Source organism: Lepidochelys olivacea (genome assembly GCF_965140295.1).
Source record: "Lepidochelys olivacea isolate rLepOli2 genome assembly, chromosome: 7".
NCBI classification, from domain to species: Eukaryota; Metazoa; Chordata; order Testudines; family Cheloniidae; genus Lepidochelys; species Lepidochelys olivacea.
This window is the reverse complement of record NC_140417.1, coordinates 30,274,369-30,407,829: the sequence shown is the minus strand read 5'-3', so window position 1 is coordinate 30,407,829 and position 133,461 is coordinate 30,274,369. Positions and strand designations below refer to the sequence as shown.

General features: G+C 58.0%; 12 protein-coding genes across 18 annotated transcripts; 7 read left to right on the top strand and 5 right to left on the bottom strand.

Moving 5' to 3' along the window:
• Positions 1 to 3,230: 3,230 nt before the first annotated feature.
• AP5B1 (adaptor related protein complex 5 subunit beta 1) lies at positions 3,231 to 9,410 on the top strand. Of its 2 annotated transcripts, XM_084635536.1 has the most exons (3): positions 3,231 to 3,285; positions 4,139 to 4,313; positions 6,601 to 9,410. In XM_084635536.1, the coding sequence occupies exons 2-3, from the start codon at positions 4,161 to 4,163 to the stop codon at positions 9,199 to 9,201; spliced, it is 2,754 nt and encodes a 917-aa protein (XP_084491662.1). In that variant the 5' UTR covers positions 3,231 to 3,285; positions 4,139 to 4,160; the 3' UTR covers positions 9,202 to 9,410. The 2 variants fall into 2 exon arrangements, with proteins under 2 accessions (XP_084491662.1, XP_084491661.1); XM_084635535.1 differs by lacking the exon at positions 3,231 to 3,285 and having other exon boundaries at positions 3,292 to 4,313.
• Positions 9,411 to 10,283: 873 nt separating this feature from the next.
• On the top strand, positions 10,284 to 13,403 carry RNASEH2C (ribonuclease H2 subunit C; the record flags this gene model as incomplete). Its single annotated transcript, XM_084635366.1, has 5 exons — positions 10,284 to 10,429; positions 11,212 to 11,399; positions 11,685 to 11,797; positions 12,118 to 12,237; positions 13,241 to 13,403. The coding sequence occupies 5 exons, from the start codon at positions 10,284 to 10,286 to the stop codon at positions 13,271 to 13,273; spliced, it is 600 nt and encodes a 199-aa protein (XP_084491492.1). The 3' UTR covers positions 13,274 to 13,403.
• A 1,228-nt stretch (positions 13,404 to 14,631) lies between these two features.
• On the bottom strand, positions 14,632 to 27,196 carry KAT5 (lysine acetyltransferase 5). Of its 3 annotated transcripts, none has more exons than XM_084635363.1 (14): positions 27,101 to 27,196; positions 26,947 to 27,013; positions 23,054 to 23,122; positions 22,133 to 22,269; positions 21,527 to 21,706; positions 20,634 to 20,714; positions 19,927 to 20,001; positions 19,089 to 19,337; positions 18,468 to 18,557; positions 16,897 to 17,037; positions 16,137 to 16,230; positions 15,903 to 16,062; positions 15,513 to 15,594; positions 14,632 to 15,173 (listed from the first exon to the last, which is right to left on the bottom strand). In XM_084635363.1, the coding sequence occupies exons 1-14, from the start codon at positions 27,110 to 27,112 to the stop codon at positions 15,039 to 15,041; spliced, it is 1,572 nt and encodes a 523-aa protein (XP_084491489.1). In that variant the 5' UTR covers positions 27,113 to 27,196; the 3' UTR covers positions 14,632 to 15,038. The 3 variants fall into 3 exon arrangements, with proteins under 3 accessions (XP_084491489.1, XP_084491490.1, XP_084491491.1); XM_084635364.1 differs by having other exon boundaries at positions 27,104 to 27,127; XM_084635365.1 differs by lacking the exon at positions 21,527 to 21,706.
• Positions 27,197 to 30,793: 3,597 nt separating this feature from the next.
• RELA (RELA proto-oncogene, NF-kB subunit) lies at positions 30,794 to 50,992 on the top strand. Of its 2 annotated transcripts, none has more exons than XM_084635361.1 (11): positions 30,794 to 31,381; positions 43,674 to 43,718; positions 44,862 to 45,013; positions 45,632 to 45,780; positions 46,148 to 46,239; positions 46,710 to 46,847; positions 47,143 to 47,247; positions 47,692 to 47,904; positions 48,039 to 48,119; positions 48,567 to 48,665; positions 48,858 to 50,992. In XM_084635361.1, the coding sequence occupies exons 1-11, from the start codon at positions 31,375 to 31,377 to the stop codon at positions 49,469 to 49,471; spliced, it is 1,695 nt and encodes a 564-aa protein (XP_084491487.1). In that variant the 5' UTR covers positions 30,794 to 31,374; the 3' UTR covers positions 49,472 to 50,992. The 2 variants fall into 2 exon arrangements, with proteins under 2 accessions (XP_084491487.1, XP_084491488.1); XM_084635362.1 differs by having other exon boundaries at positions 30,795 to 31,381; positions 48,570 to 48,665.
• A 2,721-nt stretch (positions 50,993 to 53,713) lies between these two features.
• On the bottom strand, positions 53,714 to 57,466 carry LOC311523412 (UPF0696 protein C11orf68 homolog). Its single transcript, XM_084633350.1, has 3 exons — positions 57,321 to 57,466; positions 56,277 to 56,458; positions 53,714 to 55,958 (listed from the first exon to the last, which is right to left on the bottom strand). The coding sequence occupies exon 3, from the start codon at positions 55,928 to 55,930 to the stop codon at positions 55,190 to 55,192; it is 741 nt and encodes a 246-aa protein (XP_084489476.1). The 5' UTR covers positions 55,931 to 55,958; positions 56,277 to 56,458; positions 57,321 to 57,466; the 3' UTR covers positions 53,714 to 55,189.
• Positions 57,467 to 58,886: 1,420 nt separating this feature from the next.
• Positions 58,887 to 67,525, top strand: DRAP1 (DR1 associated protein 1). Of its 2 annotated transcripts, XM_084635533.1 has the most exons (7): positions 58,888 to 59,045; positions 62,673 to 62,745; positions 63,211 to 63,304; positions 63,825 to 63,944; positions 64,758 to 64,848; positions 65,272 to 65,357; positions 65,803 to 67,525. In XM_084635533.1, exons 1-7 carry the CDS (start codon positions 59,004 to 59,006, stop codon positions 65,954 to 65,956), a joined length of 660 nt encoding a protein of 219 aa, XP_084491659.1. In that variant the 5' UTR covers positions 58,888 to 59,003; the 3' UTR covers positions 65,957 to 67,525. The 2 variants fall into 2 exon arrangements, with proteins under 2 accessions (XP_084491660.1, XP_084491659.1); XM_084635534.1 differs by lacking the exon at positions 63,825 to 63,944 and having other exon boundaries at positions 58,887 to 59,045.
• Positions 67,526 to 70,096: 2,571 nt separating this feature from the next.
• Positions 70,097 to 87,090, top strand: SNX32 (sorting nexin 32). The gene is made up of 13 exons (XM_084635138.1): positions 70,097 to 70,253; positions 70,415 to 70,519; positions 70,787 to 70,897; positions 78,535 to 78,656; positions 78,913 to 79,036; positions 79,614 to 79,718; positions 81,478 to 81,583; positions 81,992 to 82,067; positions 83,076 to 83,115; positions 83,523 to 83,609; positions 83,726 to 83,885; positions 84,022 to 84,107; positions 84,699 to 87,090. Exons 1-13 carry the CDS (start codon positions 70,212 to 70,214, stop codon positions 84,750 to 84,752), a joined length of 1,218 nt encoding a protein of 405 aa, XP_084491264.1. The 5' UTR covers positions 70,097 to 70,211; the 3' UTR covers positions 84,753 to 87,090.
• Positions 87,091 to 88,086: 996 nt separating this feature from the next.
• Positions 88,087 to 93,925, bottom strand: CFL1 (cofilin 1). 2 transcript variants are annotated; one of them, XM_084635140.1, is made up of 4 exons: positions 93,768 to 93,925; positions 90,443 to 90,750; positions 88,986 to 89,062; positions 88,087 to 88,269 (listed from the first exon to the last, which is right to left on the bottom strand). In XM_084635140.1, the coding sequence occupies exons 1-4, from the start codon at positions 93,768 to 93,770 to the stop codon at positions 88,157 to 88,159; spliced, it is 501 nt and encodes a 166-aa protein (XP_084491266.1). In that variant the 5' UTR covers positions 93,771 to 93,925; the 3' UTR covers positions 88,087 to 88,156. The 2 variants fall into 2 exon arrangements, with proteins under 2 accessions (XP_084491266.1, XP_084491265.1); XM_084635139.1 differs by lacking the exon at positions 93,768 to 93,925 and adding an exon at positions 93,252 to 93,362.
• Positions 93,926 to 98,633: 4,708 nt separating this feature from the next.
• Positions 98,634 to 107,642, top strand: MUS81 (MUS81 structure-specific endonuclease subunit). Its single transcript, XM_084634025.1, has 16 exons — positions 98,634 to 99,049; positions 99,281 to 99,410; positions 99,916 to 100,061; positions 100,350 to 100,436; positions 100,617 to 100,697; positions 100,978 to 101,066; positions 103,597 to 103,755; positions 104,135 to 104,269; positions 104,475 to 104,602; positions 104,882 to 104,994; positions 105,118 to 105,234; positions 105,535 to 105,630; positions 106,029 to 106,151; positions 106,461 to 106,564; positions 106,791 to 106,874; positions 107,247 to 107,642. The coding sequence occupies exons 1-16, from the start codon at positions 98,915 to 98,917 to the stop codon at positions 107,311 to 107,313; spliced, it is 1,794 nt and encodes a 597-aa protein (XP_084490151.1). The 5' UTR covers positions 98,634 to 98,914; the 3' UTR covers positions 107,314 to 107,642.
• Positions 107,643 to 108,054: 412 nt separating this feature from the next.
• On the bottom strand, positions 108,055 to 119,278 carry EFEMP2 (EGF containing fibulin extracellular matrix protein 2). The gene is made up of 12 exons (XM_084634026.1): positions 119,123 to 119,278; positions 116,236 to 116,323; positions 115,370 to 115,418; positions 114,994 to 115,230; positions 114,487 to 114,609; positions 114,290 to 114,406; positions 113,988 to 114,107; positions 113,328 to 113,447; positions 112,555 to 112,681; positions 111,228 to 111,423; positions 109,939 to 110,113; positions 108,055 to 108,320 (listed from the first exon to the last, which is right to left on the bottom strand). The coding sequence occupies exons 2-11, from the start codon at positions 116,317 to 116,319 to the stop codon at positions 109,952 to 109,954; spliced, it is 1,335 nt and encodes a 444-aa protein (XP_084490152.1). The 5' UTR covers positions 116,320 to 116,323; positions 119,123 to 119,278; the 3' UTR covers positions 108,055 to 108,320; positions 109,939 to 109,951.
• Positions 119,279 to 122,112: 2,834 nt separating this feature from the next.
• On the bottom strand, positions 122,113 to 128,289 carry FIBP (FGF1 intracellular binding protein). The gene is made up of 11 exons (XM_084634979.1): positions 128,140 to 128,289; positions 127,500 to 127,679; positions 126,920 to 127,118; positions 126,363 to 126,489; positions 125,812 to 125,912; positions 125,053 to 125,186; positions 124,559 to 124,667; positions 124,218 to 124,281; positions 123,492 to 123,578; positions 122,764 to 122,861; positions 122,113 to 122,396 (listed from the first exon to the last, which is right to left on the bottom strand). The coding sequence occupies exons 2-11, from the start codon at positions 127,582 to 127,584 to the stop codon at positions 122,327 to 122,329; spliced, it is 1,074 nt and encodes a 357-aa protein (XP_084491105.1). The 5' UTR covers positions 127,585 to 127,679; positions 128,140 to 128,289; the 3' UTR covers positions 122,113 to 122,326.
• Positions 128,290 to 130,997: 2,708 nt separating this feature from the next.
• On the top strand, positions 130,998 to 132,945 carry CCDC85B (coiled-coil domain containing 85B). Its single transcript, XM_084634228.1, has one exon. It carries the CDS (start codon positions 131,813 to 131,815, stop codon positions 132,416 to 132,418), a length of 606 nt encoding a protein of 201 aa, XP_084490354.1. The 5' UTR covers positions 130,998 to 131,812; the 3' UTR covers positions 132,419 to 132,945.
• The last annotated feature ends 516 nt before the right edge of the window (positions 132,946 to 133,461 follow it).

The window sequence follows — 133,461 nt, the reverse complement described above, 5'->3', positions numbered from 1 at the left end:
CACATAACAGTTCTGGACAGGAAGTGAAAAAGAATTTTGTATCCGATTGAAACTGCAGCGTTTATTGAGACAGGCTATAGACCACAGAGGTGGAATTTGTCTGGGCCCTGGGCTGAAGTACCCTGCTCTAACCACTAGCCCCCACTCCCTTCCCAGAGCCCAGGATTTCTGACTCCGGCCCACTTCACGCCAGGCCTTGCTGCTCCTCCTGCCACTGGGTTCCTCCCTTCTCGCCCCCGCGCCTGGCTAGGGGAGCAGGAAGCTCCCGGCTCCATGTGGGGGCCTCTCCCTGTGCCCCAGGCAGGCCCCGTTCCCGCTGCCATACAGTTAAGTTTCACCGCCCGCCCACACTCCAACCTATCTCAGCCTCCCCGTGCAAGTAACTCCCTCTCCTCACCCCCTACCCCCAGTGCTGGGGGATCTGGACCTGCCCCAGGCTCCTTGATCACTGGCAGTGCCTGAGCCCCAAGCCAAGAGCGAATCTCCAACCCAGCAGTGCCATGGCTGCTGGCCGAGGGGGGAGGCAGAGGCAGGAATTGGATCAGGGCGAGGACGTGAAATAGTGACAGGGATGGAGGAGTGGGAAGAAGAGCGGGCGATACAACGGGCTGCCCTGTGTCTCTTTCCCCATCTGCCCAACCCATGTCATGCCCTCGGCTCAGTGGGGCGCAATCTGCCTCCGTGTGTGTCTTCTTTGGCCCTACAGAGCTATGCATGGGGTGGAGGGGTCCCAGGGATAGCAGGGGGCTGCAGGTCAGGATTTTGGGGCCTTGGCAGAGCTGGGGGGGGTGTCCAGTGCTGGGATAGCAAGAGGCTGTGGGTTGGGATTGAGGGGCATTAGCAGACATTGTGGGGGGGCAGGCTGCGATAGCAGGGTAGGGAGCACCGCTCAGCCCCTAGGTACTTGCAACCTGTTAGCCGAGGTCTGTGGTGCGGCTCAGGTTGGGGTGGCTTCATGAGACTGTTACTCAGAGGTTACACAACGAAACTGAAGCAAGTCGGCACCTGCTTCTGCCCCCTCATCCCAGACCTCTGGGGCAACGGAGCCAGGACTCAGCCATCGCCTCCTCCGTTAGGTGCTCTGGGGACAGAGCCCTGCCACTCCTCCCTGATCCATCTCTCAGGCCAGCCCTGCGTGTCACCCCCAACCTCCAGCTAACTCAGCCCTGGGCTCCCCACCAGCTCTGCCACCCCCTTCAATCCCACCCCCTGCTGTCCCAGCCCTGGGCTCCCCAATAGCGCTGTCTGTGCCCCTCAGTCTCGACCCCCCTCCCCTGCTAACCCAGCCCTGGGCTCCCCACCAGCTCTGCCAATGAGCTTAGATTTGCACCCCCCGATATCCCTCCACCCAGTGCCCTGAAACTGAGGAGGATCCTGCACGGATGGGGTGATGTGGGGTGACAGTCCTTGAGGGTGAGAGGAATCCCTGACTGGATGGGCCCATTGGTCTGGGGGGGCGAGGCGGAGCAGGCAGGGACAGAGAGGAGTGGCGATGCCCCAGTTGTGGGGCGGGCAATATTGCGGGGCGACGGGGTATACCCAGAGCAGCGAGGCAGGAGGGGCACGGCAGTGACTAGGCGGAGGAGGATGGGGGGTAATGACGCGAGGAGGGGAATGGGGGGGCAGTAAGGCTAGGGTGACCAGATGTCCCGATTTTATAGGGACAGTCCTGATTTTGGGGTCTTTTTCTTATATAGGCTCCTATTACCCCCCACTCCTTGTCCCGATTTTTGGCATTTGCTGTCAGGTCACCCTAAGTAAGGAAGAGGGGATAACTCGGGAGGAGGGGTCGGGCAGTGACGCGAGGAGGGGAATGGGGGGGACGTAGTGACGCGGGGGGGCAGCAAGGTGGGGGGATACCGCAGGGGAGGGGCCGGGCAGTGACGCGAGGAGGGGGATACTGGGGGGACGTAGAGACGCGGGGGTCAGCAAGGCGGGGGGATACAGCGGGGGATGGGCCGGGCAGTGATGCGGGGAGGGGGATACCCGGGGGCGGGGCCGGCCAGTGACGCGGGGAGGGGGATACCCGGGGGCGGGGCCGGGCAGTGACGCGGGGAGGGGGATACCCGGGGAAGGGGCCGGCCAGTGACGCGGGGAGGGGGATACCCGAGGGCGGGGCCGGCCAGTGACGCGGGGAGGGGGATACCCGGGGGCGGGGCCGGGCAGTGACGCGAGGAGGGGGATACTGGGGGGACGTAGAGACGCGGGGGTCAGCAAGGCAGGGGGATACCGCGGGGGATGGGCCGGGCAGTGATGTGGGGAGGGGGATACCCGGGGGCGGGGCCGGTCAGTGACGCGAGGAGGGGGATACCCGGGGGCGGGGCCGGGCAGTGACGCGAGGAGGGGGATACTGGGGGGACGTAGAGACGCGGGGGTCAGCAAGGCGGGGGGATACCGCGGGGGATGGGCCGGGCAGTGATGTGGGGAGGGGGATACCCGGGGGCGGGGCCGGCCAGTGACGCGGGGAGGGCAGTAAGGCGAGGGGGGCGGAGCGGGGCCGGGCAGTGACGCGGGGAGGGGGATACCGGGTGGGGGCGGCGTAGTGACGAGGGGAGGGCAGTAAGGCGAGGGGGGGCGGAGCGGGGCCGGGCAGTGACGCGAGGAGGGGGATACTGGGCGGACGTAGAGAAGCGGGGGGCAGCAAGGCGGGGGGATACCGCGGGGGATGGGCCGGGCAGTGATGTGGGGAGGGGGATACCCGGGGGCGGGGCCGGCCAGTGACGCGGAGAGGGGGATACCCGGGGGCGGGGCCGGCCAGTGACGCGGGGAGGGGGATACCCGGGGAAGGGGCCGGGCAGTAACGCGAGGAGGAGGATACTGGGGGGACGTAGAGACGCGGGGGTCAGCAAGGCGGGGGGATACCGCAGGGGAGGGGCCGGGCAGTGACGCGGGGAGGGGGATACCGGGTGGGGGCGGCGTAGTGACGCGGGGAGGGCAGTAAGGCGAGGGGGGGCGGAGCGGGGCCGGGCAGTGACGCGAGGAGGGGGATACTGGGCGGACGTAGAGAAGCGGGGGGCAGCAAGGCGGGGGGATACCGCGGGGGATGGGCCGGGCAGTGATGCAGGGAGGGGGATACCGCGGGGGCGGGGCCGGCCAGTGATGCAGGGAGGGGGATACCCGGGGGCGGGGCCGGGCAATGACGCGAGGAGGGGGATACCCGGGGGCGGGGCCGGGCAGTGACGCGGGCACAGGCCGGGGAATACCACCCGGCCGAGCGGTTCTGGCCCCATCTAGCGGCCGGCGGGGAAGCAGGAAGGCGGGCCGAGGCGGCTGCTGCGTCGGGTGGTGAGCGGGCCGGGCTGGGACTCAGGGGGATGCCCCGGGGTTCCCCCGTGCAGGCGGCGGGTAGGGGGAGCGTCCCCTCCTGAGCTCGGGGTGGGGAGTCCCTGGGCCCCCCTTGGGGCCATCTGGGGCTGCCGCACTCCGACACCCCGCGCCCAACACACCCGCCAGGAAGCCCCACCCCAGCGCCCCCGTTACTCACAATTCCCCCTCCCCGGCTATTGCCCCAACATGCCCCGCTCCCTATCCCCCACAATCCCCTGGGGCCCCGACCCAGCACCGCCATGTTCTCTGTTACCCACACTCCCTTGCGTGGGGCCATCATGGGCCCCTCCCCCATTGCCCACACTCCCCTGCCTGGGGCTCTGGGCCTTTGACCTCCCATTCCCGGGAGCCCTGACGGGCACCCAGCAGTGGTCAGTTCTCCAGGATTCTGACTCTTCTGGACACCCTGCCCGCCCCCAGCCCCCGCTTGTTCTTACCCAGAAACCCCAAGGGTCCCTGGCCTCAATCTGTGTGTCCCACAGGGCCGCTCCAGCTGCCCCCTCCCCTTTTCCTGGGATTGCCACTTGCCCCATTTTTTGATGCCTCAGTTTCCCCTGGATTAAAACTGGATTAGTAGCAGCCTGGCCCCCAGAGATAGTCCTGATTATCAGTTCAATAATCCCATTACATACAGGGACCCCTCCCCTGGCACTGAGATGTGGTCACCACTGAGGTAGGGTGTGGGGCCTGCTTATACAAAGATCCCTGTCCAGTCCTGCCGCCTCTCGGGCAGGGCTTGAGTGAGACTAGCAGCTTGTGGCTCTGGTGTGGGACACTCTTTTGCTCTGACTGGCTTCTCTCTCCCACCCAGGTGATCCCTCCCAGGGGTTGCCATGGGTGTGCGGAGTGGGGAGAGCTGGGCCCAGCTTATAACATCCTTCCGAGCAGGCCCCACCTCCTTCCTTCTGGCCCATGGGAGTGATGATACCTTCCTGGCTGAGCTGCTTCAGGACCTGAGCAGCGAGAGGATCAGTGAGCAAACCAAGGTATGCGGGGTTGGCAGGGCGCCTGGGTTCTATTCTTCGCTTGGGGAGGGGTGTAATGGGCTAATGCAAGTTTATACAGGGACTGCCCAGTTTTATCTTCAGCTTTGACAGAGGAGTGGAGTGGGGTTTAGTGGTTAAAGCTTTGTGGGACTCCTGGGTTGTCTCTTTGGCTTTGGGAGGTGAGTTGGGTCTAGTACAGAGGTGGGCAAACTATGGCCCATGGGCCACATCAGGGACCGTCCTGCCCAGCCCTTAAGCTCCCGGCCGGGGAGGCTAGCTCCCGGCTGGGGAGGCTAGCCCCCGGCCCCTCCCCTGCTGTTCCCCCTCCTCCGCAGCTACGCTGCCATGCGGGCAGCACTCTGGGTGGCAGGGCTGCACGCTCCTGCAGGACAGCGAGGCAGCATGTCTGGCTCCAGCCAAGCAGCACAGCTGCCAGACATGCTGCTCTGAGTGGCATGGTAAGAGGGCCTGGGGATTGGATAAGGGGCAGGGGATCCCGGGGGGCAGTCAGGGGACAGGGAGCAGGGGGCAGTTGGATGGGATGGAGGTTCTGGGAGGGGGGCGGTCAGGGGACAGGGGGGTTGGATAAGTGTGGGAGTCCCGGGGGGCCTGTCAGAGGGCAGAGGTGTGGATAGGGGTGGGGGGGCAGTCAGGGGACGGGGAGCAGTGGGGATTGGATAGGGGGTGGAGTCCCAGGGGGGCGGTTAGGGGCAGGGGTCCTGGGAGGGGGCAGTCAGGGAACAAGGAGCAGAGTGGGTTGGATGGGTTGGGCGTTCTGAGGGGGCAGTCAGGGGGTGCGAAGTGGGAGAGGGTGGATGGGGGCGGGAGCCAGGCTGTTTGGGGAGGCACAGCCTTCCTTACCCGGCCCTCCATCCAGTTTTGCAACCCCGATGTGGCCCTTGGGTCGAAAAGTTTGCCCATCTCTGGTCTAGTAGTTAGAGCAGTGGGGCTGGGAGTCATAGAATCATAGACTATCAGGGTTGGAAGGGACCTCAGGAGGTCATCTAGTCCAACCCCCTGCTCAAAGCAAGACCAATCCCCAACTAAATCATCCCAGCCAGGGCTTTATCAAGCCTGACCTTAAAAACTTCTAAGGAAGGAGATTCCACCACCTCTCTAGGTAACGCATTCCAGTGCTTCACCACCCTCCTAGTGAAAAAGTTTTTCCTAATATCCAACCTAAACCTCCCCCACTGCAACTTGAGACCATTACTCCTTGTTCTGTCATCAGCTACCAGTGAGAACAGTCTAGATCCATCCTGTTTGGAACCCCCTTTCAGGTAGTTGAAAGCAGCTATCAAATCCCCCCTCATTCTTCTCTTCCGCAGACTAAACAATCCCAGTTCCCTCAGCCTCTCCTGATAAGTCATGCGTTCCAGTCCCCTAATAATTTTTGTTGCCCTCTGCTGGACTTCTTCCAATTTTTCCACATCCTTCTTGTAGTGTGGGGCCCAAAACTGGACACAGTACTCCAGATGAGGCCGCACCAATGTCGAATAGAGGGGAACGATCACGTCCCTCGATCTGCTGGTAATGCCCCTACTTATACATCCCAAAATGCCATTGGCCTTCTTGGCAACAAGGGCACACTGTTGACTCATATCCAGCTTCTTGTCCACTGTAACCCCTAGGTCCTTTTCTGCAGAACTGCTGCCGAGCCATTCAGTCCCTAGTCTGTAGCGGTGCATGGGATTCTTCCGTCCTAAGTGCAGGACTCTGCACTTGTCCTTGTTGAACCTCATCAGATTTCTTTTGGCCCAATCCTCTAATTTGTCTAGGGCCCTCTGTATCCCATCCCTACCCTCCAGCGTATCTACCTCTCCTCCCAGTTTAGTGTCATCTGCAAACTTGCTGAGGGAGCAATCCACACCATCCTCCAATAATGAAGATATTGAACAAAACCGGCCCGAGGACCGACCCTTGGGGCACTCCACTTGATACCGGCTGCCAACTAGACATGGAGCCATTGATCACTACCCATTGAATCTGACAATCTAGCCAGCCTTCTATCCATCTTATAGTCCATTCATCCAGCCCATACTTCTTTAACTTCCTGGCAAGAATACTGTGAGAGACTGTGTCAAAAGCTTTGCTAAAGTCAAGGACACCTAGCTTCTATCCCTGGCTCTGGGAAGGACTAGAGCAGGGGCGTAGAGTCAAGGACTCCTGGGTTCCGTTAGTGGCTCTCCCGTTCTATCTCATGGTGGTGCCTCTGTGCATCACAGCCCACAGCGGCAGCCCCCTGACTGCACTCCTCTCTCTCTCTCTGTCTCTGTCTCTGTTGCAGGTCTCCATGCTGACCCTTCTGCTGGAGTTTCCCACCCTGTTGTGCCCAGGCCCCGAGGTGGGCGAGCAGGTGGCTGGCTCTCTCCTGGCTAACTTTGCCCAGCTGCCCCACTCACCCAAGTTGTCCTGGCTGCGGCGCCACCTGCTGGTGGTGGTGGGGACTGTGCTTATCTCCACTGAGGCCTTTAGGGAGGGCTCCCAGGCCTCCCGTGACTACCTCTCTCTGCTGCTGCACCTGGCCTCGGACCTCAATGACCAGCGGCAGGGGCCGGGTGACCGCGGGGTGCGGGCGGCTGCCTGCGAGAGTCTGAGGGAGCTGGAGTGCTGCTACCCTGGCCTGTTCTCCCGGCGGTTGGACTCGCTGCACTCCATGCAGCAGCAGGAGCTCACTCCTGTCCACCAGGGCTATACACTGCTGTACAGCCTGGCCCTGCGCAACGCCGTGCTGCTGCTGGCCCGCCGGGGAGAGGGGGCCCTCAGTGAATTGTTGGCCGGCAACGAGGGGCTAGCTTGGGAGGCGGTGGGGAACGCCGGGGCAGTCTCTCCAGCCTCCATTGACCGCCTGCTGCTGCTGCCCACCCCGGCCGAGACCAAGGAGCTGAAGTCGGTGCTGTCCCAGCTGCTGGATGGCTCCTATCTGCTGACACCACCTGCCCAGAGCCAGCTTCTGTGGCATCTGGCCCACGTGGTGTGCGTGATCCGCACCCAGTCACCTGCCATCTTCAAGGCGCAGCTGGTGCGGTTGTTTGGCACAGCCCATGTGGCGCTGCTGCACGCCAGCCTACAGCTCAAAGGGCTTTTCACGGACAGCCTCTTCACGGCCGAGGACGAGGCCTTCCTCCTGCGCCGCCTGGTGGGCATGGCCCAGCATCCCTCACTGCCCTCGCCCCTCAAACTCTTCTACCTCGACTGCCTGCTGCACTTCCCCGAGAACCGCCCGCTGGGCTCTGGCTCTGAGGAGGGGCTGCCCGTCCTGCTTACACCCCGCCTGGCCTCCTGCCTCTTCCCCTCCCTCTTCAACGACCCGGGCACCATGCTGGCACGCCTCAACCTGCTGAGCCTGGTGTGCCTGGAAAACCAGGGCCCCGAGGCTGACCAGGGTGTTGGGTATATCTTTGAGCATGTCCTGGCACTGGCAGACACCGTGGCAGGCAAAGGTGGGTGTGAGGCCACTGGGCTCTTCTTCCGAGCTGCCTACCTCTTTGCCCGCTACTTTGACTCAAGGCCACAGCTCATGGCAGAGCTGACGGGCACCCTGGTGAGGCTGTATCACCAGCGCTGCTCCCTGGCCCCCAACCTCATCAACCTGCTCAATGAGACCCAGGCGGTGCTGGATGACCCAGCCTGGCCCACATCCTTGAGCAAGGCCCTGCAGGAGCTGGCTGTGGGCGTGTCGCTGCTGCCACCCTGGGATCAAGATCTGGGCTGGCACCTCAAGCTGTTGGCCCGGGTGGCAAAGGAGAGTGGGGTCCCGCAGGGCAGCACACTTGGATTTCTGCAGCGCCTGGGGCGGCTGGCAGGTGCAGGACAGCTGGGAGGTTGGCACATTGGCCAGGCTTTGCTGAGCGTCTGCCGCAACCTGCTGCAGCACCAGCCGCCACCTGCAATGGGGTGCCAGCTGGCCGAGCTGCTCCAAGATATCGCACTGAACTACCCGGATGTGGACGTGCAGGATCGGGCCCGCTTCTACTACACGCTCCTGTCCTGCCTGTCTGGGGACAAGCTGGGGGCAGTGCTGGCACCTGGTGGGCGCCTCAAAGCCCGGACTCTCTCCTCCTCTATCATGGCAGACAGTGAGAATTTCACCGCTGCACTCACCGTGCATCCAGCCCCGCAACCCCTGCTGCAGCTGCGGCGCGAGGCCCCAGCCAAGCCCACCCTGGTACCAGCGCCAGCCTCCCAGCCGTGCCCTGCTGATGCTCAGGAGGTGAAGGACTGCTGCCGACGGCTCCTGGAGCTGCATTCTCCAGCTCGGCTCAGCCTGACGTACCGGCTGCTCCACACAGGATCCTCCCCTGAGCGACTCTTCTGCCTCTTGCTGCGTTTCGAGCACTCTGACAGCTTCTATGAGCCAGTGCCTGATGTGTGTGTGCCCTGCCTCTCCACCACCCACCCCTCACCCCTCCTCACACTCCACCTGCAGCCCCGCTGCCCCTACCCCACCAAGCTGGCAGTGAGCGCCTTGTACACCACGCAGACTGGCCTCACCTACTGCAGCCAGCTAGAACCACTGCAGGTGGCTTTTCCGGACATCTTCCTGCCTCTGGCGCTGCCCGTGAATTGGGACTGTGAGAGCCGGTGCCACCTCTTTGACACCCTCTGGTCCTCCCTGTGCCCAGATGGGTCAGGTGACTGCGCCGAGAGCCTCTTTTGCTGGCCCACTACCCAACAGCCCTTGGGTGTCCTGGTGCAGGCTCACTTTGCCAGCTACCTGGTGGCAGAGGATCCGGGCACCTACAAGATTGCCATAGCCCTGCCGCCCCACTACCATGTGCTGCTGCAGGCACAGACGACCCAGGGGGCAGCGTGCGTCACCATTCGCACTGACAACTGGAAGGTGCTCCCCCATCTGAGTGCCTACCTGCGGAAGGTGGTGGAGTGACAGAGCCTGAAATAGGGATTGAGGGCATCCCCCAGCAAGGGGTATCTGTGAGTGGGAGTAAAGGGGACATGTCTCCAGCCACCTGGGGGGGGGATTTGAGAGTGGGAATAGGGGCATACATCTCCTTGAGGGGCCAATATCTGAGTGGGACTGGGAGCCTGAAATGTATATTTCTGAAGCTCTGTACAAATGCCTTTTGCAAGTAAAATTTGCAGTGAAATGAACAACTTAGTGCATGTGGGGAGGGGTGCATTGGGGTGGGGACAGGGATGGTGCATTGGGAGTTCTGGGGGCAGATGCAATGGGGTGGAGCTGGAGGAGTGTGGAGGTGGTGCTATGCATCTGTGGGAGTGCAATGAGGTGGTGCTGTGTGCCCGAGCTCCTGTACTGCTCCCAGCTAATGGGGAGTCTCCAACACTGGTGCTGCTTTGAGCAGCTGAGCTATAGTGCTGAAAGGACAGTTGGGATGCATTTCCCCCCTCACACGCTGGAGGACTCCTTGCCTGCCCTGTGGGCCCAATGCTGAAAGGAGGGTTTGGTTTCTGAGGCCTGTTCGGTCCCTGGCTGCTCTGCTGGTACAGAGGTTGGTGAGCAAGGACTGGCCCTAGGTGTTTTGTCACCCAGGGTGGAAAAGGTTTTCTGTGCCCCATGCCTGGCTCTGGTGCCCCCAAATAAGGTAAGTTGGTGCCCAGGCTGGCCTGCCCCCTGAAGCCTGGCTCTCCTGGGTCGTGCCTGTGGGGGAATGTGCAGGGAGGGGGACCCTGCTTTGCTGGGAATGCAACTTGCAATGCAGTCAGCTGTCCCCATGGCAACTGCTGAGCAGGCTCTGAATTAGGGATGTTCCCCCCCCAGGTACAGCAGCCCCCCTGCACGGCTCCCTCCAGCGGGCAACCCAGTGTCCTATCCCTGCCCCCACGCCAGCCAGGCCCTGCTCTCCCGGGAGAGCATGTGGGTCAGCGGGGAGACGGAGGCGCTCCAGAGGCTGCTTCTCCATCGGCCAGCATGATCGGAGGGAGGGGTTTTGCTCAGGTTGGGAACTACCGTCCCCATCATGCACCAGGGGCGGGACTGCCACTCCCATCATGCATCGCGGGGGAGGCTTACCTCCTGCGGAATGCGCTGGCCTCAGGACTACATCCCCCAGCATGCACCAGGATAGGCGTGCGGCGCGGTGTGAAGGGGTTCCCGTCGGCGTGATCCCGTTCTCAGGCTGCGCGCGGGACGCTTGGTGAGGGCGGCAGGTGAGCGGGGCTCTAGGCTGGGCGAGCCGGCGGAAGTGGAGACGCCCCCACACTCCTGCCCCGTCCCGGGGAGGGTCCTGCCCACGTGGGGATGTGGATTCCTGACGAGGCTCCTCCCCTGGCCCCCAGAACCACCCCCCCCCCAAGGGACGAGGCGCCCTGGTCAGGAGCTGCCCCGCCCCCCCCGCCAAGGGACGAGGCGCCCGGTCAGGAGCTGCCCCCCCCCCGCCCCCCCGCCAAGGGACGAGGCGCCCTGGTCAGGAGCTGCCCCGCCCCCCCCGCCCCCCCGCCAAGGGACGAGGCGCCCTGGTCAGGAGCTCCCCCGCCCCCCCCGCCCCCCCGCCAAGGGACGAGGCGCCCTGGTCAGGAGCTGCCCCGCCCAGGGACGAGGCGCCCTGGTCAGGAGCTGCCCCGCCCCCCCCCCCCCCGCCAAGGGACGAGGCGCCCTGGTCAGGAGCTGCCCCGCCCCCCCCCGCCAAGGGACGAGACGCCCTGGTCAGGAGCTGCCCCGCCCCCCCCCCCCCGCCAAGGGACGAGACGCCCTGGTCAGGAGCTGCCCCGCCCCCCCCCCCGCCAAGGGACGAGGCGCCCTGGTCAGGAGCTGCCCCGCCCCCCCCCCCCCGCCAAGGGACGAGGCGCCCTGGTCAGGAGCTGCCCCGCCCCCCCCCCCCGCCAAGGGATGAGGCGCCCTGGTCAGGAACGGTCCTCGCAACCCTCCCCCGCCCGCTGTCCAAGCTGTGCTGTCCCCTCTCGCTGTCTCTCCTGCCAGGCCCCAGCTGAGCAGTGCCTGCCTCTGGAGCAAGATGTCTGAGAGCAACAGCCCCGTTCGGCTGGACCTGAGCTCCCTGCGGGAGGCGCCCCAAGATGTCCTACATATGCTGCCTTGCGAGGTGGAGCACAATGGCAGCGCCCCTGTGGACAGATACTTCACCCCAGCCATCCGCCAGGGCTCGCAGGGTTGGTGACTCCCTCCATACTCGCCAGGGGATGCTGTGCTGCAGGGAGCAGGATGAGGGTTCCCTAGGGGGGTCGTGCCCCTTACAATCAATGCTGACCTCAGGAGGTGCTGTGCTGTTGCAGGGATGGGGTGAGGGCTCCATAACGGGTGCTCTCCCCTCAGTCAGCATAGACCCCAGTACCCTTGCATGGAACCTGGGTTGCTGTGCCCATTTCTCAGTCGAGTGCATCCCCTGGCCAGGTCCCCCTGTCTCCCCAGCTCAGTGTCAGTTTCTCTCCCTGCAGAGAAATCTGTATCCTTCCGTGGCAGGAGCCTCAAGGGGCAGGAGGTGATGGTGCCCCAAGGTTATGTGGGGCTGGTTCTGAAGGAGGATCAAAGGCCCTGCACAGAGGAGGAGGTGAGCCCTGTGGGGGTGTGTTGGATGGATAGGGGAGAAGTAGCCCTGGGATGCTAGCAGCTGCCTGGGGGAAGGCTGTGGGGCTGGACCCTTGGCCTTGCCTTGGGCTGGAACCCAGCAGGAGGGGGCACTGGTAGCTTCTGGGGACACATTATGCCCCCTTTGGGGCTGGGTGGAAGGGGTGGTGTTGCCCCTTTGGGGACAAGGCCATCAGAGCTGGGAACAGTGTAGTGTTAACCTTCACGCTTTGGAGCTGGCTGGGGGCCCCCTCAGTCCCACTGCCTGTGTCCCTCCCTGACTCCCAGCCTCCCATGCTGCAGGAGCGGACAGTGCGGCTGAAATCAACCTTCAGGGCGCTAACTGTGTGGAACCTGGAGCGGGCTCCAAGTGCGGATGATGGGTTGCTCCTGGCTCTGAGCTGGCCAGGGATTGCCGAGGCCGTAAGTACTGGTGTGCTGCTCTCCTGTTGTTCCCCACCCCCCTCCTAGAATGGTAAGAGGGGCTGGTGTTGCTGCCGCAGCAGCTACAAAGGGGTGGAGGAGGGCTAGATCCCCCCCATCCCACAAAGACTTACACTAGCTTTGCGTTTGGTCCATTATAGCAATGAACAGGTATGTTCTCAACCCTGTCCCATCCAATTATCAGGCTGCTTCTGTGGTTCACCCAGTATCCCTTGAGTTGCTAGGGATGAGGCAACCATTACAGCCCATAATACCCCTGCATTCATCTACACACACTGCTAGTGAAGGGGGGCTGGCTGTGTAGCAATGGGGCTTGGTAAATGCCATAATGATTGTCCCCACAGAGTGAGTCAAATACTCTGGGATGAAATAATTATACCCCATGATATATACCCTCCGTGGATATCCAGGCATGCCCCTTCCCCATAATATATCCCTGGTATCCCAGCAGCTGTGAGTAGGGGGAATGCCTCCAGGCCTAGCAGGGGGCAGAGTGGTGAGGCTGTCTTGGCCTGCCAGGAGCCGCTGGGTGTTCTTGGGCCTTGACTAGGTAAATGGAAGATGCTGTCCAAAGTATTCTGCCCAGCCTGGTGGGCACTATCCTCTTGTGGGGGAATGTGCAAAGGCAAAGTAATTGCAGTGGAGGACTGGGGCTCACAACTTCTGCCCTTGGGCAAGTCCTTGCCCCCACCTGTGCCTCAGTTTCCCCTCCACTCTGTTGATTTAGACAGAGCTTCATAAAGCAAGGAGTCTCATGGGGTGTTTGTGAAATGCTTGGCCCAACAGGAGCCCCAGTCTCAGTTCAGGGGAGCAGTGTAGTGCCTGGTACAATGGGGGACCTCCCCACTTTGTCAGGGCCTCGAGGCAGTACTGTGCTACACCTAACAGCAGCAGCTGTTTCTGCACTTCTGTCCCTTCAGGGCTGGAAGCCCATGGTTGCAGGGGGCAGGTGACTTTTGACAGGTCACCTCTCTCATTGCAGATCCACGCACCAGTGTTGAAGAAGGAACAGTGAGCCCATAATGGAGGCAGTGGTCCCAGGACTGCTAGCCACTGGCTGCCTCTGGGGTCTGCACAGGGGAGTGTTTTGGCCCCACCACCCTGCGCGCTGGCTCCATGCTAAGAATACATGGATCTCACAGAGATGCCTGCTTGGTCTGAGTCATGATTCCAGAGCTCACTGAGCCAGCACCTGGAAACGGGTGGGACAACATCTCCCCTGGTCCATGGCTGGCTGCCCTCTGTGCTGAAGATTGGGGAGGGGAGGGCTGAATGCTATGGGCCTTATGCTGAAAACACTGATCCCTCAGGTCCCTGGGACAGGCAGCTTCAACATCTGGCAGAGGGCAAAACCTAGGCATGCTGAAGCCTGGCCCAAGTCACAGCAGCTGAGTGGGATAGAACCCAGGTGTCCTGACTCCCAGCCACTCTTCAAACTACGTGGCTATGATTCTCTCTAGATGTCTCATGCTACCCAGGAAGGATTCTAATGCAGGAGCTAGGGCTTCTGGGTTCTCTTCCCCCTTGTGCCTGCTGTGCCTCCATTTTCCCCTCTGAATGAGGCAGGGAAGAGTGCTAGCACATTCAAAAGACCCTGGCAGGACTGACCAGCTAGAGGCAGTACAGGGCAGCAGGGTTGTGCTTGCAGCCTCTTTTCTCTTCCTCTCTCTCCAGGCTGTCACAAGTTTTGGCACAATGCGTGTCCCCACCCAGAACCATTCTTGCCAAGGGAATATTCAGCATTGTTACTTTATGGGGGGAGCACCCTGTTAGCAAGGCCTAACTCCGCTGTGTGGCTGCTGTTTGCAGGTGGGCCTGTTGCCAGACCTGTAGTGGGAGGGTGGGGCAAAGCTAGTCAGGCCCAGAGGCTTGTCCGAAGTAGTGGGATGGGGATCAGCACCATGAGGCTGCCAGACAGCTGTGGGGGGAGAGCAGAGTTTAGTGCTCAGCCCTAAGTGTCTTGGCCCAATGGCAATCAGCCCATCACCTGTCCATTGCTCAGTGCAGCCCCTGGCACTGGAGGACATCTGGTTCCAGATCCTGCTGAAATTGCTGCTCCCAGGGAGAAAGAAATGTGCTACCAGGGCAGGGGGAGAGCATAGCAGCTTTGAGATCCTAAACTTGTGTTTGGCCACAGCTTCAGCCAGTCTGCACCCTTCCAGGGTTCGGGCATGTTCATTGCACAGGGAGTGCAGCAGCTGGCTCTGGGGTAACACATAGTAGCCACTGCTGGCACTAGTGGAAGAAGTGATGGCCCCCAGAATCCCTGGAAGTCGAGGCCTGATGCTGCTCAGGGTCCTGCACAGCGCTGGGGAAGATAATGCAGCCTGAGCACCCCTCATCCTTTTCTAGCTGATTAAAAATGATCAATCGTTTTAGTTCCAGGATCTTTATCAAAAACTCAGTTCGAGTGACAGAGAAACGCAGATGCCAGCCAGCTGCCAGGTCCCAGGGCCACCCATTCCCAGTCGTTGGGCTCCTCGGTCATAGCCCACACTGTACAGGATGGCCTGGCAAGATGCAAGTCCTACATACAAATGGGGCCCTCACCCTGGCACTGAGTCAAGGAGAGCAGCATGGGGGCCTCTGCCCCTTCCCATGGGGGTCGAGCCACGACCGGAGCCTAGCCCTGTGGTAGAGCACATGATCACCCTTGGAGATGCTGTTGCCCAGTCTGTCCCGGCCCTGGGATAAACTCCCAGGAGCTGCACATTAGCTGGATGGCTGTGAGGCCCCATGCCAGGGCCATGGGGGAGTGGGTGGCAGATAGGGCCTGCCTCTCACCACTTGCCCCTCTTGCTCCAGTCCTTGGGGGTGAAGTGCAGACATTTGGAGTCAATGCGCAGGATCCGCTTCAGCATCGCCCGCTCATGCCCATCCACTATGTCCTCCGAGAGTGTCAGGATGTATTGGCCCTTTAAGGGAGAGAACAGGGGCCCAGGTTAGCGATGGGGTTCAAGAGAAATGTCTTGTCAGGGTTCCTGAGAAAATTAGTGAAGGGACCTGAGCCAACCTAGCTGCTTGTTCCACTGATGTGTTTTGGTCCCAGGGGGCAGCCCAATCAGCACCCCCTGTCTCCTAGAGCCAGGGACAGACCCCATGAGTCCTGCCTCCCAACCCCCTTTAATTCAGCTACCCTAATGCCTTGGTATCTCTCCATGCTAGTGACATATACAAGGAAGCCACTTGCCCCTCTTGGGTACTGCTAGGAATCTCATTGCCTGCTTCCAGAGCATTCCTCCCAGGGTGGATACCTTGTAGTAATTGATGAGGTTCAGGTACTGCAGTGTGGAGATCACATCCTCCTTCTTGATGCTGGTGATCTCGCTGATTTCGCTGAAAGGGAATGGGAGACAGGAGGGGGTGGAAGTCAGTGGCCTGGGGGGTCACTGGCGGGCAGGGGGGTGGGGTCGGAAGAGAGGCTATGGGAGCCAACAGCACCTTCCCCGTGTGCCCTGAGGCCATTCTGTTTGCGACCAGCCCTGGAATCACAGTCAAGGAAATGCTTTTGAAGCAGCCCTCTGTGAAGTGTTAACTCTGACTCTGAATGACAGCTGGGTCTGTTCTCCGTCACTGATTATTGGTGCAGAATCCTCTGCTCTAGGATTGAGGGTGGAGTTTGGGATTGTGGGCAGGGCACTCACTTGATGGTGATCTGTGGGCGCTCCCCGTTCTCAGACTTCAGGTTCATGAGGATCTCCAGGATGGTCTGGGACCAGTAGCTGCGGTAGGAGAGGAGCCCAAGGTCTGAGAGTGGCTTCTCTGGTGTCCCCGTCTTCCCTTCTACCTTGGAGAGCTCATAGCCTGGTGGGGGGAGGAGACGCGGTGAGGGAGCTGGAGATCTGGGGAGGGAGCTGGGATGGGAAGGTGCCACTTACTGAATTCGATGAGCAGCTTGCCATAGCCTCGCCTTTGGTATGGGGGCAAGGTCAGGATGCAGGCAACATTGTAGTCTTCCGTGGACTCCTTCTCCTACGGCAAACAGCAAAGGATTCACACCTCAGCCAGTAGCTGCAGATTGCTTTCATGCTGGGTGTTCCAGTGACGACTCTGCCATCAAGACTGCCACAGATCCCCATGCCTTGTACCATTAGTTCTGGCCCCAGCCCCTACATTAATTCCTGCTCATGCCCCCTTCCACAAATCCTGACCCTGGCCAGAGATTCCTGCTCACGCACCCTCCCACAGATTCTCTCACAGCCACTGTGGCCCCCTGGCACAGATTGGGACCATGACCACATTCATCTGGGCCTTCAATCCCCACCTATGGCCATGGCCACACCAGTCCCCTCCTCCACCACAGCCACAAATTCCCATCCATGGTCACAGTGGCCCCTCATTCCAGATAGCAACAGCAGCCCACAGACAGAGCCTGGTCAATGGGGGAGTGGCTGTGACAAGGCACAGTGATTCCCTGACCAACGGCTAGTGTCTCAGATACTCCCAACTTCTGTGACTCTTCAGGCATCCCCCATGGGGAGGTTCTGATCCCATCAGGCAGCGGGGCCAGCCCATGGGATTCCTATCATACCACAGTGACCCGCTCTGACTGGCCAGAGAACAGTGGAAGAGCAAGGGCTGTGACAGGAGCAGGGATGGAGGGTTTCATCCGGGGAGCACAGGGCAGTGCCCCCTCACCTTGGAGAAATAGCCCACGATGTGGAAGCCCTTGCAGTCATACTCCGTCATGACATAGAAGAGGAAGGGGTCAGTGTCATAGTACAGGGTCTTGTGGTCCAGGAAGCACTTAGCCAGCAGGCAGAGGTTCTGTGAGTAACTCTGCAGGGACGGCAGAAGCCAGAAGCATTAACATCCCCACTCTACTGCCAGGATGTGTGTGTGTCAGCTCGCTTCAGGGGGCTGCTGGGGAGGGCCCCAGCTCTAGTCACCAGCCCCCTGGCCTAATGGGGATCTGCACTCAGACCTTCTTCAGCCTGCTTCATCAGAGTGGCTCAGGCCACGGTATTAAAGCCGCATGTTGCCCAGGACACTGTCATAAGCAAACTGGAGAAATGTCTTAGTCGGTGTTTCTCAACCTTTTTGATACCAGGGACCAGCTTGCTGCCTTCCTGACCTTTGTCAGGGAGATCCCAAGGACCAGCTTTGGTCTAGATAAAGTTACTTTATGGTGAGCACACAACTAGTTAAAAGACCGTATTCAAATGCATCCGACGAAGTGAGCTGTAGCTCATGAAAGCTTATGCTCAAATACATTTGTTCGTCTCTAAGGTGCCACAAGTCCTCCTGTTCTTTTTACTCAAGGGGTAGTTATCAATGGTTCACTGTCAAACTGGGAGAGCAAAGCTAGTGGGATGCCATAGGCATAAGTTCTGAGTCCCGTACTATTCAATATTGTCATTAATGACTTTAGATATTGGAGTGGAAACTACGCTTATAAAATCTGCAGATGACACCAAGCTGGGAGAGGTTGCAAGCACTTCAGAGGACAGGCTTAGAATTCAGAATGATCTTGATAAATTGGGAGAATTGGTCTGAAATCAACAAAACAAATTTCAGTAAAGACAAGTGCAAAGTACAGCACTTAGTGGTAGTCCTGCTGAGAAGAATCTGGGGGTTAAGATGGGTCAACAGTGTGATGCAGTTGCAGAAAAGGCTAATATTTTGGGCTGTATTAACAGGAGTATTGTAGGTGAGATGTGGGAGGTCCCATTCTATTCGGCACTGGTGAGGTCTCAGCTGGAGAACTGTGTCCAGGTTTGGATGCTACAATTCTAGTTAAGTATTAGAATTGGTTTCCAAGGGACGTTGTAAAATCCCAGTCACTGGAGGTTTTAAAGGTTGTTAGACAAACACCTGTCAGAGATGGTCTAGGTTTATTGGTCCTGTCTTAGCACAGGGGCTGCGCTAGATGACCTCTTGAGGCCTCTTCCAGCCCCACATTTCTAAGATTCTATGGAGGAGGAGGGTGCAACAGAATCCCATATAGGGGAAACTGAGGCACAGATGGGCAGGAACTTCCCCGAGGTTACCAAGAGAGGCATCAGTTGGGCTGGGAATGAACCCAGGAGTCCTGACTCCTCTCTGTTGTAGCCACTAGAACCCATTCCCACAGCCAGACATCCCTGTCCCACACCCAGGTTCCCACACCCTGGAATCAGGCAGTCTCCTAAGGGTTAAAAGTGGAACAGAGCACCCCACCCCAGCCGTGCCCTAGTGAGGGGACCTCCTGCCCCAGACCTGCCCCTTGCCTTGTTCTTGCGCCCATCGATCTCAAAGAAGGAGATGGTGCCTTTGCGGTAGATTTCATTTCCAGGTGGGTGCCGCAGGTCGCACTTGGTCTGTGGGAGAGAGAATCCCATGGGAGCAGTCAGACCCTGCAGCTTGCACACGAGCCAGCTCGATTGCAGAATGACACCAATGATTGGGGGTCAGAGGGACTGAGTTCCAAGGGAAGAGAGAAAGAACTGGATGCATCTAGCGGAGTTCAGGGGAGCAGCTAACAGGCTACTTGGAGCCAAAGAGTAAACCCCCCAAAGATCGAGTATGCCTCTTCCTCTCCTTCCAGCTGGTAGAACTAGGATTAGAGAATTATACAGCTACAGGGACTCCTCACCCCGCACTGAGGTGCGATTCCTCTGGGGTGGGGCAAGGGGGCTGTTTATACAGGGGCCTGGTGCCAAGTGGGGCCAGAGTCAGCACCAACTTGGAGGGAAATGCAGCCCCTACTGAGTCACCCACCCTGCTCCCTGCAGGCCAGAGCCCCTAGTGCCATGCTAGGGAACACACTCAGGGACAAAAGCCCTGGGATCATGGAGTCAGGGCTGTGCCTGCCGGGGGCCATGCAGGGGCACGGGGAGGGTGATACGTACTAGGTGCCTCTGCAGGCACTTGAGGCTCTTGACGTATTTGAGGCAGAACTCGCAGAGGTACAGCACAGGCAGGGTGGTGAGCTCCTGTGGGTAGGGTGAGAAGTACCAGGGCTTCAGGCGGTGCCGGCCCAGCTCGATGCACTCTATGTTCTTCATGCGTGTGATGATGTCGTCATGGCTGCGGTCCGACACAAGGCTTCCCGTCATGCGAGGGGCCGAGGGGATGCCGTCAGAGCTGTCCTGGGAGTCCTGCAGGCAGCACAGAGGCAGGGTCAGGAGCTGCTGGACATGCCCTCCTAACCCCTCCTCTCTAGGCCCCACTCCCCACTCAGTCTCAAACCAGGCCTCCCTGTGCCCTTCCCAAGGGCCTCCAGAACCCAAGGCTGGCTGCTGATGGTATATGTGCTGTGGCACAGAAAGGAATCCTGGCTTCTCTCCCAGATCCTGCAGGGAATCCAGCTCAGAGAGAATGGGCCTGGGAGATCCCCCACCCCACTTCTCCCCACCCAGCACAACCAACCCTGATGGTGCTGCAGCCTTTGCCTTGGGCAGGCTATGATTTCACCTATACTGGGGCTCAGGGCTGCTTCTTGAGCCAGCAGCATCTCCCCCAGGGAAAGGGGCAGGAGCTAGCAGAGAGCTGGGGAGATACAGTTCCGGTCAGCAGCTGCTCCAGGCCAAATCCTGGAGGGACCCCATTGATCACCCATGGAGTGGATCCCTGCCCGATGCCCTGGGAACTTGAAAGAGCTCCTCCACTGCTGGCTATGGCTGGTGGCTTCCTTGGCTGGGGGAAGCTAACACCCCATCCCTCCATTCAAGTCAGGGCAGAGTTTACCTCATCTGTGCCCAGGCAGTTGGACTTCCTCTTCCTGCCAGGCTGGGCAGCCACGGCTCTCCTGGCTGAGCCGTTCTGGAAGAGAAGGTGAGAGGGGTGTTATGTGCAGGCCATGGGCAGGAGGAGGGATCATCCATTTCCTGGCAGCAGCACAGGGAGGGGCTCTGCCTCCCATCATCACCTGACCAGTGGGATGGAGCTAGGAACAAGGCAGTTTTAAGGCAATCCAACATCACAAGGCAGGCCCTGGCCCCACCTAGAGCCAAGGAGTCAGGGCTGGAACATGGGGACCCATCAGAACTTCCCCCAGCAGGCAGGCAGGTGTCATCTCCACTGGGACTGAATCCTTTCTGCTCCCCATAGAGCGCCTTGCTGAGTCCACTAAGCAGTGGGGCTGGAAGTTAATGCCCCTTGGAGTTGCCCAGGGCAGCTGTATTTGGAGGGATTGGCTCAGGCTCTCTGCAGACTCAGGCATTGCTGTATTGGTTGCATTTGGGTTACATTTTCTCCCCAAGCATGGGAGTGAGAAGCTGTGATTTTGCCCTGATCACATGACTGTAGGAGCTCAGGCCCTGGTCTCAGGGTAATAGTTCCTGGGCCTATACCCAGCCCTGGGCAGGAAGGAGCAAGGAACAGTGCCCAGAGCTCTTCCTCCTGATGGAAATACCCCTCCCTCCTGCACATCCTATCAACCCCTCTGCTCTTACCTGGGGGAACACAGAGGCTTGAGTGGTCTCTGTGGAAGCAGGGACGGGGGTTGCTGGGGAAACCACCTCCACCTTCCGTTTCTGAAACAGACCCAAAAAATGGTTCATCCACATGGGATGTTGCAAAGCTTCACAGTCCTCCGCCCCTGCACAGCATTCCCCACGGGCGCAGCTTCTCATCTGCAGATGTACGGGCATCACAGTGTCTTGTAATCTCAAAAAAAACTTTCTAGGCCGTTTATATGGGGATCCTTCACCCAGCACTGACTTGCAGCTGCCTCTGGGGTGGGGCACAGGGCTGTTTATACAGAGATCCCTGGCCTGGCGCTGAGAGACCTCCCGCTCTGGGGTGGGATCTGAGGGCTGTTTAACAGCACACAACAGTGCTGCATGACAGCATAGAGCAGGAGGATAAGAATCTCTTTTCCAGCCAAAACTGCATGAAGTTCTAGGGAGGCAGAAAGTAATCATCCAAGCTCTGATTTGGCTAGGACACCGTGGTTCACCCCAAGACTCTGAGGGAAGGGTTGAGAGATTTTTAATGACCAAGAGTGGTTCCTTATCTGCATCATTTGATTGAGGTCTCACTCACCCTTTAGCTTCACACTAACTGTGAGGGAAGAGCGCCCCCTATTGAGCCCCTATTCCCCACACTAGCATCATGATATGAAGGACAGTGAGCTCTGTGTGGCTGAGCTCTGTGTGGCTCTGGGTGTGGGGAGAATGCCCCCTAGTGAATCCCCAGCACCATGCCTTGGGGGCCTCCCATGCAAGTCCAGACCCAGCCCGACCCCGGCCAGCTTGTGTGACCTGGCGCGATCCCAGCCTGTGGCCATGCCCAGACCATGCTGAGGACACGAGGTGGGGGAGGTATCCCCAGCACCGGTGCGTACCGTTGTCCGATGGTTCGGCTGGACACAGGAGCTGGAGGAGAGGGGTTGGTCAGGCTCCCCGGGAACAGCCTCCCTCTCCTTGGGTAGGTTAAAGCGGAGCGTTATCTGCACTGGGATGGGCAGGGTCTTACCGCTGGCTGGAGTTGAGGCAGGTTGTAGAGACAGATCCAAGGTCTTCCTCTGAGTAGGGATGAAGATGGTGGGGGGGAGTTACCAACACACCCGTTGGGGGAGAGGATGCATTGCTGGTCAGGTGAGGGGGGCATGGCGCCACTGTCCCAGCTCGCGTGGGCCAGGCAGCGAGAGGAATATGTGGGTCCAGAGAGATGTGGGCCCTGCTCTTGGGATAAGGAGTACTCTAGCATCCCTGCCTTGGAGACCTGTGTTTGCAACCCCTAAGTCAGGATCAGGTGGAGGGAGCCGGCCTGAGCCATCAGGGAGAACACTCTTCTGGGTAAGCATCCACATCTCCCCATCCCTCCCTGCAATCCCAAGACCCTCCAACCATCTTGATCCCCAGGCCAGCACTCTCATCCCAGACTGCCCCCTATAGCATCCCCAAAGCAGCACTAGCATTCTCCCTGGCCTGTGGCTAGCTCCTCTTACCACTTCCCGCTCTGGGGAGCTGGGTCGGGAGCCAGGCAGCCCATTCTTGGTGGGAGTCTTGGCTTCCTTCTTGGGGAACTGGATCTTCTTCAGGTCCAGCCGGTCATGGGTCACCCATTCATCCAGACGCTTGTTAACTGCGGTGGTGGGGAGACCAGGTTAGTGGTGCTCTCTGTTAGGGTGATGGGAGAGGAGGAAAGAGGCCCCTGCAGACAGCCAGTCCCAGGCAGAAAAGTGGTGCTAAGACTGCCCAAGGCTGGAGAGGGATGGATGAGCTGCGGAGGGGAAGGCAATGCCTCATACTGGTGAACAGCACCACCCTCTGGCCATTTGGACCGTTGAACCCAAAACATTTACCTCCATCAGTCTCGGCTCCAGAAGCAGGAGTCCTGGCTTCCTCATATGAGTGAGGTGTATGATGAGAGGCGAAAGGTCTTCAGGCGGGAAAGTAACACGCCCAGGAACTTGGGACATTCATAACTACGGCCAATATACGTAACGCCCCCACCTGTGTGTGTGTGCGCAACAGGGGACCCCCCCAAACAGGACAAACAGCACAGTGCCCCCTGGGCAGTGGGGTCAGCTCTGATTCTGAAGTAAGCGCACCACCTACTGGGTCCCCGACCCCACTTGCCACAGTACTCTGATGGGAAACCTCAAAGGATCCAGAGTTCCTTGAGCTGGATCAGAACCAGCACCCCCTAGAGGGGAAAGGCCCAGTGTCCCACTCCCCCTCTGAGCCAGCCAGTCCCCACAGTATAAGACCAGATTTGAGACAACATGCACTAGAGGGGAAAACCCCGTATCCAATTCCCCAGAATCCAGAGGAACTCCCTATTTTTATTCATGTTCTGGACCAGCCTGTGTCAGTAATTTCCTAGTCTGATTCCCAATCAGCCAAGGGCCAGCCAGTTTACTCACAGTCAATGTAATGCACGTAGAAAAGCTTCCGGCCACTGATGTCCTTAACACTGAGGATTTCCGCCAGAGCTGCAGGGGGAGAAGGAAATAGCATTTCAGAGGAAATTTCCAGTCAGAGCAGAGATGCAAGAAACCCTCCCTTGTAATGTTTATACACCACAGGGATCCAGCGCTAGGAACAGAATGCACAGAGTGGCTGCTTGACACCAGAAATGGGCAGGGGGAAACACAGTGACAACAGGCTGCATGAAGTTAGGTGCTGCAATGGGAGGGTTGTGCCCAAATCTCATCCCCACCCCCCACCCCTGCTTCTCCCTCTCCCCTCCCAGAACTGAGAAAAGAACACAGGTGGCCTGGCCCCTAGTTTTCTACTCCCTTTCCGCATCCAGGCTGTGGAAACAAGAAGTCCTGACTCCCAGCCCTCAGCTCTAACCACTAGACCCAACTGCCTCCATATAAATACCACCCCAACAATGAGTGGTGAAGGCAGCATATTTTACACAAAGACTGACAATTTTTCGAAATTGCCATATTTTGATAAGACCTGAGTTTGTGACACTGTTTCCCACGAAACACTTCAGCGGTGATGCTGCGCTCTATAACATGCTAGAGGACTCAATGGGAAGTGCTGGGCATTGCGGGATCAGGGGCAATCTCCCAAATATTGTTTTCTTTCAAAACACTTTTAGAAGGGTTTTTTTTCCTAACCCCATGTTGATGCTTATAAGGGTTTTTTTCCAGCAATGAAGAATTTGACTATGGATAGTTAAGAGTGAAACTGCATTGAGCTGTCAAATGCACACAATGAACAATCTGGGTAAAAAGAAAAATATGTATATTAGTTTGATTCAATTTCTTCGGTTCTAGTCATCTTGGGCATTACTTTTAACTACTATAGGTCTCAAAGGCGCACGGTCACACAGCTAAGAGTGCAGGTCAACGGTTTAAGATGGGTAGTGTACTGTGGAAAGCAGCAACTATGAAAAGGACATAGGTTCATGATAGATAACCAGCTGAATAGGAGCTTCCAGTGTGACGCTGTAGCTAAAAGGGTGAATGTAATTCTTGGATGGATAAGCAGAAGTACCTCAAGCAGGAGTTACGATGGACTATAATAATAATATAATAGCATTACTGGATACTGTGTCCCATTCGGATGGCCACACTTCAAAAAGGAAGCTGAAAAATTGGAAAGAGAGCTAAAAGAATGATTTGAGGTCTGGAAGACTTGCCTGACAGTGAGTGCAATCTATGTCGCTTATACAGGAGAAAGTTAAAAAGTGACTGGACCATGCTACATGGGGAGAAGATTCTTGACAGCAGAGGGCTCATTAATGTAGCAGATAAAGTTAGAAGGTGATCCAACAGCTGGAAGCTGGATATTCAGGCTAGAAATGAGTCTTTAAAATCAAGATTAGACATTTCTTTCTAAAAGCTGCACTCTAGCTTGACCACCACATCTGGGCTGGATGCAGGAATGGCTGTGATGGATTCTCTTGCTCGGGTGATGCTGGTGGTCAGAATGGATGGCCAGTCCTCTCCGCCCTTGGAATCCATGATCACTGCGTTCAGGTTTGGTCACCCCAGCTCAACAAGGATGTAGCAGAATTTGAGGGGGGTTCAGAGATAGGTGAGCAATAGGCACCTGCGGGGGGTGGGGTGGGGGAACTCTCCTGGGAAGAGAGATGAAATGACTGGGATTGTGTGTCTTACAGAGGAGATGAAGAAAATGTTACATGATAAAAGTACATAAAAGAATGACTGGGTCGAGAATGGGGATGGGAACCTCTGTTCTCCATGTCTCATAGCACAAGAGCAATGGGAATTTCAGAGAAACTTCAAAACCGATCAAAAGACATTCTTTTTCATGTAATACACCATCAGCCTCTGGAACTCATTGACACAGCTGAGTGCAGGATCCCAAAAGAGACTGGGGGTTTATAGGGATAATGAGACTATCCAGGGTCAACAGGAAAAAAACCAGGAGTTTTGGAATCCTCCCATCCTCTAAATATTGGGGGAATCCACCCTGTATCAGGTTATTCCACTGCGAAGTAAGAGATTTTACACCTATGCTCGTGGAATTGTTTAAGTGGGAAGGCTGTGAAGAGTATAAAATAAAAATACCCTCTGCAAGTTAGTTACATATTTAGGGCAATGCCCCACATGATTCTATTGAATGTAACAGGATAAATAGTCGCAGAAGTTGGGAGGGTGATAATATAGACATATGAGAAGTTATCATGATATTACAGGAGTGTCTGGAAAAACACATGCTGTTTGGATTTCACTGGAATAAAACGTTTTTCATGCTAGAGCTTGGTTTTGTCCCAACTCTGGCAGCATTTCACTACAGCCAACATTTTCTGTGTCTATGTCATTCATTATAAATCATAATTAATACACAAATGGTGTGATTAATTATATATTAATAAAAGAGTGCCCTGGGAGTCAGAACTCCTGAGCTCTATTCCTGGCTCTGTGAGGGGAATGAAGAGTAATCTTTAGAGAAGGGGCTTTGTACTGCCGTCCATAACTGTAGCATCGGAGGCATGGAACTTATTGGTTCTCTTGACAGCTCTGGGAGGGGAGTATGGACTTCAAAAATCTCTGAACCTACTGGAAAGAGCAGAGGAGTAGGAGTCAAGACTCGAAGATTCTGTTCCTAGTTCTGCCATTTGACATGTGACTATGGACAAGTTTCTTTCCCTCCCTATGCCTCAATTTCTCCATCTATAAAATGAGAATACTACTAGTGACCTGCCTGGGATTGAGGCTTCATGGAGCTTTGAGATCTCTGGCATTACTATCTACACCTTTTTTATTATTCACTATTTGTATCATGATAGGGCTTAGATTAATTACAGATCAGGAGCCCATTGTGCCAGACAACAGCCAGACCCTTATCAGTATCCGGGCTTCTCCCCATGGTGCCAGGCACTGCAAAATGAGAGACAATCCCTGCTGGAAAGAGCTCACAGTCCAAGGATATGATGAGAGGTAACAAGCAACTGGGGAGAAAGGTGCACAAGGAATCATCTGTATTTGTAATTACCAATGACCACTCAGAGGCCAGCACATTCCTGCAGTACATGTCCTCAATACAGTTCTACAGTTACATGAGACCATTCTGATTCTGGGGCAGTACCCTGGGTATTACTTCCAACTTATCTGTATGTATGTATATATATCTATATCTTCTTACTATATGTTCCATTCTATGCATCTGATGAAGTGGACTGTAGCCCATGAAAGCTTGTGCTCTAATAAATTTGTTAGTCTCTAATGTGCCACAAGTACTCCTGTTCTTTCTGGGTATTACCCAGTGTCTCCCTCGCCCAGTGTGTGACTAGCCCCTGCCTTCAAATGCTGCCCTGGGATCCTCGATCATAACCTGAAGAGGAGGTGGTTATCACACACACTTAGGGCACCCCATATCCTATTCAGGAGATGGGCAGGTAGGTCCAAAATGACTGGCCTACATTTCCCTCCCCAGGGAGCCGAAAACTCAGACCTGGAGGATGTCAAGGACTTGAGATGACCAACCACCCCCACAATCTGGGTTCAAGGGCTCTCCAAGAAAGAGGGGCCCAGCTCCACATGCTTACTGCCCCATCACACTCCCTGTTCCATCTTCCATAAATATCCCAACCTTAACCCTTCTTGCAAATAGGGCCCCCCCATTGGCCCATCTCCCCCTCCACCCCATCTCTTCATTGGCCCCAACCTTATAGCCTCCTTAAGACCCTCCCTTCCCACAGGGAGCACCACAGCCCTACATGTCCCACCCCCTCCTCCTCTCCAGATAGCCCCCATCGTACTCATATACCCTCTAGCCCCTCCCCTCCCCCTTAGGCCACACCCCCTTCCAATTGGCCACGCCCCTCACTTACGCCATTCATCTTCGTTGTCCTGGTTGCGACGCAACACGGGCAGGCGGCAGCCTTCGGTCACCTCCCCCTGCGGGCGGGATGCAAAACGGTTAGCGGGGACTCCCAGGAATCTCGCCCCCACCCTGCCGGACCCCACCCTCCGGACCCCACTCACCACCTCCGCCATCTTGGATGCTCGCCGGGGAGCGGGGCCTTCTCTTCCGTTCCCCGCGCCGGGACACTTCCGGGAACGCGTAGGATCCCTTCCGGTCTGTCATAGCTACTTCCGGCCCACTCAATATCAGCTTCGGTAGCGTCCGGTCCCGCCTTGGCCCTGCTCAGAATTAGTTCCGGGAGCATGAGGACCCCTTCCGGTCCCGGCTAGGCCCCACTGTGGGGCTGTTCTTGGCGCCCGCCTGGCTCGGAGACAATCTGCGGAACCGCGGTTAGGGAGCGAGGTGTAAATGGCGGCAGCGGGGGTTTGACCCAGCACCGGGGCAGCGAGCTGGGCTCATGGGAGGAAGTCATGTGACGCGGCCTGAGGCGCCTTTAGCCTCATGTGACACAGCACGAGGCCAGTTGAGGGCTCGGCAGCGTGTGTCGAGGGGTCCCCGAGTTTCGGCTCCGCTCCCTCAACCCCGGGATAGCGGGAGCCGCGTGAAACCTGTCCCTGGAGCCCCGGAGCCCGGCACAGCAGCCAGCCAGCCTGGGCCCACAGCGACCGGACTTGGAGCCCCAGGGACTCGTCTCCGGGGCTGGGAGCCAGGGATCAGGAGTTCAAGGGGCTTCCATTGTTTGCTGCTAATATTTCCACCCGCTTCCCAGCCCTCTAGCTAGGGGAGTGACTAGCATCCTTTCTATTGGAAGTTAGGAAGCTAGGAGCACTTAAAGTGAAGCTAGGCCTAGAGCCCATCTCTCTAGTGCCTCCATAGCACTCGCTGGCCACCACTTGCCTTGCCTCAGTTTCCCCAGGGAATCTTTAATCCCTTTTCTGGGGGCTTTCCAGGTCTGTCTTTTAATCACCCTTTTATCAGGAGTTCAGCCTTAGAGAGGCAATCTCTTCTCTCAGCATGCCCAGGATGAGGGCCCCATTCAGCAAAGTGCTGTACAAACATAGAACCTACCTCACAATCTATAAATCAAGAAATGACAGATAGATACAGCCAGACAGGAGCAATGAGACAATCCTGGTCTGCATGCTGGGCAGTGGGTTCACAACACCAACTACCTAAACGTCATGCTTTTTGTAGCCATTGTGACATAGTGGGGCTTTTCCCTTGTTATGTTGTACGTGAGCCTATGTGAGTCTTACTGTTTTGCATGAATGCTGTGTGCCTCAGTTTCCCTGTGTATTGCACCAATGTCTAGGTGGTGGGAATAAGGGTGTGTGACTTTGACAGGGGCTGCTCCAGCTGCCTGCATGGATGCTATGGCCACCCCTTCATAACTTGAGACCTAGGAGGGGGATGCGACCAGGTGACTCTTGGCCCGGGAAGTGAGACAAAGGCCGGAAGAGGAACAACGGGCAGGGCAGGGGCCAGGCAACTGGAAGCTAGTCAGTTGTGGCTGGCTTGGGGCATAGGGGGAGGGCTAGAGCCCTGGCTCTGGAATCCCCTCCCCTGCAAGATGGACTTGGCTGAAAGTCACTGATATCTATGCTAACAAATTCTGTCCTACACTGTGTTCCTGTCAACTAATAAACCTTCTGTTTTACTGGCTGGCCGAGAGTCACATCTGACTGCAGAGTTGGGGTGCAGGGCCCTCTGGCTTCCCCAGGAACCCCGCTTGGGTGGACTTGTTGCGCCAAGTGCACGGTATGGAAGGGGATGCTGAATGCTCCGAGGTCAGACCCAGGCAGGTCAAAGCTGTGTAAGCTTCTTACCATGGTGACAATATGCTCGGAGAGAGGAGGCATGCTCCCCCAGATTCCTGTCTGGCTTCATAGGGAGTAGTTCCAGAGCTTCACCCCGGTGACTCCGTGACAGGCATCCCAACAAAGGATAGTTTGAAGGAGGACAATGAGATGGCTCTGTGGGTATTTACAGTGAGCTCCTCACAAACATGAGTGATAGCATGGGAGAAAGGATGAAGGGACTTTGTTGACAAGTGTAACAAGTGGGCAGTGGATATTGGCAGCACAGGCTGATTGGGGATGGGAATTGGCTTCTTTGTACTAAATGAGAAATCATAGTTGCTAGAACTAGGGGTGTTGCTGCATTCCTTGGCTTGAAGTGGTTTCCATTAGGAACAGGGTTTACAGTTTGGTTCAATGGCTCTTAGCACCTCCACTATACAAATTGTTCCAGCACCATTGTGAGAGATTATAGGTCAGGTGGGGATTGTCCATGGACGGCCTTGAAAGGGAAGAGAAGCAGTTTATGACTGATCTAGGAGAGAAGGGAAGCAGAGAGAGGGGTGACATGGTCAAAGTGAGGGCCTAGGAGAATGATCTTTGCACCAGCAAAGGAATTTACAACAAGGAGTGGTCTCCCTCAGAGACTTCTGGGGGAAGAGGTAAGGTGATGTGGCTGTGTCCTCCTTAAGGGAGGTTGGTGTGAGTGAGTTTATTTGCTAATGGTGCCCATGGTGTCCTAGAGACAAAGAATAGAAAAATAGCTCTGCCAAGAAACAGCCTTGAGGGTTCACCTCTGAGGTCCGAAGCCCCCGGGGCGACTGTAGGGCCATCAAACATTGACTTGGCCATTTATTGCTGTGGCCATTTGGCCTAAAAACCCATTGGGGAGGCCACAGCAGCTGTGGTAAGACTCCTACGCTTCCTGTTTCCTTTGTGGCCTTGTCACAAAATTTATGGCACTGTAATGTCCATGTGCAGCCCCATATATAATCTTGTAACACCCCATGCTGGTCCCTGTCCCTGTATAATCCAGGGGTGCCCCACCCTAGTCCCAATGTTTCATGAACTGGTCCCTATATGGCCCCAAAATGACCCACTGTAGTTTCTAAATAACCCCAGAGCACTCATTGGCTAGGTCCTTATACTAGCCCATAAATTCCCAGTCGCTATATGTCCCAGCAGTGCTTCTCCCTCGACCCTGTCCTGGTGCCCATATGGACCGATTCTGCCCAATGTGTGGCTCCCATATAACAGGGGTTCTCAACGTTTTTCTTTCTGAGCCCCTGCCCCCCAAATATGCTATAAAACCTCCATGGCCCACCTGTGCTGCCACAGCTGCTTTTCTGCATATAAAAGCCCCACGCCACAGCGGGTGCCGCAAAGCTAAGATGCTCAGGCTTCAACTTCTGCCCCAGGTGGCAGAGCTTACGACCCCAGGCTTGAGCTCTGCACCGCTGGGCTTTGGCTTTCTGCCCTGGGCTCCAGTGAGTCTAACACTGGCCCTGCTTGGTGGACCCCTCCCTCCCTCTCAAACCTGCTTGGGGCCCCGCACCCCTAGTTGAGAACTGCTGTTATATAATGCTCCATCCTATCGCCCCTCCAATCCTAGAGTGCTGCACCCTAGTGCCTATATAGCCTAATAGTGTCACACACACGCAAGTCCGTATGGTCACATGACACCCAGCCTATGGGTCCCATACATAGGGTGACCAGACAGCAAGTGTGAAAAATCGGCACAGCGGGTGGGGGGTAATAAGAGCCTACATAAGAAAAGGACCCAAAAATCGGGACGGTCGCTTTAAATGGGGACATCCGGTCACCCCACCCCTATGGCTCTGTGACGCCTTGCCCTGGTGCCTGCCGCCTCTCTCTATTTCTCGGCCCCTCCCTCTCTGGTTTGGGATTCGCCCCTGCTCCCTTCCTCGCTGGCGCTGCCGTTCTTCCGGATCCGTCGCTTCCGCGCCTGCGTGGAATCCCCCGCTCCTTTGCATGATGGGCGGGGCTTTCCCAGCAGCGGGGCGGGTCACGTGGCGCGGGCATTTCCGCGAGCGGCGTAGCTTGCGAACGGATACAGCGGCGGCGCCTGGATCCGATCCCGCCGGAGGCCCCCGCCTGGACCACGCCCCCTCGGCCCCGCCCCTGCCTCGGACCCCCGATCGGGGCCGGAGCCCCGCTTCCGCCTCGGAGCCCCTCGAGGGGCTGGACCCGCCCTAGCTGGGCTCCCAGGGGCATCCCCAGCGGCACCCCTCTCCCGAGTGGGGTGGGGACCCCCGTAGGAGTCAGAATCCCCCCATTCCCTGCCAAATCCTCCCCCTTGGCGCCTACATCCCCCCGTCTCGGGGTGGGAGCAGCTGTTGTACTGGGACACCTCCATCCCCGCACGCGCTCTTATTGTGGACTGGGGTCCATCTCCTGAGCCCCCACGCAGGGGCCAGCCCTAGCCTGCGGAGCCCTCCCCCCCCAACCTAGTATCCCCTGGATTCTTCTGGTTCCCAAACTGGGAGCCCCCCTCCTCGACTCCCTCCAACCAGGGAGCCCCCACCCCCGTACCTTCTTGATTCCCAGCCTGGGTCCTAGCCTGACTTCTGGCAGAAATGGATGGTAAGTGTGTACCCCCACTCCAGCAATATGGACTTTCCCCCAAATCCAGAACCCCCATTTACCTCTGGGGTGTCTCTACTCCCTTCACCCCCGTCTCTGGAGGGGCGTGTGTAAAATGGGAGTCGCTGAGACAGTTGGGTGTGTGGAAGCAGCTGAGCTTATAGGGACGGGGGGGGGGGAAGGAAGCCCCCATTATTGGAGTGCTGGTTCTGAATATGGGGGGCTTGGAGAGCAGCTGGGATTCCCCGGGAACGTGGGTTTCCCCTGCTTTGTCCCATCCCCTGCTGCCCATTATTTCTCTAGCTGCTGCATTTCTGGGTCCTTGTCTTGTTTTGAAAAAGTTTTGTTGTGGTGGTGTCTGGTGAGACCTGCTTCCGGGGCCTTGGTTGGCAGCGAGTTCCTTGTTTGCTTTGGGGGTCAGGCAGGCACAGTGGATTTGGGGGCTGAAATGTGGTGTGGGGGGAAGAGATGAGGATTTGTGTGCCATAAAAAAAGCCAACACATTGGGAAAAACACAGATAGCAGAATCCTTCGGCATGGAGGAAGGGCCGGGCTGGAGTTGACTGGACACTGTACAGCATAGAAACGGCAGCTCTGACGTGATATATTGGGCCTGTAAACCATCATATTTGAACACCTAGTTCTTATATAGTGTGGCACTTTCTGTATTATCCCGTAACCCAGAGCTCTTCTGTCTCGCCAACCAGGGCAGAAATACAGTGACAGAGTAAATTAATCCCTTCAAACCGGAAGTGTTTTGTTGTTATGTGTTTGAGACTTGAGGAACTCAATCTGTTTAGCCTAACAAAGAGAAGGCCTGATTTGATCTCTGAGCACTACGTGGGGAACAGAAATTTGATAATGGGCCATTCAGTCTAGCAGACAAAGGCCTCACAAGCTCCAGTTCTTGGAAACTAGACAAATTCAGACTAGAAATAAAGTGTTTCTGTTTTAACAGCGAGGGGAATTAATACACTGGGATGACTTCCTAAGGGCTGCAGTGGATTCTCCATCATAGGCAACTTTTAAACTAAATTGGATGATTTTTCTAAGAGATCTGCTCTAGTTCAATCAGGAATTAATTCGGGGCTGACCTATATGGCCTGTTATACCAGAGTTCAGAGTAGATGATCACAGTGGTCATTTCTGGCTTTAGAATCAGCAAATCTATTTGTATTGCACTACTATGTAGGAGCCCCAGTCATAGCCCAGGACTCCTTGTGCTGGGTGCTGTACAGACCCAGAACAGAAAGATGGTCCCTGCCCCAACAAGCTGACAGTTCCTACTGAATTAACCGTGTGAGTGGCTCATGTGCTGGGTGCATCCTCCAGATTTGTAGCTCACTAGAACTGTACCACCTATGGACTCCAGTCAAGATTCTCTTCTGCCTATGTACTTTTCATGAAGATGTCCTCGGTGTTGCCTTCCTTAGAAATTTGGAGGTGGCGGAGCGGGGAGGTTTGGGCAGCTGGGCCTGTAGGCTCTGGAGAAGAGTTTGTGACTGAGCAAGCCACCCATTTTGGCTGAATGGCTCAACATGAAACAGCTGATTGTGTGGATGTGTTGGGACGGTCCTCATTAGAGTTCAAAGTTAAGGTGGCGATTGTTGCAGGGGGTGGGCAAGAGCATGTTGGTGACGCTCTGTTTTTAAAGGGCTATTTTTTCACAACCTAGGGAGCTAGAAAGGATGGATATATCTATATAACAAACTCCATTTTCCACACCCCCATCAATTCAGGCTATCTCCACCCCCAGTTCTCTGCTCCTTTCCTACCCTTGTAGGCTCCGAAGTGGGGAACTACAACAAGCCCTAGAAGTCACCAGTCCTCATGTGTCAGGGCTCCGGTTGAGGGGTTGGGAAGGAATTGCTCCCCACCCAGCTGCCTTAGGGAGGTGGGGTGCTGGGCTGATGGAGCCCACTGGTTTGATCTGGTACAGCTAATCCTAAAACTTCCAAGTGCCTTAACTAGACCCTGCCACCAGAACCAGAAGCCCAAATACCACTGGGGCTAGTGTGCCTCAGCAGCAACTGAGACAAGACCTTAGGGTTAAAATAAATAACACCATCTTTTCCCTGCTGCTAATACCTATTTATTAGGTGTATTGTGGTAGCACCTAGACTCTCTTCCCCCTCCCCATCCCCCCGACTGAGGTCAGGGGATGGTACTGGATGCTTTCCAGACCTCTGGCTGAGACCTAGTGCTCCCAGTTGTGGTGGGCACTGCCCAGACACACAGCGAGGGACAGGCTCTGCACAAAGAGCTTCCAACTGAGACCTTGTCTAAGGTAAAAGGTTTTCCAGCTATGTTGGCTAGGAGTGTAGAACCCACGGCCAATGCAGTGGAGACATCTTTGCTGGTATACCCTGCCTAGCATAGACAGGGTGTTGAAAGACACAGGGTGAGAGGGGAAACTGAGGCACAGAGAGGGAAAGGGACTTGCCCAAAGTTGGTGGCGGACCTGGGAATAGAACCTAGGTGTCCTGAGTCCCAGTCCAGTGCCCTAGCCACTAGCCCTGGTGCAGGGTAGGGATTGTCTTTCAGTGTGTGTCTCTGCAGTACCAGACATGGTGGGGGGCTGTGTGGCTCTTGGCATCACAAAGCGTTCCCAGTCTTGGCCAGGGCCTGTAGATACTTCTGTAATACGAGTAATAATAATGGAACAGGTTATTCTGATTCTGCTCTCTGTTATCCACCCAGTCGTAGGCTCTGATTCAGCAAGGTGCTTGTGTGTAATTCTACCCAGCATGAGTATTGATATTGCTGTGTATTTCATATGTGTTGGTAGCACCAGGAGCCCCAGTCCCGCAGCAGGACTCCATTGTGCTCGGCGCTGTACGAAGAGGACAAAGGTACTCCCTGCCCCAAAGAGCTGGCTGGGAGTTACTGCAGTGAATGACTTTGAACTCAGGCTAATTGCCAGGCTGGATCAGGCCTGAAGTCCTTCTAGCCCCATCTCTGACCATGGCTGTGAAACCAGCTGCTGCAGAGGCAGGCAGTGGGAGCAGCTGAGGGGAATAATCTGGCCCCCTTCAGTAGTCTCCTGCCCACTCTGACTGGATAAGAGCAGCTTCATTGCTGAGGCAGGAGGTTTGATGTCCCATCCAAAACTCTGTCTGGCTTTCCAGCCTTTGCCCTACCAACTCCATGTAATCTTGTTCACCAGAGAAATGGCCAGTCCCTTCTGGATTCCTGCTCAGCCCCCAGCCTCAGTCGTAGCCTGTGGCAATGGGTTCTGCGGGTGAATGGTGCCGTGCGTGGAAATCCTTTCCTCTGATCAGTTCTGAATTTGCTGCCTTCTGATCTCAGCCAGGACTCGATTCAGGGCACGCCTATGGCCTGTGTGAGAGAGGTCAGCCTATCTCAGGGGGCCCTTCCGGCCTTAGAATCTATGACTGTCCTAGTGCTGCCAGAAAGCAAGGGATGCTCCCAATCTCTCCTCTTTACCATCCTTCGCTCAGATCCAAGGTGAGCAGCCCTCACTGCTCTCCACTGTTCCAGGCCTCTCAGCCTACTAGGAGCCACCTGCGATTCTGGGCCCTGTAGGAGGTGGCATGCCTAGTGCTGTGTGTGACTGCACCATTGGTTTATATGCTGGCATTGGAAGACCCTTCATCCCGCTCTTAGGGCACTGTGTAATTTGTTTGCTTTTTGACTGCTGCTTTTAATCAATTTGTCCCATCAGACGCCTGAACCCTTGGTCTAACGCACATATTCAATATTATTTGTATTATGGTTGTAACTCAAGATTCCAACTGAGATCAGGGTCCCCCCATGTGCACAGCTGGGGGTGGGAGAGGGGCCATCCTGTTGTGCCAGGCACAGACACACAATATGAGAGAGTCCCTGCTCTGGAGGAGCTCACAGTCTGAATAGACGAGGGGTGGATGGGGAGGCAGAGGCACCAAGAGGGGAAAGGACTTGCCCAAGGTCACGCAGCAGCTCGGTCGCAGATCTGGGAATAGAACTCAGGAGTCCTGACTCCTAGGACAGCGCCCCTATCCACTAGACCACGCTGCCTCTTAATTCTTGTCAGTCATGCATCATAGTAGATTTCCAGGCCAGAGAGCCATTCCTGTCTCCAGCCCAGATCTGGTGGATGAGCTAGAACATTGGTTTTAGAGTGACGTGTGAGCTGGATGAAAAGACCCCAAGTAATAGATACTCCACCCAGTCCTAGAGTCAGCTGTTCTAATGGTTAATCCCCCTCCCTGTTAAAAATTTGCTGAATCCATGAGATTCTTTATACAGAAAGGCAGCCTTGAACTCAAAGGGTTTTTTAATAGAAAGAATCAGGGGGAAACATCTTTTTGAGTTCAGGCTTTAGAAATATGGCACAATACGTCAGCCTAAGTAATTTAGGAGCCGGTCTCATTTTAAAGAGACTTAGGCGAGACTAGGAATTTAAACTCCAGTCTCTCTCACTTAGGCGTGTTTGAAAATTTTCCCAGGCTGACCTGAAATAATCAATTTAATTCACTGGCTACAGTTAATCCTGCCGTTTCTTTAATTTAGTTTTAAATGTGAAGCCTGTTTTGATAAGAGAAGTTTATGGATCCAAAACATTTAAGGTTTTGTTTAATAAAAATGCATTTTAGATGCTGTTTTGTGTGTTTAATTAAATTCCAGTCACCATCCTAATGCAGCTTGACACAAATAATGAGCAAAAAGTTAACTATCTAGTAAATAAGCTATATGTCTTTTACCATTTTCTAACATGCTAAAGATGTTCAGTTAATAAGAATCTGAAATATTAAGCTATATAATTGCTTAAATAAATGCATATTGTTATAGTGTATTCTCTTAGGCAGCAAAAAGGTGTACCAAATCTCACGTAAAGGCTCTGTTTAGTTGTAACTCAGCATGTTTTAATGAGGGGGCACCTTTCTTTAGAAAATTGCTGAAGTACAAAGTTTATGAAAATGGATGATTGAAATTGAGGCTTCCCACTTCGTAATTTAAATCACCTTGATTTTAAATCAGTCCTCCATGGTTTCCTAGAGTTTAAGGACGCAAGAGATCATCAGATCCTCCAGTCTGACCCTCTGTATAACATGGGGGGTTCATTTTCATCCAATCCTGCTTGTATTGAGCGCAATGCATTTGAATCCTCAGGAGGCTAAATTATTGTGAGCCCCATGCAGAGAACAGGCAAGACCGAGGAGCCCCCAGTGCCCAAGGGACCTGCGCTGGCAGGGAATCGCTGTGATGAGCCGTGTCCAGCTGATCCCAGCAGGTGTCCTGCGCCCCATGCTGCAGGGGAAGGTGAAAACCCCCAAGGACTCTGCCAATCTGACCTGGGGGAAATTCCTTCCTGACCCCCAGTCTGATGAAGGGCTGAACCCTGAGCATCTGGGCAAGACCCACCCACCAGGCAGCTAGAGAGAGGATTTGATACCATCTCAGAGCACTGGCCCACCCCATCCAGTGTCTCGGCTGGGCTGATCTCTGGTGCTTCAGAGGAAGTCAGAAAAAAATCCCCAACCCAGACATAAGAGCATAAGAACGGCCATACTGAGTCAGACCAATGGTCCATCTAGCCAGAATCCTGTCTTCCGACAGTGGCCAATGCCAGGTGCTTCAAAGGAAATGAACAGAACAGGTAATCATCAAGTGATCCATCCTCTGTTGCCCATTCCCAGCTTCTGGCAAACAGAGGCTAGGACACCATCCCTGCCCATCCTTGCTAATAGCCATTGATGGACCTATCCTCTATGAACTTATCTAGTTCTTTTTTGAGCCCTGTTATAGTCTTGGCCTTCACAGCATCCTCTGGCAAAGAGTTCCACAGGTTAACTATGCATTGTGTGACAAAATACTTCCTTTTCTTTGTTTTAAACCTGCTACCTATTAATTTCATTGGGTGACCTCTAGTTCTTGTGTTATGAGAAGAAGTAAACAACACTTCCTATTTCTCCAAACCAGTCATGATTTAATAGACCTCTATAGTATCCCTCCTTAATTGTCTCTTTTCCAAGCTGAAAAGTCCCAGTCTTAACTAACTAAACGGATCTAGTTAGCTGTACATTGTGGGAAAAAATCCCTTCCTGACCCCAGAAAGTGACTGGCTGAAGCCCTGAAGCATGAGATTTGATTACAGTCATCTTAATGTAGACAGTCTCTGTCTTTTTGCAATCATGGAAACAAAATCAGTTTAGAAGCCGCTGCCATGAGGATTTAAATCTGGCCCATCTGTGTCTGATTTCAGCATGTTCATTGGAAACAGAGTGTCTGCAAATTTAAAACTGTTTTTGTGGGGGAAAATACTTTCCCACCCCAACAATTAATCCATGGGACTCACTGCCACATGATTTTATTGTGGCAGAGAGCTCAGGAGGAATTGCATAGGGCCTGGATGCTCATAGGGCAATCGAGACATCCCGAGAAAAGATTAAAAAAAAGACAAGCAAGCCTTTTGGAAGGGCTTTGGAGCTTCCTGCTTCAAGCCACAAGCTGCCTGCTAACTAGTGGCTTAGTGACACTCCAGGAGCTCAATCTATTTAGTTTAAGGCAGGGGTTCTCAAACTGGGGGTTGGGACCCCTCAGGGGGTCATGAGGTTATTATGTGGGGGTCATGAGCTGTGTGCCTCCAGCATTTATAATGGTGGTAAATATATAAAAAAGTGTTTTTAATTTATAAGGGGGGATCACACTCAGAGGCTTGCTATATGAAAGGGGTCACCAGTACAAAAGTTTGAGAATCACTGGTTTAAGGGATATATAAACTCCTTCACAAGATGCATGCGCAGGGGAGTGTGTTTGTGTGAATCATGCACACAGGACACACACACACACTGCTCTGTAGACAATCTCATGTGTGTATAATAATCTTACCTCTTATCTAGTACTTTTAATCAGATTTTAAAGCACGCTACAAAGGGGAATGATATCATTCTCATGCAGCCACCTCTGGTGTGGGCCACTGGGGCTGTTTATACAGAGATCCCTTTTGCCCAGCACTGAAATGCAGCTGCAATTACCCCTATTTTACAGATGGGGAAACTGAGGCACAAAGAGGGAAGACTTACCCTAAGTCACCCAGTAGGCTGGTGGCAGAGCCAGGAATAGAATCCAGGAGTCCGGATCTCCAGTGCCATGCTCTACCCACTAGCCACACTGTGAGGTCCATATGTAATATTCACCTCCCTGTATGATGATGCACAGAGGATGGGAGTCTCACAGCCCCCAGCTACCCAGCCTAGTTCTGTAGCTCAAACTGTAATGATGCTGTCCTAGTCTAAACTAGAAAGGATTTGTCGGTATTGCCAAACCAGTACAGTCATGCCGGCAAACCTTCCTAGTGGAGACTCTGCTTATACCGGCAAAACACTCCTTATACCGGGTCCCTGAGCAAAACAAGCCACTGACAAAAGGACTTTTTTATCATTATTATCAGTGCTCTCAGTCTGTTTGCTGCTGTAACCGTATCTGCATTGGAGCTTTTGCTAGTATAAAATGTTAACAGATCTCACCCGTGACATTGCTTTTACCAGCAAACGTTTTGAGTGTCGATCTGGCCTCAGTCTTTTAACTCGGGAAATCCCCAGTTCAGTCCCTGGGCTCAGCCAGGATTGTGGCTGTCCTGCATGTGTGTATTTTACATACACACTCCCCTGTATGCACCTCTCGGGCATATACACAGGGAACAGAAAGTACCTACTTGGGGACAGAAGTTGGATAACATGAGGGCTCTTCAGTTCGGCAGTCAGAGGTGTAACGTGATCCAGCAACTGGAAACTGAAGCTTGCGGAATGCAGATCGAAAATAAGGCAACATATTTTTACCAGTCAGGGGAATTCACCAGTGGACCAACCGTGGGTTGTGGTGGATTCTGCATCACTGGCAATACTTAAATCAAGATTGGATGGTTTTCTAGCAGATCTGCTCTGTCCCAGATGAACTAATTCCAGGCCAGCCTATCTTATATATAGGGCCCTACCAAATTCAGGGTCCATTTTGGTCAATTTCACTGTCACAGGATTTTAAAAATCATGAATTTCATGATTTCAGCTATTTACATCTGAAATTTCACAGTGTTGTCATTGTAGGGGTCCTGACCCAAAAGGAGTTGGGGGGGTGGGGGTTGCCAGGTTATTGTAGCGGGGGTTGCCTTCAGAGCTAGGCAGCTGGAGAGCGGTGGCTGTTGCCCGGGAGCCCAGCTCCGAAGGCAGAGCTGCCGCCAGCAGCGGTGCAGAAGTGAGGATGGCCTGGTATGGTGGTGCCACCCGTACTTCCGCGCTGCCGCCTGCAGAGCTGAGCCCTCGGTCAGCAGCCGCCGCTCTCCAGCTGCCCAGCTCTGAAGGCAGCAGTGCAGAAGTAAGGGTGGCATGGTATGGTATCACCACCCTTACTTCTGTGCAGCTGCTGGCGGGGCGCTGCCTTCGGAGCTGGGCACCTGGCTAACAGCTGCCACTCTCCAGCTGCCCAGCTCTGAAGGCAGCACAGAAGTAAGGATGGCAATTCTGTAATCCTCCTACCATAATCTTGTGACCTCCATCCCCCCCCCGCACCTCTCTTTTGGGCCAGGACCCCTAGTTTGAGAAATGCTGGTCTCCCCTGTGAAATCTATATAGTATAGGGTAAAAGCACACAAGAGACCAGATCGCAGTGGGCCCGTCTGGCCTTACAGACGATGGACACACTCTCCTACTCCCCTGTACATACACGCATGATTGTCATCTGCTTTGCAGACAAGCAGGACACAAAGGCGGTTCCTGACGGCATCCCAACTTTGATGGCTTTTGGGGAGAGATGGGGGGGTACTGGCCCCAGGGGTCAGTGGGGAGGCAGAGCTGGGTTGTCTCTGGAAGGGGACGGGAGGAAAACCTTGCTGCCTCCCAGACTCATAGTCCCCACTCCCCTCCCAGAGCTGCAGCTAGAACCCAGGAGTCTGACAAGTCACCAAATGTTTCCTGAAACTTGAATGGACCTGCATATGGAGGCAGCAGAGCCCGGTCGGTGCATAAAGCACAGGACTCCTGGGTTCTTTTTGCCACCTTGATGAGCTGTGTCACCTTGGACAGGTCCCTTCCCCTCTCTGTACTTCAGTTTCCCCTCCCATCCTTTCTCTGTGTCGATTGTTAGATCTCCAGAGCAGGGACTGTCTCTCACTGTGTGTCTGTGCAGCGACCCCCGTGACGGGGCCCAGCACGACTGTAATGCCCGTAATTCATAGAGATGAGAAGTCCCCATCTAGTTCCATTCTGTCCCCTCCGCTCCAGCACCCAGGGCAGGATTGTCCCCCAGGGCTCCAGTTCTTTGTCCTCTGTGTGCTGGGCTCCTGCCACTCCCCTGGCTGGGGGGCTGTCAGCCCAGCCTCTGGCCACAAGATTCCCCACACAGAACAAATGTCCTCAAGGGAAAAGAATTGTGTTCCCTGTGCCCCTCCCTCTGCATCCCAGCAGCTGCAGCATGCTGGGAGGGGGCATGGATCCTAGGGGACTAGGGCTCTCTATCCCCGGAGCTGGCAGTCCCGGGATCAGTGGATACGTATGGGGCAGTGGTTAGAATATTGCCCCCCACCCCTCATTATTTCCACTTTAAAAACTTAGTGCTGAAACAGGCAGAAAACTCCCTTCAGGTGCCCTCGCTCCTGACCCACAGCCCCCTGCTAGGCCAGTCCTGGGCCCCCCCAACAGCTCTGTTGGAGCCCCTCCCTCCTGCCCCACAGCCCTCTGCTAGCCCAGCCCTGGGTTACTCCTCCCCTCCCCCACCACCTGTGGGATTTGAGTTGATGTGAAATACAGATTCTGTTGTTCTTCCTCTTCCTAAATTGCTGCCTCCCTTGGTCCCTGCACAGGCCCCATAAATCACCTCCCACTAGCAGTGCTGCTGGGACAATGGCACCTGGTTAATGAGTGAGCTGGGCCCCTTGGGAACCAGGGTGCAGCTCCCAGCTCTGCAAACAGAAACCGAGGGCACTAACTGCTGGTCTGAGCCAAGCTGGGAGCCCCTGGGCTTGGCGGAATCAGGCTGCAGACCTGGAGGCCTCAGTGTGTGCTGGGGGAGCTCAGTAGGGGGCGCTCTCCCCTCACAGTCTGCGCTGGCCCCAGCCCAGAGATGAGGGTGCCATGCCACAGGGAGCGGGCTGGGGGAGCTCAGTAGGGGGCGATCTCCCCTCATAGTCAGTTCTGGCCCCAGCATCCCTGCCTGGTGCTAGGGTGCACGGTGCTGCAGATGCACCCAAGGCTGTGATGTCTTCGCCCAGCAGAGGAGTGGGGAACTGGAGGGCAGCGTCAGTTGCTTGTACGTGACAGGGCAACCGGCTGCCCTCAAGCGCCGGTCAAGTCCCACTTCTGGTTCTCAGCAGCTCGGTCTTCCTAGGAATTCCCTGTTGGAGCCTTTGTTCCATGGAGGTGCTCTGTGGGGACTGGGGGCTCAGGGCCCTGCCTGGGAGGTGGTTGGGGCACCCAAAACCACGGCTCCTCTCCCAGAGCCAGTAATGAGACCCAGGAGTCCTAAATCCCAGTCCACTGCTCTAACCACTAGTCACCATTACTCTCCTAGAGCTGGGACTTGAACCCAGGAGTCCTAATACTTACTCCGTGCTGACCTGCCTGCATCTCCGCTGGGTCAACACTCCCGACTTACGCTGGTATAACTACATTGCTTAGGGATGTGGGAAATTCATCCCCCTGAGCGACGCCGTTAACCGACCTAACTCCCAGGGCAGACAGCACTGAGTCAACAGAAGGGCTTCTCCCACCTACCACCCCTACCTCTTGGGGAGCTTGAGTACCTACGCCGACGGCAGATGCTGCAGCGCTGGAAGCGTGGACGAGCCCTACATGATGGTGCCCCACTCCCTCCCCACTTGGAAGGATTTGGGTGTGTCGCTGGGCAGGGTCCTTCACAAACGGGCCAGGCCCTGATCACCCCATGCCTGAAATCCACACAGATCACCTGGCTGGGACAACATGCACCAGGGAGAAGGCAGGGGATTGTCTTCCCAAAGGAAGCAACCAGAAGCCAGGTGCCTGGGGGTGTTCAATGGGAAAACCCTGTGTTGTATAATTTATAAACAACCTCCCACGATCCGCCCCAGAAGTGGCTGTATCTCAGTGCCAGGAAGGGATCCCTTAGGTTTGTTTCTGAAAGATGTGTGCTTGGGAGGGGACGCTCTCTGTAACAGGGTTTGTCTGGTGCTTGCTGTTACCCAAAGTTGGAGGCCTCTCTGGTCCTGTAGGAATGACGTGTCTAGTGTGCGGCCCATTCTACAGCTGCTATAAAAAGCATGCCTCATTTCATCCTCCAACGAAATGCAGCCACTTCTAGGGTGGAGCATAGCAGTGTACAAGAGCCGCACAGCAACGCCACACAAGGGTGTCTGGGGCGAGTAAGAACAGCTGGAACTGCCAGTGCATCTAGGGAGAGCAATGGAATTGCCTGAGCTGGAAAGTCCCCAGGACAGTGGGGTTGAGGGGTCAGGATCAGCACAGTGTCCCCTAGTGCTGCACGGGGGCATCTGTGCCAGCCCTGACTGCAATGGGAGAGAGCCTGTTTCCTTCCGCACTCTTTATTTCTCTTGGAGGCGTGCCAGCTGCATCCTGACCTGGCAGTGCCTGCAGTCTGGGTGCCCTGTGACAATTGGGAGTGGTGCCAGGCTGGCAAAGGCCCCATGTGAGTTATGGGAAAGGGCAGCACTATGTAGGAGTTGGGACTTTGCCACCTCTGGGACAGGATCTGAGATCAGGAGCTTTTAACTCCCGTCATGAGCCCCCTGCACTGCCTGCCCACTTCCCCAAATCCTCATGCTGCCTGGACATCAAGGGGTGAAATAGCCCTGAATGGAGGTGCATGTCACTTGGCATGTGAACCCCCATGTCCAGGACACCTCCCACCCCAGAAGATTCCATTCTACCTCCCTGAATAACCCCCTTCTGTTTTAACCCCATTCACCATTATCTTTTATTTCTAATTCCAAATGACTGTGCAGCTGCTAGCCAGCCATGTGCCTACCCCAGAGACAGTTGCATCTCACCCCCACTCTTTCCCCTGGGGAAGCATGAGCCCTGTTGCCGGTGGGCAAGTCAGGATTCTGGGCAGCAGGGGACAGCATGGAGGACCTCATAGAAGCATGTAATAGGCATGGGGAGTGAGAGTGGAGAGGATGAGGTGCAATACAAGGTCTGTACACTAGGTGGAGCTGATTGATGGCAAGAGAGCTGTTTTTCGGGTTGGGAAAATACCAGGGCCCTAGCTGCATGCTGTACCTGTGGAACTCCCTGCTGCAGGAGGTTGCAAAAACCCTGGCTCTGTCATGCCAGTAACCACTCCCATTCTTGCCTTTCAGACCTGCTGCCACTTGCCTTCCTCCAGCAGGACTGGGGCCTCCAGGGTGAGTCATGATTCAATTTGTGTAACTAAACTGAATGTAATTAACAAAATTATGATTGTTAATAATGTATTTCACTAGCAGCTGCCCTCCAAGTCTGTTATGTCTTTTGAAGCATTAGTCCCTTGCAAAACCATCTCAAGCACTAGAGATTATCCCCGTAGAACCGAGGAGTCCTGGCTCCCAGCACCTCCTGCTCTAACCCACTTGATCCCACTCTCATCCCAGAGCCAGGAATAGAATGCAGGAGGCTGCTGTGCTACAATGAGTGGGGCAGAGGTTCAGTAGGGGGCACTCTCTCCCCAGAGTAAATGCTACCCCAGTACCGCAGCATGTCTCTAGGGTACGCTGTGGTGCTAGAAATGCCATTCACTGCAGGAGACACAAGTGTGACACTACATCTCAGCACCAGGTGAGGGATGCATGTCTAAACAGCCTCCTTACCCCTCCCCAGAGGCGGCTGCATCTCAGCACTCTGGGATCCTGGTGTCAGGGGTTCCCCAGCCTGGCGGGGTGGGAGTTGGGATGACTCATTGTGGACTCTGGATTAGTCACATTGTGAGGTGGATTCCTGCAGCGGAAGCTGCAGTCGGTGGCTGTGCCCTGAGTGACAAGGTTCAAGCCTGGCTCTGGATGGAGATCTCCTGGGGACTCCATCTCCTCCCTGCAGGGCTGCTGGCCTAATGCCAGCGAAGTGTGACATGGGGGGCTGTACATACCACTGTTGTGTTAAAGCTCCAGTCAGGGGAAATCCACAAGAGGGAGTAGCTGCCCCAGACTTGACAGGCCTGTGCTGAGATGTGGGGGCTGTTTATACAGGGATCCCTTGCCCCATGCTGAGCTGCAGCCACCTTGGGGGTGGAGAAGGAGGGGTGCATAGGGGCTGTTCAGAAGGACTCCTGGGTTCTGTACAGTTCTGAAAGAAGAGTGGGATCTAGTGGATAGGGCAGGAGGGGCTGGGAGTCAGGACTCCTGGGTTTTATTCCCTAGTTTGGCCACTGACCCAATCCATGTGCCTCAGTTTCCCTCCATTGGATTTACGTCCCTCAGGCTAAACCCATTGCTGATTGCAGAGGTGTGGGCACAGGTGGGTGATGCCAAGGGTGGGTCTGTCCATTGCTCATGTCTGTCTCTCTGTGCCCTCAGACCCTACCCCCAGCAGCACCCCCTACGTGGAGATCATCGAACAGCCCAAGCAGCGCGGCATGCGCTTCCGCTACAAGTGTGAGGGGCGCTCGGCCGGCAGCATCCCCGGGGAGCACAGCACTGACACCACCAAGACCCACCCCACCATCAAGGTCAGCCCCTGCCCTGCCCCAGTGCACCTCTCCCCCACACTCCACCTCAAGATCAGCCCCTCCCTGCACTCACAGACAAGGTCTTTGCACCTCCAGTGCCCCCTCCCAATCCCTCACTTCTGGGTGGGTGGCCTGGACCCCCTAACGAAATCCGGGGGGAAGGAGCACTGCCTAAAGGATAGAGCAGAGAACTGGGAGCCAGGACTCCTGGGTTCTATCCCTAGCTCTGGGAAGGGAGTGGAGTCTCGTGGGACAGAGTAGGTGGGGTGAGGGTGAGCTGAGAGCTAGGTTCTCTCTCTGGCTGTCTTGATTTGCTGCATGACCCCAGCGTGTGCTGCTCCCCCACTCTGTGACTCAGTCCCCCCCCACGCCCCCATGAGATTTGAGGAGGGTCTCTGAGTGTTAACACTCCCGAGCTCCCATGTGGAGCAGGACCCCAACAATGCCTGATGCCAAAGGCCCCAGACCCCTGCAACTGCAGGGGTCATGGCTCATGGGTGCGGTGAGTATGGAAGGTCTCAGCCTGATTTCCAGTGGGAATGGGAGGGAGGGGCTCCTTTCCAGCCCTGCTGAGGATCCTTGGAGCCCCTAACCTCTGCCTCCTTCTCCCATCCCCAGATCAATAATTACACAGGCCCCGGGAAGGTTCGTATCTCTCTGGTGACCAAGGACGCCCCCCACCGACCCCACCCCCACGAGCTGGTGGGCAAGGACTGCAAGGATGGCTACTATGAGGCTGAGCTTTCACCTGAGCGCAACATCCACAGGTGAGCTGGGACGCCTGGGTTCAATGCCCAGCTTTGGTAGGGGCGTGGGGGTCTGCTGCAGTAGAGATGTGGGGCTGGAGTCAGGACTCCTGGGTTCTGTCCCTGGATTGGGGGACGGGTGGTTGTCGAGTGGGTTAAAGCAGGGTGGGGAGCCGGGCATCAGGACTCCTGGGTTCTATTTCAGCTTTGCTGCTGATTTGCTTTGTGGGAAATTGCGGCACTACGATGGGAGGGGCCTGACCCAGGATCTCTCAGCAAGTCGGGCAGAGCTGGGGACGGAATCCAGGGGTCCTGCCCCCCACCCTTCCCGGGGCTGGGCTGGCACCGTGCAGGGAGGAGCGGTGGGTAACTCCTGCCTGCATCTCAGCTTCCAGAACCTGGGCATCCAGTGCGTGAAGAAACGGGAGCTGGACGAGGCTGTGGCACAGCGCATCCGCACCAACAATAACCCCTTCAATGGTGAGTGGGGGACTGCCTGGGGGTGGGGCAGAACCAACCGCAGCCCCTTCCATGGGGGGGACTGCCTGGGGTGGGGCAGAACCAACCGCAGCCCCTTCAATGGGTGGGGACTGCCTGGGGGGGTGGGGCAGAACCAACCGCAGCCCCTTCCATGGGGGGGGACTGCCTGGGGAGGTGGGGCAGAACCAACCGCAGCCCCTTCGATGGGGGGGGGGACTGCCTGGGGGGGTGGGGCACAACCAACCGCAGCCCCTTCGATGGGGGGGGGACTGCCCGGGGATGAGGGAGAACCAACCGCAGCCCCTTCGATATAAGGGGGGCCAGAGCCAGTAATAGCCCCTTCAGGCAGTGTGGGAGGAGGAGAAATTGCCCAGGCAGGGTTGGAGCCACGGATCCCGGGAGAGGGGAGGTGGGGATGGGGATCTCAGCCACCCTGTGTGAGCCTCATTGCCCCTCTCTTGCCCCCACAGTGCCCCTGGACAATCAGAAGGGGGACTATGACTTGAACGCCGTGCGGCTCTGCTTCCAGGTGTGGGTGCAGGACCCTGTGGGCACCGGGCACCTCGTCCCGCTGCCCCTCGTGGTGTCACAGCCGATCTACGACAACCGTGAGCCCCGGAGGGAGGGAGCCGGGCCCAGCTGCAGGGGTTGGGGGTGGGGGTCACCAGCGTAGCAGCGGGGGAGAGGGTACCTTGGGGAGGGTCCTTGGCCCAGAGATTGGGGAAGTTGGTGGGGGTCTCTGGAGCGGCAATGGGGGGTGGTACAGGAGAATGGAGGGGCTGAGGGTTGCAGTGGGGAGGGGGTGCCTAGCACATGGATATGGTGGGGTCCAGAGGAAGAGACTCATGTGTGCCCCCATGATGGTTTGTATTGGGGTCCCTGACTCCCCCTTCCACTCTCCAGGAGCCCCCAACACGGCTGAGCTGAAGATCTGCCGGGTCAATCGCAACTCGGGGAGCTGTCTGGGTGGGGACGAGATCTTCCTGCTCTGCGACAAGGTGCAGAAAGGTAAGTGCTTGGGGGGGAGCCGTGAGGCTGGGGCTTACTCCCTGAGGGTGTGAGTGCAGGCCTTGGGCTCCTAGCGTGTGGTGGGGGGATGAATGGGTGTGCTGGGCATGCCCAGAGGGGATGAGTACAGAGGTCCTCTTGTTCCATCAGGGCACAGTTGGCTTTATCCCCAAATGCTGGATCTCCAGCCTGGCTCCTCCCACAGGGATGGTGACTCCAACCCCACCCCACTCCCATACACTCCCACCCCCCAAGCAGCTGGCTCCATTGCTCTTTGATGCGGAAGCCAGTGGTTAGAATGGGGCGGCCTGGGGTCTATCCACAGCTCTGGGAGGGCAGTAAGGTCTAGTGGTTGGGAGGCTGGGAGCCCAGACTCCCGGGTTCTATCTCCAGTTCTCCCATTGGTGCCTGCAGCCCCCTCACCTCCCCTTTGCCTCCCCCCAGAGGACATTGAGGTCCGATTCTTCAAGGACTCGTGGGAGGCCAAGGGCTCCTTCTCGCAGGCAGACGTGCACCGGCAGGTTGCCATCGTGTTCAAAACCCCGCCCTACCAGGACCAGGCGCTCAGGGAGCCGGTGACGGTGCAGATGCAGCTCCGGCGCCCATCTGACAAGGAGGTCAGCGAGGCCATGGAGTTCCGCTACCTGCCAGATGAAGGTACCAGGGGGGCCTTTCCTCCACCCTGGCTCGAGGGCAGCGGGACTGGCTGGCTCCAGGGGTGGGGAATGTGACCCCACCCCGGGGCAGGGCGGAATCAGCCCCCAGGGCTAAAGGGCCATGCTCTCCCCTAGGTGACTTCCACCGCATCGAGGAGAAGCGCAAGCGAACGCGGGACACCTTCAAGAACTTTGTGCAGAAAGCGCCTTTCGCAGGTGAGGCCAGGGGTGGGCGATGACTCTTAACGGGCAGGGGGGGCAGAGTATCTAGGGGGATGGGGAGGAGATTGGGGGGGGTCTCTTTGCTGGGAGGGGGGAAGGGGTGGTCTCTGAGCTGGGCAGGGAGAGCCTTTTAGCTGGGAAGGGGGCTGGGAAGGAGGGGCTCTTTGGGGGAGGGCAGCTCAGGAGGGTGGGTGGCTCTTGAGGGGCAGGGGTGGGAGGGTCTTAGAGTTGGGCTTCAGGCACCTAAGCCAAGGGGGGTTGAGGGAGAGGAGACTGAACCTGGTTGTCTCTAGTACGAGGGTCGGGGGTATGACTGTGGTGTTGGGAGGTGGAGCCCATTAGTCTCCTACATGGAGGGGGAACTGAGGGTGGCCTCGCTGCTGTGGGGGGGTCCTCTGCTCTGGTGCCCCCCCATGTTACTGACCCTGTCTCTCCTCCCAGCAGTGGTGGTTCCGGAGTCACGCTCCCCGCGTCGGATTGCTGTCCCTGCCCGCACAGCTGCCATGCCCAAACCCAGCCTCATCCGACCCAGTATGAGTGGTAAGGGGGCTCCAGCCACTCTACGCAGGGTGGGGAATGGGCCTTTCCCCTCAAGGGGGCACCAGTTTGGGGGGACTGCACAATCCCCCATAATGCTTCTCTGTACCATGCTGTCCTAGAGGGGAGGCACTGGGGTCCCTGCCCATGGGATTGGCCCCCCCACCTCCCAGCACTAACCTCTCCCTTCTCTAGGTCTCACCGGAATGGCGGGCGCCATGGGGCAGCTGCCGACCATCCAGAAGCCGCAGGCCACGGCCCAGCACCCCCCCTTACCCTTCACCGGGCCCAGCCGAGCTCCTCCTCCTCCCACCCCCCAGCTGGGCTTCAGTACAGTCAACCTGGAGGAGTTCTCCAGCCTGGGCATCTCAAGCCGGGCCCAGCCCCCACCCCCTGCTCCCGAGGCCGAGCCCAACTTTGACCCCTTCTTCCACCTGCCGTTTGAGGGCGGGGGCGACTCAGTCGCCATGGAGCTGGGGGCCTTGCTGGAGGACACCACCTACACCAGCCTGGAGTCCATCAACACTACTGAGTTCCGGCAGCTGCTGAGCCAGGGGTCGTCCACCGAGGGTGCTGACGGGCACAGCATGCTCCTGACCTATCCCGAGTCGATCACCCGCCTGATGAGCAGCCAGCGTGGTGTGGTGGGCGTGACAGGGGAGGAGCCACAGGGCAACGGCGGGGGTGGGGGGGCCAGCGGTGCCAACAGCTTCATCAACGGGGTCCTGGGCGGCCTCCCGGAAGAGAACCTCACCTCCATGGGGGATCTGGACTTCAGCGCCCTGCTCAGCCAGTTCAGTTCCTCTTAGTTGGGACGCTGGGAAAGACGGACTGACGGTGACACCCCCCCACCTGGCTCTGCGCAAGGGACTCGGGGGGTAACTGCTCATCCACCGAGAGCCCCCCCACCTCCCACCGGGGGGATCGGACTCTGCCCTGGACTCAGTCAGTTCAGGTCCCCCATCCGGCCTGCCTGGGCCTTGTATTACTGGCTTCATTTGGCTATCAATCTCACTGTCCGCCCACCCCATGCCTCCCCAGAGCCCTGCTCTGTATCCCCCCCCACTCCATCCCCTGCACTACGGGGGGTCTCCCACTTGTCAGGCTGAGGGGGCAGCGCCAGGGGTTAGTTCCCTCCCCTGTTGCAACGGGAGGAGCAAAGAAGAGCCTGACCCTCTTTTCACAGGAATAGAGGGGGGAGGAGCAGACAATGGACTGATCCATTGTCAGGACTGGGAGGGGACAGGCTTCACCCATTATTCACAGGAGGGAAGAGGAGGGGAGTGAAGCTGCCCTGAGCTTCTGGGTTCCTTCTGCTCTGTCCTCCCTTACCTGAAAACTGTTGGCTGGGGTGGGGGAGCTCTGCCTTAGCTCCTGCAGCAGCTCTGATTGGCTGCCTATCCCCATTCCCAGCCTCCTGGGGATGGGCAGCCAATCAGAAAGGGTTCCCTCAAGGCAGGGCTGAGGGGTTCTGGCATCCAGACCGGCTCTGTGTTGTGGGTGTATTGTGGGAGGGGGAATTCTCCTTCCCACCCTCAGAAGGTGCCTTAGCAGAAGCAGCATTAACTCCCCCCACCCCTTTGCAGCTGGGGAGTGTGAACAGGACCCCTCCCACCCAGCAGAGGGCCTGTGGTGAGCTGTGGGAGACCCAGCACCCCCTTGCTGGGGGGGTCTCCTCCCCCTGTTGCACATTGGCTTTGAGAGCTCTGCAAGCTGTGTAAGGGGGATGAGGGTTGTTGCTGCACCTTGTTTCGGGGCATTCTCCAATTCTTGTATTATAATGTGCCTTGCCGTGCGGTAGGAAGGGGTGGCACTGCCCCTCCATGCCTAGTGCCCCTGGATCTCCCCATCCCTGCTCCATGGCTCAGAGGACTCAGCTGGGCCTGCGGTTGGGGTGGGGGCAGTGCCCAAAACAGCCAGCAGTAGGTGCCCTGTTGCACAGAGCACTCTTCCAGGTCTGTAAAACGAAGCTGGCCCTGCTAGGTGTCGTAAGAGAGGCTATGAACCTATCAGAGGCTCTGAGCTACTCCTCCCGCTGGCACCGGCTTGCAGCAGGAAGGCCCAGAGAGTAGTGCTACAAAGCACCTGGGCCCATCACGGCCTCCTGCCCCTCTCTGCATTCACCATTGCAGGGTTTGTATAGCGTTCCTCACCCTATATTTTGGCTTCCACTGTCGTTTGTCTTACTATTGGCTAAATGTAGCTGGACGGTTTTAACCGTGAGTGACACGTATTATTAATGTATTTGCTATCTCTGGGGCGCAGGGACTTGCTTCCGTGCCCAGTTTTTCCGCTGACTTATGTTCCTAATAAACCTGAGTCAAAGCGCAGCCCCCGGCTTCTTATTGGCAAATAGAGATCTGTTCTGAGACAGTCCATGGAGGGCCTTGACCTCCTGGGTCATGAAGTCCCATGCTATCGCAAACCACCCCATCAGCAGCCCCTGCCAGCATTCAGCCGCTTCCCATTCCCTCAGCGTCGCTCCCAGAATTGAGCTGGTACAAGCGTAGCTCCAGCACCTCCTGCAGGGGCTGCCTGGGTGTGTCATGGGTGTGTGAGTGAAGCCGGTTGACGCAGCGGGGAGAGTGGGCCAGATCAGAATTGTTATCTTGACTGTGGACTGGATCTTGCTCTTTGAACTGGAGTGACTCCAGGTGTGGGGGTGAAGTTAGGGCCAGATCTTTCTCACTGAACTCAGAGCACCCCTAGGAGTGTGGGTGAAGTTAGACCTCAAATCTTATGCTCTGGCCTTTCTCTGAGAGAGATTCTCTCTGAGAATCCAACATGTCCCCCATTGCAGTCAATGTCCTCGCTCCAGATCTGGCTAACAGGTCAGAATCTGGCCATACACCCTGGGCTGTGGGGAGCAAAGAGGCTTCACCCTGTTCTTGCTGTTCTAAGAGGTGGCCAGAAAATGGTTTAAAACAAAAAGACTTGCTTAATTGTTAGCCTTTAAATTATGGTCTTGTTCCCAGGGAGGAGGGGGATGGAGTGTGTGGTAGGAATGTGGTGTCATAACACTGACCATTCACACTCCCCCCTTCCACTTTTAAGCCAATTTAATTCTTGTTTTGTGGAAACACTTCATCAGAAAACCCCTTATTCAGGACTCACCCCCACCCTTGTAAGAAATGCCAGCTCAGCCCCATCTAGTCCTAGGTCTGGTCTCTGACAGCAGCCAGAACCAGGTGCAAGAACCTGCCAGTAGCAACTGTGACATAATCTGTCCTATGAAAGTCTCATCCTGCCCCCTAATTTTTGAGAGCAATTTAAGATGAAGCATCAGTTTAATATCCCATAGTAACTGGCTGTTCTTATCCAGATAAATGGCCACTTGCTCTTTCAGTCATAACTTTGCAGCCTCAATGCAGCCCTCTGATAGAGTTCCCCAGGCTAACTAGACCTAGAGCTTTGCTGTTCATCAGTTAGCTCTTTGGGCCACAAGCCAGAGCAAGCCAAAGTGCCCCACTGCCACCTCTCCCATAATTTTATATCCTTTTCTCCCCTCTTGAAGATGAACTCTCCTGACCTTCCTTCCACAGAGTGTTTTCCTACCATGCCTTAGATTGTTCTCGCTGCTCATCTCTCCTCCCCCTTCAATTCTGCAGTGAAATTTGGTGGGAGTTCCCATATTCCAAGGGCATCCAACCTGGCATTCTAAAGCAAATCCTCTAGCTGCCTGGCTGATGGGTCTGACCCAGTTGCACAGGGTCCATCTGATCACCAGATTAAGGGCTGAGAAGGAATTTCCCCCAGGTCAGATTGGCAGGGACCTTTGGGGTTTTCACCTTCCTCTGTGGCATGGGTCACCTGCTAAGATCATCTGGGCATGTTTCACATCAATTCCCTGCCATCACAAGGCACTTGTGAGCCCTGGGCAGAGAACAGGGTCCCCAACAGATTAGTCTCCTGAGGACTGAAATGATTTGGTCTAACTCAAGTCACTGGAGTCAATACAGGGGTAACTGGGTGGAACTGAATGGCTTGTGATAGTCCAGAGCATCAGCCTGGATGATCTAATGGTCCCTTCTTGCCTTGAACATTATGAAACATCAAGTAGAAATCCACCACTCCAGCTTTTTTCCTCTCAACTAGCCAAAGAGCAGAGGACAAGGCAGCAGAAATGTGTCCCAGGTCCACTGTGACTTATAGGGAACATAATGGAATGGATCCACTGGTGGATCAGGGGGAAGATGATGGGTTGGTCTGGTTTTGGGGCAGGGGGTCTCTTCCCCAGCTTCTAGACCCCAAGAATTCAGAGATGGCTCTTGGCCCAGTGTTGAGCTTAAAGCTGAAATCCAAGTAAGAAACTACAGGGATCCCTGTTCCCTCTCCCTGCTTCAACCCTAATGCCACTTAGCCCCCAGCCCAAGTTAGTAACAGGCATGGTTGGGGGGAGTGTGGGAAAGAGCCCCGGTTGTTGTAGTACTTTTGTACTTAATTGGGCCATCTTGGAGGTGCCATTACCTGTTCAGAGGATGGGGTGGGATTGGGAATCAAGGCTCCTGGGTTCTAGGCCCAGCTGTAGGTGGGGAGACAGAAGTGAGGACTGCTGGGCTGGGGATGCAAACACACCATCCAGGGTTGTAACTAAAGGGAACTCCCAGCCACTAGGTGTCAGCTCATGCTCCTCCCTCTTCCAGCCCATCATTTTGGATGCTGGTGGTGCCACCTGCTGGCTAACGCACAGCCTATATATTACACTCAGTACCCCCTCCCACACACACCCTCACATGCACCCCTCCAGGGACTCCCTGTTTGATTCTTCTCCCCCCATTATCCTGCAGAGGCATCTCTGCACCAGGCTGCCTTAACCCCAGTCATCAAGCAAGAGGCTAGGGCTGTGTGAGAAGAGCTTTCATATGTCCCACAGCAAGGCCCTCCTCCAATTCTCCCTCCCCAGCAGGAGGGCTGCTACTTGCAGGGACACAGGACATGCCCCTCCCTTTGCACAGAAGGGGGGATGCTAATGGTGCTTGGGCCACCCAGCTGGCATTGGACCTGACCCACCAGGGTGTTGTGGCCTCTTTACCCCAAGAAACAGAACCCGATTCAGTGGAGAGTTGTTTTTATTAATCCTGTTTACAGCTCAAACACCCATTGAACAGCTGGGAGAAACATATCCTGCAGGAAAGACCCAAACCCCTCAGCAATCCCTTGCTCCACTGTCATCCCCTGGAGCCCCAAGGTTCCTTCCTGCTTCCACTTCCCCACCAGAGCGGTTCAGGATTCAACATGCTCAAGGCCCCAGGAGAGGCATTTTAAAGACAACCTTTGCATACAGCAGAGCAGGCCTCTGGGCAAGGAGACAGCAGCCATCCATGGCTCCTAAAGCAGGCAGAGGGGCTCCAGTGCTGTATCTATACCCCCTTTGGTTGTTAGATGTCCCCAAAAGGGGGGTTAACAGAAACAATCTGCGCTGTTCAGGGGACTTGACACACAGCCCTTTTCCAGGGCAGGAAGAGCCAGAGATGTGTGTGCACAGACACTATGTTCTGAGAGCTGTATGGGGAACAGGCTCAGTGAAGGATCTACAGTACTTAGCATGAGTGGCAGTGGGACACCTACTACTTCTTCCTGTTTTCCAAGAGCCATGGCCCTGCTCCTGTCACCCTCAGACACCTTAATGGGCCCTGCACAGACCTGACTGTGGCCTCTTTCGGGTGGCCACTTTTTCCCCTCCAATGAGGGACTGCAAGGGCTAGAGAGAGAACTAGTTAGTGAGAAGGCTGTTGGAAACATCACCCAGCTGCTGCTGTATGAGCAGAGCTCAGGATTGCCTCCTCTACTGAGTGAGCTCTGTGTCTCATGGAAAAGGCTTTCCTAAAGGACAGGCTGCTGGGAGCCGTGGTGCTTTCAACATACAAGCAGCACTGGAAGGTGGTTGTGGTGAGTTGAACTCACAGCCCTAGCCCTCAGCTATACGATAGCACACAGACCATGAAGGAGTTAAGCATGCAGAGTGGCACCAGCAAACCCCATGGGCTTTGGGAATTTAAAGGGACAGTGCCAGCTGATGACAAGAACCTCCTGAGTCTTCTATCCAAGTGACTGCAGCTCAGAGGAGCAGAGGTGGTTTTCCAGGGAAACAGGGAGAACCTCATTAGTAGAGAGACACCTAGCGGCATGGCCAGTGCTGCATCATGCATGAGTGTGCCAAACGTGGCTGAGAATCCTGCAAGATAGTCCACTGTCATCTTTAACAGAGGTGTGACCAGCAGAGACTCCAGCTCCCAGCAGCCAATTCTCCACCCTGCTTACTTAAGGATCTCAGCTAGCGGCAGTTACTAGCAGAGCACCTGTCCTTTGAAAGAGGGAGACTAAGTGAGGAGCATTGCATACTGGGATTTGTAGTCTGTGTGGGGCCTCCAATCCACGCTAGGTTCTATGTACATTAAGGGCAGGCCACACCAAACAGACCAATCAAAATGCAGTTAGTTTCAGAGCACAGTTGGGAGGCATTGGTGCCAGCTGCCCGTACTGGAAAGGGGAAAGGAGGAACTGCCAGATGGGGAGCGGGGCCCAGTCTAAGTCACCTCAGTGTTGCTGACTTTGTTGATGATGCGAGAGCGGCGGGGGATGCACTCTAGGTCGAACTTGCTCTCATAGATGGTGGGGCAGAGGTGCCAGCGATTGTCCCGGTAGATGCCTAGGTAGGTGTAGACATCAGGCTTGTAGGAGAGCAGGCACTTGACACCAGTGCCCCGGATGGCAGCGTCCGCATCCATCACCTTCTCCTCGTTGGTGAAGTCATCTGTGTAGATGCAGATGACATGCTTGCGGTCCGAGCTGGGGTAGCAGGGGCTGACTTTGGCCACCCCAAAGTGCCCCTCCAACACTGAGCGGGCGATGCCACTCCAGGCATGGTCCACCTTGAAGCCGGTATCCAGGTGCATCAGCCACTTGCCGGTGAGGACGCAGTGGTTGAGCGCCAGCTCGCGGATGGTGTCGAAGGTGACATGGCGCCCACTGATCTGGAGCCGCTCCCAGGCCTCCTGCAGCCCCACCACATCACCTGACTCTGGACAGTAGTTTGGACCGTAGATGGCAATCCAGCCCACAGGCTCAGTGCGGCGCTCGGGGTCCCCAAAACGAGACACTCGCGAGGGCTGGTAGGTCTGCAGCCACTCCTCGAACTCGGCCCGTGGGGTCTTTCGTGCATCAAACACCACCCAGGGATCCATGTCAGCTGCCATGGACTCAGCGGCCAGGTGCTCGGCCGAGAAGGCCCCTCCCTTCCCCACGTCACCATCATCCTGGTCTGACATCGCTCACTGGCCTGTGGAGGAGTGGAACCTAGGATGGAAGGGTCAGGGAGATGGGAAGCAACATGATGGTGCACCATCTAGCCCAATCTCCATAGCAGGACCCAGGACAGAATCAACCGCTAGAGTCCCTCCCCCAGGACCCTGCCCAGTATGAACAGAGATTTCCCCCACTCCCATTAGTACCCCCCATCTCCTCCAGGGGTCTGCTCACTATGGATGGAGACCGTCCATTAGCTCCCATCCCCCCCACAGCAGGACTGTCCCCTATAGCCCATCCCACAGGGTCCTTGCCCACTGTTGATTGAGGTACCCCATTAGTTCCCATCCATGAACCAGAATAATTTACCTGCTATTCGTGGGCTTCTGGGGAAGTGAACACAATGCAGGATGGGTATCCAAATGCAGGATGAGCAATCAAGGGCTTGGAACGAGCAACACTAATGTAAAGACCACCTGGAAACCCAACTGAGGATGTGTGTGGCAGGCTGCTTGCTGTACATGCCCCACAAAGATGCTGCTTCGACTTTCCTATTAAAGAAAAATCATGGCTCACCGTGGAGGACAGGGAGCAGAGCACACTAAATGATCTGTACAGCCCAGTTAGAAACACAGCCATGCCAACAGGGTATAAACTCCAGATCGCCCACTGTATCTTTTAAACTTGTCCTAGATCAGCTGCACTCAGCCACTTCCATATGGGGACCCTTCCCCACACAATACAGTGGGAAAGGCAGGGGGCACGACACAAACACTTCATGTACTCAGGCCAGCAACATCCGTTCCTTTGTCAGACCAAGAGCACTTGAAATGGCTTGTCCTGTGCCACTTAGTGATATTCCCCCACCCTGAAGATCCCTAGATTGTCATAGCACAGTGTCAATTTGAGGGTTATGACTCTTCTTCCCTCAGGAGACGCTGCTGGGGGTACAGAATGAGATACGTCTCATCTTAGGGCGAGACAGTGGAAGTTAGTATCATTAACCTCTTTATTACAGATGGGATAAACTGAAAGGCTGAAAGACGAAGGGACTCATCCACCCAGCAGCTCTGACGCAGAGCTGGGAAGAGAACCCAGGAGTCCTGCTCCCCACCCCCCACCCCCATTCTAACCCACCAGAACCCGCTCCAGAAGCTGGGAAGAGAACCCAGGAGTCCTGCTCTCCCCCCCCCCCATTCTAGCCCACCAGAGCCCACTCCCCCCCAGAAGCTGGGAAGAGAACCCAGCCCCCCTTTCACTCTGAGCGAACGCGGAGCAAAGCCCACGGGCCCCTCCAGGGCTGCACACGACGGCAGGGGACACCCCTCCCGCGCGCCCGCCACGCCCCCTCCTTCCCCCGCTGCGCCCCTCCCGAGACAGCTCCGCAAGCGCCCGCCCAGGGCCCAGCCTCACCAGCCCCTTCCCGCGCTCAGCTCCCGACCGCCCCCATACTGCAGCCTGCCCGCTGCGCCTCACACGGGGGTAACGACCGCGGGGGCGGGGGCGGGGCCTCGGCCTAACCCGGATGGGGAAACGTGGAGCCAGGAGGGACGAAGTGAAAGACCCGGATGTGGTAGAACTAAGGGTGGAGTGGGAGGGGACTAACCAGGTAGGGGGCGGGACCTAGTGTACGGAAGCGGATTCGCTGGTGGATGGGGGCGGGGCTAAAGCAACCAATCCGCTCCAGCCTGAGCCCCCTCCCCCCGCCCAGCAGTTTGTGGCTGTGGCTCCAGGCGCTCAGGCTCGTGGGGCCGGGCTGCAGCTGGTTTTGAGGTGGCCTATGGCGGAAAGTCAAGCAAGGCATCGCAGAGGGCCCAAGCCAGTGGCGGGCCAGTAGTATGACCCTGAGCGCTGTTCTGTGGGAATAATGGGTGTTAAACCCCCCCTCTGGGGCCATGAGACAGGGACGCCTCACCAGGTGATGAGATGCAGCCACCTCTGGAATGGGACACAGGGACTCTTTATACAGGGCTCCCATGTAGCGGGGCGCATGGCTGAGAGCAGGGGAAAGAGCCAATCATAGACTATCCAGGTTGGCAGGGACCTCAGGAGGTCATCTAGTCCAACCCCCTGCTCAAAACAGGGCCAATCCCCAATTTTTGCCCCAGATCCCTAAATGGCCCCCTCAGGAATTGAACTCACAACCCTGGGTTTAGCAGGCCAATGCTCAAACCACTGAGCTATCCCTCCAAGGACATTCCTTCTGGGGCCCCTGGTGTTGGCCACTGTTGGAAGACAAGACGCCTTTGGCCGTTCTTATGTACATCAGTGCAAAAGTGCAGTCCCTCTGCCATCCTTAGTGCTCCACGGGTAAGGAGAACCTCAGACCCAGTCTACCTGCTCAGGGAAAGGGAGCTTGCCTGAGACCCTCCATAGGGGAGGGGGGAAGACACAGGGATTTCATAGATCCCCATCTCTGGCGGTGAGGGTCAACCTGGTGGTGGGGATCCTCCATCTTCCAGGGATGGGGAGTTGCTGGGGAGCAAACAATCCCAGGGAGTCCATGTCTCAAGAACTGGGCGGCTCTTGGAAGGCCTCCGTGATGGGGGACTCCAGGCGTCTCCAGCATGGAGGAGGGGCTGTAAGATCTGCTTTTTCTTGGGGGGCTGGAAGGGGGAGAAGAGAGGAGAGGCGGAATAGCAGATGGAGGACACCCGTCCTGGTGGGTGGTAGAGAGAGCAGAGTTGTGAGCCCCCAGGTCCTGGCACTGAGGGGAGGGGGACCCTGAGGCAGGCGGGGAGACAAGGGCTGGCCCTGGCATTGCAGGACCCGGTCCCGGGAGAACGGAGAAAATGCGGTGGGGGCACCAGTTCCGGGGGGCGGGGATGGGGACACCGGGGACGGGGGACGAAGGAGAGTCACGGGGTGGCACCTGTGCTAGGGACGAGGGGGCCCCCTGCGCCGGGGGGCGGCTGGAAAAGGGAGGAGTCCGGGGGGCAGGGCAATGGATGGAGTCAGCCCGGCGCTGGAGTGTTCCGGCGGCGCTAGGACCCTGGCGGCCGGTTCGGCGGCGGGCGACGCCGGGAGCCGGCGGGGTGGAGCGGGGCGGGCGGGGGTCGCTGCTGCCGCTGCTGGAGCCTGAGCCCGAGCCCCGCGATGCCGAGCAAGAAAAAGAAATACAACGCGCGCTTCCCGCCGGTGAGTGCGGGCCCGAGGCTCCCGGCCGGCACCCCGAACTCCAGCCCGGCCTAGCGCCACCCTCGGCCCCCCCAGCCCCAGCTCCCGAGCCGGCCTAGCGCCCCCCGCGCCCCGGCACCCCTAACCCCAGCCCCCGGGCCGGCCTAGCGCCCCCCCCCGACACCCCTAACCCCAGCTCCCGGGGCCGGCCTAGCGCCCCCCCCGGCACCCCTAACCCCAGCCCCCGGGCCGGCCTAGCGCCCCCCCCGACACCCCTAACCCCAGCTCCCGGGGCCGGCCTAGCGCCCCCCCCGACACCCCTAACCCCAGCTCCCGGGGCCGGCCTAGTCCCCCCCCCCCCGCCCCGGCACCCCTAACCCCAGCTCCCGGGGCCGGCCTAGCGCCCCCCCCGGCACCCCTAACCCCAGCTCCCGGGGCCGGCCTAGCGCCCCCCCCGACACCCCTAACCCCAGCTCCCGGGGCCGGCCTAGCCCCCCCCCCGCCCCGGCACCCCTAACCCCAGCTCCCGGGGCCGGCCTAGCCCCCCCCCCGCCCCGGCACCCCTAACCCCAGCTCCCGGGGCCGGCCTAGCCCCCCCCCCGCCCCGGCACCCCTAACCCCAGCTCCCGGGGCCGGCCTAGCCCCCCCCCCGCCACCCCTAATCCCAGCTCCCGGGGCCGGCCTAGCCCCCCCCCGCCCTGGCACCCCTAACCCCAGCTCCCGGGGCCGGCCTAGCCCCCCCCCGCCCCGGCACCCCTAACTCCAGCCCCCGGGCCGGCCTAGTGCCCCCCCGCCCCGGCACCCCTAACTCCAGCCCCCGGGCCGGCCTAGCGCCTCCCCCCTGGCACCCCTAACCCTAGCTCACCCCCCCCAGCCGGCACCCCCGGCCTGGCCTAGCGCCCCCCCTGTCACCCTAACCTGACCCCCCTGGGCCGGCCTAGCATCCCCCTAGCACCCAGCCTCTTTGTCCCAAAGCCTGGACCTCCCAGGCCCAGTCTTCCTCTTCCTTCCCTTGCCTCCCTTTACTGGTCTCAGTCCAACATTGTCTTCTTCCCCCATAGGGATGCTCCTGCTGCCTCCTCTTTTATAGGGTCCCCTGTCCCCCTCAGAGACATGCTTGAACTATCCACTTCTCCCTTTACTGCGTGCATCCTATATAGGACTCCCCTGCTGTCCCATAAGGATTTTCCTACTACCCTCTTTCCCCTACAGGGATCCCCACTGCCCCATATAGGGATTCCACCTCATACCACCCACTGGTAATCCCCACAAGGATGCCCCTTCCCTCTGAAGACCCTTCCCCCTATGATCTGGCCTCATTATGTTGATCTCCCACCTCTTCAGGGATCCTCTGGGAACCCCCTTCCTGATCTCCCCTCCCATGACCTCTCTGGTCAGTGCCCCCAACCCATATAGGGGTCTGGCTCTTCATGAACACCCCCCTAACCATTATGAACTTCCTCCCTCACACAGAGACTCTCTTTCCTCCCTCCAAAGGATGATGAATTCCCCCCCACCTATCCTTTGGGACACCACCTCTGGTGGGCCAACAGGGGGAATGTGTGCCGTTCAGACTCTCCTGTCCAGTGGGACTGTGGTCTGCCTTAGGATTCTTGGGTTCTATCCCTGGTTCTGGGTGGGGAATGGGGTCTAGTGGGTTACAACGTGGCCAGAGGGGTGTGCGGGGGAAGGCAGGGTGCATGGGAGCCAGGACTCCTGGGTTCTAGCCCCAGCTCTGCCATCTGTGCTGTCCTGGTAAGGGTGGAAGGGACACTTCCCTCTGCCCACCTTTACATAAAATGGGTTAATTCCGGACCCGCCTCCCCGGAGACTCTACTGTAGGGCGGAGGGCCTCCGTCAAAAGGCGAAAGGTTCTTATTGGAATGGCAGGAGGGGGCTGCTACTGTGGAAGAAGTGGATAGATTTACTGTTTATAGGCCTCCTTTTCCCCTGGGATTCAGTGGGGCCTACTCACACCACAAAGCACGCCTTTTCTATCTTTGTCTCATCTTCAGCAGTGGGGTAGGATGGGAGCTGAAAGCATCCTGGTCAGTTTCACCTTCTCTTCCCTGTCAGTTTCATTTCCTCCTTTCCTGGGTTGGGGTCCCTGATGCCAAATGGGGAACCTTCCTCCTCTCTTCCCCCCCCCCCCCCCAAATGACTGAAATCTGCTTTGCCATCTTCAAATGATTAAAAATCCAGGATCAGGCCTTTAAAAAAAAATCAATGGGGGGGGGTATTTTATTTGCCTTTTGGGCTGGTGGGGAGGAGCTTTTAAGGGTCAAGATGTTAAGCTTTAAATAAAACCTGTGATTCTTCCTGCATCTCTTGAGTCTACAAGCTGGGTATTTATACTGTGAAATTGATGGTAAGATCATAAGAGTTGGCAGCAAACTGAATCTAGTCCCCATCCCCCATCAGTTCCCAAAGCTATGGTTCAGACTTTGTGGTTAAGGCACCGGGATGGGGCTGGAGATCTGTGTTCAGAGCCTGGCTGTGACTTTGGGCAAGACATGTCTCTTAGTGCCTCAGTTTCTCCATCTGTAATCTGAGGATAAAACTTCCTCTATTTAGACTGTGAGCTCTGTAGGGCAATGACTGCCTCACTCTGTGTCTGTGAAGCGCTTGGTGCAACAAGGGCCCTGAACTTGGGTCAGGGTCCATGCAGTGCCTGGCACAATGGGGGTCCCCTAATCTCGGGATGGGGTCTGGTCAGTGCCCAGCACAACAAGGAAGCTCCCAATCTCAGATCAGATTTATTTTCAATAGCTTGTGCTCAGCTTTGGTCCTCACAATTTATGCCTGGGTTGTGACAGCTGACACCTTGTGGTTTGCCCCTTAGCTGTGTGTAGGAGATATTATTGCCTTGTGACATGGACACAAACATCCTTTGGTTTCGACACAATCCAGTCCAGTGGAGAAAAGGGCGTTGATTCTGCATCCGGAGGGGTGGATCGCGAGTCTGGACACTATCTTGTGCGGGGAAACAGGAGGCCCTGCTGCACTGCTAAGCCACAGGGCACAAGAAGGGCACACAGAGCCATAATCAGGGCAGGGAATAGCTCTGGTGTGAGGCTACCAGTGCCCTCGGGTAGAGGTGATGTTCCATGGGGGTTGGGCAAGCATGGAACAAGTTGACAGTTCTCAGCCTTGGCCCCTGCCTGACAACCACCCACAGTCCCCTAGTCACCACAGAGGCTGAGGAGCCAGTGACCCATGGAGGCTTTGCTCTTGTGTCAACTCCCGCGGGAGCAACCACCTCCCTGGGGACGCAGGGAAGGATGACCCAGGGAAGGGGTGACAATGTAATGTATGAATTGGAGAGGTGCATGGCACCTGTGTCCGGGGATCTAAAGTCACTTGAGAGGAGTGGGGTCGAGTGGTTAGAGCAGAGGGCCTGGGAGTACAAATCTAGCCCTAGGTCAGGGACTGTCTGGTTCCAGGGGGCATGGAATGGGATCTGGGGCCTTTTGCTGTTAGGGCAGCAGACTGGCTGGTTCAGGGGAATGGGGAATGAGTTATGGTGCCTTTCCCCTCTAGGGGGCACTCTCTCTGGTCCACACAGCCATGTCCCTGGCACTGAATGTTGATAGGAGAGTGGGACACCCCACCCCTGATATTAACTATTTCTTCTTGTCTCCCCTCCAGGCCCGGATCAAGAAGATCATGCAGACAGATGAGGAGATTGGGAAGGTGGCCGCTGCCGTCCCTGTCATAATATGTATCCTTGGGAGTGCTGTGTTGCCCAGCTCCCACTCCTGAAACCCCAATTGTTGCCTTGTGGTCTGGCCAATCCTGAGGGATCTCCCTCCCAGCCAGGCTTGGGTCATCATCCTGTAGGTTTCAATGCCCTGGCTGGTGGCTAATTACAACAGCAGGTTAGACAGAGAATCAGAGGTAGCTCATCTAGTGGCGGGAGGAGGCTGGAAGTCATAACTCCTGGGTTCTCTCCTAGCTCAGGGAGGGAGGTGGTCTTAGACTGGGGGGATGAGAGGGACTGGGAGCCAGGTCTTCTGGTTCTATCCCCACCTCTGGGAGGGAAGGAGGGCTAGTGGGTCAGAGCAGGATGGGGGAAGGCTGGGAGCCAGGATTCTTGGGTTCTATCCGCATGAACAGTGATCCTAGTACAAGCAGTGTTCTGTTCTGATCGCAGTGCTGAGTTCCCTTAACCCTTGGCTTGCCCTAGCCCGGGCGCTGGAGCTCTTCCTGGAGTCGCTCCTCAGGAAGGCCTGTCAGGTGACACAATCCAGAAATGCCAAGACCATGACCACCTCTCACCTGTAAGTACTCTACTTCCACCTGCATTCCCCCCGCTTCTGCCCAGCTGGGGACTTTCTGACCTAACCCCCGCAGTACTGGAGCAAAGAAATGCCAGATCTACTCCACAAGCAGACCTGCCGTGCTACAGAAAGACCTCTCCCACTTTTCTTGGAGCAGGGGGCTAGGAGCCAGGACTCCTAGGTTTGGTTCCCCGCTTTGCCACTGTGGCACTTCTGGACAGTCCCTTCCCCTCCTCTATGCCTCAGTTTCCCCCCTTTTCAACTGGGTGGGAGGCGGGGGTGAAGCACTAATCCCGAGCAGGGCTAAGGCTCATGGAGGTAATGGTGATTATTGTGTTGTTATGGAGGGGGAGGAGGGGCTTTGAACACTGCATCCCCAGCTGGGATGGATATAACATGGGGGTCTCTAGTAGCCCTCAGGAAGCCAATAGGGGCTGGGGGTCAGGTCCCCGGGGTTTCTGGGGGTGGAGGTGCTGCAGTCCCCTCCCCCAGAGTCTGAGCTGCTCTCCGCTCCCTGCAGGAAGCAGTGCATAGAGCTGGAGCAGCAGTTCGACTTCCTCAAGGATCTGGTAGCCTCGGTGCCTGACATGCAGGGAGATGTGGAGGATAACCACGCTGAGGGCGAGAAGGTCTCCAGGAGGTGGGCAATAGGAGGCGCTGCGCTACAGGGAGCGGGGCAGAGGCTCAGTAGGGGGTGCTCTTCCCTTACAGCCAGTGCTGGCCAATGGATGCCCCAGTGTGCCACCGGGAATGAGGCCCCTAGGGGCTCACTCTCCCTTCACAGCCAGTGCTGGCCTCGATGCCCCAGTGTGCTGCAGGGGGCGGGGTGGGACTCAGTACCGGAAGTGCCCCCTTTCAGTCACTGCTGGCCCCAGCACAGTACTAGGGGGTGCTGTGCTGCAGGAAGACATGGACAGATGGTGGTGGTCACTATAGATGCTATCGCACTTCACTAAGAATCTGGAAATGAACTCCGGTGTCGTAGCTCAATTCCCATTCTGCTGATTCCATTCTGCCTCCCAAAACCCCCGCTCTGCCATCAGAACTAGGTGCGGGGCTTCTCTTTGCTTCCTAACCTGAACCTGTGCAGTGTTGCTGTGTGTTGTTACTCCGCCACCATGCCCCACACCAGAGATGTCTACACTCCAGTGATGTGGCAAAGCGATTCCTAAATACCTCTTCCCTGTTGCGTCCCGCGGGGGACTGGCCCACGTCATAGGTGACTGTCCCAGTGGGGAGTGCTGTGGCTGGGTTGGGAGCTTGGGAGGTGGAACCCCAAAGCGTTGCTGAAAGGCATTGGGGTGGTATGTGGCCGGGAGCCCTGATGTGGAGTCCGGGGACTGGCTGGGTGACCCTGGGATGCGGTCAAGGGATTCCTTCTGCACCAATCTCTGCTGGAGCCCCCATCCATTGGCAGTGCCCCCATGACTCCTTGGTCTCTCTCCGGACGTAGGGGCCGGAAGCCGGGCAGTGGGCGGAAGAACGGCGGCACTGGCAGCAAAGGAAAGGACCCGAAGCAGTCAGGCACGGACTCCGAGCAGGAGGTGAATCTGGCAGGAGGTGTCTCCCAGCCCACAGGCTGCGTCCTGCATGCAGCAGTGCCCCCTTCTGGCTGAGCCTTGCTGAGGTGCATGGGGAGCTGAGTGAGAGGGGTAGTCCCCCGTGGGGCACAGATGGTGAAGGGTCTGGAATGCCGTCCCCTCCCTGTCTTTGGAGGTTGCCCCTCCTGGCTGCCTCCCTGTATGATCTATGGGCTGGGTGTCCCAGGAGGGGTGTAGGGTCTGGTGGTTACAGCAGGGGGCGGTGCTGAGAGCCAGGACTCTTGGGTTCTATTCCGAACCAGGGTGCGTCCTTTTCCCCCTCTCTGCTTCAGTTTCCCATGGGGCCAGCTCTGGGGAGCATCAGTCACTGTGTCCCTCAGATGGTGCCATCTCCATGCTGAGCCCCTGCTTACCCTGCCCCCACAGGAGGATTCTGAGGACAGCGAGAGCGATGGGGAGGAGGAGACGTCCCAGTCCACGCCCCCCAGCCGCCCCACCACCCACTTTCCCAGGTACAAATCGGGGCCTGCCAGCTCAGTAGTGCTGACGGGCTGGGCAGTGCTGCCTAGTGCTTAGATCTTGGACTGGGGGCGGGGGGAAGACTTCTGGGTTCTATCCCTGATTCAGGGATGGGAGTGGGATCTAGTGGTTAGAGCAGAGCATTAGCTACTTAAGGGTAGTGATAACTAGAAACCTAACAGCACTAAGTATGATCAGATGGAGCCTGACCTCTGGGGGACTGTGTTACGGGGTAGGGGCATACCAGGCTGGATGAGCTTGTTGCACTGATGGAGGGGGTGGCTACCAGACTGGATGGGACTATAGGTCTAATCCAGGGTGGGGATACTGGAAGGGCCCATGGATCGGATTGGGCTAAGGGTTGGGGTGAGGGATACGGGGTAGATGATCTCCCCTCCCCCACAGTAACCTTCTTCCTTCTCTCCTCCCTGGCTCCAGCTCTCCGGCGCCATATTTGCACTTCACCTGCCCCCCACAGTCCACCATGGCCATGCCTGTCTCCGTTCCCCCGGCCCTGCCTGCCATGATGCCCTCTGCACCAGCACCCCCTGCCCCAGCACAGGATGAGGAGGAGGAAGATTATGACTCGTAGCCCCGTTTCCTTTTAGTTTGTTTTAGTTGCTGCATTCGGGGGGGAGGGGGTGGTTCTTAAATTTATTAAAAAAAAGAGAAAAGCATTTTACCTCCACGTGGTTTGTTTTTATTGTGTCCCTGGGTTGGGCTCGAACCCCTGATTCTCAGAGCCCAGATTGCCTCATCCCTCCCCACTGCTCTCATCCCTCTCTGTGGCGCCTTCCCCAACAGACAGAGCACCACTGAGCCAACCCAGTGATTAGCTGCTGGTGTCTCCAGAGATGGGAATGGGGACAAAACAGCCACCCCAGCTTGTGAAACCTCCCCCTGCCCTTTCCTTGTGGCTTGATTTCTCTCTCCTCAGCCCCAAGGATCAGGGGTGTCTTTCCCAGAGAGTGTAGGCCTAGTGCTTACATTGATGTTACGGGTGTGATCTAGGCTTTGTCTAGGACATTCAGTTCCATTCCAGGCCTCAGTGTTGTCAGTCTGTCAGATCACGGGGCTCTTTGGTTTTGGGCAGGATTTTTTTAAGTGGTGCCCTCAGCTCTGCCCCCACCCAGCAACCATGGCTCTTGGTGGGCAGCTGGGCTCCATTTTTCTTAGAAACAGGATATTCGGTTCCACCTCAACCCTGGTTCGGTGTCCCCCTTTTCTCTGCCCCCGACACTGCTCTCTCAGATCCTGGGGTGGTGGCCTCTTTGTACTGGCTGGTCCTACATCCATTGGAGGAGGGAGAGGGACACAGTGAATCTCACAAGCAGCTTCTTCCCCTGCCCCCCATCACTGCATGTGAAATTCACTTGGGTCTGATGATTGGTTTGGGATGAATCTGAAGTAGGGGGATGTAATTAGGGCAGGGAAAGGAGTCCCCCCCCCCCCCACATGAAAGGACTGTCTCTGGGCATGTCTATCCTGGGCTTAACTGTATCTGCCACTGGAAGATGGTCCTGTGGTTTCACCCATCAGCATCCCCCCCACACGCCCGGCTGCCTCGATTTCACCCCCGGGATGGGGGCGGGAAATCTGTGAGATATGGGGCTTTTAAGCACTCTTTTTAAAAATGAATGTCCCGGGCTCTGTACGTTCTCATTCCTTTATGCCATTTGCACGTTCCCCCTCCAAGTGGGACTGGGAGCCAGGACTCTTGGGAAGGGAGTGGGATCTAATAATTAGAGCAGGGAAGTGCTGGGAGCCAGGACTCCTGGGTTCTTTTTCCCCCTCTCCCTCCCTCCCAGTCCTTCCCTCCCTGGATATTTAGCAGATTATATCTCCATTCTTTTATTGTTGCTAAACCCCAGGGCTCCATCACCCTACCCCGGTGCAGCGTAATCCTAAGGAGCAGGAATTCCCACAGCTCCTTTTCACCCCGGTCTGTCCTATTGGGAATGGGTTGTTTCCATGAACAGGGTGGGTCCTGGCACCCCTTCAGGGCAGGGGGGCTTTAAGCTATCTTGGGGTGGGGAAAAAAGGGATGCGGGGTTAAATGCTGCGTGGCTTGCGGCCACCTTGAGAGCTGGGACGCTGCGACTTTTAACGCATTTGTTTGATTTTTTTGTATTGACTCAATAAAGTTCTGATTTCACTAGAATCCCTCCGTGTTTAGGATGAAATTTACAATGGGCTGGTTCTTATTGGAGAAGGGCAACAGAGCTGGCCAGGACTCCTGGGTTCTATCCCCAGCTTTGGTAATGATTCAGTGTGGTAGGGGAGAGCTCTGTCAGGTTGTTTGGAATGAGCTGTGGGCTCCTTGGCAGCTGCAGGGACTGGTCCAGCATCCCTGCTCCCAAACATCAGCCTCATTGGCCTGGGCTACATCCCCCAACCCCTTCCCTCCCCCCGCTTTGGCCTGGGCTATGGCAGACATCCCACCCTCCAGCCAGGTGAGATCCCACCCCACTCCCCATTGACATAGGCTGGTAGTTTGTCCCCCTACCCCTGCAGACTGCACCCCTACACACTGAGATTACTCCCATCCCCTGCACCCTGGGCTGAAGTCCCCTCTGTACCTCCCCAGATGTGGAAGGCTTAGGGATACCTAGTGCCCATGTCTGCAACCCCACCCTAATCTTGGGTGCCTCCCCCGCTCCCTCTGGAGAGCAGTCATCAAGGAACTAGCTTCTAACCCCCTTCCATCTAACTGTCCCCCCTCCACTGTAGCTCCAGTCTCTTCCCAATCCCCTGGTGCAAGTGCATCCTCCTCCACAGCACCTGCCTCCCTGTCCCCCTGCTGGGCTGGTGCCCCATCGTCTCTCTCCAAGGGGGAGCAGGGAGGTAGCTGCATCCCTGGAGGTGTGTGTGCGGGGAGTCTCGCTCCCTGTTCTAAGTGCCTTGGAAAAAGCTCCTTTCACAAGCAAATTCCTGTTCTTCTCTGGGAGGATCAGCCCCTAGAGGGAGAGACAGTTCACCTTATCACTATGCACACCACTATGTAGGAACTGGTGCTAGAATCGGGAGTGTCAGGATTCCTGGGTTCTCTCCCTGGCTCCTCCCCTGGCTCTGGGGGGCGAGAGGACAGGCTCGAGAGAGCCCAGCCAAATGTAGTCTTCAAATCAAGGCTGGAGACCTTTCCTGAAGAGCCAATCACAGGCTCCTGGGCTCAGTAGAGGGCTGCCCTGGGCTATGAGAGACAGGAGCTCAGACTGAATAGGCTAATGTTCCCTTTGTCGTAGCTGTCTGCAGGGCTGTAGCCCTCCTGGTCCCAGTATATTAGAGAGACAAGGGGATGGTCCCATTGCAGATATTACCTCACTCCCTTACGTTTCTTTGCACCAGTGACTGTCCTGATCCTGGTGCTCAGCAATGGGATGTCTGTGCTGGCTGACGCTAGGTCAGAAAAGGCACTGGCAAAATGAACAGATGTTAGGAGAGGAACCATGGGAGTTTTCATTTGACTCCCGGAGTTTCTGGGGGGCATCTCATAATGCATGGATGCATAAACGGGAATCTCAAGTAGGAGAAGGGAGGTTCTGTTACCTCTCTATTCGGCACTGGTGCTGCCGCTGCTAGAATCCTGTGTCCAGTTCTGGTGCCCACAGTTCCAGAAGGATGTTGCTAAACTGGAGAGGGGGCCAAGAGCAAAGTGGTGGAATGTTACACCATGGGCTCCCTGCCTTGAATGCTGTGTGGTGAATTCGAACTGATTCAGAGCTGTATGGCTGCAAGGAGAAGGACTGTAGCAAAGGGGTGTGGACGCACTTCAATTCACTGCGATTACATTGCGGCATTTTGAGTGAGCAAACCACACTGCTGTAACATCACCATGAAGACATGGCCTTAGGATGTGCCCTCTTGTTGGGTCCTAGGCAGGGAGCAAACCTGGGAATTTCCTGATTTGAAAGGATGACGTTCTGCCCATCGAGGTACAGGACAATGAATGGGAGTGCAGAGGCAGCAGCTGGTATGAGCTCTTGCCACCAGAGAACACTCCACGCAGTGTTAGCAGGGAGTACACAAGCACATAGTTTGGGCCATTCCCTCTGAAAGGCAAAGTGACTGAGACCTGGGCCTGTGGGTGGGTTATGCCCAGCTCTGCCTGGGGTGTCCTTACTTGTGCAATGATTGCACGATTGTTGCATCACTAAGGCTGGGGTGTGAGGCCTTGTTCTTTGGACTGTGAAGGTAACAGCTCTGTGAAGGTAACCTGATCACAGCTGTAGGACCTTGGGTGGTATCCATGTGCTGAGGCGCTGAGACCCCACAGAACTCATTGCTGATGTAGGTCTGGAGCAATGGGGCAAGCAATGCAGCCATCTCTCCATCCACTGCCTCAGCCAGAGCAAGGGGTGGGTGCTGGAGCCCATCCGCCTAGCCCCCACTGCCACATCCTCCTGTAGCCTCCAGGGCCCCCAATCTCCCAGGATACCAAGGGGCACCACACCCAGCTGATACCCCCCCACACTCCCCCTGCAGCGTCCCAAGGTGCCTCTCTCCTCCATCTCCTCAGCTGCCAGGGGTCACCCCCTCCCCAGCTGGGACCAGCCCCCCAGAGAGAGGGAGCCCACGCACACTTATCTCCCCTACGCCACCTTAAGAAGGTATGACCGCCCCCCACTGCCCCCGCCTGGGGAGTGACGAGTGGGAATCCCAGCGAATGGGAGCGAGGACTCCGTGCCTGGTGCCCAATGGGGAGGAGGGGTGTGGAATAGCGCTCACAACCGATTTAAAGAGACAACACCCTCCGCCCGCGCGGCCCCCCCCCATCCCTAGTCAGCTGATGAGGCCTGGGCCTGGGTTCATCTACAGGGCATCCTGGGCCGCTCTCTTCCTGGGGGCGCATGGAGGAGCCGCTGGAGATGCCGCCTGGGGAGGAGAGCAAGGTGAACCTGGTACCACGGCGGGGTCCTGCATTCGCCACCCGGGAGGGGCAGTACCCTGCATCCTGCTGCCCCCCGTGCCCGGTGCCCCGGGTCGGGCATCGCCCTGCATCCCCCCCCCCCCCGTTGGGTGCTCCCATATCTGACCCTCTTCTCTTCCCCAGCCTTGCTCACCCTCGGAGGAGCTCGCCACTGACCCCTCCTTGCAGGTTGAGATCTCAGACGCAGTCAGCGAACGGGACAAGGTGAAATTCACTGTCCAGACCAAGGTGAGGGGGAGTATGGGGTGAGGGGATTGGAGAGACAGGGTGGAAGGGGTCCCTTATGGGGGGTCTCCCACCATCGGGCTCTGATGTTTGGGGGGTCTCTGGGGAATGTCTCTAGTGAGGTTTGAGGGTCCTTGCCTTGGGTGTCTCCATTTGGGGTGGTCTCTGGGGGATCCCTGGTTTGGGGAGGTCTCTGGCAGGTCCACATATTGAAGGGGATTCTGGGAGTCCCAGGTTTGGAGTGTCTCATCCCCTGCCCCTCTGTTGCAGAGCTCCCTGCCCGACTTCAACCGCCCAGCGCTCTCTGTGGTCCGGCAGCATGAGGACTTTGTTTGGCTACACGACACCTTCTCTGAAAATGATGAATACGCTGGCATAATTGTGAGTGGAGGGGATGAAGGGGGCCAGGGGGACAATGTAATGGGTGAGAGGGGATATGGGAATCATGGTAAGGAGGACATCTGGGAGGGCATGGGGCAGGGTGTCATAAGGGGGAACATCATGTCAGGTGCTGGTGTCTACAACTCAAGAAGGCTATTGCTAAATTGGGTTCAGAGAAGAGTCACAAGAAAGGTTAAAGGACTGGAAAACAGGTTGTGACAGTGAGGGATTCCCAAGAGCTCAATCTGCTCAGTTTAACCAAGAGAGGGTTAAGGGATGACTTGCTCCTAGTCTGCAAATAAAGGTCTAACAAGATCCAGGGGCTGGAAGTTGAAGCCAGACAACTTCAGACTGGAAATAGGATGCAAATGTGTACCAGTGTGGGTAATGAACCAATGGAGCAATTTACTAAGAGCTGTGGTGGATTCTCCATCACTCAACATTTTTCAGTCAAGACTGGGTGTTTTTCTAATCTGCTCTAATTCACAACAGCAGCAGATTCACATGGCTGTGATGTACCTGTGTACACATAGAATGAACTTCCATCCTGTATAGTCCCTTGCAAGTCTTCTTCTTTTGGCAAGAGTCAGCATGGGAGGATTTAGGCTTCTTAAATCCTTCAGAATTGCATCTTCCAACCTCATTTGTGATTGGTCTCGTGCTCTACTTTCTTTGACCTCAGGTCTATAAAGCTTCTGTAAAAGCACACCTTCTTCTCCGTGCTGGACATGGTGACCACACCTTTGCAGTCTTCTCAGCGGATGTGAGACTGCAACTTGCCGGGGTCATCTAAGAATCTCTTTGTTTGTGACAAAATCAAACCAGTGGATGTTTTGACACTGAAAACTGTTTGGTTTCCTCTCCTCAGCTGTTTTTCATGGCCATGTTCCTGCTCCATACGACAGAGTTGTCATCACTACCACATTGAACTCTTGTATCGTAGTTGTCACATGGACATCCTGCCACCCAGAGGCATAGGTGCTGGAACTAGGGGTGCTAGGGGTGCTGCCACACCCCCTGACTTGAAGTGGGAGGTTTCCATTCTATACATGGTTTACAGTTTAGTTCAGTGGCTCTCAGCACCCCCACTATACAGATTGTTCCAGCACCCCTGCTCAGAGGCCTTTGAAGACACTGAAGTGCCATGGATGCAAGACCAATCCAACATGTGACTTCTTCTGATATAGAGCCTCTTATTGTCAAGTGATTACCCAGATAGATAAACCTATTCATCCATTCAGTGTCATTGCTGTCCACATACATCATTTGCAGGTCATTTGTTTCTGTTTTGTAGGAGGCTTGCATAGCTTTGGTTTGATCACCATTGACCCCAAGTCCCAGAGATTCCGCTGCTTTTCACAGCTCTCCCAACGTTAGCTGTAGTTGGCCAGTAATCTCTCCAAGTAAGGCAATAATAGCATGCTAAAGATCTTCTAAAGATGAATCTCTCAATTTCACGTCTCCTACTTTGGCCACCTGTCCTCCAGTGTCCGTGCCTTGTCATGACGGGGCAGCTTGCGTGCTCTAATGATCCCCAGAGTCTGTGTCGGCGGGGTCTTTTTGCTCCTGGTAGGTTCAACCATGCCAGATTGGTCTGTGGAGGACCTGAGAGCCAGACAAAACAGACACCCTGGTCCTCCAGGTTGGGGGTTAGGCACAGGGCTAACAACCCTGTCCTGTAAAAAACAAAATATGTTAAGGAAACAGCGACGGAGAAATCGACCATTACTGTGTGTGATGGCCTTCAGGAGTCAATGACCCGTATGACTGCCAGTGGCGAAAGCCGAAAGGAAGCCACTGGCATGAAGACTTCAGTGCTCAACATCAAGACAAAAACCAAACTTGTTTTTTGGAACGTACGGACAATGTACAAGGCAGGGAAGCTAGCTCAGGTCATAACAGAGTTGAGACGCTACAGCTTACACATCCAGGGTGTCAGCAAGAGCAGATGGATGGGATCAGGAAGATTAACAACAGCCTCGGGAAAAACTTTGCTGTTTTCTGGATGGGATGATGAACAGCACCATGAGAGTGTTGCCATCCTTTTGAAGAAGAGAGTGGAGCATTCCCTGCTTGAATGGAAATCCATCAGCAGCAGACTTATGAGAGCCAGACCGAAACGGAAACATAATAATGTCCCCCTGCTTCAGTATTATGCTCCGACAAATGACAGTGATGAAGAAGTAAAAGACAAATTCTATCCTACACTACAGGCGGAGTTAGAGAATACCGCGCCACGACCTAACTATCATCATGGGAGACCTGAATGCCAAGGCCGGTAAGGACAACACAAACAATGACAGAGCAATGGGAAGACATGGGTGTGGCGCCATGAATGAAAATGGAGAGAGGCTTGTTGATTTCTGTAATATGAATGACCTAGTCATAGGTGGAACCCTATTTGAACATGGTGAAATTCACAGGCTGACATGGTGTCAGAGATAAGAACCAGATTGACCATATCATGATCAGTGGTAAATGGCGACTCTCACTGACAGATGTGAAAGTGAGAAGGGGTACAGATGTTGGCAGCGACCACCACCTTGTGACAGCTTCCGTCAAGCTAAAACTGAGCAGTGTGGGCCCACCAAACAAGGGACATAGACGTTATGATATTGACAAGCTAGAGTCCCCTGACATACAGAAAGCCTTCGTTCTGCAGTTAAAGAACAGGTTTCAAGCACTTGCAGACCTTGATGAAAAGGAGGGGAATGCAGATGAGGAGATCAAAAAGAAGTGGGACAAGGTAACAGCAATTTATAAACAGAGCAGTGAAGCCTGTCTAGGCTACAGGCAGAAGAGAAGGAAGGAGTGGATTACACCCAGCACATGGAATGCCATAGAAACCAGACGAGCCCTGAAGAAAAAAGTTTTAGACACAAAATCCCAGAAGCTAAAGGACAAATACCGCAAGCAGTATAGCAAGGCACACCAGGAGGTCAAACACCTTGTGAGAGCGGACAAACGGCATTATGTTCATAATCGGGCAACACAAGCAGAGGATGCAGCTGCTCATGGTGAACAAGGAACCGTCTACAAAATGACGCGGCTTATCAGTGGTAAACGGCAGACACCAACAAACACTCTCACCAGGAACAAACAAGGCCACCTACTAACAACCGAAAAAGAACAAGAAATGCACAGGACAGAGCATTTCAAAGAATTGCCGAACAGGGAGCCACCTAAAGAGGAAGCAAACACCCAGGAGGCAGAAGAAGATCTTGATATCAACACAGATGCCCCAACTAAGGAAGAGATCATTCAAGCCATCAAATCCTTTAAAAATGGGAAAGCTCCTGGCAAGGATAACTTGAATGCAGAATTGTTCAAGATAAATCCTAAATTAGCAGCATCTATTCTGGCCCCTCTATTTACATCAGACTGGGAAAGAAAAAAGGGCCAGAGGAGTGGACCCATAGGGTTATAGTGAAGATAACAAAAAAGGAAAACTCAGTGATTGTAATAACTGGCGTGGTATCACACTTTTATCTGTGCCAAGCAAAGTATTGTGTAAGATCATAGTCCAGCGTATATCAGAGGCAGTTGATTGTGTTCTCAGAAAAAAGCAAGCTGGTTTTCAGAAAGGGCGTGGATACACAGACCAGATCTTCACTCTATGAAACATAATAGAACAGTGCTTAGAATGGCAACAGCAGTTCTACATACATTGCATAGAGTTTGAGAAGGCTTTTGATAGCCTTCACAGGATCAGCCTCGGGCGCATTCTGCGGGCATGTGGAATTCCCTTCCGTATAATCAACATCATCAAAAGCTTCTATTTCAACTTTACATGCAGTGTTGATCACAGTGAGCTCAGTTTTGAAGTCAAAAGAGGAGTATGCCAGGGGTGTGTTATGTCTGCAATCCTCTTCAAAGTTGCCATCGACTGGGTAATGCAGTGTATAACAGAAGACATGCCAAGAGGCATTAAATGGACACTCTTCTGATCCCTTGAAGACCTGGATTTCGCAGATGATGTCACTCTCCTATCACATACCCAATGCCATAAACAAGAAAAAAACAACTCAACTCAACGCATTCAGCCAGCAAATTGGACTGAAAATCAACTGCAATAAGACAAAAATAACAAGGAGTCCTTGTGGCACCTTAGAGACTAACAAATGTATTTGGGCATAAGCTTTCAGGGGCTGTGTGTTATCCAGGAGGATTGGATGATCACAGTGGGCCCTCCTGATCAGTGAATCTATGAATTGTAAAGGCGTGGGGCATAGGTGGAGACACAGGATCACTGTAATGGGAGTGGGGGGCGGGGGTGGAGAAGGAAGAGTGTTTCTAGAGGGGGATCCTTTAGCCATTGATATCCTGCCCCTAATGGACCCCACAAGGGCCCCTGACCTCCCAGCCCTGCCCTAGCCTTATTGGGATCCAGGAAGTGGACAGACGAAAGCTCGCCCACTGCTAAAGGATCCCCCCCCCCCCCAGCCTAAGGGGGAGGTCCACAGGACCTGGAAAACCAATTAGTTACAGGGGACAACTAATGAACAACAGGGACAGGAGTGTGGTCAAAGGGTCAAACAAAGGGAACCTGACGGGGACACCGAGCAGAGACCCCCGGACAGCGCCCACTGCTCCTCGAAGGCATCAAGGGAGTCAGTGGACGCCGTCCAGAGGAACTCTGCCCGGAGGCGTGAACGGACCGAGGATCGGAAATAGGCCCCACAGTCACAGGAGACTCCATCGGCCAACCTCCTCACCCTGGTTTTATAGATGGCCACTTTAGCCAGGGCCAGGAGGAGGTTGACCAGGAGGTCCTGCAACTTAGTGGGGCCACGGACAGGGAGTGCATAGATAAGGAGGTGAGGGGAAAAGTGCAACCAAAGTTTTAACAAAATATTCGTGAGGAGCCAGAATAGGGGTCTGCAACCTGGCGCACTCCAGGTAGACATGCGCCAGGGTTTCCCTCACGCCACAAAAGGGGCAGGTGTCCGGGATTGGGGTGAACCACGCCAAGTACACACCCGTGCTCACGGCCCCATGAAGGAGCCGCCAACTGATATCCCCGGCGGGCCTCGGGACTAAGGTGGAATATAGGCTGGCCCACCAGGGCTCCTCACCCTCCAGAAGTGGCAGGAGGTCCCGCCACTTTGTGTCAGGGCGGGACGCGGGGGTGAGGACGTGAAGGGTGTGGAGCACGAGCATGTAGAGATGTTTCTTGGGCGCGGTCTGGAACCGGACCGGCTGCAGCTTGTGTAGCCGGCTCACGGTGAAGGGGTGTGGGGGTCGGATGGGTCAACGGGGCAGGGGCCTGATGAAAAGGTCCGGAGGGCCTGGGGTGGAGGGTGGGTGGGGCGTGCCCTCTCGCAGGACCCGGTCGAGGTAAACCCGAGCAGCGGGCAGCAAAGCGGCCCTCACCTCCTGAAGTACGCGCAGGGGAGTACGAGGTCTGGAGAGCCCCATGCCCTGAGCAAGCGTCAGGGGATCCAGCCAGTCTCCCTGGTCATAGTCCAGGAGGTCTCCGACTCTGGTAACTTCTGCCAGGACCAACCTCTGGCGCACCGAGGGGGACTCTGCCACCTGCACACGGAGCTGGGGGTTGTGTAGCAGGGGCTCTGCGAGGAGATCTTCCCCCACGGAGGCCGCCACGGACCTGGTCGCTGTGAACAGTTTCCAGGTCCTGGTAGAAGACCGGCAGCCCGGAGAGGTCTCGCGGAAGACCCCTCGGGTGGAGATAAAGGAGCTGCCGGTCATATCGGAGCCCTCGGAAGCGGCGCAGGGAGGCGTGCGCCAGTACGCTCCACGCCGGACTACCTGCACCATAAAGGAGCCTCTGCAGGGCCTGAAGGCGGAAGACATGGACCTGAGTGCGGAGACATTTCAGGCCCTGCCCTCCCTCCTCCAGGGGCAGATGGAGAACCCCTGCAGAGACCCAGTGCAGTCCTGACCAGAAGAACTCCAGAATCAACGTCCAGAGGTTGGCCAGGAAATCCGGGGCCGGGACCAGGGTGTTGAGCCGGTACCAGAGCATGGACAGGACCAGTTGATTGAGCACCAGTGCCCGCCCTCAAAAGGCCAGACACCGGAGCAGTCCTGTCCATCTCCGGAGCCGCTCTACCACCCTGCCCTCTAAACCGTGCCAGTTCTCTGGCGGAGACGGATGCGTGGCAGAAAGGTAAACGCCGAGATAGAGCAGCGGACCCGCTCTCCACTGGATGGCTTGAAGCGCGGGTGGGAGGGAGCTCACCTGCCGCCAGTCCCCTACCACCAAGCCAGAGCTCTTGACCCAGTTGACCCGGGCGGAGGAGGCTGCCGAGTAGACGGCCTGGCAAGCCTCCACCCACGCCAAGTCACCCGGGTCCTGCACCACGAGGAGCACATCGTCGGCGTATGCCGACAGGACCAGCCGCAGTTCCGGGTCCCGTAGCACCAACCCTGTCAACCTCCTGCGGAGGAGACAGAGGAAGGGCTCGATCATCAGAGCATACAGCTGGCCCGAGAGGGGGCACCCCTGCTGTACTCCTCGCCCGAAGCTGACTCTGTGGAGGCGTACAGCACCTGGAGAAAACCCACAAACTGGGGTCCAAAGCCAAACGCTCGCAGAGTGCTCAGGAGATACCCGTGATCCACCCTGTCAAATGCCTTCTCCTGATCCAGGGGCAGGAGGGTGAACGACAGACCGTCCCTACACCCGAGTTCCAAGAGGTCCCGGACCAGATACAGGTTGTCAAAGATGGTGCGGCCCAGGACGGTGTAGGTCTGGTCTGGGTGGATCACGTCCGCTAGCACGGACCCTAGCCGCAGCGAGATGGCTTTCGCTACGACCTTGTAGTCCGTGCTGAGGAGTGAGACGGGACGCCAATTTTGTAAATTGCAGAGGTCCCCCTTCTTTGGTAATAAGGTGAGCACAGCTCGCCTGCACAAAAGAGGGAGGGCCCCGCTCTGCAAAGACTCGGCCCAGACGGTGACTAGGTCTGGGCCAAGGATGTCCCAGAACACGCGGTAGAACTCCACGGTCAGCCCGTCCATACCCGGTGATTTATTGGTGGGCATGTGGCGGAGGGCTTCCAAGAACTCGGCCAGAGTGAGAGGCAGCTCAAGCCGGTCTCGGTCACCCACGCTGACCTTGCCCTGCCCTAGCCCTAGGCATCATCCCCCAACAGGACATCTGGAGGGAGGGATAGCTCAGTGGTTTGAGCATTGGCCTGCTAAACCCAGGGTTGTGAGTTCAATCCTTGAGGGGGCCATTTGGGATCTGGGGCAAAAATTGGGGATTGGTCCTGCTTTGAGCAGGGTGTTGGACTAGATGACCTCCTGAGGTCCCTTCCAACCCTGATATTCTATGATTCTACAATCTGAGCCCTTTTCCCCTGCCCCATAGCAACTGGCCATGAATTCTTTCTCAGCCCCTCCAGCTCCACCTCCCAGCCTCCTTTGTTCCAACCATTAGCCCCCCCACCCCGCTTCACTCCCCTCCCCCAACTGTGAGGCCCCCTCATCTCTGCCCTTTCACCCCCATGCCTCAACCATGAGCCCCCATCAGCTCCACCCTCACCCCCGGCCTGCCCCACAGCTAGTATCACGGGCCCATGGGGGCCTGAGGTCACAGAGGTTTCGGAGGCTGGAGGAGGGGTTCAGAGCTAATATTTCTCCTGGTTCTTCCCCCACCACCCCCGGCCCAGATCCCCCCTGCGCCCCCCAGGCCTGACTTCGAGGCATCGCGGGAGAAGCTGCAGCGCCTCGGGGAGGGGAACAGCACCCTGACGCGGGAGGAGTTCGCCAAGATGAAGCAGGAGCTGGAGGGGTGAGTGACACCAGGGGAGGGCGGGGGCTGACCTCAATGCCCCAGTGTAGCACTAGGGGGCACTGTGCTGTGGGGTCAATAAGGGGTCAGTGGGGGCGCTGTGCCATGGGGGCAGTACAGGCGATCAGCGAGAGGTGATACATAGGGGTTAGTAGGGGGCACTGTGGGGGGGCTCCGGGGGCAGTGGGGGGGGGTGTCCAGGGGGTCAGTACTGGGACACTGTCCCTGCAGATGCTCACCTGCCTGTCTCCCCCAGCGAGTACCTGGCCATCTTTAAAAAGACGGTGGCAATGCACGAGGTGTTCCTGCAGCGTCTGGCAGCCCATCCCGTCCTACGCCGGGACCACAACTTCTACGTCTTCCTGGAATATGACCAAGACGTGAGACCCCAAGTACCCCTCCCAAGAGCCTCCCACCCCTGGCTGAGTTCCCAACTCCCACACCGACCCGAGGCTCCCTCTGATCCTGCTGGCCTCCTGCAACACCTTGAGCCTGCCTCTGACCCCCCAGCTCTCCTCTTCCCTGCTGAACCTCCCACCTCCTCCCCACTGAGCTACCCCCCGCCACCAGCTTTCTCCACTGCTGAGCCACAACCCCCCTCTCCCTGCGGAGCTACTTGTCTGCCTAGCACAAGGTACCCAATTTGAGGCCATTCCCATCTCCACCGCCTCCCGCCAACAAGGGGGACCATGTGGGAGACTGCCCCCCACAATGTGAGGAGCACAGGGCCTGGAAGGAGCCAGGGAGGTGAGGGGGGCACCTCCTTCTCCCCCCCACTGCCCTGCCCCACTCTCTCCTCCAACCCTGGGCTACACAGATCCCTCCCCCTAGCTCCTATGATCTCTGGCTCTGGGCAGCCCCTGTGGTGGGCTGGGGGGGATGTGAGGTTCAGGGGGTCCTGGGGGGCCCTCTCCCACCTCCCCCCCCACACACACCTGGCACTCTCTCTCCTTGCAGCTCAGTGTACGTGGCAAGAACCGCAAGGAGCTGCTGGGCGGTTTCTTCCGGAACATCGTCAAGTCAGCTGACGAGGCTCTCATCACCGGGGTGTCGGGGCTGAAGGTGAGCCAGGACCCACTGCATGCGGTGGGGGGTGGGGGGGAGCAGGGACAGAGTGTGTGCCTCCATCAGACCCCATCTCCACAGAAATCCATGGGCCCTGCACAGATCCCCCAGTGACATTTTTGGGGTTCAATCTAGACCAATACCTGTCCTGCAGCTCTGGGTGCCCTCAGTGCTCTGCCTCTGTGGCTCACGGCTCTGACTCCAACAGCCAGGCTACTGCCATGCAGGTCACACCCCGGCTTCCCCTCCTAGTGACCCCAACAGCCCATCCTGACTTTCCCCCAAATGGTCCTGCACTGTCCAGCCCGCTCCTGCAACACTCACAGAAGGAAGGAAGTTCGTTGTTCGTTCAGAGGGACAATCCAGGGCGGCTCACTGATTTCACTGGGGTTTGACAAGCGCTCTTATGGCAGTCCCAGCACTGAACTGGTGGAGAGTCAAATACGTTTAGTGAAGGCAAAGGCAGAGGTTTAAATGGCACCCGAAGGAGGAGTAAAGATAAATGGTTACACCTTTGCTTCTCAGGGTATGTCTACACTGGAGACTTCAAAGCGCAGCCATAGGAACGCTCCCGCAGCAGCGCTCTGAAGTGTGAGTGTGGTCGTGTGTGAGTGCTGAGGATTAGCTCCACAAGGGGGTTAGCTCCGAGAGCTGGGAGCGCGGCTTCCAGCACTCGGAGCCTGTCTACACTAGCGCTTTCAAGTGCTCAGACTTTCTGCACTCAGGGGGGGTGATTTTTCACCCCCCGAGCCAGCAAAGTAGAGCGCTGTAAAATGTAAGTGTAGACATACCCTAAGACTGACACTGCACTTCAGTGAGTTACAGCCCTTGCCTGAGCAGAGTCCTCACCTAAACTCAGTTCCCGGGGACTTCAACCCCTCAGCTGGAGGACCCAGTGGCCTGTGATTTCAGCCGCTCTGGCCCCTTGAATCCTTCTTCGTTACACTTTTATAATACAGGAATACTATATACAAGCAATTGATTGTTGCTTATCATTTGCGGTTCAGGTCCCTTGTCTGTCTAGCTAAGAGGCCTCTCCCCCACCTGGTTCTGTTCACCTTTGTAGGCAGCGGTTCCTTCAGTGTCTCTGCCTGACGGGCTAGTCAGCTGTGCAGATACACGTTCCTTTGCCTAGGGCAGACTGGGCTTATGCGCTGCTTGCCAAACCCATCTGAAGAACATCATTCAAGTGCTTACTTACAACTCTTTGTACGCACCCGGGCCCTACGTCACCCTGGAATATTAATGAGCAGGGAGTTAGTTTTCCAGTGATATCTCATGATACCAATGTGTTAGGTGTATTGAGTGTGTCGGGCCTGACAGGAGTGGCTGACAGAGTAGCAAACCACCAATGGGGCTCTGTCACACACCCCCCCCTCACCCCGGCCAAGCCCCAGTGCGAAGAGTAACATGGCCTGCCCAAATCACCCCCCACCCCCCCACTGGTGCAACTGCCCCCCTCCCCCACGGTATCAGAGAGAGTGGCATGGCATGCACATATCCGTCTCCCCCCCCCCCCGCACTTGTGGAGAGTGGCACAGCCCGCACAGATTCCTCCCCCTGCAGCAGTGACCATGTTAGCACTTAGCCCAGCCCACGTAGATTCCCCACTCCCGCCCCATGTGCAAGGACCACATGGCACCCCCCACCCCCCGGAGAGGTGCTGCATGGTGTGTGCCGATGCCCCTCCCCTGTTATGGGTGGGGCCGTGTGTGGGGCACCCCGCGGATCTCTGGCTCCCTGTCACCCCCTGCAGGAGGTGGACGAGTTCTTTGAGCACGAGCGGACGTTCCTGCTGGAGTACCACGCCCGGGTGCGCGACACCTGCCTCAAGGCCGACCGCGTCATGCGCTCCCACAAGAGTACGTGGGGAGGCAGGATTGTCTCTCTCCCGTCCCTTCCCTACAGCCCCCTCTGGTACCAGGATCATCCTCCTGCCCCACCCTGGCCCTTGGCACTGCCCCTTTCAGGAGTGTCTCCCCTGGGGAGGGGAGGTACCTGGTGGTCAGGAGCACTTGTGGGTGGGGACCACCTGGGGTGCTTAGCACAAGGGATCCCCGGGAGAGTGGCAGCTGCCTAGGAGCTCTCCCCCATCTGGAGGCAGTGGGGGAGCCCTTAGGGGTCAGAGGGGCAGGGTGGTGGAGGTTCTGGGGAGGGGAACCCCACCGGGCTCCTGGAGGTGGGTGTGAGGTAGGGACTCCTGATTTGTGGGGGGAGTCTCTAAGATAATGGGGTACATCCCCTGCCCTGATGGCTGCCCCCCAATACAGGCCTGGCAGAGGACTATATCCCTATCTCGGTGGCACTGGGCAGCCTGGGCACACAGGAAGTCCGCCAGCTCCAGACGTGAGTATTGAGGTGCAGGAAAGGGGCTCCCTATGAGCTCCCAGAACTGCTTGTTGGGGGAGCTGTGTTAGGGAAACAGGCACTGGGACTGGGGCTTGAATATCCCCCACCAAGCTTGGAGGGGCTGGTATAAGGTGTGCCCCCACAGAATGCACTCTGCTCCCCCCTCCAATGACCCCAGTTGGACATCACGGGCACTTCCACTCCCAGCCTAGGGTGTCAATTGGGGATTAGATGCTGGGGGGAGAGTGGCGAGATGGGATGCATTTTGGGGGTGGGGAAGGCAGCCCGGTGTGGTGGCGAGTGGGCCCTGTGGATAGTTGGGCGCTGATGGGGGGGCACTTCCTGGTGTGGCGGTAGAGATCTGGGGGGAAGGAGGCACCTCAGACAGAGCTGGCGGTGCAGCCTTGTGTAGAGCTGGGGGACGGGGTGCTGTCTGGTGGGGGCAGGGTGCAGGGGACACTGAGGGGGACGGGGTGCTGTCTGGTGGGGGGCAGGGTGCGGGGGACACTGAGGGGAATGGGGTGCTGTCTGGTGGGGGGCAGGGGACACTGAGGGGAATGGGGTGCTGTCTGGTGGGGGGCAGGGGGCGGGGGACACTGAGGGGAATGGGGTGCTGTCTGGTGGGGGGCAGGGGACACTGAGGGGGACGGGGTGCTGTCTGGTGGGGGCAGGGTGCAGGGGACACTGAGGGGGACGGGGTGCTGTCTGGTGGGGGGCAGGGGGCAGGGGACACTGAGGGGGATGGGGTGCTGTCTGGTGGGGGGCAGGGTGCAGGGGACACTGAGGGGAATGGGGTGCTGTCTGGTGGGGGGCAGGGTGCAGGGGACACTGAGGGGGATGGGGTGCTCTCTGGTGGGGGGGGGATGCAGTATTGGGGGGCCCTAATTTAGGGGAAGGGTGTGGGGGCACTTGGGGGATGGTGATGTGGGGGACGGGGTGCAATGGGCAGGTAACTGGGGGGAAAGTACCAGGATGTCACTGATGAGTCTCCCTTTCGCTCCCCAGGAGCTTCCTGAAATTGGCTGAACTCTTTGAACGGCTGCGGGTGAGTGAGTGAGGGCTCCCTGCTCCCCCCAAGGGGCCTCTCCCCATCCCCTACTCTACTATGGGCCCCCTCTGCTCTGGGGCTTCTACCCCGCCCCCCCCCCACACACTCTGCCACCATTCCTCATGCTCCAGACCCCCTCCAATCTCCTGGTGTCCCCCACCCTCCCCTGAACCCCACAACCAGGATCAGCCCCACCCCACAGACCCTACAGTGGGGAGGCAGGGCCTTCATGGCCCCCATCCTGCACCTCCACCCCCCACTTACTAGCACCCCCTATGGCTGGGTGTTGGGGACCTCTGAGGGGGTGACATTAGCTCAGAAGGATGGGGCGGAGAGGCTCAGGTGTAGTTGTGGGATTTACACCCCCCCTCTTTTGACCCCCCGTTGTGTCCTCTTCTCCCCAGAAGTTGGAGGGCCGTGTGGCATCCGATGAGGATCTGAAACTGTCTGACCTGCTCAAGTACTACATGAGAGACTCACAGGCCGCCAAGGTACAGGCAGCCCGGGGCCGCGATGGGGCCGTTGCTATAGGGCTCCCTGGCCCAGCCCTGAGATGCAGCCCCCCTTGGGGTGGGGCATGGAGGTTTATAACCGTCTGTGTCCCCAGGACCTGCTGTACCGGCGCCTGCGGGCCCTGGCTGACTACGAGAATGCCAGCAAGGCCCTGGACAGAGCCCGCATGAGGAACAAGGAGGTGAAGCCAGCTGAGGTCCATCAGCAGCTGTGCTGTCAGCGCTTTGAACAGCTCTCAGCCTCCGCCAAGCAAGGTGAATACAGACGGGCTAGGAGCCAGGACTCCTGGGTTCTATCCCCGTCTCTGGGGGTGGGGGTGGGGGTAGAGCAAGGGGCTGGGATCCAGATCTCCTGGGTTCTCTCTCTCTCTCTCTCCCTCTCCCCGGGCAGAACTGACTGATTTCAAGTCACGTCGAATCTCCGCATTTCGCAAAAACCTGATCGAGCTGGCGGAGCTGGAGCTGAAACACGCCAAGGTATCGGGGACCCCCCGAAACCCTGCCTGGGACCCACCCACCTCCCCGCTAGCCCTTGGGAACCCCCTAGCCCAGCCTGAGTGCGGAGCTGCAGGAACTCCCCCACCCCTGGCTGGAAACCCCTGGGCATCCTCCCCCCCCAAACCTGAACTGGGACCCCTCAGAAGCTCCCATCTCTTTCTTACCCTCCTCACCCAGTGCATGCTCTGCCTCCCCATCCCCCAAGTCCCTGGGGAGCCCTGTTCCCCCTGCCATGCTCTCTGCACCCTGGGGTGGGGGGCTGAACGCTTGTCCCAGCCCCCACCCAGTCACCTGCATGCCTCCCATCAGTGCAGACCCTGTCCTCAGTTGCCATATCCAGGTGTGGCCTGCAGGGGGCAGCAGAGACACATACTTGGGTCCTGCATACAGGTTCAGTCCCTGCAATGCTGCTCCCAGTTAGGCTGAGAGCCAGGACTCCTGGGTTCTGTCCCCAGCTGTGAGAAGGGTGTGGGGTGGATCATTTAAGGTTTTCTTGGAGTCCCAGTTTCCCTGGAGCATCGCGCTGGGGAGTGGGGGTGTCTCCCCTCTAACCCCTTCCCTCTTTTCTAGGCCAATAGCCTGCTGCTGCGGAACACCCTGATTGTGCTGAAGGGCGACGCCTGATGCTGCCCCCTAGCCCTGCACCTGTGGGAGGGGCTGCTTCACGCCTTGGTGCAGAGACCCTCCCCAGCCCTACTGCTGCTGCCTCATAACCCACATATCCCTGCCCCCCCCCCAACCCTGCTGGCATTCCAGCCTCCCCACCCTGCTCTGCCAACTCTGGGGGACCCATCTGACTATGGGGGCAACCCCCCACAGCACCCATTAACTCCCTCCCCTGGCCTCCCAGACATGGCTGCAGCCCAGAGTTCCTTGAGGAGGGGAAGTAGGGTGGGAGCCAGGACTCCTGGGGTCTATCCCCACTCTGGAAGGACAGTGAGCTAGAGCAGGAGGGCTTGGAGCCAGGTCTTACTGTTTTAGATGAGCCCCTTCCCCTCTGTCCCTCACCCCCCACACTGCAGTACACTGGGGTGGGGGGGGGGAAGGGGAGATGTTAAGGTGTGTTCAAGTACATAAAAGACTGTTAAAAGGAGGAGGGAGAAACATTGTTCTTTTTAACCCAAGGATAAGACAAGAAGCAATGGGCTTAAATTGTAGCAAGGAAGGTTTAGGCTGGACGTTAGGAAAAACTTAACTGTCAGGGTGGTTAAACACTGGAATCAATTGCCTAGGGAGGTTGTGGAATCTCCATCATTGGGGATTTTTCAGAACAGGTTGGACAAACACCTGTCAGGGTGGTCTAGATACTGCTTAGTCCTGCCTTGAGTGCAGGGGACTGGACTAGCTGACCTCCTAAGGTCTCTTCCAGGTCTATGATTTGGAGCTGTTCTAGCCATTTACAAGAATCCAGGCTAGATGCCATCTCTGAGCAACCAGATGAAGGGGGGAGGGGCAGAATGAGGGGAAGAAGGGGTGTGAGATTGGTCAGGGGGAAGAAAGAGAGCGTGAAACTGCAGTAGGAAGACAAGAAACCACAGCCTTGGGGCTATCATCATTCAATTCTGCCCATCCAAGGCAATATGTCCATCCACAGCTCTGTACACCCCAGCCCCAAACACCCCCAATAAAGACCCATTTTGTATCCAGCTCCACCCCATGCAGCCTCATTGTCAACCCCCCTATTTTCCAAGCCTGCCCAAGCTCAGCTAGGGCCCAGCCCCCCACAGCATCAAGGCTCTTCCCCCAACCCTGCTTCCTCCACAGCTGCTGCTGGGACTCCCCTGCTTCCAACATTGCTCACCCTGACCCCCACCAGCCCTTTGTCCAGGGCCCCAGCTCCTGCATTGCTCGATCACAGCACCCTGAGCTGATCACTCATAGCAGAGAAGCTGGCCTAGGATCCCCAGCTGGGGTGAACTCCCAGGCAAGGCCTCCCCCCAGCAGGGCCAACACAGCTGCCAGGAAGAGCTCCCCACTCCCCTCGCTCCCCCTGTGATGGGGGGGGATACACCCTAGAGGGCAGGGAACCTGTCCAGGCCCCATCTCCTGCTAAGGCTGTACATGGCAGGATAAGCTCTGACACGAAGAAAGGAGACCATCAAAACCCCACCCACCCCCACTCAGAGATAGAGCCCAGGGATCCTGGCTCCTGCCCCACCCCCAAACCCTCCTGCCCTCTCCCCTGTGGGAGAGAACTCTCTCTTGGCTTCCAAGCATCATTTAGAGCATGGGAAGGCTGTTAGCTGGGACTCCTTGATTCTAGCTCCACCTCAGGGGCTGGTGGATTAGAGCAGATTAGCATTACCCAGTTACACTGATAGCTCCTGTGGGGGAAAGCTACCCTCCTTCCCCCTACACACACACACTGAAGTTGTGGGTGGCTTCTGGAGGCAGCAAGAGATGGTGTGGGCAGCACCATTGCCCCCCTCATAGTCCCAACCCCCCCTCCCCCCCACACACACAGCAGCTCTGCTGGCAGGGCCAAGGAGCAAAGGGGTGATCCCAGCTGGGAATTACACCCCCCCTCCCACCCCAGGCTCCCATAGGAGACAGGGCAGAGGGAGACACTTGCAGGTCCCAGCGCTGCTGCTCCTTCACACCTACCATGGGACTTTGAAGTACTGCAGGAGGGCTAGGGCACCAAGCTAGGCCTGACTAGACACAGGTGGGGGATGGGGAGAGAACATGCAGTCCAGCTGCCTAGGGCAGGAGGGAGGTGGCCCTGGGCACAGACCTGCACAGGTCCCCTGCACTCCTGTGTGTTTTACAAGGAAAGGCAGGTGCTGTTACTCATAAGCAGCAGCCACACCCAGCTCCCATGGCCACCCACACCCAAGGCTCAGCACTGATTGCAGACTCCCAGGAGACAGGACTCCTGGGTACTCCTCTCCACCCTAATGTCCCCCTGCCTCAGTTTCCCTAATTGCCGCAAACCTTCGAAATAAAGCCAGAGAGGGCAGTAGCTTGTTAGCTTTTTTTTTTTTATTGAAGGTCATTACAGGTGCTGCTTCCATATTAGTAAGTTCCACTGGAAGGGAGTGTCCCAGCCCCCAGTTACTTAAATTTCGCAAGTTTCTCCACAATATTCCATTTATACACAGTACTACAGACAAGCACAAAGCCACTAAGTCATGGACACGTTGGCAGCAGGGGGTTGCTTTCCGGGGACACCCCCAGCTCTCCCGGTGGGGCCAGAGAGAATCGGCATCTTTCACTGTTTCAAAACACAAAACCCTTTAAAAAAAAATTTACACACACCAGAAATTTCTAATTCCAGTCAAGAGGAGGCTACAGGGATGCAGTTAGACGAGCTACTAGGATGTCACCTTCCACCAGAAGCTACTAGTGGCTCAAGACCTGGGGCTGGCTGTTGGAGAGTCCCTCACTCACTAGCCCCTTTTGGGAACACCCTGGCCAGCAGTGGACTGGCCATCAAGACCTCAGCCCTATGGAGGATTTGAGATGGGCTGTCAGGAGAGGGCAATGGAACGATGAAGCCAGTTGGTCCCTGATCAACCTTTGAAGGAGACATTACTGGAATGGAAATGCGGGAATGCTCCCAGAACTAGACAGAGCTCAGGGAATGATCCCCATGAATGGTGGAACAGTCCCAAAACCTACACACTGAGCTCCAGTGCTCCAAGGATGGGCCCTTCTTGGTGTCTCTAGACATCAAGCTAGAGAGCTCAATGCATGGTCCCTTCTGATGGTGGAGTGGCCCCGGACCTTGAGGAGAAGCTACAGTGCCCAGGGAATGGTCCCCTTGGTCTCCAAGGCGGAAGTTCCAGGTAACCGAGGCGGCAGTGGGTTTGGCAGGTGCCCTGCACAGCAGTCATGGCCGGGCTGTGGAGTGTCTTGAGGACTCTGATCGTGCAAACTGGAGAAGGAGACTTAGGAGGCAAAGAATCGGAACGTTATCTAAGGAATTATCCCCCCACCCCCCAACAGCCCTCCCCCCCACCCCCCAAAAAGGTAGCACAGGACTGATTAACATGGAAGCTCCGGTATAAACTGGCACTGGGAGCGTTTCACAAGGGCTTCCCTTCCAAGCTGACAACGGCGTTGCCGCCCAGCTTCTCGGCCAAGGTGCAGCGGTCCTTCACCTCCTCGTAACAGGTTGCTTGCAACTCATGCTTGATACCTGGGGGATGGAGGGAGGGCAAGAGAGAAAGAAATGGGGAGGGTTAGGGCAAGCCTTGGGTTGGAGATTAACCCCCATCTAGCTGAGATCCAGCCAGAATCTCCCCTCCCATCCCCCATCGCTCCCTATGTGCGGGGCAGTGAGGTTGTGATCCCCAGGCCAAGAAGCCCTGCTGTAGCCTTGGCAAAGGCACCAGTTGACCGGGGGCCTGAGAACTTCCAGTTCCACCCCATCCCAGGCAAGGCCCCTCCCGCACCATACTGGCCCATCCTGCCACAGGATCAGAGACTGTTTATTTAGCATCTCCCAGCAAGTCACATGCACCAGGGAATTGACACCCGCATCCAAGGGTGGGGGGTAGCCTCAGAGCACAGCAAGGAAGCAAATCCAGACCCCTGGGGTGCCCCTGAATGGCTCTAACCCACTAGCCCCCGCTCCCTCCCAGAGCTAGGATACAACTCAGGAGTCCTGGCATCGCAGGTACTAGCTCCCAAGGGTCACCCCAGCGTGCAGTTCCAACTGGCCTTGGCAGGCACAGGCAGACTACAAGGTTCAAGGCACACAGCACCTCACTGAGAGGGGCCAGAAGCACAACCATGGGTCTGGGAGCTGGGCCGGCATCCCACTACAGAGCTGCCAGCTGGCTCATCCACCATGGGTGGGGGCCCCCACAGGTGGCAGGACATGGCCTGCCAGGGGTGCAGGACTCTACTCACCTGTGAGTTTCTTCTTGATAGCATCCTTGGAGCTGGCGTAGATCATCTTGCTCTTGAGGGGGGCACAATCTGGGGCCCTGCAGGGAGAGGGGGGGGACTCACACCAACACCAGGGACTGAAGGCTCCCGCAAGGCACAGGCCTCAGACACAGCACCCACAGCACCCACCTGGGCACAGACTGAAAGCGTAAAAGGACAGAGCAGCAGCATGGGCTGAAAGGAGCATGGGGAGGAGCCCTCCCTGCCAGGCCATACACTAGCAACAGCACCTGAGGGGCAGATTCCCAGCAGGAGGCACAAGGAGCAAGAGAATAGCTGGGGGTGGGGAGAAGAGAAGAGAGGTGGGAGGCCTAGGAGAGAAATTGTGGCAGGTCAGTAAGGCAGAGGGGAAGCTGTGGATCTCTCAGTGCCATGCCTGGCAGAGGGGGCAGGGTGGCTCTGTGCCCAGCACAATAAGGGCCTTTAAATGCCACCCCAAGTAAGTTTCAGCCAGCACAGCAGCTCTTAGAGATGGTGCCGACAGTCTCCTCTGTCCTACTGGCCTAAGAGCAGCTACCACTGGGCAGAGAGTTTCAAATCCAGGCCCGTCTTAACTCTCCTGCCCCCAGCACCCATTCAGATTCCCTCTCCATTAATACTCCCCTTGTCTGCACCCACTCATGCCTCCCCACCCCTGCAGCCTCTCCAAGCCTCCAGGTGGCCCCAGAGCAGGAAGGAGCTAATGTGTTCAGAACCCCCTGAGTACAGTGTATGCCCTGGAGGGGGCGCCCCAGCTGGGCTAAGGGGGCTGGCAGAGCCAGCACAGGATGCACTGATTGGGTCATTCCTAGTCCCGTCCCATCCCCTCCACCTGCCCTAGTGTTGTGGGCCCCACTGCCAGCTGGTCAGCTAGCAGCCCTTTAAACAAGCAGCTGGCACTCCCTGCTGGGCTTGCTCCACCCCGCAGAGGAGCCGGGTGCTGGCACTGGGTGAACAAAGGCAGCTTTCACTGCAGCTCTGCAGAGGGAAGGAGTGGCACTGCCAGCCAGGGAGGGGGAACCAGGGAGCTTCTCAGGCCTGGAGGAGGAGGCCTGGCTGGAGCCAGGAAGCAGGACCATAAGGAGTTTGGGGATGGAGGGGCAGGGCCAGAAAGGGGAAGGGCCAGGGGGCCACCCCAACCTGAGAGGCATGGTTCTACCAGAAGATGCACCAGGTAGAATGGCACTGGAGGAGGATGGGAAGGGCCCAATACTGGAGAGGGGCGTGGCCAAAACAGGGGTGTGCTCGACAGATGGACCCAGCCAACAGAGATAAAGGGGCACCCCAGGCTTGGACTAGGGAGTGACCAAGACAAGGGGCACGACTCCCCCGGTTGCTAGAAGCAGGGGTCCCTAGCTGGTGGAGAGGGTGGGCATAGCCAGCAGGGGCAAAAGGGCTGTACCACCCTAGAGGGAAATGGGGCTGGGGCATGGCCCTACCAGAAGACAAAGACCAGATCCTCCTTCTTGCTCTCCTTGGTCTCGTAGGTGGCATCGTAGAGGGCATAGCGGCAGTCTGACTCCGGGAGCATCTTGACAAAGTGCAGATAGGGGTCGTCAACTGTCTCACCCACGTCCCCCACTAGAATCTCCTTGCCCTCCTCCAGGATGATGTTCCTCTTGTCCTCGCTCAGGCAGAAGAGCACTGCCTTCTTGCGCTTCTTCACCTCCTCGGAGGTGGAGGCCTTCCGCACCTTCATGTCATTGAAGACCTTGATCACTCCATCAGAGACCGCTACGCCAGATGCCTGTGGGGAGGGGGGGGAGAGGAGGGTGCATTAGGGGCTCCCCCAGCCCCCAAAGGCTGGGCAATGAGGTGCCCATTGCTAGGGTACCAGCCCCAGTGCATCAACTCCGAAGGGCCAAGAACAATAGACACTGGGTTTTCTAGCCCTGAGGGGCAGATCTTCGCAAGGGATGCCAAGCAGAAGGGGATTGTTGGGGGATCCACCCTTTGTCCCCACCAAGAGGTGTTGGGGGCTAGGTAATGTCAGTGCTGGGGGCCACATACTCTACCAGGCCCCAAGCCAATGGGCCCAGAGGATTTAACCCAGCAGCTGCCATGGGCTTTGCAGCTTTGGAGCGGAGAGGGATGGATCGGGCAAGCTGTGGACACTGTTGCTGGTTACACAGGCAGGACACCAGTGGACGCACTCCAGCAATGGCCAGCAGCAAACCAGTGCCCCAGCCAGAGATGTGCATGATGGGAAGCGCTGCGTCAGTGCCTTGCACAAGCACCCACGGCGGGAACCTGAAACCCCACACAGGAAACGGCGCGGCACGTGACCTGTGCAGAAAGAGGCTGCGCACGCTGCTTCCCCATCACTACCCAGCAGCCTGGGTCCTTCCCCCACTGTGCAGCCCCAGGGGCAAGGGACCTGCTGCAACCCTTCCCCTGTTCCCCCAGGGCCCTGCCAACCCCCATTCATCCCAGGAGACCCTTCCCCCCCCCGGCTCTACACCTCCCATCCCCTACTCACCTTGTGCCTACCTCCCACCCCACAAGACCACCCCCCCACCATGCCTACTTCCCATCCCCCATTTAACTCCATCCCCTTCAACCTCCATCCCCCCCCCCACCCTAAGGCAACTGCTTTACTGCACCAAGAGACAGATTGTTGAGCCTCCCTGACACGCTCCTTCCTGGCCTCGGGTTCGGAGCACAGCACCCCATACACTACTGAGACCACCCTTCTCCCCACCCCCGCTAGACACCTTCAGATCAAGAGCCTCATTTGGGGCCCTGCCATAGCACTTCACACTCCACTGCCTGACAGCAGAGGGGCCAACTGAGTAACTGGGGGAACCCCAAGTTCTAGCCACCCAGCCCAGGCCCCCACTAGATGATCCCACGGGTCCAGCCAAGATCCACGGCGGCTCTTCAGTGGAGCGTGGCTTCAGCAGCTGACCAGCAAAGCAGCACAGCGATATGCTCTTATATGGAGAAGGGAGGCTGTTTTAGGGGAAGCACCAGCCGCTTTGCTCCAGCAGCCACTGCTGGAGGGGGAAATGAAAGGGGCATGGGGGCAATGCAGGGCTCAGAATGGGGCCTGTCAGGGACCAGCACTGGAGAGTCTTCTCGGATCCCCAGGCCTAAATACTTCAGCCAATACATCCACCCCTGCAGCAAGGCTGTTGTAGGCAGGAGCGGCCCCCAAGCCTCCTAATCGAGTGGGCCCATAGGAGGCTAAAGGGCTTTTGTTCCCCAGCCCAGCAGCTCTGTCTGAACCTATGACAAAAACCTTAACCCTGTAAATACTCATCAATGCTACTGGTTCTGCCAAAGAGACAGTTCACCGCCGGCAGCCTTTACTAATCACCCCCAGATTTCCCTGTACCCTTCACCCCCAAGTCTCCCCACCTTCCCTCCAAGCTGTGCTCACCACTGATCCAGCCAGGCAATTCTAAGAACCCAGGCACCAGGCAAACCAAGCACCTCTCCCCATCATCTTTGTCCTCAGGCACACAGGCACTGGGAGGTCTCTGTAGGCTGCCTGGGAACACCCCCACCCCTCAAGACAGTCCAGAACTGTCAAGGGCCATGAGGGCTCCTTGCTGGCCCTGAGTGAAGCAGGTCTCGCCAGGGCCAGCTGGGAACCCGGGCTAGGAGCACGAGGCAGAGATGGAGTCGGAGTCAGACATTTTGCAGAGCAGCATGCTCGCTCACTATCATAGCACATCAGAGGGGAGCAGTGGGGTGCTCAGACTGGGAGGAGGAGCACCCCACTGGAGAGCAGCACACTGGATTGACTGATCTGGGGGGCGCTAGGACAATGTGGGCACAAAGATGGGTTCAACTTAGACTCAGATTTTAATGTCAGACGGGGCCATTATGGCCCCCTTTCAGGCCTCCTGTAGGACACAAGCCAGAGAATCCCCCCAGCCATTCCTGTATCCAGCACACATCTCACTGGCAGCCCCCCAGCCAGGGGCCCCACCCATTCATGATTTGGCCCCATCCGATACATCAAACGCCACCTGCTTCCCACCACCCCAAGGCTAGGGGTGGAAAGAGAACTACTGCAGACATGGGGAACCCTCAGGTCACAGGATCCCACAGGCCACAGTGCAGCTAGGGCATCAGGCAGAAGAAATGGGGCTAGAGGTGGCTGGCAAGCCTCAAACCCCATGCTCTGAGAGATCGCCGTTTGCCAACCCCCATGCTCTGAGGCAATAGCAGCCCCTGGAACAAACTAGCCCCCACCCCATCAGAGGCTGGGAGAAGGGGCCAGCCCCAGGTAGGACTCACCCATAGGGGTGCACCATCTGCATCCCGCCACACACCTGCACCTACAAGGGAAGCAGCCAAAACAGGCCCTGTAGAAAGCCCATAAGAGCCCCGCATAGGGATCCCAATCCCACACGGGAAAAGGAAGCAGACACCAGCCATGAATTCCAGAGGCACCTCCAGACACACCCCAAGGGGGTACGAGGGAACCCCTTGGAAAGGGCGAGCATCCCAGGGACCCTACACGGGCCGCCCGACGCAGAAGAGAGCGGACAGACAGCCGCCTATAGATCCCATAGGGGAAACGAGGCTCCCCGTGGGGCTCCCATTCATAGAAATCCCGCACAGATGCTGCAGGGGGCGAGAGCAGATCCCGGCTACGGATCCTACAGCGCGATCCCCGATAGCTCTTACAGGCGCCCCCTACAGAGGTGGCGGGTACGCCAGGCTCCCCCTCCCGTATGGATCCCATAGGCACCCCAACGGCAAGATGGCGGCCGCAGGGCACAAGATGGCGGCGGCGGGCCGGGGTCTCACCATGGTGCTGCGGGCAGGGGGATCACGGTCCGGGCTACGCGGGGTTCGCTCTGCAGCAGCTTCTCACTCGGTCGGTGTCGAGACCAAATTCTGCCCCGCCCCAAACCAACCGGCCGCCCGCTTCCGCTTTATGGGGGAGGGGCACTTCCGGGCGGCGCGGGCCGTGGGGCACGCAGGGAAATGGAGTCCGTGCCCGCCGCCGGGAAGGAGCCGGAAAGCGCAGGGAAATGGCGGGAGAAGGATGCGCGCTGCCGTCCGGGGGATCATGGGAGATGTAGTCCTGGGGGGCCGGGCGGCGCTCGCGCGCCGAGTCTGAGAGAAGCCACAGCCGGGGTGTCCTGCAGTTGCAGTGCATCATGGGTCACCTAGGCCCCATTGACTAGTGGGAGGTGTCGTTTAATTATCTCCACGCCGCTTGCACGGCCCCGGGCAGGGGCCAGTCTTAGACCCGCTGACGTGCCGGGAGCAGCCGGTTATGCAGCCCGGACGCCGGGGTTCTCTCCCCGGCTCTGGGCGGCGCATGGGGTGGGCGGGAGCCGGGACCCCAGGATTGTGGCCAAGGACCTTGGCATCGGGACCCTCCCCAGGGGCCGAGGTCCGGCCTCCCCCTTGGGACCCCGCCTAGAAAAACAACGGTTGTGATAATAAATCGGGTTGCTGAGGCGCGGCGGGATCGGGGGTTGGGGGGGGGAGGCGGCGCAAAAGGGGGGGGTGGTATGTAAAAAGACTGACAAATAGGCTCTCAGGCAGCCGAATCTGATGACCGGCTGCTGGTTGGCTGAGCCTCTCCCTGAACCCGCCCCCTGTCCCCTGTGGGCTCTCTTCTCTCCCCCTTCGTTGCGTCGCTTCCAAATAAGGGCGTGAACAACTGCACAGACAGAGGCCCCGCCTCTTGCAGCATCCACTCCTTATAAGGACATCTAGGGCAGCGAGGAAGCCCCCCCACACCCCACCCCACCCCACCCGCAGCGGCCCTTAGCACGGAGGCAGGGGGAGGGACCCTGAGCGGCCCCGGCGTCCTTGCTGCGGCCCGCCGCGCTCCCTGTTCTCTGGCTGTTGGCCTGGGACCCTGCCCAGACCCAGCCTTGCCCGCGGCAGTGTTGCCAACTCTCATGATTTTATCCTGGCAATGATAGTTTTCTTTAACGCCTCGGCTCCTGGAGGCAAGTGGCAATGTGAGGCCTTCAGCCGTCATTCTTAAAGAAAAATACCTGTCGAGCCCTGGTGGCCATGGAAAACGCTGCAAAATGTGACACCCCCCCGGCACCCTGAAAGCTCAAAAAGCGGATGGCAACTAAAAAAGACCAAACTGCTTATTTGTAGCTAATCTCATGATTTTAAAGCCAATCTCATGACTATTGAACCCTTGGGGTTGGCAGTACTGCCACAGGGACAGTTTTGCTGGGCTGTACCCAGGAGCAACCGTAGGCATTTTGCCTGGCAGGCTTGAAAACGTTTTGGGTACCCCCTCAACTGCTTTCCCCTAGGGTAGTGGCTGCAGGAAAGGGGGGGCGAAAGGCGGAGGGACACGGTACCCTCTGGAAGTTGGCTGCCAAGGTGACTGCCCTGTTCATCGGACTCTACAAGCAGCCCTGGTTATACCTCTTAGGGGTAATCCTGCTGCTGCTCCCATCCTTTGGGCCAAAACCCAAGCAGAATTTACATGTCACCGTAGAAGTGGTCCCTGTTCTGCTCCAGAGTTAACAGGCAGTGTCAAACCCCTCCATGCCGCTGTTCCAGGCACCTGCACAACTCAGCAGGGAGTGCTCTTCCCCCAAAACCAGTGCTGAGCCCACCAGTGAACCCTGTATGAACAGCCCCTTCACACCACCCCACAGGAAACTGTGACTCAGAACCAAGGGAGGGATCCCTGTATAAACAGTCCCTGTGGCCCACCCCAGAGGCACCTAGGTCTCAGAGCTGGGCAAGGGCTGTCTGCGGGGAAGGACTGTCTCCAGGCAGGAGAATATCTATCCCAAGGGATTAACCAAATGCTCCCTAGATTATCCCCCTCACCGATCAAATTGAGAAACCACCTGTATGTGTGTGCTGGGGGGTGGGGGGGGAGGAGAGCCATCTGGGTTGGGGACAGCTGGTGAGGAAGGATGATCTGAAGCCAAGACAGTGGCTCTCATGGTGGGGGCAGGTTGGTTCCCCTCCTTTCTCAGCACGACCCCTTGAAGTAGGGTGACCACATGTCCTGTTTTGGCCAGGACAGTCCCTCTTTTAAGTCCTGTCCTGGCCATCCCAACTTTTTTGACAAAAGGGGCATTTGTCCCGTTTGCTCTTGCTGACTTCATCAGTTGGCAAGAGCAAATGACAAATGCCCATTTTTGTCAAAAAGGTGAGGTGTGGTGCAGAGAAACTTGCAGGGAGCAGCCAGCGCTCGGGCGAGCAGCGACCCCAGCCACGTGGTGGCGGCAGCCAGGGCTCGGGCAACGACCCCAGCCATGCGTGGGCAGCAGCCAGGGCTCGGGCGAGCAGCAACCCCAGCCCCGGCTGTGCACATGAAGGGGAAGGCAGGGCTTGGGTGAGCAGCTCAGGCCAGCCGCGTGGCGGGGCGAGACACTCGGGTCAGGCCCCACACTTTGTCCCATTTTCTCTTGAAGGTCCCATCTGGGTCAACCTCATGAATATGCATGAACCTATTCATCAATATGTACATTCCTCTTTTCAGACACGTTTCCCCTTCCCCTATCCCTTACACCTTCCCCAGCCAGGCTAAAAGCCGTATAGCAGTGGTTCTCAACCAGGGTAAGTGTACCTCTGGGGTACACAGGGGTCTTCCAGGGGCCACATCAACTCATCTAGATATTTGCCTAGTTTTACAACAGAAAAAGCACTAGTGAAGTCAGTACAAACTAAAATTTCATACAATGACCTGTATATATTGCTCTATATACTATACCGGGGTGGCCAACCTGAGAAGGAGACAGAATTTACCAATGTACATTGCCAAAGAGCCACAGTAATACGGCAGTAACCCCCCCATGAGCACCCCCTGACTCCCAGCGCCTCCCACCCACCTGCAGCCCCGCTGATCAGAGACTCCCGCACCTCTGGACATGCAGCATGCAGGAGGCTCTGGCGGGGAGAGGAAGGAGTGAGGGCTTGGCAGTCTCAGGGGAGAGGGCCGGAAGGGGTGGAGTGGGGGCAGGGCCTGTGGCAGAGCCAGGAGTTGAGCAGTGAGCCCCCCCAACCCGGTACATTGGGAAGTTGGAGCCTGTAGCTCCAGCCCCAGAGTCGGTGCCTATACAAGAGCTGCCTGTGGCTCCGGAGCCACAGGTTGGCCACCCCGTACTATACACTGAAAGTACAATATTTATATTCCATTTGATTTTTTCATAATTGTCTGGTAAAAAAAGAGAAAGTCAGCCATTTTTCAGTAATAGTGTGCTGTGACACTTTTCTATTTTTATGTCTGATTTTGTAAGCAAGTAGTTTTTAAGTGCGGTGAAACTTGGGGGTACGCAAGACAAATCAGACTTGTGAAAGGGTTACAGCAGTCTGTAAAAAGGTTGAGAATCACTGGCCCTGTAGCTTGGCCAGGGAGGGACGGGGGTTGAGCAAGGCACCTGCCCCCTAGTGCTTCCTGTCCCCCAGGCTTGGTGGCCAAGATCAGGGGAGCCCCCACTACACTGCTGGGGGAGAAGGTGAGCGACAGGAGTTAAGAAGGAGAGAGGCAGCTGGAGGGCTCTCCATGGGCATGGTGAGTTCCCCCCTCAGCTCAGTCAGTTCCCCTCAGCCCCAACCCATAGCCTCCTGCTACCCCAGCCCTGGGCTCCCCCAGCTCTGCCCGTGCCCCTCACCCCCGACCCATAGCCTCCTGCTACCCCAGCCCTGGGCTCCCCCAGCTCTGCCCGTGCCCCTCACCCCCGACCCACAGCCTCCTGCTACCCCAGCCCTGGGCTCCCCCAGCTCTGCCCGTGCCCCTCACCCCCGACCCATAGTCTCCTGCTACCCCAGCCCTGGGCTCCCCCAGCTCTGCCCGTGCCTCTCACCCCCGACCCATAGCCTCCTGCTCCCCCAGCCCTGGGCTCCCCCAGCTCTGGGCTCCCCCAGCTCTGCCCGTGCCCCTCACCCCCGACCCATAGCCTCCTGCTACCCCAGCCCTGGGCTCCCCCAGCTCTGCCCGTGCCTCTCACCCCCGACCCATAGCCTCCTGCTACCCCAGCCCTGGGCTCCCCCAGCTCTGCCCGTGCCCCTCACCCCCAACCCACAGCCTCCTGCTACCCCAGCCCTGGGCTCCCCCAGCTCTGCCCGTGCCCCTCACCCCCGACCCATAGTCTCCTGCTACCCCAGCCCTGGGCTCCCCCAGCTCTGCCCGTGCCTCTCACCCCCGACCCATAGCCTCCTGCTCCCCCAGCCCTGGGCTCCCCCAGCTCTGCCCGTGCCCCTCACCCCCGACCCATAGCCTCCTGCTACCCCAGCCCTGGGCTCCCCCAGCTCTGCCTGTGCCCCTCACCCCCAACCCACAGCCTCCTGCTACCCCAGCCCTGGGCTCCCCCAGCTCTGCCCGTGCCCCTCACCCCCAACCCACAGCCTCCTGCTACCCCAGCCCTGGGCTCCCCCAGCTCTGCCCGTGCCCCTCACCCCCAACCCACAGCCTCCTGCTACCCCAGCCCTGGGCTCCCCCAGCTCTGCCAGTGCTCCCGGCCTCGACCCCCGATTCTCTTTCTGTTCCGAGCGGTACCCGCAGAGCTCGGCCATCGCGGAGTTTTCGTCTTTTCTGACCGCTAGATGGCGCTGGAGAGCCCCTCCGGGCACACTCTATCCCGGGCACATCGCCGCGCTCTATGGTTCCCAGCAGCTAGGGGCGGTGCTCCGAGAAGCCGGGGCCCCGGCGGGAAAAGGGTAGAATCGCTTCCGGCTCAGGGGTCGCGGTGCCGCCCCCCCCCCCGCGGGGCAGAGTGTGGGGGTCTCCCCCATGCTGCAGCTAGTGGGTTAGCGGGAACCCAGGAGTCCGGGGGAACCCCTCCCATCTCGTCTGGGGGGGCTGGCTGTCGCCCCCTCATCCCCCTGTCATTAAAGAGTGACTCCGATCGGGGGCGGCAGAGCCAGGCCGCCTCCCGTCCCCGCGTCCCCCCGCTGGGGCTGGATCGGAGCCAGCGCCCCCGAGAGGGGAAAGGCCCCGGGTCCCTGCGGAGATGGCGGCCCCCCGGCGGCTGGGGCGGAAGAAGCCGGTGCCCGCCTGCCCTAACCCCCTCTTCGTGCAGTGGCTGACCGAGTGGAGGGATGAGGCCGCTGAGAAGGGCAAGAAGACCCAGTTCGTGTATCAGAGGGTGAGCTCGCCCCCCCCCTCCCGCTCTGACCACTGCACTGCACTCCCCTCCCGAGCTGGGACTAGAACCCAGGAGTCCTGGTCCTCAGCCCCCTGACCTAACCCACTAGACCCCACTGCCTTGCGAGAGCATGGCGAGAACCCAGGAGTCCTGGCTCTTATTGCTGGGACCCCATTGGGAGGGGTGTGGGGGGGCTGGAGGCTCCCCGTGTCAGTGTTTCTTCCCCCTCAGGCTCTGGGCTCCCTTCGAAGGTACCCGCTGCCCCTGGACAGTGGGCGTGAGGCCGCGATTCTGCAGCATTTTGGGGACGGGATCTGCCGGAGGCTGGACGAGCGGCTGGAGAGGCACCGTGCTGAGCAGGGTAGGTGAAGAGCACCAGGGATGGGGTGTCAGGACTGAAGGGGTCCCCCAAGATGGCATGGTGTGAGGAGAAGACTGAAGGAGGCTGAGCGGGGGGTGGGCAGCCACACAGGGGCATAGGTGCACTGGGGTGTAAAGGACTCCTGGGTTGTTGGTTCCACTCGGTTTAGGGATCCTTAACAACTGTGGTAGATTTAAAGTCAAATGACAGTGCTTCGTTATTGTAGGGTCTCTCCTAGGGAGTGGGAGGATATTGTCTCCCCCTCCCTCCCATCAGGCCCGTCCTTGAGCCTAGCAAGTGAGAGGTTGCTCCCAGTAAGGAGCCCTCTGTGCCTCCTGGCCCTGTCCCAGCTGGAGGGTGGGGGTCAGGGTCGGGCTGGCTGAGGGAGACAGGGAACGGGAGACAGGGCCTGTCCTCTCTTGGGGGCCCTGGGCCTGGATCGGAGCCTTTGCAGGGGAACTGGCTGCTTGGGGGAGGTCCTATCTTATTTCTATTTGAACCCTAGGTGCAGATGCCCCCCTTGAAGCCATGGGAAGGGCCAGCCCCTCCAGGGGGGGCCAGGAAAGTGATCCCCCTGGCACAGAGCACCGCTCCCTCAACAACCCCTCTGCCTCACAGACCTTACTTGGGGATTTGGAGCCTCCCCCCACGGTGAGAGCACTGCCTCTGGCAGAAGGGCTCCTGGGTTCTACTTCCTGGCTCTGGGAAGGGAATGGGGTATACTGGTTAGAGAAGGGAGGGGTGTGGAGTCAGGACTCCTGGGTTCTATCCCTGGCTCTGACTCTCAGATGCTACGTAAGTCCCCTTGCCTCTCTGGGGTGGAGTGGGTTTGTGTGAGAGACACTGGGTTGCAGGGACAGGTTGGGGCTTGGGGGGATGTCAGAGGCAGTGAGGAGATCAGAGCTGGGGGATCCTGCTAATTGACACTTTTCTTTCCAGAGGAAGGCCCGTCCCCCCCGGCAGTATGTCCCAGCCCCACACTCTGGGGCCTATGCTGTGCTGCTAGCCCTCTATAAGGACAGCATGGTAAGCCTGGAATCCTGGGTTCCATGTCCAGCTCTGGGAGGGGCATGAGGTCTAATGGTTAGAGCAGTGGGCTGGGAGGCAGGACTCCTGGGTTCTATTCTTAGCTCTGCAAGTGGTGTTTGGAGCCTGGCCTCCTATGTTCTCTTCCCCAGTGCTGACTCCTCCTGCTCCCCCTTACAGAGCCCACGCAGCCGGGGGTTCCTGACGAAGCCTGAGCTGCAGCGGGCAGCTCAGCCGCTGTGTGACAAATCCTTCACCCTGGTGAGTGAGAGCTGCCTTGGAGAATCCCCCGGCCTGCCATCCCCTTTCAGTCTGGGCACCATCAAACACCCATCATGAGGTTCTGGAGTTGATGGGTTCTGGAGATGGCTTGAGGAACCATCACTCCTGGCGCAGGGATCTGAGCCCATCACCCCACCCCCTCAAGTTTACCTACCCCCTCTGCTTCCCCCAGCCGTGCCTTCCTCCCTTGCTCCAAGCTCTGCTGGGGCTCAGGTAGGTCCCACCCAGCAGAGTCACATGGGGTATCTGTGTCTTGCAGGTCGACCCTGGAAATAGGTACACGGCTTGGGCATCGGTGGGTACCTTGATCCGCAAAGAGCTGGTGCTGAAAACCAATGTCCCAGCCAGGTAGGGGGTGCTGTGCTGCAGAGGACACGATTCAGGGCTTGCTAGGGGCATCATGGTATGAGGGGGTGCTGGGCTTTGGAGGGGGTGCCATGTTGTAAGGAATGGGGGGGCTCATCAGGGAGTAGTGTAGTGCTAGGAGTTGTTGTGGACATGCCCTGGCCTTTACACAGTCTCCTGGTGGTAACCCCAGCACCCACGGGCCCACACCTTCCCCAAGGGCTGCTGAGCAGCCTTAGTAACTCACTGTGGGTCTCCGCTGGGCTTGCTGCAGAAATCAGAACTCCTGCAGCAGCTTTTCCTTCCTAGGGAGCGATACCAGGATCTGCAGTGAGGCAGGGCAGCATGGCCAGGCCGAAGGAGCATTGATTAGTCACTTGGGATCCAGTGTCACAGGGTCCTCAGGCCGGCCTGGGAAAGCCACACTTAGAGTCCATGTTGGTAGCAGCAGCAGCTTTGCCACTCCCTGGTTCTCTGCGCTCCATCTTCACTCTGTCCATGCAGGTGTCCTGTCTGTTCACAGCAGCAACCTTCAAACCAGCCCCTTGACAGCTTGTTCCTTTGTTTCAGCTGGGGGGGTTTCTTTCAAGGCCCAGAATGCCCTTTGACGCTGGGCCATCCAGAGCGCTTTGTCTGGCTCGCCCTTCGATACAGCTCAGTGCTGGGAGCAGCTCAGGAGCTAATTGCATTACAAATCTCCAGTAATACCCTGCCATCCCACTGAAGGAGTAGGTCTGTTTCTTGGTTTGGGAAGCAGGCCAGTCCTTAACAGCCTCCACCTTTGCAGATTCTGGCCTTCTACAGCTACTCCCCACCTTGTGTCCTAGATAAGCCACCTCAGCAATCCCCACTCTACACTTTCCATCTTTGAGGGGGTCAGGTACCCCCCTAACCTAGGCCACATGCTCTTCCCAGATGTGGCTAGAAATGTCATCAACATATGCTTAGGCCAAGTTCTCCATTCGTAACTGAGCTACCAGACGCTGAAAGATGATAGATGCCCCTTTAGGACAGAGAGTAAAACCAGGAAATCCTAGAGCTCCGCTGAGGGGTGAAGGCACCTGGTACCTGCCAGTCGTCCTTGGTGAGCTCCATGGTGCTACGGTAACATGCATCCCCACTTGTCTAGAATCTCTTCCATTGAAGGCATGGGCTAAGCGTCAAGACACTGTGGTTGCATGACACTTTCCCTAATCCACAGAGAAACCATCGCCCCCTGCTGTGTGGGTGCCAGCACCACAGCTATGGCCCAGGCACTGTTGGGCAGCTGAATCCCCCCAAGGCGAGCATGTCAGATATATTCTTTTCCAGGTCATGGGCATTTTCCCCTTGACTGAAAGGAGAGCATCTAATGGGAGGGTTGGTCACCATCTCCATCTGGTGGACAGCTAGGCTGGTGCACCCTGGTCTGCTGGAGGATACCTGCATGGAACATCACAGCCCCCGCCGCCCAAGCTTACAGCTTATTCTGCACTGGGATGAGTGCCATAAGCTGGTCCCCTAGTCCATGTTACTGGGCACACGCTTACTGCCCACCAGCCTGCAGGGAGGGGAATCCAGCCTCTGGGGCCCTGGGTGTTTAAGTCTCCCAGAGCCTGAGCAGAGTCCAGTCCCTGCCCCCGTTTTGGTCCCTTGGCACACTAAGGGTACAGCTCCTCCTATGAGCTTAGACTGCCCCATACTCAGCCCCTGTCCCAAGGTGTGAGCTTTCTGGGTCCAGCTCAGCTCCCACAGGAGCCCCGCAGCAGCTGTGAAGTACATATCGCACCCGGACCCCACCCCGAAACTCACCTGCTGCCCTTTGACCTCATCACATGCAGCAGAGAGAGCTCAGATCCTGCAGCCCGACCTCCTGCCTGCAGTGCCTGCCACTAGCTCCCCTTCCCTGGGGAGGCCTCCACCCAGCTGGGCTCAGGCAGGGCCCCTGCTTCAAGGCTACTCTGTCGAAAATGGCCCAAACCTCCCAAGAGCTTAGCTCCTCCCCTTTATAACTGTCCAGCCTCCTCTGACCGGTGACTCCCTCATCAGCCGCACCAGGAGAGCCCGGCCCCAGAACCTCACTGCCCAGGCCGCCTGCTGCTGCTACCCCAGCTCTCCTGGGGGGGCCAGTCTGTTGTGTAGGTCTAGGGTGAGTCCATTGCTGTGGCCGAGCACCTCACGTCGACGCTGCTCTGTGACTCCTTTGCCACCGGCCCTCAGACTCTCCGCCCACTGTGGGGGCGAACAAGGCGTCGGGTAGGTGAAAGGCTGCACCTCAAAGGGAGTGTCCCGCGTGGGAAGGAGCCAGGCAGCCAGTTCCTGCTCCCACTCGGAGTGCCTAGATTGTACTCACGCCTTCCCTATATCCTCACAGAGGCTTAATAGGGGCAGGGCAGGTGGGGTGGGGGGTTCAGTAGGGGGTTTTGTGCTGCCTGGAGGTTTGCTAGGGGTTCAGTAATAGTGCCGTGCTGCAAGGCTGGGGACTCGGGAGGTGCCAGGCTGTGGGGGCAGCAGAGGGGACTCAGTGGGTACAGATGCCCTTTGCTCCCCGCAGGTACTCTCTGACACCGCAGGGGCTGGTGCTAGCCCAGAGGCTTGTGGCTGTGGAGCAGGCCCTGATTTCAGAGGGTCGAGCCCCAGAATCCAAGACACCCCAGGGCACAGAGCCCACGGATCCTGCTGGGGAGGAGAAACTGCGCCCAGAGCCCCAGCTGTGAGTGCCAGCTCCAGACAGCCTGTGTGAGCCGGGGTGTACTCACGGGGGGGGGGGGGGGGGGACGGGCTGGGAGCCAGGACTCCTGAGTTCTGCAGCACTGGGGGGAGTGGGATCTAGCACGTTCGAGCAGAGGTGGTGGGAGTCGAGGGAGGGGGAAGGGAAGTGGGGACTAATAGTTGGGCTCCATTCATTGTGCTCTCTCTAGACCCAGCCACTGGCAATGTTAACCCGTTCTTTGCTGATCATTGTAGCAGAAGCTCCCAACTTTCCGCAGCCCTGTGCTCTCTGTGGCGGGCTGGGACAGGACTTCCCCACCTTTCCTGGCCCCTCTCCAGGGCTGTGTTCTCACTGTGCTGTCTGCCCCACTTTGCTGCAGGCTTGACAGTGCCCTGGGACCCCTGGAGGGGACAGCAGGTGGCTCTGGAGGGCAGAGGCCCCATGACCCTGAATTCGTGCTGAGACCTGGCCAGTTTGACATCATCCTGTGTGTGGATTTCATCGAGACCATGGGGTGCGCTGGGGGGCCTGAGCTTCTGGCCGGGGGGACTGGGGGAGGGGGTTATAGGGCATCCTGAGCAGGGAGGCTTATTATGGGGATCCCAGGCAGGCTGGGCTCTGGGGGCTGAGGTGGGGAGGTCACTCAGTGTCCAGGAGGGTTGGGGGCATCTCAGGGGCCTCCTGAGCAGGCCCCAGTCCCACCCCGTCTCTCCCTACAGTGGCCCAGCGGCCCGGAAGCAGGACCTGATGGCTGAGCTGCGCAGGAATGCCGTGCCCTTCGACGTGCGCAAGCTGCATGTGGGGGACTTCATGTGGGTCGCCCGTGAGAGAGTCCAGCCCCGTCCAGGTAGGAGCCTCCAGGCCAGCAGGGAGGGAGGGCTCCTTGAGTGTAACTGGTGCTGCCTGAGCTCTGAGGGGTGGCCCCACCCCACACGTCCCAGTGCGGCACTACCCTGGCACTAGGGTAGAGGTACTGGGGGGGGTCCCTGGCTGCCACTCCAAGTGTGTGTGGGAGAAAATATGGGGGTGGCAGAGCCTCACAGCACCAAGATTGCCTCATTCTGGCCATGCATGGACAGGGGGGTGGGGTCTTGTTCTCCCCTTCCTGAATCCCATCTCACCCCAGGGCAGCTGCACCTGCCCCCAGCGCAGGAGCTGGCCCTGGACTACGTGGTGGAGCGGAAGCGAATGGCTGACCTGTGTGGGAGCATCATCGACGGGCGCTTCCGTGAGCAGAAGGTGCGGGGGAATGGGGTGCCTGAGGGATTGAGGAGGGGATCTGGGGGCTGTCTGGATGGACTCATAAGGTGGGAGCCAGGGTGGATCTCCCTCCCATGCTAACCCCCCCACTCCACCCCCCAGTTCCGTCTGCGTCGCTGTGGCCTGCGCCATCCCATCTACCTGCTGGAGGAATCTGGATCGACCCAGCACCTGAGCCTGCCCGAGAGCACTCTGCAGCAGGCAGCCACCAGCACCCAGGTATGGGGACCCCTGCCCAGTACCCTGGTACAGCAACCCCCCCGCAGGACACTCCCCTCCCATACACATACAGCTCCTGAGCCTCCCACAGAGCGCCCTGCATCAGGTGACCACCAGCATCCAGCTACGGATTCCCCAACCCAGCACCCAGATGCAGGGGCCCTTCTGTGTCCGATCCCCCTAACAATAGCACAGGGTTAAGGCCAGAAAATTTGAACCTCAAGGAGGCTGTGAACCCAGATGCACTGTCTTCCCCGCCCACTAGCCCCACTCCCTAATGCTCTCTTCCCCCACACCCAGGTAGTGGATGGCTTCTTTGTCAAACGCACCCGTGACCTGCGGGAATCAGCTGCGTATCTGACCATCATGACACGTCATCTGAATAGCCTGTATGGGGTGAGCAAGGGGCTGCGGGAGGGAAACAGAGCTCAGGGCTGGGCTGGGCTGGGGGTCAGGACTGAGGGGCACTGGCAGAGCTGGGGGGAGGGGTGCACATGGCTGGGCTAGCACAGGGCTGTGGGTTAAGAGTGAGAGGCACCGGCAGATCTGGGGGAGGGGGAGTCCAGGGCTGGGCTAGCTGGAGGCTGTGGGTTGGGTGTGAGAGGGGGTGGCAGAGATGGGGGTTTGGGAGCCCAGGGCTGGGCGCTGTGGGTCAGGAGTGAGAGGGGGTGGCAGAGCTGGGAAGAGGGAGCCTGGGGCTAGGCTAGCAGGGGGCTGTGCATCTGGAGTGAGGGGTGCCAGCCAGGAGTAGGGGATGGTTGGTTGGATTTATGAGGTGCCCCTTTCCTCCCCAGAACAAGACCCTGATGAGCTGCACCAAGGAAGAGTCTCAGGGCCGCGGCCCACTGCAGCCCAACAGCGACTCCTGCACCCTAATGACCTTCCAGGAGTTCAATGAGGGAGCTGTCAAGAACAAGGTGAGACTGGGCAGAGTGGCCATGACCCTGTTTCCAGCCCCAGGACAGGGAATGGGTCGGGGGCACTGGCTGTGATCTGTCCCCAGGACAGGGGAAATGGCTGGCTTAGGGGGCAGGGAATGGGACACGGAGCCTTTCCCCTTCCGGGGATGCTGACTGTGATCCAGGGCAGGGGACTGGCTGGCTCCAGGAGCTGGGATGGCTCTGTCCTTTCCCAGGATCCTACCCTAGGGCTGGATTACTGGAGGACACCTTGGCAGTTCTCCCTGGCTCTGACCCCCTGTCCCCCATTTCTCTCTGGCTCCCTAGGCCCAGACTGTGCGTGAGGTGTTCGCTCGGCAGCTCATGCAGATCAGTGGAGTGAGCGGGGAGAAAGCAGCCGCCATTTTGGAGAGATACAGCACACCGGCCAGGTACAGGGCCCACCTGCCTGGGTTCTGGCCCCAGCTCTGGGAGGGGAGTGGGGTGGGGTTTGGTGGGAGAGTAGTGGAAGGGCTGGGAGCCATGACTCCTGGGTTCCTTTCCTATTTGACTGAGTGCCTGTCTTGTTCCATGCCTCAGTTTCCCCTACTCTAGAAAGCTTGGGGGCTGGGAGCCCAAGTCCCTGCCCCCCCTCACTGTCTGTCTCCACCCCATCAGCCTGCTGGCCGCCTACTCTACCTGCCCAGACCCTGAGAGCAGGGACAAGCTGCTGAGCACCATCAAGTGTGGCAAACTGCAGAGGTGAGAGTAAGCAGCGCGTGGACCCTCAGGCCTGACCCACGCCCCCTGCCAGCCTGGTACTATGTTCCCCCTTGCCCGTGCCCCTTATCCCCAACCCACAGCCGCGGGCTCCCCCTCAGTCCAGCTGATTTATTCACTCCAAGGATCAGTAAAACCTCCCTCTGTCTTCAAAAGCTTATTTAGGATTTTTGAATTAGCTCCTGGCTTTGGGGCTATTTTAGTCCCTGTGGTCTAGAGGGAGGCAGGGAGCCAGGACTCCTAGGGTCTCTGTGCTCAGTTTCTGGCTGTAGCAGATGGACGGAAGTTGAGGCCTCCTGCTATGCCCCTCCCCTGGCCCTAACACCCCTTTCCCCATTGTGCTTCCTCCCCCAGGAACCTGGGCCCTGCCCTGAGCAGGACACTCTCCCAGCTGTACTGCAGCCCTGGCCCCCTCTCTTGAACAGGGGGAATCTCATCTGTCCTGTTGCCAGGGACCCCGGCACCTCAGGCTTCGCCCTGGGCCTAGTGCTCTAGCTGGGGACTGTAGGGGTGCTGTAGCCCTTTGACAGGGTGCTGCTGGCCAGGGAGCCAGCTCCCTTCTCCCGGGGCAGAACGGTCAGGTGGGGACTCTGCCTCTGTGGGGTGTACGCCCAGGGGGCATGGTGGCCTTGCAGGGAGGGAGGCTTCTGGGTGTGTGTAGAAGGACTGTCTAGGGCTTTCGGCCCCAGTGTTTGTTTTAATGAGTCTTTGTATTTCCCTTGTTCCAATAAATTTGATTATTCCTTTGTTCCTACTGGGATTTTCCTTGCCGCTAGGGGTGAGGGGGATACCGCTGCAAGGGGGTCCAGGTGCCAGGGTTCACCCCCCCATCGCATGGGAAGAGGTGCTAATGAGCAGGAATGGACTCCAGCTCAGTTTTATCTCATCCCAGAGCTGAGCTTCTGGTCCTGGCTGTGAAGGGAGAATGCTCCCATCCCTCGCTCCACCCTGGGCAGGGATAGTGCCCCCTATTGAAGGGCTTCTGTTCAATGTTTAAGCACATCTGCCTGTGCTTCACATGGCCAATTATTTCTTCACACTCACACAATTGTGCCTAGTGCTGTCCGGACCCTTCCCCCGCACCCGCACACACACTTGATCAGCTCTGGTGCTGATGGCAGAACCAGAACCCCCCACTCAACCTGCTTTGCCTTATATGGGGTTTGGTCTTGGTGCTTTTACTGAAATTTGCCTTTTTTCAAACCAGAAAGTGGAACAGTTGGCCAAAATCACACCTCTGGTCTGCGCAGGAGCCCAGCTCGGGGGTCTCCAGCCAGGGAGGGGCAGAGCCCAGGGCAGGCTGGAGGGATGGGAGATTTGGGTCCAGCTGCATGTCAGTTTCCAGTGTGGCAGCTGGGGTCCCGTACCCCACTGATATCTCTCCAGAGCTGGGTCTGGCTGCGCTGTCTCCTTTGGACCGGTGCCAACCTGCAGGGGCAGAAAACAGCAACATTGGGGCCTGAGACCCTGCTTTTTGCTGCTTCAGCCCCTAAGGAAAGGGGGAGGCAGAGTGTTACAATTCACACCCCCCCACCCCACTGTTCCATGGTCTGAGTGGGCTGGCTCCACCTGCAGTGGGATTCCTCGCTTTTACAGCCAGACATTGAGCCCAGCCCACAACGCAGCTGGGTGAGAGAACCTCCAGGGGGCAGATGGGGAATAATCTGCCCCCTTGCACAGTTGTACACCCCCCAGAGCAGCTGGCACAGGCCAGGACACTGGGGCAAATGGCCCTCAGCTCAGCTCCATTCTCATGTGCTGGAGCATGCCCCCACAGCAACCCCAGTCTGGTGGTCGAGCTAGAAGGATACAGCCCAGCTGCATTGGAAGCCCCTGAGCAGTAGAGTTTTTCCCTAGTCTCCCCCGAGGTCAGTTGTTCCCAGGGCAAATCCCTCTCCCTAGTAAACATCCACCCTGCAGTTCCAGGCTGAGTGTCTGGCATTGGCTTCGATTGGCCTTTGTCTACGGGACAGAGACCCAGGATCTAGCCCCCTCGGGACTTTCTCTGGGAGAAACTCGCCTGACATGGTTTCCAGCAGAGGATTGTTCTCCTGGCTTCTCAGAGCTGGGTACAATCTTTGTCGGTCAGGGAGGGTCTGAAGGGGCACGGAGCAGAGATAATGGGGCTCCCCCCTTCTCCCTTTAGGGAGATACACACACACCCCGTGGTGAGCTGGAGCCGGTTCGCTGGCTGTTAAATTTAGAAGCCCTTTTAGAACCGGTTGTTCCGGGAGGGGACAACCGGTTCTAAAACAGCTTCTAAATTTAACTGGCCAAAAGTGGCTGGAGCACCCCAGGGGAAAATTTGGTAGGTGCAGAGCCCCACCAGCAGCTCCCTGCCCGGCCCCAGCTCAGCTTCTCCGCCCCCCCCCCTTCCCACGAATCAGCTGTTCGCACGCACGGGAAGCAGGTGGCGGCTTCACAGTCAGGCCCAGGGAGGCGGAGGTGAGCTGGGGCAGGGGGTGGGCATAGGGTAACCACTCCCTGCCCCAGCTCACCTCCGCCTCCCTGGGCCTGAGTGCGAAGCCACCGCCTGCTTCTCAGCCCTCCCCGGCTTCCCGCCAAACAGCTGATTCGTGGAAGCTGGGGGGTGGAGAAGCAGAACAGGGCAGCGCATTCAGCGGAGGTGAGGTGATCTGGGGCTGGGCGCGGAGCTGCCGGTGGGTGCTCAGCACCCAGGGAGTCAGTGCCTAAGGCACCACTTCTGATGTGATCAGTGGGGTAGCAGACGCTCCCCCGCCCCTAGGAGCCAGAGGGACCTGCCAGATGCTTCCTGGGAGCTGCCCCAGGTAAGCACCTCTGGGACTGCCCACCTCGCCCCCCAGCAGTTGTCTCTGGCTCTTAGGGGTGGGCACCCACTATGGTGGCCCACGAGACCCTCCAACCCTGTTCTGGGGGCAGTCAGGGGAGGGGGGTGGATGGGGCAGGAGTCCCGGGAGGCGGGGGTGGGCAACGATTCCCTCATGGGGCGAGGAGGGAACTTGTTAAGATTTTGGCAGCTCATCACTGCACACATTCCCACCTCCACAAACTAGCCCTGTCTTACCCAGGCTGGGGCACTAGAAAGAATAGGCTCCCACGAAGATGGTGAGACGCAGCACCGAGCTGGAGCGGTAGCTCATGAGTGAGTTCATAGTCACCATCTCCAGGTCCAGCACATATTCCCGGGGCCCTGTGACAGGCCTGGCCAGAACCAGCATCGCGCTGATGTTATTGATTTGCTGTCAAGAGAGCAGATGAGTGAGTGCAAACCTCCAGGGGGTGCTGACCCAACCAAATCATTTCAGTGTAACTAAAGCAGTGCCCACTTTGTTGCTGACCCAAGTCAAGGTGTGGCTCTGGCGAGAGGGGAAGCTGCTGCCAGCTGTAGGGGGCACCAGTGACATCCCAAAGGGGCCCGGTTTTCTGCTGATCTTATTTCCTGATCCGACCCACCCCCCAAGCACAGGGGTTCAGCCCTGGGAGACCTGGCCCTCGCCCTGATATTGTGGAGCTGATCAGCCACAGCCGACTTGGGCAGCAGAACAAGGCCAGATTTTTTAAAAGGTGTTTAGGCACCTAACTCCCCTTGAAATCAAGAGCATTAGGCATCTAAATGCTGTTTAAAACCTGCTGCCTGTTCTAGCCCTGCCCCTCACTAGCACCATCCAGTGGAGTGGCTCCAAGTGCATGCAGGCTGGAGGGAATCCCCTCCGGCTCAAGGAGGCAAAGGAAAAGGGGGCTCAGGGCAGTCACTTCCTGCTGCTTTGATTCACCCTGCATCCCTGCCTCCTCAGACTTCTCCCTTGCAAGTTCCTACTCACCTTCTGCTTGTCTCCTCTATCCCCCTACTACCCCCAGTAATAACTAGGGGGGCATCCATAGCTTCTGTTGCCCAAGCACATCGCCCCCACCGGTGCTCCTGGAATCCGTCCACCCAACCTCCACCCTCTCTAGTTCAAGGATTCCCTGTCACCCCCCCACACCCCTCATTCCAGGGGCTCTGTCTGCTCCCCCTTTACTCCCCCGCCCCGCACACCACCACCAATGAAATAGCTGCTGCTTCTTTGGTTGGCTGAGTTTAGACTAATGCAGGAAGTCCTGCTTCCAGGGCAGCACCCACTGGCTGGTGCTATGAGCAATTCAGAATGCCCCCCCTCACGGAGGAGACGGGCCTACTGGCTGGGTCTCTGGATGAGTGGGACATGCCCATTGCCTGGCACTACGAGCAACACAGAAAGTCCTGCCTTCTGGTAGCAGCCCTCCCACTATTGATAATTTGGCTAAAAGAGGAAGTCCCGCCTTCTGCAGTGGTCTGTCCTGTCCAGAGCCCCCCGCTCCCCTCCCCCCACTCACCCGGATGTAGAACTCCCCCTGCTCATTGCCAGAGCGGATCTGGAAGGCATTGTAGGCTCCAGGGTAGACACTGGTGGCCTGGATCTGGAAGACGTCAGAAGGGACGGTCCGGTCAGCTGTGATGCTCATGTAACGGTGCACGATGGATGAGGGCTGCTCCCGGCACAGAGGGTTCGTGGTAGGGCACAAACAGCGGCTGCGAGGGAGGGACAAAGTTAGTGTGGGGCAGGACATCTGGGGTCCACCCCTGGGTCTCTCACTGACTTTCCGACTGCTTAGAATTGGGTATTTCGGTAGGGTTGCCAACTTTCTAATCACACAAAATTGAACACCCTAGCCCCGTCCCTTCCCTGAGGCCCTGCCCCTACTCACTACATACCCCGCTCTCTCTCACCCTCACTCACTTTTGTTGGGGCAGGGGCTCGGGGTGCGGGAGGGGGTGAGGGTCCAGCTGGGGAATGAGGGGTTTGGGGTGCAGGAGGAGGCTCCAGGGTGGGGCTGAGGGATTCGGAATATGGGAGGGGGCTGCGGGTTGAGGGGTTTGGGGTACAGGAGAGGCTCCAGGCTGGGGCTGAGGGATTCAGAGTGTGGGGTGGGACCAGGGATGAGAGCTTTGGGTGCAGAAGGGGGCTCTGGGTTTGGTGGGGGCTCAGGACTGGGGCAGGGGATTGGGGCACGGACTTACCTTGGGCAGCTCCCGGTCAGCAATGCAGCGGGGCTAAGGCAGGCTGCCTGCCTGTCCTGACACCACGCTGTGTGCACCCCAGAAGCGGCCAGCAGGTCCAGTGCTAGTAGGCAGGGGGGCAGGGGGCAGGAGCCACCCCCTCCCCCCACAACTCCCATTGGCCAGTTCCCATTGCAGAGTAGGGGCAGGTTCTTCTCCACGCAGCAATAGCCTGGGAGCTGGACCTGCTGGCTGCTTCTGGGGCGCAGCGCGGTGCCAGGACAGGGAGGAAGTACCCTTCCTAAGATCTGCAGCACCCCTGACCGGCCCTTTAATGGCCCGGCACCGCCAGGGTCCCTTTTCGACCGGGCGTTCCTATATTTCCCCTTTGGTCACCCTATATTTTGGCAAAACACTCATCCCCCAGCCACTGGAAAATGTGGCATTACTAGGCACAACACTGGGGCCAGTACTGAGTGCAAGGGGAGAGAGCCCCCTACTGAGCCCTCTGACCCTGCAGCATGGCACCTCCTAGTGCCACATTGGGGTCAGCATTCATTACAATGCAAGCCTGGTGGTTCCTCATGAGTCTCCATCCAGGGACAACCCTGCTTAGCTAAGGGAAACCACCCAGTCCCCACCAAGCACACCACGCAGACTCACTTGTCAGACACCTGCACATAGGGCTCCAGGCAGCGGTTCTTCTCCACGCAGCGATAGCCCCCATGGAAATTGATGCAGCTTTGGGCCTCGGTGCATTGGTGGGCGCCCGTCTCACACTCGTTAATGTCTGCGGTGGGGAGAGACTGGGGTAACTGGAGTCAGACCCCAATCAAGATCAGGGCTCTCATTGTGCTAGGTGCTGCACAGACCCCAACGCAATCAGGGGCCCCCACTGGACCGGCCACCACACAGGTCAAGATCAGGGCTCCCACTGTGCCAGGCACTGCACAGAGACACAGTGACAATCTCTGCCCCAAAGAGCCCCCAGTCTGAATAGACATGGGAAGGGAAACTGAGGCACCGGGAGAGGAAGGAACTTTTCCAAGGTGAATAGCAGAGCCTGGAATAGAACCCAGGAGTCCTGAGTTCTTGCCAGCTCCTAGCCAATAGATACCCTACCACTGGAGGCAGGATGGTCTGGGGCCACAACAGGGATCTGTTCAGATCTTGGCCTCTCTCCTGGGATGACTGGCACAGAGAAGGGGGAAATCCCAGAATGCATTTCACACAGCTCTACTGTGGCCCTCAATCCCAACCTATAGCCCCCTGCTATGCTAAGCCACCCCCTTTCAATGGCTCTTGCAGGGGTTCTGGGATTTCTTTAGGGCAGCAGGGGCTGCTCAGGGCTGGGGCCAGCTGGGGTGGGTGGAGTGTCCTGGGGAGGAAGTAGCTCTGTGGTGGAAGCCCCTCCCAGTGCTGGGAAGCATTGGTACCTTGGCAGAGGCGGGTGCCCAGGAGCTGGTAGCCCTGGGGGCAGTCGCAGGAGAATCTCCCTGGCTCATTGATGCACTGGAACTGGCACAGGTAGCTGGAGTAGCTGCACTCATCGATATCTGGTTCGGGGAAGCAAAGCATGAGAGGCCCGGGCTCCCTTCACCTCCTAGTCCACCACTGCCCCCACTCCAGGAACCACAGGATCGGTCTGTGCCCATCAGCCTCATTAGAGATTGTCCCTCATAGCCAATCGGTGGGAAAAGAGCAGGGGGAGGAGCTAAGAAGGTCCCCAAGGCAAGGGAACGGGCAAGTGGGTGGAGCAAAGCAAAGGGGAGGGGCTAAAGGGAATGGGGCGGGAACATGGGAAAGTGGGAGGAGCAGAATGGAATAGGAGGAGCTAGAACTGGAGATGAGAAGGGAGGAATTGCCAGCAGGGAAGGGCTAAGGGAAATGGGAAGGGTTAAAATTGTGGAGGGGCTAAAACAGGAGGGAGATAAAAGGATGGTAGCTGATATACAACAAGATGGGGCTAGAAATGGGAGAAGCTCAGGGTGTGGGAGGGGCTACAGCTATGGGAGGAGCTAGGCCTGGGGAATGCTAAAAGCAGGGGAAGGCTAGGACTGGGGGCTGGGCTAGGGGCAGGGGCCAGGCTCACCTACCATTGCAGGTGAACCCGTCGCGGTCGAGCTCATAGCCCTGGTTGCAGCGGCAGATGAAGGTGCCGTAGGTGTTGAAACAGCGCTGCCCGCACGGTGCCCCCATCTCACACTCATTCACATCTGCAAGGAAAGCGCAGTGTGAAATCCCAACACGCCCAGCACCGGGATGCGACTGCTTCTGGGCAGGGTCGTGTATAACAGTGTTCAAATGCCCACCAGGTGATGCAAATGGGAAGAGGAACAGAACCCAAGAATCCTGAGTCCCGGCCCCCATTGTCCCCCTGGCAGGGCGGGTCCCTTACCCACGCAGGAGCGGTTGTTGCTGGCCAGCTGGAAGCCTGGCTCACACTGGCAGGAGAAGGAGCCTGGGGAGTTGACACAGCGATGCTGGCAGTACCGGTACCGGCACTCGTCGATGTCTGCCACACGGGAGAGAAGGGGTTAAACTCATTGTCCTCCACCCCAGCCCTGCGCCCCCCGGTGGCCGGTGCCCACTCACCCACACACTCGGAGCCAATCTTGCGGTAGCCGTCAGGGCACTTGCAGTGGAAGGCGCCGGCCGTGTTGATGCACTCCTGGCTGGGCTGGCAGTCGTGCAGCTCGTATTCGCACTCGTCCACGTCTGCAGGGGGCAGCACCGGGACATGCGGGGTTAGCCGGGACAGACACCCCCCCAAGCCGGGCATCAGGCCCCAGGGGTGTCCTGGATCTGCCCCATAGAATCACCAGCCTCTGCCTGTGGGGAAGCAGCTCCCTAACCCCCAGTGATACCAATTGCCTCCCTCCCAGTGGGCCTTGTGCCCCCCACACACCCGTGGCTGTTCCCCCTGCCTGTCCTCCCACCATTCCCTCCTCCATCTGGCCATGCCCCCTGCCTGTCCTCCCTGCAGCCATTTCCCTTGCCCCTCCCCCAGCCATGCCCCCTGCCCCTCCTCCCCACCATGGCCCCTCCCCCCAGCCATGCCCCCTTGCCCCTCTTCCCCCCAACCGCTCCCTGTTTACTCACCCAGGCAGGAGCCATGCCCGTCAGGCTCGTAGCCCTGGGGGCAGGCGTTGTGGCGGGAGGCGGTGAGTGAGGGTCGGGGAGGTCGGGGTCGAGGGGCACTGGGGGGCGCAGCATTCTCCGAGTGCACGTCATTGATGACGGAGGCTGAGCGCGGCAGGCACAGGTACCCCCCATAGTGATTGATGCATTTCATCTCCCCCTTGCAGGCCTCGGGGATGGTCTCACACTCGTTCACGTCTGGGGACAGGCCCAGGGTCAGAACGCAGGAATCCAAGCCCTTCCTTCCAAGGACCCCCTCCCAGCCCTGGGGTAGAACCCAGGAGTCCTGGCTCCCAGCCCCCCACCTTCAACCACTCCCCACAGTCCCGCCTCATACCTTTGCAGTGCTGTGTGTCTGAGTCCCACTGGTATCCGTCTGTGCATTCCTAGGGGTAAGAGAGGGAGACGGTTACAGTCGAGGGCCCACAGGCAGTGGGGAAAAAACCCAAATATAGGAGTGAAGAAATCAAAGGGCTGAACCAACAGGATCCCATTGCCCTTGAAAGCATTAATGGGCCCTGCAGGATCAGGAGAGGAACCCAGGTGTCCGAGGCCAGCTCAGGGCAAGCAGGCAGCTAAGGGAAAACTGATCGGGCCCTGCACAGACCCCACCTGGGAGCAGGGCAGCAGGGACGGACGGACGGACACAGAGCAGGGCTCATCCTCTCCAGCAGGGGGCAGCATGCACCCGCACACAAAACTCTCCATAGATTGAATTTATCTCCCAGACCAGGCAAATCCTAATGGTGGGGAGGGGAAGGGGGGCAGGTGCACAAAGCACCTCTGGTTGGGAGTGAAATTGGGGGGTGTTGCAGGAAGTCTCTGAAATAGAGGGGAGGGTGGCACCCTGCCAGGGGGCGCAGAATAGAGGGATACAAGGAACCCTGGTGGATGCGATGAGCTCAGCTGAGAGAAGCTACGAAGGGAGCGACCGCTAAGTTGATCTGGCAGCGTTAGTGTCTCACTTTGTGAGCAGTGGGGTGTGCAGCCCAGTTTGTTATTCCAGGGTCTCTCAGTGGCACTAAGGATGGGACCCCCTCCAATATCCTGGAGTTTTGCTGAGGAATCCTGGCATACACAGTCCCCGTGCCCCACCCCAGAGGCAGCTGCATCTCAGCACCAGGCAAGGGACCCTGTATAAACAGCCCTCGCACTCCACCCCAGAGGGCACATGAAGGGTGGGCAACACTGACGCGTTCTTACCGTGTAGGTATCAGGTTCCTCCAGCTCCTGTGCAAGTGTCGCGCCCACCAGCACTGCCAGCAGCAGGCAGGAGACGGGCCACATGGTCCTGCCAGGGGTAAGGCAGGGGTTAGTGTCACCCACCCACAGTCCTGCCAGTGCCCCTCAGACTGAACCAACAACCCCCCAGACAGGTAATCAGAAGCCCCTCTCAAGTGGATCTGATCCGTGGCCTGGTATCCCCACTATGCATCATTGCCTCTGTACTGCTGAGAATGAAGGCAATTCCCCTTGGGCCTCGGGGGACAGGGATCCTGTCCCTGCAGCTGCCATGGGGCCAAGCGCACCCCACAGTGCCCTGGAACATACGGAATATGGATTCCCCTCCCTGCAAGGTGAGGCTTCCTCCGCCGTCCCCTCCTCCTCCCAGTCTCCCAATGCCCAGTGGATTCAAAGCCAAAGAGCTTGGTGGGGACTTTGGCTCAGAGCATCCAGATCACCCTCATTCCTGTCCTCACTTGGAGTCCATCCAGCCCCATTTGGAGGGTGATGGTGGAGGAGCGGGGACCAACCATCAATGGCAGCCCCTCCCCGTACATTGTATCTTGCCCTTCCCACTGGGCCTCCCCCCCTCCCCAATGGCAGAGACCCCTGGAGTTCTGGATGGCTTGGAGGTTTCACACCTGGGTTCAAAGTGAGGGCATGTCATGAGTTGGAGGGTCTAGCATTGAGTTCCCATTATAATCCAGCCAAACATTGGCAGACTAGGCCTCAATGGCTGAGATGGCAGGGGGACCACAGGTCTGGACTGAGGGGGATCAGCTGAGCAGTGGGGGGGGGGGCAGGGCTGGGGGGGCAGGGGACTATGGGTCTGGATTGAGGGGCACTATCCAAACAGAGGCTAAGGGAATCTATCAACTCCTCTCCTGAGGCAGGAGCTCTGGTCAAGTCCAGGCTAATTATAGCCTCTCTGTGGCTATGAATAGCCATCCACCCAGCTCCCAGACCATCTGGAACCCAAAGCCCCTTGGCCAACCCAATTTGTGGGAGAAGGGGACCCCAGAGCAGCCATCAGCAAATCAGAGCTGTGGGGAACTGGGACATCTCAAGGCTGGGCAGCATTGTAGCATGGTGGGGAACAGGGGATTGGTGTCAGGAATGGGATCAGGAGGAGGGGGCATCCTTAGGGGATTGAGGGAAGCAAAGTGGAGACCCCCCCACCCAAAGTACACAGCAGAAAGTATGGATGGATGGTTCCAATGCACAGCCTGGCAGGAACCCTCTCACTGACCCAGCACTGTCAATATTTATGTCTGGCTGGGTCTACAATTAGTCTCTGGGGCCTGGAGCCCTGTGGCCTCTCCCAGCCAGCCAGAACACACGTGTAAGGAAACATGGGTGTGCCCTAGAGGAGTGTACAAAATGACACCTCCCCCACCCACAGCCACCCTAGACCATGCTCTCCAGCTGTTGTCCCAAGGCCTGGTATTGCAGGGAAGGGAGGGGGCAGACTAGAGCTGCCCTGCTGGGCTCTTCCTACTCTCCTCTCCCCTACCCCAAAACTCTGTCCTGCTGCTGGAAGAAGGTGGGTGAGGGAAGAGCCCTGACTGCCTCCTGCACAAGCTGTGATTGGCTGCTCTTCCGCAGGAGGTGGAGCATTGGGGAGGGCAGCCCATCAGAGGGGGATCCCCCAAAGGGCAGGATCTCCTGAGACTTGTCTCCAGAGGGGCTTTTCTGAGAGAGGTGGACACAGGTGGTGGGGTGGGGATCAGGGAGAGACCCCGGCAGCAGGAGAGGCAGGCTGGGGTGACTACTGGGAGGGATCCCAGCGGTGGAAGAGGTGGGTGGCGTGGGCAGCACAGGCTGGGATCCCAGCGGTGGAGGAGGCAGGCAGTGTAGGGAGTGCAGGCTGGGGTGATGACTGGATGGGAATCAGGCTGGGATCCCAGCAGCGGAGGAGGCAGGTGGTGTGTGGGAGTGCAGGGCAGGGGAGGGATCCTGACAGCAGGATCCTGGCAGTGAGTGAGGGGAGCACTATGGGGAATGTAGGCCAGGGCACGGGTCAGAGAGGGATCCCAGCCAGCGGGGAGGCAGGCAGTTTGGGGAGCGCTGCGGGGGGGGACTTGGGGAGAAATCCCAGCAGTGGGGAGGCAGGCGGTGTGGGGAGCAGGGGGTTGGGGGGAGGGGAATTGAGGAGGGATCCCAGCAGTGGGGAGGCAGGCGGTGTGGGGAGCAGGGGCTGGGAAGGGATGGGAATTGGGGAGGGATCCCAGCAGTGGGGAGGTGGGGGGGGTCTGGGGGGGAAGGGGAATTGAAGCAGGATCCCAGCAGTGGGGAAACAGGCAGTGTGGGGAGCAGTGGCTGGGGGGGGGGAGAGGGGAATTGGGGAGGGATCCCAGCAGCGGGAGGGCACATGGTGTGGGGAGCACAAGGCGGGGAAGGGCTCAGGGAAGAAGCCTGGTGTGTGTGTGGGGAGGGGGGGGGAACATGGGTGTATAAGGGTGGGCCAGGTGGGGGACAGGCAGTTAGGGGGTGAGGCGGGGAAGTCTATATTTTGGCCCAGCCATCTCTGAGCTGGCTCCGTTAGGGGTACTCCTCCCTCCCACCCCGGTTGGGGTCAGTGGGTCACAAATGGCTTATCTCGGCCTTGGGGAGGGGTCTGACCTGGCGGGGTCCCGCTGGCCCTGCACCGATCCCAGCCCGTCAGGACCCCCCCCCATCACTACCAATCGCGTGGCTGGTGCCACGGCTACAAAGGGGGATTCCCAGAAGTTTTGGGCACAGGGATAACGCCACCGGGACCCCCCCGACGCTGACCCCGCAGGGCTCGATCCATACACGGCCCGGTCCGCTCCCGGGGATCCCCCACTGACCCTTGCACGGCTCGATCCCCTCCGGCCCCACTTACCGTCCGGGATCGGCCCCCCGCCCCCGTGCTCAGGCCGGGGGGTCCGGTCTGCGCCCCCCGGGCAGGACGGTCAGCCCCGATCCCCCACGGCCGGGCGGGCGCACACGGAGCGGGCGCTGGCGGCCGAGGCTCTCTGGGAGAGACGCGCTGGCTCCCCCCGGCCCCCCTGCCCCGAATTCCTGGCCCCGGGCCAGCGGGACCCGCCCCGCACCTGGATCCACTTACAGCCGGCGCCGCGCGCCCCGGGCCGACCAGCTGCGAGACCGCGCCCCCTGCAGCCCCTGCCCGAGCCCCCCACTGCTCCACCCCGCCCCATCACCGCCTGCCCCACCGCTGCACCCCCGCCCCCCACCGCTCCACCCGTGCCCCATCACCTCCTGCCCGAGCCCCCCACTGCTCCACCCCGCCCCCCACCGCTGCGCCCGTGCCCTATCACCTCCTGCCCGAGCCCCCCACTGCTCCACCCCGCCCCACCGCTCCACCCCCGCCCCCCACCGCTGCGCCCGTGCCCCATCACCTCCTGCCCCAGCCCCCACCCCCACCATCTCTTGCCGCAGCCGCTCCACCCCCACCCCATCACCCCTATACTCCCTCCAGCCCCGCTTTACCCCTGCCCCCTGCAGCCCCAGCCGCTCCAGCCCCCCTGCTTCACCCCTGCCCCCCACCGCCTGCCCCAGCCCCATCACCCCCTTGCTCCACCTCATCATCTCCTGCCCTCCCCACAGCCCCGCTCTACCCTCCTGCCCCCAAGACCCCCAACCCCGACTCCTCTGCCCCAGCACTGTTCTCTTTTACTTCCCCCAGACACTCACTCATCCCCAGCCTCCCTCTGCCCCCCCCCACTCCTTCACTCACCCCTCTCCCTGGAAACCCCTGCCTCTGCACCCTCTCTGCCCACCCACCTTCTTCCCTGCCCTCCCCCATGGAACCCCTACCACTTATCTCCACCTCTGTCCCCCCTTCCCATCCATCTCCCTGCTCCCCACCTTCACCCCATCCCAGGGAGTGGGGATGGTTAATCCCGAGGCACATTTGCCCATCTCTAAACACACCCTCCCACCACATGGCCTACCTCAGCAGGGGACGGGGGTTCTGTGCATTTATCCCCTGGCCACTCAGCGGCCCCTCCTAGAGGGGTAAGGCTCTGTGTGCTGTCCTGCCCCCAGGCGGTGACTTTTGCTGACTTACACAAGTGGCTAGTAAGTTCCTGGGGGGGGGGGAAAAGAGCCCCGAGCCCCCCCCAGCAGAGGTGTAGACACCCCGATAGCCTCCCCCAGTGTTAAAGCTGGACACAGTCCAAGGAGAAATGCGACACTGTTTTTAACCCTGAGGTTAATTAACCCTGGGACCAAACAGCCAAGGGCCGTGGTGAATTCACATCTCTCAGGGTCTCCAGCTCCAGCCTGGCTACCTTCGGGAACATGCTTCAGTCCAGCACCCGTGCCTGGGCTCAGCACAGGGGGTGATGGGTGACATTCTCTGGCCAGGGCCCCCCAGACTAGCTAGTCTCATGGTCTCTTCTGGCCTGAAAATCTATGGATTGGTGTTGGATACACACACGCCAGGGTAGATCCCAGGCACGAGACTGTGGCTTCCCCCTGATGGAACTTCAAACCTGTTCTGGAGGGTCTTGGCTCCCAGCCCTCCCCCTGCCCTAACCCCCCAGACTCCACTCCCCTCCCAGAGTTGGGAACAGAACCTAGGAGTCCTGGCTCCCAGCCCCCCCCCCCGCTCTAACCACTAGACCCCCCTCCCTGAGTTGGGATAGAACTCAGGAGTTCTCTAGGATCTGGGGCGGGGCAGCGCAGCACTATGGTATGGTGCCCCCAGGGGCTCACGAGGGAATGGGGAGGTGCAGACAGAGCAGCCCCCTGGGGAAGGGATTAGCTGCACGGAGGCGGTGTTCTGTCTGAGCTGTCACTGGGCCCCTGTGCAGGGTCGTCTGGAGAACAGAGACATGTGGCGGGGGGAGGGGGGAATGGGAATCAGGACTCCTGGGTTCTATTCAACACAAACTTCTGCCAACATGTATCCCCTGCCCCCAGGGAGCTCACTCAAGACTTTGGCCCTTAATTTCCTATTTTAATTTTAGAGTAAATTATGTTAAATAGAATCAATGACCGCTCTGGCCCTCAATCCTGGCCCATAACCCCCTGCTAGCCCAGCCCTAGCCCCACCCTCCCAGTTCTGCCGGCGCCCCTCAATCCTGGCCCATAGCCCCCTGCTAGCCCAGCCCTAGATCCCCCCCAGCGCCCCTCAATCCTGGCCCACAGCCCCTTGCTAGCCCAGCCCTAGACCCCCCTCCCAGTTCTGCCAGCGCCCCTCAGTCCTGGCCCCCAGTGCCCTGCTAGCCCACTCCTGGGCTTCCCACGGGCTGTATGCAGGGATGTAGCAGCGTGAGGGGCAAGATTTCATTAGGTTTGTTCAGCTCTAGGGCCTGTGTTTCTCCCTAAGCCTTGCGTAGATCTGAGGGAGGCCCCCCACACCTGGCAGTTTCCCCATAGCATGGGTCACCTCGAAGATGAGTCCTGGGAGGAGCTGAATTGTGACCATGGGGTGGCAGCAACTCCTGGAAACAGCTCCGCCACAGCCGCCCACGGATGTTGAAGGATGGAGAAGGGGAAACCAGGGCTCGCGCCGTAGCTCCAATCCAGGAGGGTGTTGGTGGTGGGGATACCAGGCCGGGCCCGTGGCTCCGATCCAAGGGTGGGATGGAGATACCAGGCCGGGCCTGTGGCTCCGATCGGGGCTGGGAGTGGGGATACCAGGCCGGGCCCGCGGCTCCGATCCAGGGGTGGGGTGGGGATACCAGGCCGGGCCTGTGACACTGATTGGGGGTCGGGATACCAGGCCAGGCCCTGGCTCTGATCCATGGGGAGTTGGTGGTAGGGATACTGGGCTGGCCCCATGGCTCCGAGTAGGGGCTGGTGGCAGTGAGGTTACTGGGCCCGGCCCATGCTTTGAGCTAACCCTAATAAAAACTCGAATCCAACAGTTGGCTCTTCCATTTATTTTCCAAAATGAGCTAAAACTCCAAAGATGGAGACAGGGAATCTCGGGTGGAGGCAGCGCCCAGCCCTGGGGAAGTGGCGGGGATGACTTCACATCAGAGCTCCCAGGAAAACAGAACCAGGGCAGAGGGATCCGGCAGAGGGATCAGCGGTAGAGCAGGGCATTTCGAGCAGTTAGGGCTCCCCCTGCTTGTCAGTCATGGTACATCTTAAGCAGGCAGGATTTGATGGTGCTCATGTACCGATCCCAGAGAGCCTGGTGCCTGCGGGTAAAGAATGGGGATGTCAGACAATGGCACCTAGACACATCCGCCTCAGGGGCGGGGCATGGAGGCTGTTTATACAGGAACCCCTCGCCTGGAGCTGAGATGCAGCTGCTCTGCGGTGGGGTATGAGACTACGGATAAGGGGTTCGGTCACCTGCTACTGAGATGCAGCCTTCTATGGAGTGGGGAGCAGAAGCTGTTTATAAAGGGATCCCTCACCTGGTGCTCAAATGCGGCTGGCTCTGGGATGGGGCTGCTGGTTAACAGCTGCCATCAACGCTACCCTCGAGTTTAGGACAGGAAGAGTCTGTGAGCAGTGACTTTGGTGGTGGCGGCCCCCAAATCCCTGGCGGGCGGCACTTACCGGAAGGCGTCCAAGGTGTGAGCGGACATCGTGTACTGCGTCAGGAAGAGTCGGACGTCGTTCAAGGTCCACTTATCCGACTTGCAGGGCTCAATGAACTGGGGAGAAGGGGGAAAAGGAGTCAGAGACAGCCTGGGTCCTGGGGGCAACACCCCACAACCTCACCCTCATCCCCTCCTTGCTGGGAATTGGGACTGGCTGGCTCGGGGAGGGGAGGAATGGGACCTGGTGCAGTTCCCCTCTTGGTGCCTCTCCAAGTCTATAATTCCCCATGTGGGGTGATTTGATGGGTCTCAGCCCAGTTCCCAAGGGGCCAGAGTCCCCAGTATAGCCCCGCTCCTCTCCTAGGCACTAACCAACTTCCTGCCCCACCAGCGTGGAAGCTGGGGGGTGATCACGCCATGACGATCAAATCTCCCTCTTCCCTCCCACTTCCTAGGAATGCAGGGCAGCATGTTTTCTAGTGGCTGGCTTTGGGGGCCTCTCCCTGCCCTGGGGGCACCCAGGAGTGCCACGCCACCCCCAATTCACCCACAGACATTAAATCCTGGCCGTGGAGAATCTGAGAAGTCTATATGTGTGTGGGGAGGAGATGGGGTTGGTACATATGGAGCAGTGTATGGGGGCGAGGGGTATGTCCACCAGTCAGTCCAGATGTGGGGGGCCATGACCACCTGTGGGGGAACAGGATGGGGGTGAATACATGCAGGGTGCATGGGGGGTGGTACCTTTTCCACTAGGTCAATGAAGAAGTCACGCACGTCCTTGGTGTGGATCAGCTTGGAGGCCATATTGACCAGTGCCCGTGACAGGTTCTGTGGGGCCCAGAAAGTTCACCAGAGCGTCACGGGGGCTCCCACGCCTCAGGGATCTGCGCAGTTACAAACCGCTCCCTCCACCCACCAATTCACACACAGGGGAAGGGACTCACCAGGGTCGCTCAGTGAGTTGGTGACTGAGAAGTGGAGAGAACCCAGGAATCCTGCCTCCCAGTTCCAAGCCAGGAGGGGGTAGGGGCCGAGGGTGGAGCTGGCTCCTGGGGACACCCCAGAAGGAGAGGAGGATGGATCTGAGGGGAGGGTGTCCGTGGCCCCAGCACCCCCAGGCATTCAGAGCCCAGAAGGCTGGTGGGGCCCGGCAGCCTGACTCAGAAGCCCCCTCTGGTGGGCGCCTCAGGCATGGCAGGTGCAGATGGAGGTGGGGGGTTCAGGGGGTCCACAGCAGGAGGCTGCGGCACCAGGCAAGCCAGGCCATGGGCTGCAGCCCTTCACTGGCACACAGGGGACCCATGTGATCAGGTAACGCAGAGGAAATGCATTGATAGGTGGTGCCAACAGGGGGCACCACCCAGAGGCCTGGCCACTGAAGGGGACTTCTTGAACCGGGAGGGGGAATCCGCCCTCCACATTCCCATTACTCACTCCTTGTCCCCCACTCCTGGCCCCAGGACACACCTTGAAATTGGCTTCCATCTCGTTGTACACCGAGCTCTTCCCACGCAGTGACGTACACACCAGGCTGCAGAGGGACAGAGAGGTCAGGCCCCCCACCAGGGGCTTGCCTGCTGCCAGCGCTCCCCAGGCCTGAGGCCAAGAAACAGCATCACATATGGACAGAACAGACACCCCCAAAAATGCTACTTCTCCCAGCTCCACCGCATGGCCTATAACACAGGCCACATGGAGAAGAGAACCCAGGAGTCCTGCTCTAACCCACTAGAGCCCGCTCCCCTCCCAGACCTGGGATTAGAATCCAGGAGTCCTGGCTCCCAGCCCTGCCCACATCAGGTCTGTACCTCTTATGCAGATCAAGCAGATCCTTATCAGCGATCAGCACCTTGAGCTCCTTGAGTTCCTGCAGGAATTCCTTATCCAGATCCACGTCCATGTCGTCCACATTGGAGTCTGGGGGGAGCAGGTGGACAATGGGAGAAGGCTTTGGGGTGGGGGGCTGTTTATACAGGGATCCGTAACCCAGCACTGAGATGCAGCCACCTCTGGGGTGGGGCATGGGGGCTGTTTACACAGAGGCAGGAGTAAGTCTGGGACCACAGTAGGCAGCTCCCAGTTCTAGGGGAAGTCCAGCAGGTGCATTCCCCACAGCACAACCCCGCAGAGCCAGGCTGAGCTACATGTGATGTCACCCCTCCCCCGGGAGTAAGCTGACATTGCAGGTCCCCATAGCACCATGGGTGGTTTTTAATGATTGTGCCAGGAGCTGTCCGGGCACAGCTCTCTAGGGGCTACAATTTGCCCCATCTCCTCCCAAGCAGGGGGTCCCCAGTCTCACCCACAGCTCCCAGTGTCCAGTTCTGGATCATCTGCTCTGCGCAGTAAGCGAAATCCTCAAAGGTCAAGAACTGCAGCTTCTTTTTGCCTGTCTCGAAGCGGCTGTTTGCGAAGAAGACGATGGCAGCGTAGTCCCTGGGGGTGAGGTAGGGGAAGGTGCCATACACTGAATCAGAAAATTCCTCTGTCCCTAACTCCCGCCCCACTCTCTGGAGCACGGTATTAGGGCCAGCACTGACTACCATGGGAGTGCACCCCCTAGTGTTCCCCTTGGAGGTCGCCCATCCAAGCACTGGTTTCAGAGTAGCAGCCGTGTTAGTCTGTATCCACAAAAAGAACAGGAGGACTTGTGGCACCTTAGAGATGAACCAATTTATTTGAGCATAAGCTTTCGTGAGCTACAGCTCACTTCATCCAAGCACTGACGCAGATCTGAAAGGACGGCTTAGAGCAGCTCAGGTCTGTGCTGAGTAGGCCCAGCTGACGGTCCAGGGGCTGCAGGCTCGAGCCCAGGGTTCCAGTTCCTGAAGTCATGGGATCGTTTCTGCTGGAGTATGCAGAGAGCCTGAGCCGATTGCTTAGGGGGAGCTGCCCCAGGCATCCTAGGGGAAATGTTAATTTCCAGCCTCACTGCTCCGGGGACCCTTAGCCCAGCAGAGGGCTCTGTGTGGGATAGGAGGGGTCAAGCCAACCCAGCAGAGACACTCTAGGGGCAGAGCTACATCATGATGTGCCCCACTGGTACCCCCCGACCTGTTACCTGGCCAGACGGTCTGAGAGCAGGAAGTGCTGCTGGATGTTCTCCACCAGGGACCCCCGCATCTCCTCCACCACCTTAAACACCCGCTTGAAGTTGTCAAACTGAGGAGGACACCAGTGTGTGGGGGGGAAGAGTCAGAGCCCTAGAGGGGAAGGGCCCCGTATCCCATTACCCCCACCCTGAGCCAGCCAGTCCCCGACCCTGGTGCCTGATGAGAGACACCGCCCCAGAAGTTCCTGGGAATCTCCTGGCCAGGGTCCAGATAGGTCTCATTGTGTAGGAGGCTCATGGGAATTCCCAGCCTGTGTCCTGATGCCCCAGAGACTCATGGGAGTCCCTAGCCCACGTTCTGACAGAGGCTGCTGTCCCAGAGGCTCATGGGAGCTGCCGGCTCAGGGCCTGAGGGTAGCCGCTGCCCTACAGGCTCATGGGTACCTCTGGCCTGTGACCTGATGGGGGCCACTGTCCGAGAGACTCATAAGAGCTGCCAGCTTGGGTCTGATGGTAACTGCTGCCCCAGAGGCTCATGGGAGCCCCGGGCTGAGCCATACCTGGCGTCGGCAGCTCTTGAGGGTGATGCCTGTCTTGGTGCTGACGTCATCCAGGTCCTTCTTCGTGCCCTTGGAGAGCTTCTTGCCCAGCACCTCACGCACGAAGGCCTCGTCGAAGGCATAGTACCTGCCGCCGCAGGAGTGGGAGACAGAGGGCACCTCAGACACCCGTACCCCACACAGCTCAGCTGCCCCCTCTCTGCTCCACTGGTGCTTCAGACACCCTCGTGCACCCAGAGCCTCAGACTCCCCCAGCGGGACCTCAGACACAAACCCACCACCCAACCTTGGCCCAGCTTCTCCACCCCTTTGGGCCATTGGCTGGGCTTCCTCCCTCCCCCCACTTGGGCTCAGCTTTCCCCCTCCAGCCTCAGGCCCAGTTTCCTCCTCCCTTCCTTCCCCCCAGCCTTGGACCAAGCTTCCCCAACCCCCAGCCTCCCTCCTGGCCTTGCTCCCTTCACTTCCCCACCCAGCCTCCTGCCTTCACTCCTGGCCTCTGTCTGGCCTCCCTCCAGCCTTGGGCCCAACCCCCTCCTCTCCCAGCCCCATACCCCCACCTCTCAATGAGCATGGCCTGGCGGGATGGCGGGATCTGAAAGTGTAGCTGGTGGATGAGCTTGGAGGGGGTGTGCAGCAGACGCTCAAGCATGTGGAAGGTGCGGTAATGATCCATGGTGTCGCTCTGCAGCACATCCACCGTGGCCCCCGTCTGCTCCAGGATTCCGCTGCGCAGCCGCAGGCTCACCGCATCACTCACTGGGAGGGGTAAGGGACTGAGGTCAGCAGGGCCAACCTCCCACCACATCACTCACTGCAGGTGGGACTGGGCTCAGAAGCCAGATCAATGTATGGGGGAGCAGGGCCAGACCTCATCTCTCACCACCCGCTATCGGGGGACGGGGTCAATGGGACAAGCATCCTATTTCCCACCTTGGCATTAGCAGAGCAACAGGGTAAACTGAGGCACAGATGGGTTGTTGGGGGGGAACACTCACCCAGAGTTACTCTTCTCTTAGACCTGGGAGTAGAACCCAGGAGTCCTGACCTCCAGTCACCCACTGCTCTAACCCACTTAGACCCTAATTCCACCCACAGGCTTGGGCAGAATCCTGGCATCCAGCCCCCTAATCCCCATACCTGAGTACCCATCCAGCCAGAGCTGGTACACCTCTTCATCGATCAGCGTGGTGTTCCCCACAAAGATGTCCAGGTCGTTGGTCATGGCCCACGGCACCAATTTAGCCCGGCCCAAGCTCCAGGAGCAGGACCCCAACTCCCAGCTGCCCCCTGCTGCCCTCCGGAGAAGAGACAGGGAGCCTGTGGGGAGAGAAGGGGGCAAAGTGGGGTGGGTCTAGTAGAGCAGGGGGACAGTCACACAATGGGGACCGCCCCCTGATACAGTAACTGAGAACCAGGGAATGCTGCCTCTACTCGACCCACTCCCCTCCCAGAGCTGGGACAGAACCCAGGAGTCCTGACTCCCACCCCCACTCCCCTGCTAGAGCTGGGACAGAACCCAGGAGTCCTGACTCCCACCCCCACTCCCCTGCTAGAGCTGGGGATGGAACCCCAGAGTCCTCGCACCCAGCCCCACTCTGCATTAACCACTAGACCCCACTCCCCTCCCAGAGCTGGGACAGAACCCAGGAGTCCTGGCACCCAGCCCCTCCCTGCTCTAACCACTAGATCCCACTCCCCTGCCAGGGCGGGGGACAGAACCCAGGAGTCCTGGCTCCCAGCTGCCACCCCTCCCCACTCCCAGGGCACAAAGACGAACCTGCAGAGCTGTCCCTCGATTGACACTTTCCATATGACCCCCGGGCTGTTTGCTTCCAGGTCGCAGCAGCGGCATGGCTGCCCGCGTCACCCTGTGCGGGGCGGAGCCATCTGGGTGCGAGCAGCCCAGAGCCGGGACGCCTGGGTTCTGTCCCTAGCTCTGGAAGGAGAGTGGGGGGCAGAGTCCGATCTGGATCTACCGCTACTCCAGCCTGTGACTTAACGTGGACATGGGGAACTGCGGAGGGTCCCGGTGCGCCCCTCTGCAGGCTGCATCTGGTGCCCCGGGGGTCTCCTTTGTCCTCCGCAGTTACAGGGAGGGCGGGAGGGAGCTTTCTCCCCTCTGAGGCTGTGAAGGGGGCAGCCTCCCCGGCTTTCTCTTTAGCAGCTGAGTTGCAGCCAGCTTTCCTTCTGTTTCTAGAGCGGTGGCTCCCAAACTTCAACAACCTGTGAACCCCTCTCACTAAAATGTCAACTCCCGGGAACCCCCTCCTAGCAATGAATATTTCCAGGGATTTTCTCCTTTACCCGAGTATAAATGATAAAAGCAGTAATCTTGGAAATATAACATTTGTTTTTATGACATGCTTATTACACTCGATTTATTATTAATTATTATTTATCATGACAGTATTTATATTACATTTTGAAAACGGTAACACGCTTCCAAGATCTCACTTAAGTAGCTTGTATCACATTGCATAAGCCAGTTAGTTCTGAGACAAGGCTCCTAGGTTTCATCAAGGAGTATCAGATGTGAAACAGCATGAAGGGATTTAAGAAGGGAACTCAAAGAGTTTCTCCTACACAAGCATTCAGGTCTTGAGCAGTCCAGGCAAACAACGCACCTTACAACAAACCTTAAACTCCTTCATAATCATTTTAAAAACAGCAAAAAATATCCACCTCCCTTTCCATTTCTTATAAGGAGTCTTGAACTTTAAATCTCCTCAGTTTGATAGATATGCTCGCTTTGATCTGCTTAACTCTTGGAAGTCCAGGGGCTCCGGGCTGCTGGCCCATGCTGCCCGAGGTCCCTAGGGACAGCTCTGTCCGCCAGTAGGATTTTTGCCCCCCAAGAATCCCCTGTAACATTTCACAAACCCCAGTTTGGGAACCACTGTTCTAGAGGGATCCCTCACTGGGAGCTGAGATGCAGCCATCTGGGGTGAGGCGTGGGGGCTGTTTATGTAAGAATCCCTTGCACTGTGCTGGGGCATTGGGGTCAGCACTGAATCTGAGGGGAGAACACCCCTAATAAACACCCCGCTGCCCCCATTCTCTGCAGAGCTGGATTCTCCTGGTCTCCTAGGCCAACCCTGTTCCTGCCCAGTTGGAGGTCTCCTCGGGAGGGGACGATCTGTAACCCTGAGTGGGGTGCACTGGGGTCTCCCATTCCCAACCTCTCATCCCACCTCTCCCTTTCCTGCCTTGTGCCCATGTTCCAGCCTCCCTTCCCTCCCCCACCCAGGCCTCTATTCTCCCCCACACACACTGCCCATGTCCCAGCGGGAACACAAAGGCTCTTTGTTCCCACCAGCCGTGGCATTGCAGGAATCTGGATCTATCTGCCAGCCATGGCCCGGCTACTCCCCAACCTCCGCTCCCTGCTAGGGAATAACCTCTGGATTCCTGGGTTCAGTCCCCAAGCCCCACTCCCTGCTAGAGATTGTCCCCCCTCCCATACACGCTCCTGCTACTGAATCCCCAGCCCTCTCCCTGCTCGGAATCAGGCCCGAGAATCTTGGGTTCCACCCACCATCCTCCCTGCTAGAAAATGCACCCCAGATGCCTAGATTCAACCCCTCCCCACACCTCCTCCCTGCTAGAGAACACCCTCCCCCAGAGACCTGGGTTCAAAGCCCCTTTGCTCCCTGTCCTTTTCCACCTCTTCCCTTAGCCCCTTCCCAGACAGCAGCCCCCTTCCTTTGGCATCCCTGTGTCAGGGAGGGGGGGGTTGTTAGCACCCACCTCCCTACCCAGGCCTGCCTGGGGCCTTAAGGGTTAACAGCACTTCCTTCCTCCCCCCCACCCCATATCTCCTCTTCCATTGTAGCTCAACATCCTTCCTGTCTCTGGGACAGGATTCCTGGCAGCCCCTCCCCTCCTGTTGAGAATAGTGGGGGGGCGGGGGAGCGGCACATCTGGGCAATGGGAGAAGTTGCTGGGGTGGGGGTGGGCTCAATAGGAAGTGCTCTCCCCTGGCAGTCAGAGCAGGCCCCAAAGTGGGAGGGGTGCTCCAAGGAGTGGGGCAGGGGCTTGGTGGAGGGTACTGACCCTGAGGAGTCACTGCTGGCCCCAGTGCAGTGCTGTGTTGCAAGGAAGGGGTGGGGGACTGGGTGGGGGCACTTTCCCCTGTGGGGCTCCATCAATTCCCCACCCCCACCCCAGCCATACCAGCTGAAGCTCAGGGAGGGCGTCAGGTCAGTGGTTTATGACCCTACAATAACAACCCCACAATGTCACCCCTGCACACTTGTCACAGACAGGCCCTGTTCTCCCAGCGCACTCAGCCCCCCCCCCCCCCGGGGGAGACCTGCCCCTCCACTGAACACCTGCCCCCACCTCCTTCCTACACACCCATCACCCTCCCCTCTGAAATATGTCCCCCCAGCCCTTCCTCCCCTTCACCCACCCAACCTGCCCTAGCCCTTCGCTCATGCCATGCACTAGTCCCCCCTCCCTCCTTCCCCTTCCCCCCAAAACCCGAGTTCCCCGCCTCCATCACAGGCACCTGTCCCGCCCCCGCCCCCCTCCGCTGCCTCCACCCCGCTCGATCTAGACCCCCAGCGGCCCACTCTAGCCACCCCTCCCCCAGCCTGTCATCTCCCCCCACCCGTCCCCGCCCCGGAGCCAGCCCGCCGGCTTGGGGGATGCGGTGCCGCTGCTGGCATTTGTGCCTTTCGCATTGTTACTCCCCCGTCACGGCTTCCTCCCCGCTCCCCGGCAGCGCTCCGAGCCGCAGCCCCCGTACGCGCCCCCGCCCCGGCGGGTCCCCGCCGCAGGATGCGCCGGCTGCACTGAGTCCCGGCAGAGACCAGCACCGCAGGGGCGCGCAGCCTCGGCCGGGATCCCCCGCCCCGGGAAGGGGGGGACCATCCTCCTCTCCCTCCGTCGGGCTCAGCCCCTGCAGCCCGGACCCTCTTGAGCCGCGCGCTGCTGGAAGGGGGGCAGCGGACTGCGCTGGGGACGGTGCGTCTTGGAGACAGGGGTCGTGCCCCCCCCGCCCCGCGAGAAGCCGAGAATCGTCCTCGAGGGTGGTTCGTGGGCCACAAAGAAAGGGATCGGGCGGTTGCAAGCAGCCAAAGTGCGTGGCTGGGGGGCCTGCGCCCCAGAAGAGGCGATTCCGTGGGCCAATGGGGCCCGTGCGCCCCGAGGGAGCCCAGGTCGGTGGGTAGGGGGCCCGTGCGCCCTGATCCGAAGAAGGAGGCGGGTTCCGTGCACCCCGCAGGTGCCAAGGTCGGTGGCCAGGGGGGCCCGTGGGCCCCGAAGAAGAGGGGGTTCCGTGCGCCCCGAAGGAACCGAGGGCTGTGGCTAGGGGGGCCCGTGCGCCCCGGAGGAGCGGGGCCCTGCGCCGGGGAGGCTGCCGGCCCGGGGCTGGTCTGCGGGCGGGAGGAGGCGGGGTGGCGGCGCTGGAAGGGGCGGGGGAGCAGGAACCACCTTGCGGCAGCGCGATGGCCAGCGAGGCCGGCGAGCCGGCGGCCGGCCGGGCCCTGGCCCAGCTGAGCGACTCGGAGCTGGGCGGCTGCAGCAAGGAGGAGCTGGTGCGGCGGCTGCGGCAGGAGGAGGCGGAGAAGCTGGCGGCGCTGGTGCAGCGGGGGCGGCTGATCCAGGGCGTCAATCGGCAGCTGCAGGAGCATCTGCGGGAGATCCGCGAGCTGAAGCAGGTGAACGAGCGCCTGGCGGCCGAGAACCGCGAGCTCCGCGACCTCTGCTGCTTCCTGGACGACGACCGGCTGAAGGCCAAGCGGCTGGCCCGGGACTGGCAGCTGTTCGGGCAGCAGGCGGCCCGGGTGCTGCGGGACGAGCTGGCCGCCTGCCTGCACAAGCTGGCCGGGCTGGAGGGGCTGCAGGAGCGCCTGGCCGCCGATAACCTGGAGCTCAAGGCGCTCTGCCTGGCGCTGGAGGAGGAGTGCGCCGCCCGCGCCGACAGCAGCCCCGTGGGCTCCTCGGAGCTCAGCCTGCCCTGCGGGCCCCGGGACCTGGGCGACGGCAGCTCCAGCACCGGCAGCGTGGGCAGCCCGGACCAGCTGCACCTGGCCTGCTCGCCCGAGGACTAGAGACTCCCCCGAGCGGGTGGGGGGCCAGGACCCACCCGGACTAGGGACCTCCCCTGGGGCCTGCCCCCCGGACTGTACTCCCCCAAGGGGCCGGAGGGGTGGGGGCCAGGAGCCCCCCCTCGAGGGAGCTGCTCCCCAGTGACTTCACCCACCCGCCTGCATCGGAAGGACTGGAGAGCAGAGGCAGGCTGTTGGTGGGGGTCTCTCCCCTGGGGTCTGGGGAAGGGGTGCTGCAGAGGATGCGGGGGGGCGGGGGTGGTCACCTCCGTGAAGATCCCAGTGCAGACTTTGGGGGGTAGGGAATGGAGCTGGGAACTGGGGGGGGGAGGTCAAAGATGCATTTTGGGTGCTACCCCCCCCCAGAAGCAGCGTCTCTCTTAGCTTCTTCACCAACCTCTCCCCCGCCCCCAGGTGCTAACTCCAACCCCGCGGTGTAGCGAGAGCAGTGTGACTCAGGCGACGGGGGAGATTAGGGCAAACCCTCCCCCCAAAAAAGTAAAAATAATAAATGTTTTAAAATTGCTACTTTGGGCAAAGTCGGTGTCTCCTGATTGGTGATTTCCTGCTTCTCTGAGTGTCTGAGCCCAGAATTTGGGGTCCTACATGGTATGGCCCCAGTGTGATGTGGGGAGAGAGATTTTATTGTAATTTCCTTTCCAGGACTCTGACTTTTCCAGTTCCTACATACCCAGAGTCCATTCATTTTTAGATTTCAGGATTTTTTGAGTTTGCCATGTCCTGTTTTCTCTATTTTTGGAATTTCACAATTCCTTGCTATCTAGAGTTCTGCTCCAAGTGTTGGATTTCCCAATTTGCAACAGTAAAGAAAAAAGTTTCAGTGAAACACCCGTTCAGCTGTAGAAAGGGGCAGGGGGAAGAAGAGCTTAACCCCTATGTTCCTAGGGTGATTTATATCCACCACCCCGTGGCCCAGCCCCAAGGAAATGTCCAGTGCCTGCAGGGGATACAGGGTTGGGAGCCTTGGGAAAGTGAAGGCTGGATGCGGAGATAGCAGGGGGCTGTGGGTTAAGACTGAGGGGCAT

What these genes read in the sequence shown, in the direction of transcription:
- AP5B1 (XM_084635536.1), top strand. Translation starts at nt 4,161, where the DNA reads ATGGGTGTGCGGAGTGGGGAGAGCTGGGCCCAGCTTATAACATCCTTC. An exon ending in GGATCAGTGAGCAAACCAAG is followed by an intron (nt 4,314 to 6,600) that starts GTATGCGGGGTT and finishes TCTCTGTTGCAG; the next exon opens with GTCTCCATGCTGACCCTTCT.
- KAT5 (XM_084635363.1), bottom strand. An exon ending in CAAGCTGCTCATCGAATTCA is followed by an intron (nt 16,063 to 16,136) that starts GTAAGTGGCACC and finishes TCCCCCCACCAG; the next exon opens with GCTATGAGCTCTCCAAGGTA. An exon ending in CGCCCACAGATCACCATCAA is followed by an intron (nt 15,595 to 15,902) that starts GTGAGTGCCCTG and finishes ATTCCCTTTCAG; the next exon opens with CGAAATCAGCGAGATCACCA.
- RELA (XM_084635361.1), top strand. An exon ending in GCAGGACTGGGGCCTCCAGG is followed by an intron (nt 43,719 to 44,861) that starts GTGAGTCATGAT and finishes CTGTGCCCTCAG; the next exon opens with ACCCTACCCCCAGCAGCACC. An exon ending in ACAGCCGATCTACGACAACC is followed by an intron (nt 46,848 to 47,142) that starts GTGAGCCCCGGA and finishes TCCACTCTCCAG; the next exon opens with GAGCCCCCAACACGGCTGAG.
- LOC311523412 (XM_084633350.1), bottom strand. Translation starts at nt 55,930, where the DNA reads ATGTCAGACCAGGATGATGGTGACGTGGGGAAGGGAGGGGCCTTCTCG.
- DRAP1 (XM_084635533.1), top strand. Translation starts at nt 59,004, where the DNA reads ATGCCGAGCAAGAAAAAGAAATACAACGCGCGCTTCCCGCCG. An exon ending in TGCCGTCCCTGTCATAATAT is followed by an intron (nt 62,746 to 63,210) that starts GTATCCTTGGGA and finishes GGCTTGCCCTAG; the next exon opens with CCCGGGCGCTGGAGCTCTTC. An exon ending in ACCATGACCACCTCTCACCT is followed by an intron (nt 63,305 to 63,824) that starts GTAAGTACTCTA and finishes CGCTCCCTGCAG; the next exon opens with GAAGCAGTGCATAGAGCTGG.
- SNX32 (XM_084635138.1), top strand. Translation starts at nt 70,212, where the DNA reads ATGGAGGAGCCGCTGGAGATGCCGCCTGGGGAGGAGAGCAAG. An exon ending in AATTCACTGTCCAGACCAAG is followed by an intron (nt 70,520 to 70,786) that starts GTGAGGGGGAGT and finishes CCTCTGTTGCAG; the next exon opens with AGCTCCCTGCCCGACTTCAA. An exon ending in ATGAAGCAGGAGCTGGAGGG is followed by an intron (nt 78,657 to 78,912) that starts GTGAGTGACACC and finishes TGTCTCCCCCAG; the next exon opens with CGAGTACCTGGCCATCTTTA.
- CFL1 (XM_084635139.1), bottom strand. Translation starts at nt 93,347, where the DNA reads ATGCGGGGCTCTTATGGGCTTTCTACAGGGCCTGTTTTGGCTGCTTCC. An exon ending in CAGATGGTGCACCCCTATGG is followed by an intron (nt 90,751 to 93,251) that starts GTGAGTCCTACC and finishes CCCTCCCCACAG; the next exon opens with GCATCTGGCGTAGCGGTCTC. An exon ending in GATCTGGTCTTTGTCTTCTG is followed by an intron (nt 89,063 to 90,442) that starts GTAGGGCCATGC and finishes CTCTCCCTGCAG; the next exon opens with GGCCCCAGATTGTGCCCCCC.
- MUS81 (XM_084634025.1), top strand. Translation starts at nt 98,915, where the DNA reads ATGGCGGCCCCCCGGCGGCTGGGGCGGAAGAAGCCGGTGCCCGCCTGC. An exon ending in CCCTCTATAAGGACAGCATG is followed by an intron (nt 100,437 to 100,616) that starts GTAAGCCTGGAA and finishes TCCCCCTTACAG; the next exon opens with AGCCCACGCAGCCGGGGGTT. An exon ending in GATTTCATCGAGACCATGGG is followed by an intron (nt 104,270 to 104,474) that starts GTGCGCTGGGGG and finishes CTCTCCCTACAG; the next exon opens with TGGCCCAGCGGCCCGGAAGC.
- EFEMP2 (XM_084634026.1), bottom strand. Translation starts at nt 116,319, where the DNA reads ATGTGGCCCGTCTCCTGCCTGCTGCTGGCAGTGCTGGTGGGCGCGACA. An exon ending in AGACACACAGCACTGCAAAG is followed by an intron (nt 115,231 to 115,369) that starts GTATGAGGCGGG and finishes GCCTGTCCCCAG; the next exon opens with ACGTGAACGAGTGTGAGACC. An exon ending in GGGCACCCGCCTCTGCCAAG is followed by an intron (nt 112,682 to 113,327) that starts GTACCAATGCTT and finishes TCCCCACCGCAG; the next exon opens with ACATTAACGAGTGTGAGACG.
- FIBP (XM_084634979.1), bottom strand. Translation starts at nt 127,584, where the DNA reads ATGACCAACGACCTGGACATCTTTGTGGGGAACACCACGCTGATCGAT. An exon ending in TCAAGAGCTGCCGACGCCAG is followed by an intron (nt 125,913 to 126,362) that starts GTATGGCTCAGC and finishes TGTCCTCCTCAG; the next exon opens with TTTGACAACTTCAAGCGGGT. An exon ending in CACACCTTGGACGCCTTCCG is followed by an intron (nt 122,397 to 122,763) that starts GTAAGTGCCGCC and finishes CTTTACCCGCAG; the next exon opens with GCACCAGGCTCTCTGGGATC.
- CCDC85B (XM_084634228.1), top strand. Translation starts at nt 131,813, where the DNA reads ATGGCCAGCGAGGCCGGCGAGCCGGCGGCCGGCCGGGCCCTGGCCCAG.